At 37.2% G+C, this 144,179-nt stretch overlaps 3 protein-coding genes across 7 annotated transcripts; all 3 read left to right on the forward strand.

Annotated features, from left to right (window-relative positions):
* Window positions 1-12,350: 12,350 nt before the first annotated feature.
* Prl7c1 (prolactin family 7, subfamily c, member 1) lies at window positions 12,351-19,811 on the forward strand. Of its 2 annotated transcripts, NM_001317798.2 has the most exons (6): window positions 12,351-12,436; window positions 14,572-14,750; window positions 15,442-15,480; window positions 17,136-17,243; window positions 18,720-18,899; window positions 19,490-19,811. In NM_001317798.2, the coding sequence occupies exons 1-6, from the start codon at window positions 12,406-12,408 to the stop codon at window positions 19,706-19,708; spliced, it is 756 nt and encodes a 251-aa protein (NP_001304727.1). In that variant the 5' UTR covers window positions 12,351-12,405; the 3' UTR covers window positions 19,709-19,811. The 2 variants fall into 2 exon arrangements, with proteins under 2 accessions (NP_001304727.1, XP_038951996.1); XM_039096068.1 differs by lacking the exon at window positions 15,442-15,480 and having other exon boundaries at window positions 12,406-12,436.
* A 503-nt stretch (window positions 19,812-20,314) lies between these two features.
* On the forward strand, window positions 20,315-90,896 carry Prl7d1 (prolactin family 7, subfamily D, member 1). Of its 4 annotated transcripts, none has more exons than XM_039096115.2 (6): window positions 20,315-20,489; window positions 85,681-85,853; window positions 86,527-86,565; window positions 87,468-87,575; window positions 89,324-89,503; window positions 90,579-90,896. In XM_039096115.2, exons 2-6 carry the CDS (start codon window positions 85,695-85,697, stop codon window positions 90,783-90,785), a joined length of 693 nt encoding a protein of 230 aa, XP_038952043.1. In that variant the 5' UTR covers window positions 20,315-20,489; window positions 85,681-85,694; the 3' UTR covers window positions 90,786-90,896. The 4 variants fall into 4 exon arrangements, with proteins under 4 accessions (XP_038952043.1, XP_038952044.1, XP_038952045.1 ...); XM_039096116.2 differs by having other exon boundaries at window positions 85,684-85,853; XM_039096117.2 differs by lacking the exon at window positions 20,315-20,489 and adding an exon at window positions 63,758-63,877.
* A 32,829-nt stretch (window positions 90,897-123,725) lies between these two features.
* Prl7a3 (prolactin family 7, subfamily A, member 3) lies at window positions 123,726-136,601 on the forward strand. The gene is made up of 6 exons (NM_022530.2): window positions 123,726-123,791; window positions 125,639-125,814; window positions 126,532-126,570; window positions 132,168-132,275; window positions 133,891-134,070; window positions 136,113-136,601. Exons 1-6 carry the CDS (start codon window positions 123,761-123,763, stop codon window positions 136,329-136,331), a joined length of 753 nt encoding a protein of 250 aa, NP_071975.2. The 5' UTR covers window positions 123,726-123,760; the 3' UTR covers window positions 136,332-136,601.
* The last annotated feature ends 7,578 nt before the right edge of the window (window positions 136,602-144,179 follow it).

Genomic DNA, 144,179 nt, shown 5'->3' on the forward strand with positions numbered 1-144,179 from the left:
TTTTGTCATGGAATATCTTGGTTTCTCCATCTATGTTAATTGAGAGTTTTGCAGGATACAGTAACCTGGGCTGGCATTTTTGTTCTCTTAGGGTCTGTATGACATCAGTCCAGGATCTTCTGGCCTTCATAGTTTCTGGCGAGAAGTCTGGTGTGATTCTGATAGGTCTGCCTTTATATGTTACTTGACCTTTTTCCCTTACTGCTTTTAATATTCTTTCTTTATTTTGTGCATTTGGTGTTTTGACTATTATGTGACGGGAGGTGTTTCTTTTCTGGTCCAATCTATTTGGAGTTCTGTAGGCATCTTGTATGTCTATGGGTATCTCTTTTTTTAGGTTAGGGAAGTTTTCTTCTATGATTTTGTTGAAGATATTTACTGGTCCTTTGAGCTGGGAGTCTTCACTCTCTTCTATACCTATTATCCTTAGGTTTGATCTTCTCATTGAGTCCTGGATTTCCTGTATGTTTTGGACCAGTAGCTTTTCCGCTTTACATTATCTTTGACAGTTGAGTCAATGATTTCTATGGAATCTTCTGCTCCTGAGATTCTCTCTTCCATCTCTTGAATTCTGTTGGTGAGGCTTGTATCTACAGCTCCTTGTCTCTTCTTTTGGTTTTCTATATCCAGGGTTGTTTCCATGTGTTCTTTCTTGATTGCTTCTATTTCCATTTTTAATTCCTTCAACTGTTTGATTGTGTTTTCCTGGAATTCTTTCAGGGATTTTTGCGATTCCTCTCTGTAGGTTTCTACTTGTTTATTAATATTTTCCTGTGTTTCCCTAAGTGTGTTCATGTCTTTCTTGAAGTCCTCCAGGATCATGATCAGATATGATTTTGAAACTAGATCTTGCTTTTCTGGTGTGTTTGGATATTCCATGTTTGTTTTGGTGGGAGAATTGGGCTCCGATGATGGCATGTAGTCTTGGTTTCTGTTGCTTGGGTTCCTGCGCTTGCCTCTCGCCATCAGATTATCTCTAGTGTTACTTTGTTCTGCTATTTCTGACAGTGGCTAGACTGTCCTATAAGCCTGTGTGTCAGGAGTGCTGTAGACCTGTTTTCCTCTCTTTCAGTCAGTTATGGGGACAGAGTATTCTGCTTTCGGGCGTGTAGTTTTTCCTCTCTACAGGTCTTCAGCTGTTAATGTGGGCCTGTGTCTTGAGTTCACCAGGCAGCTTTCTTGCAGCAGACAAGTTGGTCTTACCTGTGGTCCCGAGGCTCAAGTTTGCTCGCGGGGTACTGCCCAAGGGCTCTCTGCGGCGGCAGCAACCAGGAAGACCTGTGCCGCCCCTTCCGGGAGCTTCAGTGCACCAGGGTTCCAGATGGCCTTTGGTGTTTTCCTCTGGCGTCCGAGATGTATGTACAGAGAGCAGTAGTTTGAGTGTATCTTGTTTGATGTGGAGGTCCCTGATCCACTTGGACTTAAGCTTTGTACAGGGTTATGAGAATGGATTGATCTGCATTCTTCTACATGCTGACCTACAGTTGAACCAGCACCATTTGCTGAAAATTTTATCTTTTTTCCATTGGATGGTTTTGTCTCCTTTGTCAAAAATCAAGTGCCCATAGGTGTGTGGGTTCATTTCTGGGTCTTCAATTCTATTCCACTGGTTTATCTTTCTGTCTCTGTACCAATACCATGCAGTTTTTATCACTATTGCTCTGTAATACTGCTTGAGTTCAGGGATCACTGCACGTCATTTTATTGTTTAGGATACTTTTAGCTATCCTGGGTTTTTTGTTATTCCAGATGAATTTGCAAATTATTCTGTCTAACTCTATGAAGAATTGGGTTGGAGTTTTGATGGATATTGCATTGGATCTGTAGATCATTTTTAGTAAAATGGCCATTTTTACTATATGAAACCTGCCAATCCATGAGCATGGGAGATCTTTCCATCTTCTTAGATCTTCTTAAATTTCTTTCTTCAGAGGCTTGAAATTCTTATCATATCGATCTTTCACTTGCTTGGTTAAAGTCACACCGAGGTATTTTATGTTATTTGGGACTATTATGAAAGGTGTCCTTTCCCTAATTTCTTTCATGGCTTCTTTCTCTTTTGTGTAGAGGAAGGCTGCACATTTATTTGAGTTAATTTTTTACCCAGCAACTTTTCTGAAGGTGTTTATATGGTTTAATATTTCTCTGGTGGAACTTTTGGGGTCACTTATATATATATATATAATCATATCGTCTGCAAACAGTGATATTTTGACTTCTTCCTTTCCAATCTGTATCCATTTGGTCTCCTTTTGTTGTCTGATTGCTCTGGCTAGGACCTTGAGAACTATTTTGAATAAGTAGAAGAGAGTAGGCAGCCTTGTCTAGTCCCAGATTTTAGTGGTTTTGCTTCAAGTTTCTCTCCATTTATTTTAATATTAGCTACTGGTTTGCTGTATATGGTTTTTACTATGTTTAGGTATGGGCCTTCAATTCCTGTTCTTTCCAGGACTTTTATCATGAAGCGGTGTTGAATTTTGTCAAATGTTTCTCAGCATCTAATGAAATAATCATGTGGCTTTTTTCTTTCAGTTTGTTTATATAGTGGATTATGTTGATGGTTTTCCATATATTAAACCAACCCTGCATGTCTGGGATGAAGCATACTTGATCATGATGGATGATTGTTTTGATGTGCTCTTAAATTCGGCTTGTCAGAATTTTCTTGAGTATTTTTGTGTTGATATTCATAAGGGAAATTGGTCTGAAGTTCTCTTTCTTTGTTGGGTCTTTGTGTGGTTTAGATATAAGAGTAATTGTGGCTTCATAGAAGGAATTCTGTAGCGCTCCATTTTTCTCAAATTTGTGGAATATTTTGGATAGTATAGGTATGATGTCTTCTATGAAAGTCTGAACCCATATGGATCTGGGCTCTATTTGGTTGGGAGAACTTTAATGACTGCTTCTATTTCTTTAGGAGTTATGGGATTGTTTAAATGGTTTATTTGTTCCAGATTTAACTTCAGTATCTGGTACCTGTCTAGGAAATTGTCCATTTCCTGCAGATTTTCAAGTTTCGTTGACTATAGGCTTTTGTAGTAGGATCTGATGATTTTTTGAATTTCCTCTGACTCTGTTGTTATGTCTCCCTTTTTATTCCTGATTTTCTTAGTTTGGCCACACTCTCTGTGTCCTTTAGTTATTCTGGCTAAGGGTTTATCTATCTTGTTGAATTTCTCAAAGAACCAGCTTTTAGCTCCGTTGATTCTTTGTATATTCCTTTTTCTTTCTACTTGATTGATTTCCTCTCTGAGTTTGAGTGTTTTCTGCCTTCTACTCCACCTGGTTGTGTTTGCTTCTTATTGTGCTAGAGATTTTAGGTGTGCTGTCAAACTGCGGATACTCCTCCTCTCCTGTTTCTTCCTGCAGTCACTAAGAGCTATGAGTTTTCCTCTTAGCACAGCTTTCATTGTGTCCCATATGTTTGGGTATTTTGTACCTTCATTTTCATTAAATTCTAAGAAGGCTTTAATTTCTTTCTTTATTTCTTCCTTTACCAGGTTACCATTGAGCAGAGCATTGTTCAATTTCCATGTATATGTTGGCATTCTTTCCTTATTGTAATTGAAGACCAGCTTTAGCCCGTGATCGTTTGATAGAACGCATGGGATTATTTCTATCTTTCTCTATCTGTTGAGGCCTGTTTTATCATACACTATATGGTCAATTTTGGAGAACGTACCATGAGGTTGTGAGAAGAAGGTATATCCTTTTCTTAGGTAGAATGTTCTATAAATATCTGTTAAAACCATTTAGTTCATGACTTCTCTTAGTCTGTCTATGTCTCTGTTTAATTTCTGTTTCCATGATCTGTCCATTGATGAGAGTGGGGTGTTGAAATCTCCTACTATGATTGTGTAAATGCAATACACTTTACACAATCATAAGCTTTGAGCTTTAATAAGGTTACTTTTATGCAAGTAAGTGCCTTTGTATTTGAAACATAGATATTTAAGATTAAGAGTTAATCTTGGTGGATTTTTCCTTTGATGAATATGAAGTGTCCTTCCTTATCTTTTTTAAAGACTCTTGGTTAAAAGTCAATTTTATTTGATATTAGAATGGCTACTCCAGCTTGCTTCTTCAGTCCATTTGCTTGGAAAGTTGTTTTCCAGTCTTTTAGTCTGAGGTAGTATCTGTCTTTGTCTCTGAGATGTGTTTCCTGCTGGCAGCAAAATGTTGGGTCCTCATTGCTCAACCAGTTTGTTAATCTCTGTCTTTTTATTGGGGAATTGAGTCCATTGATGTTGAGAGATATTAAGGAATAGTGATTGTTACATCCTGTTATATTTGTGTTTGGATGTAAGATTATTTTTGTGTGCTTGTCTTCTTGTTTTTTTTTTTTGCAATAAAATTAGTTTCTTGCTTTTTCTAGGGTGTAACTTGCCTCCTTGTGTTGGGCTTTACCATTTATTATCCTTTGTAGGGCTGAATTTGTAGAAATATATTGTAGAAATTTGTTATTGTCTTGGAATGTCTTGGTTTCTCCATGAATGTTAATTGAGAATTTTGCTGGATACAGTAACCTGTACTGGCAGTTGTATTTTCTTAGGGTCTGTATGACATCTGTCCAGGATCTTCTGGCTTTCACAGACTCTGGTAAGAAGTCTGGTGTAATTCTGGTAGTTCTGTCTATATGTTACTTGACCTTTTTCCCTTACTGCTTTTAATATTCTTTCTTTGTTTTGTGCATTTGGTGTTTTGACTATTATGTGATGGGAGGAGTTTCTTTTCTGGTCTAATCTATATGGAGCTCTGTAGGCTTCTTTTATATTTATGGGCATCTATTTCTTTAGGTTAGGGAAGTTTTCTTCTACAATTTTGTTGAAGATATTTACTGGCCCTTGAGCTGGGAGTCTTCACTCTCTTCTATACCTATTATCCTTAGGTTTTATCTTCTCATTTTGTACTGGATTTCCTGTATTTTGGGCCAGTATCTTTTTCCGTTTTACATTATCTTTGACAGTTGTGTCAATGATTTCTATGGAATCTTCTGCTCCTGAGATTCTCTCTTATATCTCTTGCATTCTGTTGGTGATGTTGGTATCTATGACTCCTTGTCTCTTCCTTTGGTTTTCTATATCCAGGGTTGTCTCCCTTTGTGCTTTTTTATTGCCTCTATTTCCATTTTTAATTCCTTCAGCTGTTTGATTGTTGTTCCTGTAATTTTTACAGAGATTTTTGCATTTTTTTTCTCTGTAGGCTTCTGCTTGTTTATTTGCCTTTTCCTGCATTTCTCTTCCTTGAAGTCCTCCATAATCATGATCAAATGTATTTTTAAATCTAGATCTTGCTTTTCTGGTGTGTTTGGATATTCAGTGCTTGCTTTAGTGGGAGAATTGGGCTCTGATGATGCTGTGTAGTCTTGGTTTCTGTTGCTTGGTTTCCTGTGCTTGTCTCTTGCTGTCACGTTGTCTCTGGTGTTACCTTGTTCTGCTATTTATGACAGTGGATAGTCCATCCTATATGTCTGTGTTTCAGGAGTGCTGTAGATCTCTTTTCTTGTTCTCTTTCAGTCTGTTATGGGAACAAAGTGTTCTGCTTTCAGGCATGTAGTCGTTCCTTTCTACTGGTCTTCAGATGTTTCTGTGGGTATGTGTCCTGAGTCCACCATGCATGTCACTTTGAGCAAAAAAGTTGGTCTTACCTCTGTTTTCAGGCCTGGAGTCGCTCCTCAGAACCGGGTTTCAACTCTCTGTTAGGGCAGCAACCAGAAGGGCCTGCCCCACCTTCACTTGGAACCCTGTGCACAGGAGGCCCTGATGGCATGAGGCATTTTCTTCTAGAGTCAGAAATGTGGGCAGAGAGTAGTCGCCTCTGGCTTCCCAGGCCTGTCTGTCCCTCTGAAGGTCTAGGTCTCCCTTCCATGGGATTTGGGTTCAGGGAGCTCTTTGACTGGGTCCCTTCAGCTCTGGGCGGCGTCTGGGCCGCAGTGTTGAGTGGCCCTATCTTCCTGTTTCCAGAGGCCCTATACATTTTCCTCTTGGGTCAGGGATGTGGGCAAGGGTAGGCAGTACTGGCAGTGTCTCCTGCCCTGCAGTCTCAGGAGTTCCCACCTGTCTGGGCGATGGGCTCTCTCTCCCATGGGGTTTGGGAGCAGGAACTTGTTAATGTTTTAATATTTTCAAAGAACCAAGATATTGCTTCATTGATTTATTTTAAAATTTTTTGTTGCTCTAATTCCTTTCAAAATTTCTGTTTTATCAATTTCAGATATGACTTTGATTATCTATTCCATACAATTTTAATAAAAAAATTGTTTTTTCAATAATTTCAGATGCATCAAGTTATTGATTTAAGATCTCTCACAATTTTTAATGCTGATATACAGTGGATCTCTAGTATTTTCACAATGTTCCATATATTTTTATTTTTTATTTTTATTTGTATTTAATTTTAGATATTCCTTCTACAAGAATTAACCATTAATGCTTTTATAGTTTCCTAGCAGGAATCTTTTAGCTTATTTTTCCTGGAGTGAACACTTGCATAGAGTGGTAGCAATTATATTGGTTTTAATAGCAAAATGAAATATTGCTTATATCAGTAAAAGCAAGTTCATACCCATGATTAAGAAAGTTAGTGGGTCCAGAGCTAAAATAACTATGATACAGTCTTGATTGAATTGATTTTTGGACTGGAGGACCAATGCTCCTCTATCTTCTTAGCAACTTCATTTGTAATAATCAGAATCTAGAAAGAACCCAGATGTCTTCAACAGAGAAACAGATAAATTGTGGTGCATTTACAAAATGGAGTACTACTCAGCAATTAAAATCAATGATTTCAGGTAGTGGAATGTCCAATTTTCTGAGTAACCTTCGGACTGATTTCCAGAGTGGTTGTACCAGTTTGCAATCTCAATAACAATGGAGGAGTGTTCCGCTTTTTCCACATCCTCGCCAGCAACTGCTGTCACCCAAGTTTCTTGTCTTTGCCATTCTGACTGGTGTGAGGTGGAATCTCAGGGTTGTTTTAATTTGCATTTCCCTGATGACTAAGGATGTTGAACATTTCTTTAGGTCCATTTTGGCTATTCGATTATCCTCAGCTGAGACCATTTTGTTTAGCTCTGTACCCCATTTTTAATAGAGTTATTTGGCTCTCTGAAGTCTAACTTCTTAAGTCCTTAAGTATATTTTAGATATTAGCCCTCTATCAGATGTAGGATTGGTAAAGATCTTTTCCCAACTTGTTGGTTGCCATTTTGTCCTAATGACAGTGTCTTTTCCTTACAGAAGCTTTGCAGTTTTATGAGGTCCCATTTGTTGATTCTTGATCTTAGAGCATAAACCATGGGTGTTTTTTCAGGAAATTTTCCTCAGTGCCCATGTGTTTGAGACTCTTCCCTACTTTTTTCTTCTATTAGTTTGAGTGTATCTGGTTTGATGTGGAGACTCTTGATCCACTTGGATTTAAGCTTTGTATATGGTGATCAGAATGGATCAATTTGCAATCTTCTACATGCTGACTTCCAGTTGAACCAGCATAATTTGTTGAAAATGCTATCTTTCTTCCATTGGATGGTTTTGTCTCTTGTGAAAGAGCAAGTGACTGTAAGTGCATGGGTTCATTTCTGGGTCTTCAATTCTGTTCCACTGATCTATCTGCCTGTCTCTGTACCAATACCATATAGTTTTTATGACTATTGCTCTGTAATACTACTTGACGTCAGGGATGGTGATTCTCCCAGAAGTTCTTTTATTGTTGAGTACAGTTTCTGCTATCCTGGGTTTTTTGTTATTCCAAATGAATTTACAAATTGTTCTTACTATTTCTGTAAAGAATTGAGTAGGAATTTTGATGTGGATTGCATTGAATCTGTAAATTGCTTTTGGCAATGTAGTCATCTTTCCTATATTAATCCTCCCAATCCATGAGCATGGAAGATCTTTCCATCTTCTGAGATCTTCCTCAATTTCTTTCTTCAGAGACTTGAAGTTCTTGTCATACAGATCTTTCACTTGCTTGGCTAAAGTCACACTGTCAATATAAGTGTACTTGTTTGGCTTATAAAAGTGTGTATGACATTGAGAAAAGAAAGTACTGGTTGGGGATTGGAAGAAAATGGAGTAAGTGAAAATATCATATACATGTGTGTAATTCTAAACTGCAACTATCTAGTGTTTAGTTAAACCTTTTGAAGTTCATGTCTAAGTCAATAGAACTATGAGAGTCTGGAAAAATATCTGTCATTTCACATGTATTTATCTTTCTGTCTTATAGGCCCTCTGGTACTTCATTTTGTACTAGCAATTAAATACGATCTTACTACTGAGGAGAGCAATATTGAATGTAAAATTTCAATAACCTCCTGCATTCAAATATGCCTCTACTTTTCAAAAATGATGATTTGCAAAATTCTTATCTGCTCATTTGTTTTTCTAGGTGACTTCAATTGTGTGAATCCATGAGATGGTAGATATTAGCATGGGATAATGAACAATTGTAATAGGACTGTTGAGATTCTTAAAAGTCAATGATAATACCACAACAATTATGAGCTAATATTGAAATTTAGTACCTTGGAGGATTAAAAAAGCAGCAACAACAAAAATATTGCTTCCAATGTGCTGAAAGTCACATGGAAATGGGAATAATTTAAGTGTCCCTTAACTGATGAAAAGATCAAGAAAATGTGGTATTGATATACAACGGAGTAATATTATGATTTATGCAAAATGATGAAGTTTTCAAAGAAATAGATGGACATAGAAAAGTTGATATGGAACTAACTTAGACCCAGAAAAACAAATGAGACATTTACTTTATTATTTGCAGTTACTCAGATGTGAGTGCCCAACGTGGAGTAAGCGTGGGAGCCAAGAACATATGAAGGGATCATAGGTGTGGGTGTTAGGTGGCAAGACTTAGAAGAGAAGTCACAGGATATATATAATATAAATTGAGAAATAGGGAGGGAGCTCCAAATGTGAAAGATGAATGAATCAATATAGAAGGAGAAGTGGGGGGCAAATAACACCAAGGTTGTTAAAGCCTCAAAGAATCATTTTATATTTATTTCAATTAAATACAATATGTGTAAGTACATATCCCCACACATATATATCTTAAAGGAAATTAAAGCACTTGAGTTGAGGATACCTCCCACAATAAGAATAGCCTTAAAAAAGCCCCACTATTGGACATGGAAAAACCTTTGAAGGTTTGGTCATGGAAGTGTAAGTGATTCCTAAAACAATGTAGCTTGTCAGTATAGCTCTGGCTTGCCTCTCCAAGGTAATGGGAACCTCTATTAATGGGTACACCAAATATTTAGGACACATAACTCAATTCAAGTTGGATCTGGCCATAAAGCCTCTTTGCTGTAGTCAACCTTCTATGGCTCCAGGGAATGCTTTGCAAGATACCAAGAGAGGGAAAACAATTAAACAGTCCTACCAAACTGCAACACCTATGAACTGTAAAGATTACCAGCAAGCTGAGATATGCATAATGGTACTATAAGTGGAACTAACATGTTGAGAGTAACAAACAGCTTTTGAATTTGATTTAAGGTCTACTGAATAGCAGAGAAGTCATCCCTTGTATTGAAAACCAAACCTTCTTTATGATAGGAAGGTCATGGATCTTAGAAAACTAACTTCCTTCACATCTTAGACCAACATAATTCCTTATTACATTGTAAATCTTACCCTTTACCTCACAGGTAATTGTAACTAGCTCCCCTCATCAAAGTAGCTTCATTTTTCCAAAAAGAAGTGGATCAAATCACTGAAAACCAAAATTGGACACAATGCAAAGATCAAAGCACCATAAGGACTTCAACTCTAAAAAACCTACATAACCCTCACAGTTTCTGTGTTCAAGGCTTAGGAAACATCACAGAAGAGGAAGCAGAAAAATTAAAAGAACAAGAACATCAAAAAGTTGTTGTCAACCACTTTCTCCTAGAAAAGACTCTATTGACAAAAGCAGGACAGCAATGGGCAATTTAACATGGAAAGTGTTAATTTTCAACCCTAGACAAAGCACCACAGGCAACTATTGACTGCCAAAAAGATCTTAGCCTCTCCTGGGGATAGGCCCTTTTACCTATTGTTCAATAAAGAGTGGTCAGCTTTAAATCTATGGTCATACCAAGAACAAAAATAAACTCGTTGCTTTCTAATTTTATATAATTATACATGCTCATACATATATGTGTGTGAAAGAAGTATAATAAAAGAAAAGGCTGTCAACTTCACAGTGGGAGTGACATAGAAGGGGGTCCAAGGAAGTGGGGCTAGAGGAAGGAAATGGAGGAGGAAGTAACATAGCTCTATTTTAACAAAAACATTCATTAATAAACCCTTGAGAAATAAAAACAAAACAAAATGGAACAGAATAACAACAACAACCAAACAAATGTAAAGAGGGGAGATGGCTTAGTGGTTTAATAGTACACCATGTTTTTGCAGAGAAAATGAGTTTGATTCCCAGCATCTGGGTAGGGTGGTTCACAGTTGCCTACAGACCTAGCATTGGTAAATAAGACACCTGTTTCTGATCTTTGTATGGAATCATTTGTGTGCACAAACTCACACTCAAACACATACACACAAGCATATAATATTTAAAATAAAATCTTTGAAAAAAAATACAACTTTAAAATGAAATACTTCATGGCTTTTTTCACTTGTTTCCTTCAAATATCAATTTGAACAGAGCAGAAACAATGGGAGTTAAAGCCATATTTATGTTTCCATAACACATTGTCTTTCCTAGGAGCATTTTGTTTCTGGGGGACCTTCCAGTAAACCAAAGATTAGGTAACTTGGGAGGAACTCAGTTTGAAAAAGCCAGTCCAGGTGAGTGGGGAAAAGGCTAACTCACACCTGCCAACCCAGCTAGCTTGTTAAGAACAATCCTGGTTTGATCGCCTCCAGAATTCCCTTTGGCCACTGCCTTTTCATTGGTTACATCTGTCTGTGGAAAGATTTCTGGATTAGATGAAATATTTCCAGCCCAAAATGCTCTCCTTTTCTTCAAATTAATGAGCTTAAATTACTTGCCTTATATCCAGGCAGGCCTTTGTCAATTCTGGTATAAACCATGATCACAAGCAGAAATTTGTCCACAGTATATAACATTTTGCTTAAGGAAAGTGTACTATAAAATATTTCTACAGGATAATTAACATAGGAGGTATGACATCATAATCATTTTCATGGCCCTATTTCTTAGTACATCCAACTAAGCTCAGTGATCCATAAATCATTTTGCATTTATCCTGAATTGCTTTATTGGTCCAGTAGTCATCAAAACCATAGAATCTTACACACTACCAGGAATCTACACATTGGAACTCTTCTTCATTTACATGAATTCTTCTTCAGACAGCAGAGCTTCCCATAGACTTCCTATGAAGGTATTGAGTGTTGAGGTTCCAGTGGCTACCTGTATAATAGTATGTTAGATGTAAACAGTCCCCAAATAAGAGCCTTTAGAATGATAAATCACATACTCTAGGTTCATGACAAGAAATCTCATTAGATAGAAAATAACATAGTTTTGCTTGTCAGATGATAGGTAGCTACTGCTGAGAAATGTCACTATGATATTAATTTATCCCAAGTAAAGGTAATTACCAAGCAAAGTTAGATGTATCAACTGATCTAATAGTAACCCAATACATATATGTGTCACCAAATACATCTAAGTAAGATTTAAACAATTCATGGACAGAATCTGCTTGTCACAGTAACCCTTTTCAAGGTCTATAGTGCCTTAAGGTCTTAAGTCATATCTTAAGCAGTAATCAGAAATTATTTGACAGTGTTTGAGGACATAAATATGTCTTGGTACCTAAAGGCCTTCTAAACATCTGAATTTGAACCATGTGTTATTCTTTTGGGCCTAGAATATAATGGAAAAATATTGAGTTGTCCCATAGGTATCTAATGAGACTGATAAGAGTTAAACTGCTCACCATATGTGACTCTAACTGCAACCTTGTGCTCCAATGTTCAGAATTAATTAAAAATTATGTCATCTTATACAAGATTCAGTAAATATTTCGGAAGTGGTCACCAAAGAACTTAAGACCAATAGAAAAGACATAGCTATTTTCCTAAGTCATGAAATTCTGACCAATCCTCATGGGGTAGAGATGATTCTATTCATTTATAATTTAACTGGGAACCTGGTTGTGGGCTTGAAATGAGCTGAAAGATGCAGAAGTGACCACCTTAATCACCATTGTTATGGTGCTTTTGACATCATTGAGGCCAAAAAATATGGAGTCATCATTGAGTCTGCGGGTGTGTACTTCCTCCTGCCTCCTAGCAGCTTATGGCCTTGGGCATGGTGTACTGCAATATGTAGAGGTAGAAGATTAAAGCAGAACTACTGTGAAGGAGATTTCCAGAATCAACAGGCAAGACGTGGCTGGACTCATTAGAGATGCTGCTGTCTTTGACTCAGCCATCCATTTGTAAGTAATTCTGATCCTCTTTCTTCTAAGTGAGCTTAAACAATGCACTATGTTGAAAAGCTTGTTTCAGAAATTAGCTTCTTTGTTGATATTTTTCTTACACAGAAAGTGAATGGACCTTTATGCCTAACTCACAAAAGTAAAGCCAGAAGTACTTTTTAAACTTTACTCTAGAAAGCAACAGTACAGTATACTCTTACATTAGTGGTTCTGAAAGGGAAGCCTTCTTATCCCGGAGATAGACAGGAATGTCTAGGGACAGTTTTCCTTGTCTTAGGTGATATAAGAAAAAGAGAATAGTACCTGAGTCTAATTTTAGAGACCAGCAATGTGTATAGTCAACAATGCACAACCAGGAGAACTCCAGAATGAGGACAATCCATCTCTAAAAGTCAAAATTGTAGATACTGAGATGTTTGACTGTAATAAAAACATAGAAGTTGATGGGTTCAATATATAACTACTGTAGAAGGAAGTAATATGTTCTCGTTTCTGCATCTCTGCTATGAGTTACATGACTTGAGTGAAATTAAACTTGTCTTCAATTCTGGAGATATATGAGACACGGCTAGAAGATATGGGCCTGTATTGCTTTGGCAGTTTTGTACCAATTATATGTTATGCATTTCAAATTACATTCATTAAAAGTTTAATGGAACAGAAATTTTTTCAAATTTCTATCACTAAAGGTGAATGGATTTTTCATACTGAGACATTTGCTCGTTCATCCTGCTGAGTGTGTAAATTACTGATATGTTACAGTTCTGTTTTTATCCATCTGTAAAATAAAAGTAATGATGAAACCAACATCAATCAGTATAAAAAGGAAAGGAAGATTTTGACAGAGCAATGGAAGTTGACAAAAATCTAGTCTACTGGGTCATGTGATCAAAAGTAAAGTTTGGACTTTACAAATAACAGTGCCTGATAATACTTATATTTAGTTATGGGCATCAATTCTGCCACCCTAATCTATATGAAAGCCCAATATAGTTAAGATATCCCATGGTGGCATACACTGTTTATAGTGCTGGCATTTTTCTTCCCACACCAGCTAAGAATAGGAATTAAAGAAAATCACTTAATCTTGTAAGAGTACTCTTTTTTTCAATACAGTTTAATGCTATTACACTGGCCCAGTCTACCTCCAGGGGCATTGTAAAGCTCAAATTCACTAAAATAAAATAAAATGTGAATCTTTTGGTAGAATGGCAAATGAATACATGTATTATTGTGACCAAGCAAAGCCAGTCCATATAATCCTTTACATGACAGAACTCTCTTCAACCTCAGTATTGAACAGCAGGCAAGCATGTCTTGATTCCTGTCAGGAATTAAGTTGAAATAGTGGTATGCTGTCTTTGTAATGAGGCAAATATTGCCTATTAAGTAACAAGAATGTCTTGGAGACAGTGACTACTTAAGACCAGCATAAATTCCCAGTACACTAATCTGTCTCCAGAGAAAGACTTAAAAACACTCAAGAGTTTAAGGTCCAAAATTTCAGAATAAATTCTGATAATCCACAGCTACATAATGTCTTCAAGTTGAGAAACCATCTATCTGTGTGAATGTAATTACTTAATTGAAGATTTTTTTTAATTTTATTAACTTGAGTATTTCTTATATACATTTCGAGTGTTATCCCCTTTCCTGGTTTCCTTGCAAACATCCCCCTAATCCCTCCCCCTCCCCTTCTTTGTAGGTGTTCCCCTCCCCACCCTCCTCCCATTGCCGCCCTCCCCCCAACAATCTAGTTCACTGGGGGGTTCAGTCTTAGCAGGACCCAGGGCTTCCCCTTCCACTGGTGCTCTTACTAGGATATTCATTGCTACCTATGAGGTCAGAGTCCAGGGTCAGTCCATGTATAGTCTTTAGGTAGTGGCTTAGTCCCTGGAAGCTCTGGTTGCTTGGCATTGTTGTACATATGGGGTCTCGAGCCCCTTCAAGCTCTTCCAGTTCTTTCTCTGATTCCAATTGAAGATTTTTTATTAGAAGTTTTGTATTCATTACCACAGCTGACAGACAGAGGATGCCAGGCAATGAAAGAGATAAATTTTTTCTTGATAATCAAGAATGAATTACCACTGATAACCTGAGGTGGGTAGTCCAATATAATTTTTGTTTCTGTACAGTAGGAATACTTCCACTGTTGTTGATGTCACACTTACTCCAGTGGGAGGATGTGACTTCTGTTCCAATTCACGACAATGAGGCTGGCTATGATGAGGTGTCTCTTAAAAACTTGTTTGACCATGCCATCAAAGTGTCACAGGACACCACTGCTCTCACTATGGAAATGCGCAAAATATTTGTGAGTATCTCACTAACTTCCGTTGTCTTCAGCCACTGATTCTAGTATATTTCCAAAAAGATTCAAACCATATTTCAAACAATATAAGTTTCATAGAAAAGAGAAAGCACATGCTACTGAAAGTTAGGACAAGAAGAATGAGGCAGTTTTGTGAAATTACAAACACTTTCAAAGAGTTCAGTGACTTACAAAAATTTCCTCTAGTAATATGATATTTTTCTTAAAATAAATTATTCTTAAATTGACATGTGTGACAAAAACCCAGTAGTTTTATTTATTTCCAGAAGGAGATTTGACCTTGTTTGCAGGAGGTTGACCTCCATTGGTATCTTTATTTGACAGACATTCCATAGAGGAGAAGTGGAGTATAGTAACTTGCATAGAGTGCATAAAATAATCATAAAATGTACTGGTGCTAGGATGGAAATATAAAAATAATATAAAGCCTCTTAGAAACTCCTAAATACCAGGGGTCATTGCATAAAAGTTTTCTAGAGGATGCTTATTAGTAAGAGGGCAGGTTTAGAAGAGACGTGGTTTATCACTTTCCAATGGCTGTATATTATCAGTTTGTCAGGCAGTGTTAGTGAGGAGATACTGGAGCCAGAGAATACATCTCTGTATTTGCAATAGGCATGCCCTCACTCTGTGCTTACTCACAAGTTTCCTTTCAACCCTCATGCCGTTTCAGTTCTCCGATGACTTCTCTTCAAGTATGTTCAAAAAATTTGTAAGTACCTCACTGATTGTTATCATCTTCAAAACCAAGCAGCCACACAAGCAAACAAGCAAGCAAAGAAACAAACAACTAAAGACCAACCCAGAATCTTCATACTAATATTTGCACTGCAATTTGTATGAGAAGAGCACTAAAACAATTTTAAAGACTATTCCCCCACAAGTTAAAGACAACCATACTCATTAAAAAGAGAATGGGAGGGGGGCAGCTTTGGAAAATCTCTGGTTGATGAGAAGAGAAAAATAGAGAAGAGGAAATAATGTGATTAGTCTAAAATCTCACCAATCGTGTGTAAGAATTATAGTGGAGTGGAAGTCTTATCTCCCAGGTATCTTCATCAGGACTCAAGCACCAGTGTTCCTCGTCATGTGGTATACTGCTGCTTTCCTATAAAATTTAACTGCAGTGTAATGCATATCCACAGGGACTACAAATGTGAACAGGACCCCATGTCAGACAAAGAGAGGACACTAAGCTAATGGCCTTTTATGAAGTCTCAACTGCTAAGAGTCACTGCTGATAGGTCTCAGAAGCCTTAGTTTCTTTTGTGGGAGGGTTGGTTTAGAACTGAAACTAGATTTTCTCTAACTGGTAGCAATATATTATGTGTTCAAGGTCAGTAAATGCAAAGAGAAAATGATTAGTATGACAACAGCATCCCAAGAATAACTGTATTTGAAATAAATAATGTTTATATTATCTTTTTAATCCTGAGACTTTTTTCTAGATAGAGTTTCTCTGTTTAATTATAGCTGTACTGAAACATACTCCATAAGCCAGGGTGGCTTCAAACTCAGTGATATCAGCATTCCTTTGCCACCAAATTGCTGGGATTATAGGTGTGTCCCACAACCACCCAGCTCTGCAGATTTTTTTTCTTTTCTCATTCTTGACTGATACCTTTTAATTTTTAATGTTCTTAGTAATCCATTAACCTTTCATAAAATATCTTTAATTAATTTTACATTAAAGCTATTTTGAATACTATATCAAAATTAATGTTATAGGTATGTGTTTATATATTTATTAATATATAAACATTATTTTCTATTTTGTTTTCAAGTGATTTTCATTATTTTTATGGATAAGTATTTCTTATCTAATTATTCATAGAGATTAATAAATACTTACTATTAATAAAATTCTATTCAAATGTTATGTTTAATTTAATATGGTTCAAGTTGTAAATGTTCAGTATTAGTAAAAGGAATATCTTTAATTTCATAATACCTAGAGGCATTTAAGTTTATACACACAGAAAATAAAGATTAATAAATATAGAGAAACTATGGCATTGTGATCACATAAACAGATTATCTTTGAAAATTGTTTTACTTATAATTTTAATATTTTCAGCTTTTTCTCGACACTAGAATTGCTGAGGTCTGAGAACAAGAGAGCATGGTAAAGAGAAAAAAAGACTGAGAAGTTAAAAATAATTTGATGAAAATCAAGTTGAGATTACAAATTAAATAGGAAAAATATAGGTAAAGGATCAACTTTTCAAATTTGTCCATGTCAGATTTTATGTAGTCCTCATGTGTAAAAAAACCACAGAGCTATTGCATTAATCCCTGTGCTCATGACGTATTCATTTCCATAATCCCCAGAACTGAACTAACTCAGTTGTCATTTTCCCTTTTTAGGTATTGGGTTTTCTTAAGGACATGAAGCACATGGTCGAGACTCTCAACAGTTGCCACACATTTTCCCTCAGCATTCCAGTAACTAGAGAGGAAGCCAGAAAGATCCCAGTGAGTCCTCAGACTAGGTTTTTCATCTACATAGCTGAAGGAACATCTTGCCTATGCCATTTTGTGGAAATATGAGGGGGGAATGTGTCAAGAGTGAGCAATTAAAAAAAAATCTGTGAGATAAGTGATGAATTATAAGTTAAAGAAAATGTTAAAAAATATTGTTGGAGAACCAAAAAATTCCAGAGACCACCCAAAATTTTCTTATTATTTGGATTTTATTTATTATTATATAATAAATAATTAGTACTTAATAATTTAGTTGGATATCTCTGGATTAAAATAATACTTTATGCCTATTCTTAAGACATGCAAACACAATTACCTTCATGATCTATCACTCATGTCTTCCCACTGGTGACATGCTCACTATTGACCCTCACACAAACTCTTCTTAATTCTTACAACTCTCCTGGTTTTGATTTTTCTCTTTTCTTTGCTTCATGATATTTGTATTTTCTACTGAGCCTTAATGAATTTTTCTGTACAAATTAGTTCTATGTTTATGTGTAAAGTCCCTATACCCTCATTTGGGATGAGGTGAACATATCCCAGCAACTATATTTATAATTTTTACCTCTTCCTCCTGATTTGATGCCATAACTTATCTCCTAATAAATAAATTTGATATCATTTTGAAAATAATAAGAACAGGTGAAGGAAAAGGGGCTAAAGGGGTAGAGAATGTTTGTAGATGATTTTAGAGACCTACTGCAGAACAAGGCAGTTCACAGAGTATTATTTCTTTTTCAACATTATTGTGAAAATCCCTCCTGAAAGCTACCTGATGTAGTAAAAGTGAGTACTTCAAAGATTGATGTAATTGATCCTTTTCCATGAGTAATAAGAATGAGCATCTGCTATTTATTCATTCAAGTCTCCATTCTTAGTCACATGCCACCAAGCTCTCAGCTTTATTTGATGTCTTTAAAGTCATATGTACCATTGTTCTTCCCCTGTACATGCTGACAAACAGATGTTTATGCTAGAGGAACAGAACCAAGTTGACTTGGGTAATCAAATCTATCACTACCAGATTGCCTTCAATATATCTTTCTATTATTTGAAATAGCATAGTTATCATAATCTAGTACGATTGTGATCAATCTAGTTTATTAGCGTGATGAATTTGAGTTAAATGATTTATATTTTGGACTGGGGGTGGGGTATCTGTCTTTCCTACATTATGTTCTGTAGGAACATATCGAGACCCAAGCAAAGCCTCAGATGCCCATGAACAAGCAAAATAGTCAACTATATAACTTTTAAATGGCGAGAGGATGGTAGAATTTCATCTTGACAGCAGAATATGATTAATATAGATCATTCACAATGTAGCACTTTATCTAAGTTGTTTCATCACTTTTGTCCACAAGAGTAATTGTGTTAATTCATTGTTTCTAATTAAAAACCACATGTATCTAATTCTTGGATATTTCATTTATCTTAATATGATTGCTCTTCTATGATGAATAGCTTGAAGAGTTCCTGAAAATTATACTTAGTATACTGAATGCCTGGAAGAAATCTCTGTATGACCTAGAGACCAAACTCCATGGGATGAAAGGTGCCCCTGATGCAATTTTAATAAGATCCAAATCCATAAGGAAACTAAACAGAGAACTTCTAGAGACTATCATGATGATACTCAGCAAGGTGAGTAGTCTTCTTGCCTTCCACTTTTCTTCTTCATAATGATGTGATTTCTGTAGTATTGAGGAATTTTGAAATATAGGACTTCTCATGAACACAATGTAGGCATTCCATCTTATATGTAGCTTAACAACAATGATGGACATAAAATGAGGCTTTTCTTCACAGTCATTTGGAGAGTACTTTTCCTGAGTAAAGTGACAAGCTCCTGATTATTTCATTGTCTCTAATAACATTCACCATCGGCTTGTCTACCTCCTATGTGAGAAAATTGTCAACAGTGCTTTCATTGTCCCTTGGCTACACAGATCTACACTGAGGTGACAATTTCCTGGTCCTCTCTCTAGTTATGAAATATCATACTTCAACTGATATCAGTTTATTTTAAGAAAATGTATCCATGCATCTCCAATCCAGCTTTTAGATGACAGATTTGTAGAAGTCTGTGCTAGATTTATGGGAATTCATGCTTTTGACCAACATTTTACACTACTAATATTTTCCTAAATATAATTTAATATTTAGAAGGAAAGATGACAAATACATAGAATTCGTGGTAATATTAAGTGACTGACTACCCTTTTGGTTATTAGGTTGATCCTCGGATGGAGGAAAATAATAAATACCCTTTATGGACAGATCTGGAATCCTTGAAGACAACTGACAAAGAACATGAATTTTTTGCTCTTTATAAATTGTTTTACTGTCTGCGTGTTGACACATTTACAGTTGACCTTTATCTCAAGCACTTGAAGTGTGTGCTTTATAGTGGTGACATCTGCAACTCTGTAAACTTTTATGGAGATCCTTGATGAACCATCATTTTACAGTTTCTTATAATTTTATTCTTTTCAAGGTATGCCTGAGTGTAATGGTTCTCTTTCATAAAATAAAAAGAGACACAAAAACATCTTACACTATTCTTTTTCCTTAACATTCTTTGCATTCATCTATGCCTATCATCTACACAACACAAGATATGCCAACTTATGGGGTGGGGGTGGGTGGAAATAAATGGCAATTTCATTCTGTGAGATTTTTTGTGTCATGGAAATTTATAAGAAGAAGGAATTTTAGAATTCTAAAAAGTCTCTCCAGTGGGACAGCTTTTCAAAGGCCTCAAAATGGCATATTGTTTAAATCAATATTTTCAGGCAGATTTACTGTTGCTACAGGAACTATATAGATCCAGCAAAAAGTGATTAGAAGGGATCCTTACCAGTTGTTTTAAAACACACTTTCTTTATTGAGAGAGGGTGAGTAGAGTTAACACTATGGGTTTCAATGTAAGACATATTTGAAGAAAAGGCCTCTCTGTAGCAAGAATATCAATAATCCCATGGAAAAAGAATGATTCCAATTCTAGAATTTCATACAATAAGAATAGATTGAAGAAAATTCACCATGGATACCTCAGTAAACATGTGTACATACAATAAAATAATGTGTCTGTTAGTGTGGCACAAATCACTGGATCTTGGTGCCAGACATGTCTAGCTTGGTAAAGAATGTGTCTGCCTCTGCACATGTGATGCCTTCAGGATGATCAGAAATTTCCAGACCCCTTTCTAGCAGAGCATCTGCTATCACCAGGTCAGTGGAGGCAGATCTGAGTGTCTCTTCCTCCTGTTTCCTTGCCTCAATCCACTCTGTCTCTGGCGCATCATGTAAATTGACTAGTCATAGAGCAAGGGAGGGGATATCTAGAGATTGTATTCTAATAACTGCACTTAAGAGGGAACACCCTCCACACCCTGTGCAGTACTCCCAGGCTTAGTGAAGTATATGAGAAAAGGCATATGATTGATCAGTATAGGCAGGATAGTGACAGAAGAGGGTGCTGGAAACTAAGGGGTAAGACAGGTCTGCAATATTTCTGTATGTTGGCCTGGGGTCACTATCAAGGTTATAAAAGTTCTGTTTTTCTGGCTCTGCTGATGCATACTCTAGTATTTGCACTGACTTCCATGTACTGACATGGATGGACTCATATGTATGTATGCATGCATGCTGTCGATCCGTAAAGCAATTCAATTATATGATCAATATTTTTGGTCCAGAAGATGTAGTGCTATGCTATTGAAGTGAGCTTCACAGAAAGTGAGATTGAAGTATTTGATGCTGCTCAGAGCCAGGTGGTTATAGAAACTACAAAAGGGCTCATACAATTCTGTTGAACTTGCAAAATAATACTAAACATAGATAGAGCTCTTGCTAGGAGGTCTGCTTTCACAGGCTGTCTGTGAAAAACAGGCATGGAATGCTTGAAAGGGGGCTAGACAAAGCTATTGTAGGTCACTGACCAGTAGAGCTTGGTAAAAAGGCAATGGAGGATACTGAACCCCAGGCCTTGCATATGGTACCCTATGCTCAACTCTGACTGCTGATGAGGTTCTGTTTCTGAGGCTGCTGAAGCCAAAACATGCCATAGGAAGCCATTTTCTGTTGACTAAGCATCATAAGCTGTGAATTAGATTGTTCAAAGACAGCAGTTGACCATCCTGGGGGCTGCAGACAGACAGACACACAGGCAGTCAGGCAGGTAGGCAGGAAGGCAGATAGGCAGACAAACAGATAGAAAAGCACACACACACACACACACACACAGAGAAACACACACACTCACACACACAAACTCTCTCTCTCTCTCTCACACACACACACACAGAGAGAGAGAGAGAGAGAGAGAGAGAGAGAGAGAGAGAGAGAGAGAAACATAGAGACACAGATACAGACAGACACAGAGACAGACATGTGTATTTCTGGATATATACTCTCTGAGGCATTGTAAGAAAATTCAATATTTGGGCAGTAGCAGATAACCTTAGGGAGACAGGATTTTGTGAGTAGTTGGTACAAGGATAAAGGTGAAGTAATTGGAATTAGAGGGAGGCTATCTTGTGAGTTAGATTGCTGAAGATGCCGAGAGAAAGTTTGGAGTAGGAACAGAGATAAAGATGGGCCATTAGAACATCATTTATCTGAAGAAGTTGTTGAGATTATTTGCCTGCTGTGTGATCATGTGGTTACTCAAGTTGATGAGGAGTGGGTCAGGAGCAGAAAGATATATTGCTACTGAGTTTAATAATGGACAGTACTAGAGAGAAAGCCCTAGTCAGAGTAGAGTGAGGTGACCTGGGTAGTGCCACAGGTGATCTAGATATTATTTCTCAGTACCATCTGTACTGCTATAACCTCTGGTGAGGGTGGAGATTCCATTGAGACATGTGAATTAGGTGACAGAGCTACACAACCTGGATTGAGCCCTCTGAGTCTGTGTTGCTCTGGGGCATGGCTCCAAGGGTTTGAGGTCACTGTCTGTGCTTCTCTGACAGCTGCTTGAGCTCTGTCCAAGTCTTCCCATAAGTCATTTAGATATGCATTCTTGTAGAACTCTTAAGCAGAATTTCTCTCAGACCCTTTGGTATCTTCTTTGTTTTCCATTGATTTACTCCTTCAATGAAACTCTGATCATGCTATCACTTCAGGCTATGTGGTCCTTATCTCTCTTTAGATTGAATCTCTATTCATGTAGGAAAGCACAACCAAACATTAGGTGGAGCTCAGTGAAACCCTCAGAAGAACAGGGGAAAGACTGCAGGTGCCAGAAGGGTTGTAGACAACAGAAGAGCATGACCCAAAGAATCAATTAACAGGCCTCAGAGGGACTCACAGAGACTGAAGCAGTAATCATGGAGGCTGGATGGTTCTGCGTTGGGTCTTCTGCATATATTGTTTCTTTTGTTTGTTTGTTTGTTTTTTAGCTTGGCCCATTTGTAGGACTCCTTACAGTGGGAGTGAGGCATTGCTGTCTCTTTTCCTTGCTCTTGGGATACTTTCCCTCCTACTGGGTTACCTAGTCCAGCCTTGATATGGAGGTTTGTGCCTCATCTAATTATGCAGTGTTCTTTTGCTAGCCCTGGGAGGCCTGCTTTTTTCTGAAGGAAAACAGGAGCAGTTGATCTTGGGGAGAGGGTAGATGTGCATGCCTAGGGGTTGCTGGAAGAAAGGAAAAAGGAAGGCTGTAGTAGAGATATATGGTATGAGAGAATATGTAGAAAAGAAGTTTTCTATTCTCATCTCTTCTGTGTTCTCAGAAGTAGGCTTCAGGAATTCTTGTGTCTGCTGATTTTATTGATGGTGTCAGGTTTTCCAGTTGGATCAGCATTGTCATCCATCTGCAAATAAGCAGCTGCCTAGTGCAATGGCAAATAGTGATCTGACGTCATCTTTGGGAACTTTAACTTCCAGAATCCTCTGTTGTATATTTAGTAGTATCATTGTATCACTTGGATTTATTCTCCTCAGTGAAGTTAAAAGAAATCCACATGGATCAGTTGGATCAGAGTCTGCATATTCTTGGTGCAGGATCTAGACACCATCTTCCTTGAGACCCTTTCTTTGTTTTTTGACTATGTTCTCCATTTCAGACATACCCATGTAGATGTTCTTCCACTATTTTAGAAGGGGAGGTGGTATGGAATAGTATCGTATATGTCCTGGATGTCTAGTGGCCCATTAGCAAATGTGATGGAAGAATTCTTACATATTTCTAGGTTGCATGTCAAGTTGAATTTCAGTTTGACTTGGTCCTCTTCCAGATGTAACCATGCTTGGATGATTTGTTCTGTCCCCTGATACAAATCACTATCCTTAACATCTTTATCAACTCCTCACTTATGTAGGGACATAACATGTTTTGTTTACAGATTTGTCTACCAGTTTTTGTTTTTGTGATTCTTTCACTGCTCCCTGAGTTTACTGAGTACTGACTTTTAGACATTTCTCCAGGAGAATATAGTACCTTTTGTGTACAGAAGCCTTTATGGACCCCTGAATAAATTTCCCCCTGAGTCCAGTGTGGGTATGGAAACTCTTTAATGAAAATAAGTTTGACCTGATCAGTAATATAGACATGTTGGCTAGTATTTCCAGGTGACTTGTTTTCAGTTGTGTTTAATCAGGATTAATTTTGTTTGATGTTCAAGAAGAATGGTAGATAGTCTCTGGGAGCTGACCAGAAGGTCTGGGTTTAGTGGGTTACCTGATCTTCCTTCTCCTTTCAAATCTGCTCAACTACATCTGGGACCAGATATGAGGCTGTAGGCCATGAAGGTTCTTCTGGGGACTTCATTCCATGTCTGGATGAAGGAGATAGGCAAAAAGGCTGTTGAATATGAAGAGGTCAGGAAGGAGGAGGAGGGAACAAGAAAAGGAGCAGGAAAAATTCAAAAAAAGAACAGGGAAAGGGAAGTCCAAATTGTAAAGCTACAGTTCATCATGTTAGAGTTTAGGTCTAAATCATTCCCAAGATCTCATGGCTTGAGATCAAGCATTTTTCTGCATTGAGGGTGATGGGAGATTTACAAGGTGAAGCCTAGTATAAAAAAAGTTTCATTGTGTGTACCTCTAAGGAGATGCTCAACCCTTTCTGTCTCTGTCTCTCACTATGTATGTTTCACTCTGTCTCTCAGTGTCTGTGTCTGCTCTCTCTGTCTCTGTTGACTATCTTTCTATCTATCCATCTCTCTATGTATATCATCATCATTATCATCATCATCATCATCGTCATCGTTGTCGTCATCATCATCATCATCATCATCATCATCATCATCATCATCATCTCTTTCTCTCTTTCTCTTTCTCTCTCTCTCTGTCTCTCTCTCTCCCCCTCCCTCCGTGTGTGTGTGTGTGTGTGTGTGTGTGTGTGTGTGTGTGTGTGTGTGTTTGGTTTCCTTTCTTTTCTGACACATAGATGTTATTAGGCCTCTTCTTCTGACTCATGTGAACATGTGCATGTGTGTGCGTGCACACACGCACACAAGAATACACAGCAATGATCTAATAGGTAAACAGTGTAATAAGAACTCTGAACTGTGTACAAACTTAAACATTTTATTCTTTTAGGATAATTTTCTCAAGTGTTTGTCACAGCATTGAGAAACCTGATCAACCTACTGTTATTAAAATATTCACTCTGATTATACCTTCATATTTTATTCTCATCAAATAATCAACTAAACACTAACTAAATACAGAATTTTAGGGATCATCTTCTAATATGATATTCCTAATGAATGTTTGCAGATTGTATATGTTCTAAGCTCTTTGAGAAAAGGGAACCTCAGTAAAAGTCCATTTTTCCCCAAGGAATTTTCTTACATGTACAGCAGACAGGCAGATAGGCCTTTTAAAAATTTTTCTTAAATTAATTACTACATTTGTTTATATCTCTAATAACATCCCACTTTCCAGTTACCCCTCTACAAGGTCCCCATCCCAAAACCTCTGTCACCACCTTCCCTTTTGCCTCTATGAGTGATCTCCCCCACTCACCCTCTCCCACCTCACTGCTCCAGCATCTCCCCTGGAACTTCAAACCTCCATAGATCCAAGGACCTCCCTCCGACTGATGTCATACATGGCCATCCTTTGCTACCCATGTATCTGGAGCCATGGATTTCTCCCTGAACACTCCTTGGTTGGTGGTCTAGTTCCTGGGAGCATTGGGTTGTCCAGCCACCTGATGTTCTCATTTGTATGGGATTGCAATCGCCCTCAACTCCTTCAGTTCTTCTGTCACCTCTCCCACCAGGGTCCCTGAGCTCAGTATGATTGTTGGCTCCAAGCATCCACACCTGCATTGGTCAGTTGCTGGCTGAACCTCCCAAGGATCAGCCACACCAGGTTCCTGTTAGCAAGTACCTCATGGCAATGACAATGGTGTTCGGTTTAGTGTCTAGAGACAGGATGGATCCCCAGGTGGGTTCCTGTCCAAAGGAAGAACAGACACAAAAAAATGCAGCAGAGAGCAAAGGAAGAGCCATCCGGAGACTGACTTACCTGGGGGATCTATCCTGTCTGCAGACACCAGATATGCCTCTTTTATAGAAAAACCATGCAATGGAAAAATTTAGATAATAGAGACACACACAAAGAAAGACAGAAATTTTTTGGAAGTATGTCAGATTTTTACAAAGCAAAGACACTGGAATAATATCATATCTCTCACCTTAAATCATTGAAGTAAAAATGAAGCAGAATATTAAATATTATTTATATATAAATATTAATATTAAATATAAAATATGTACATAATATAAATTATAATTGTATATGTATTAAATGTTGAATAAAGTTATTTTAAATATATAAATATTAAATATATAAGTAATAAACAACTGAAAGTAAATAATTGTAAACCAATAAGGCTTTATTCAACGAGTTATATTTTGATTTTATCAGTGACGTAGAATATTTTAAGAGAAGCTCAAATTAAGTCATTCCATGACTAGTATATTACTATTGGAGAAGTTGATAAAAGAAATCTTTAAAACAAAGTGAGGGAAAAGAATTTCTACCAAGAGATAAGAAGAAAAGATAGATTCCATGAAAAGAATAGATAAACAAGAGGGAAATAGAAAATAACCAGTCTTTTTCCACTCCATACTCTACTATTGCAAGGCTGAGAAAGAGGAGGAGTAGCAAGAGATGGAGGATAAGGGTGAGGAAGAAGAAGAAGAAGAATAAACAATGGTCTCACAAAATTTAGGTCTCATAAAAAGGCCACTGGCACATTTAAGCAGTTTCCTAAGCCAATTGTGCCCAACTCATTGTCAAGGACAGAGCCATTAAGAAGGTCTTCACTTGGAACTTTGTAGGCCTTTATTTAGAATATTGTAAGTCTTCATTTGGAATCTTGTAGGGCTCACTATTATCAGAGACATTTCCAAAACTAGTGTCTTTGCTGTTTATACGATTTCTAAGTACTGTCAAAGTGCATTACTCCAAGAATAGTACTTACCTCCCTGGAAGCTATGAAGGAACAAACTCCTTCACCATGATTTAGACTGGCACTACCCTACTAATTCTACCAAAGCCAATAAATATCTGCCTTCATATGGAGAGGAGAAAAACCATCTGGGAATAAAAGAAAATAGATTACATCTTAAAAAAGAAATGCCTTGCATATGAACATGAAAAAGATAGAACAAATACCAAAAAAAAGCAACCAAGCAAACAACACAACTAATGTCAGTGTAAATAAGAATTCTAAATGTAAAGCATCTTAGATTTGGAATTAAATATTAAGGTCTCTGTTTCCTCTGAGATGGAAGTTCTGATGAGAAATGTATAAGATGAAAGCTTTATCATCATAAAAATTAAAAAAACGTTCCACAAGACAAAAGAAAAAATTTTTATGCAATAATTTTATGCTGTTTGCTGAGTGGATGAAAATCTGGGATCCAATCACTTATTTTTTTTTCTTGAAGAAGCATCACATTAACAAAGATCTCACTTTAGGCCATAAAACATCCCTTAAGTACAAAGAAGACAAAATAATGCCTTGTAGGATATCACAGCACACAATTTAAGAAAAATAGTCATCAGTTATAAGAAAAACCAAATCTGTTCTAAAAATACCACCAATACAAAATAAACAGTATATCATTAAACAAATCAAGGAGGTGATATTTAAACTCCTGAATAATATGGGAATGGACATAGAGTTTCTTAGAATATTTGGGATTTAGCAATCACAAATAAAAAGCATAATTTACCCTGGCTAGTGCCTACACAGATGAGTGCTTACATTGAAAATTCATAGAGATCTCAAACACAAAGTTAATAATATACCACAAAATCTCAAAAAACACAAACAGCACATCTTATTTCAAAAGGATTTATGTTTATAAATGGTAAATGTCACAGAAGAAAGAGACTGAAGGAATTATATAAAAACTAATGAATAAAATCTTGGTTCTTTGAAGGAAATGAAGGTTGACAAATCTCAATCTATATAAAACGAGAGAGATCACCATACACTTTAATAAAATTACAAGTGAAACATGTGGTTGCAAGAGGTTACAATGAAACACAGAACAATTATGATATACGTTGAAAACATTAATTAATGCTAGGAAAAACTGATGGTTGAACATATCAAAATTAGCACACGGGGAAAGAAACATATCAATGACAAGTAATAATACTGAAACAGTGGTAAACTCTCAAAAAGAAGAAAGGGTCTGAGCCAGATGAATACAGATCAAAAAGAAACTATGGAAAAGGTAATTAACTCTCATGGCAGATGCCAGGCTCTCATATTTAAGGCTTGACCAAAAAAAAAAAAAAAAAAAACAAAACAAAACTCTTTCAAATGATAGACTGTCAGCAGTATATTGGCATGTATAACTAACATGCACTTCCTACCTGGCAAAGAATAACTAGATGCAAAGAAGACAAAAGTAATAAAGCCTTTCACAATGACTTTAAAAATTATACACAGTAACTAGAAACAAACTTCACCAAGTAGGTGAAAGACCTCCACAACTACAGCATAAAGATATAGTAAAGAGCAACAGAAGAAATCCAGAAGATGGAGAGAACCAAAAATGTTCATGGCTTGTCAGAAGTAATATTGTGAACGTGGATATGTTACTGAATCAGATCAATAGGTCATATTTATTAGTGGGCAAAATTCCAATGACATTCTTTGGAGATTGTGAGAAAACAATTTTAAAAGACAAATGAAGAGAAAAAAATGGTTCTGAAAATATCAAAGAACATGGTGGAGACAGAATGAGGCTACAGTTATCAAATTTCTTGATTTCAATTTGTACTAGAGACCCCCCAGTAATACAAGCAGTCTGGAATCATCACACCACCAATGATACACACAAAAAGATGATCCAGAAATATGACAGGTGAGATAGATTAGTGGGTACTTGGTGCTGTCTGAGGACCTGAGTTGATTCGTGAGATCCAAATGTGGAGAGAAGAATGGTCCTGCAAGTTGTCTTCTGATCACCATGAAGCATTTTGGTGCATGCTGCAACAACAGTCAGTCAAGAAACACACATGATACACATACATAAAGTTAGTTAAAATGTGATAATCTAAACCCACAAATTGACATCTATTTAATATTTAAGAAAACTACAAAAATTATTGCATAAAAATATTTAAAATATTACTAGAGAGAAAGTGTCTGCACATATGGAACAATGAAACTAGATCTTTATCTTTCACGCTGACAGATTCAATTCATAAAGACATCATAGATCATGTGAGTTACCTGAATTTTGACAAACCCAGGTACACTATTGAACATTTCAGAGATGTTCAATGTATTTGGTCATCATAAAAACATAAATTAAATGCAAATTGAAATGTTTTCAAACTCAACTCACACACTCAGAATAGATATATGCAAGACATCAAATTTTGACAAGAAGTAGAAGAAAATGAATGCTTATCTATTGAAGGTAGAAACATAAATGGAAGGGACTATTACAGAAATCCTAACAGATATTGTTCAGAAACTGACAGTAAAAAACCTTATATACAGGTCTACCAGTACATCATATATTAACAGATAATCAGAAAAGTATAACACCTTCTGGTCTGAACCAGTTCCCTGAGCAGACTCAGTGTACTAGCTCTGCATCCACTTCCACAACACCCAGAGGAATCCTGACTCCCAAGTGCTCTAACATACCCAGGTTCATAGTTGCTCTAACATGCTCAGGTTTAGAGTTGCTCAGAAACACCCAGGACCACAGCATCACAGAGGAAGCTGGACTCCCAGAAGATTGGGCACAACCAGGATCCCAGGATCCCAGGATCCCAGGATCATAGGATCAAAGAGACAGCTGAAACCTGAGGAGTTCTGACACAAACAGGATCATAGCAGGGACAGGATCCAGTCAGAGACAGCAAGGGTAGGTAACACTAGAGATAACCAGATAACAATAGGTAAGATAAAGAACATAAGCAACAGAAACCAAGGCTACCTGTCACTATCAGAACACAATTCTCCCAACACAGCAAGATCTGGATACCTCATCACATAGGAAAAGCAAGATTTGGATTTAAAATCAAATCTCATGATGATGATATAAGGATTTTAGGAAGAACATAAATAACTCGATTAAAGAGACATAGAACACAGAGAAACAGGTAGAAGCCCTTAAAGAGGAAACACAAAAAATACTTAAAGAATTACAAGAAAACACAACCAAACAAGGGAAGGAATTGAACCATCCAGAATCTAAAAAGGGAAATAGAAACAATAAAGAAAATACAAAGGGGAGACAACCTTGGACATAAAAAAACTTAGAAAAGAGATTAGGGGTCATAGATGCAAGCATTACCAACAGAATGCAAGAGATAGAAGAGAGAATCTCAACGTGGTCAAGGAATTAATAAAGAAAGAAATGAAAACCTTTTTTTAGAATTTAATGACAATGAAAAACAACAAACCCAAACTTATGGGACACAATGAAAACAGTACTAAGAAGAAGACTCACAGCTCTCAGTGCCTCCAAAAAGAAACTGGAAACAGCACACACTAGCAGCTTGACAGCACACCAGAAAGATCTAGAACAAATACAAGCAAATGAACCCAAGAGGGTTAGATGACAGGAAATAATCAAACTCAGGGCTGAAATCAACCAAGTAGAAACAAAAAGAACTATACAAAAAATCAACAAAACGAGGAGCTTGTTCTTTGAGAAAATCAATCAGATAGATAAACCCTTAGCCAGACTAACCAGAGGGCACAGAGACATTATCCAAATTAACAAAATCAGAAATGAAAAGGAAGTCATAACAACAGTAACTGAGGAGGTTCAAAAAATTATCAGATTCTACTACAAAAGCCTAAACTCAAAAACACTGGAAAATCTGGAGGAAATGGACAATTTTCTAGACAGATACCAGGTACCAAAGTTAAACCAGGGTCAGAGAAACCATCTAAAGCGTCCCATAATTCCTAAAGAAATAGAAGCAGTCATTAAAAGTATATGAGTTTAGTGCAGAGTTATATCAGAACTTCAAAGAAGACCTAATATCAATACTCTTCAAACTATTCCAAAAAATAGAAACAGAGAGAACCTACCCAATTAATTCTATGAAGCTACAATTTTACTTATACCTAAATCATACAAAGACCCAACAGAGAAACAGAACTTCATACAAATTTCCATTAGGAATATTGATGAAAAAATACTAATAAGAGTCTTGCAAACCAAATCCAAGAAAACATAAAAATGAACATACATTATGATCAAGTGGACTTCATCCCAGGGATGCAGGGATGGTTCAATATATGGAAATCCATCAAAGTAATACAGTATATAAACAGACTCAAAGGAAAAAAAACACATGGTCATCTTATTAGATGCTTAGAAAGTATTTGACAAAATTCAACACCCCTTCATGACTTTTAAGTCATGGAAAGATCAGGAATTCAAGGCCCATACTTAAACATAGTAAAAGCAATATACAGTAAACAATTATCCAACATTAAACAAATTCAGAGAAACTTGAGACAATCCCACTAAAAGTCAGGGTCTAGACAAGGCTGCCCACTCTCTCCCTACTTATTCAATATTGTACTTGAAATCCTAGCCAGAGAAATTAGACAAGAAAGGAGATCAATGGGATATAAATTGGAAAGGACAAAGTAAAAATGATTTACAGATGATAAGATAGTATAACCAAGTGACCAAAAACAAATTTCATAACAGAACTACTAAGTCTGAAATATAACTTCAGCAAATGGTGGATATAAAATAAACTCAAACAAATCAGTAGCCTTCCTGGACTCAAAAGATAAACTCGCTGAGAAAGAAATTAGGGAAACTATACCCTTCAAAATAGTCACACATAGTATAAAATACTCGGTGTGACTCTAACTAAGCAAATGAAAGGTGTGTATGACAAAAATTTCAAGTATCTGAAGAAAGAAATTGAAGACCTCAGAAGATGGAAACACCTCCCATGCTCATGGATTGGTAGAATTAATATAATAGAAATGGCCATCTTGCTGAAAGCAATCTACTGGTTCAATGTAATCCCCATCAAAATTCCAACTCAATTCTTGATAGATTTAGAAAGAGAACTTTGCAAATTCATTTGGAATAACAAAAGAAACAAGGACAGCACAAAATATTCTCAACAGTAAAAGAACTTTGAAGAGAATCACCTTCCCTGACCTCAAGATGTATTGCAGAACAATAGTTACAAAACCTGTATTGTAATAGTATAGAGATAGGAAGATAGATCTATGGAATAGAATTGAAGACCCAGAAATGAACCCACACACCTATGGCCACTTGATCTTTGACAAAGGAGCTAAAACTACCTAGTGGAAAAAATAGCATTTTCAACAAGTGATGCTGGTTCAACTGAAGATCAGCATATAGATGAATGCAAATTGATCCATTCTTATCACCTTGTACAAAGCTCAAGTCCAAGTGCATCAAGGATTTCCACATAAAAGCAGATACACTGAATTTAAGAGAAGAGAAAGTAGGGACATGCCTCGAACTCATGGGCACAAGGGAATATTTCCAAATAAAACACCAATGTCTTATGGTCTAAGATCAAGAATGGACAAATGAAACCTTATAAAATTGCAAAGCTTCTGTAAGGCAAATAGCAACCAACAAATTAGGAAAAGATCTTTACCAATCTTATATCTAATAGAGTGCTAATATCCAACATATGCAAAGAAATCAAGAAGTTAGACTCCAGAGAATCAAATTACCCACATTCAACAATGGGGTACAGAGTTAAAAAAGGATTCTCCACTGAGGAATATTAAGTGGTCAAGAAGTACCTAAAGAAATGTTCAATATCTTTTGTTATCAGTGAAATGCAAATCAAACAGCCCTGATAGTACACATCACACCATTCAGAATTGCTAAGTTCAAAAACTCAGGTGACCAAAGATGCTGGCGAGGATGTGAGATATAGGAACACTCTTTCATTGTTAGTGGGATTGCAAGCTGGTACAACCACTCTGGAAATCAGTCTGGTGGTTCCTCAGAAAAGTTGACAGGTCTCCCTGAGGACTCAGCTATACCACTCCATGGCATGTACCCAAAAGATACTCCAACATATAACAAGGACACATGTTTCAGTACATTCAAAGCAGCCTTATTTATTATAGCCAGAAGCTAGAAAGAATCCAGAAATCCTTCAATAGAGGAATGGATACAGAAAATGTGGTACATTTACACAATGAAGTACTACTCAGCTATTAAAAACAATGACCTCATGAAATTCCCAAGCAAATAAATGGAACTAGAAAATATTATCCTGAGTGAGGTAACCCAGTCAAAATACACACACACACACACACACACACACACACACACACACACACACACATGATATGTATTCCCTGAGAAGTCAATATTAATTCAAAAGCTAGGAATGCCCAGGTTACAATTTACAGACCACGTGAAGCTCAAGAAGAAAAGTACGTAAGTGTGGATGCTTCAATATCTCTTAGAAGTTGGAACAATATACTCACTGGAGGAAATATGGATACAAAGTGTAGGACAGAGAGTGAAGGAAAGGCTACTTTTGTGGATCCATCCCAAATGCAGTCACCAAACCCATTCACTATTGGGCATACCAAGAGGTGCATGCTGACAGGAGCCTGATATAGTTGTCTTCTGAAAGGCTCTGCCAGCCTGACAAATACAGAGACAGATGCTCCCAACCAACAATTGGACTGAGAACGAGTACCCCATTCCAGAAGTTAGAGAAAGAACTGAGGTAATTGAGGGGGTTTGCAACCCCCTAGGAAGAATAACAATATGAACCAACTAGATATACTAGAACTCCCAGAGACTAAACTACCAACCAACGTGTATACCTGGAGTGACCCATGGTTCTCGCCACGTATTTAGCAGAGGATAGATCTTGTCAGACATCAATTGTATGAGAGTCCCTTGTCCCTGAGAAGGTTTGATGCCCAAGGAAAGGGGAATACCAGGGAAGGAAGTCAGGAGAGAGTGGATGGGAGGGTGGGTGGGGGAGCACTCTCAGAAGCAGGGGAGGGGAGATAGGATAGAGAATTCTGGAAGGCAAACTGTGAAAAGGTCTAACATTTGAAATGTAAATAAAGAAAATGTACTCAAGAAAAGAAAAAAGAGAAGTAAAACAACAAATAAAAGGAGATCACACACACACACACACACACACACACAAAACCACTGATCTTTTGGCACAAAGAAAAGTAAATTATGCCATTTGTTGGAAAAGATTAAACTTCTTACTGTGCTAAGTGAAAGAAGCCAGACAGAAAAAGACAAATGTCAAGTGTTTACTTTTATGTCAAAAGTATAGATTGCTACCATATAAACATATATGTATATATAAATAATGTATACACATCTAACACAAATGAAGAAGTAGGAATGTGATGATTGGAGCATTATTAAAGCTTCCCACAATAAAAAGAAAACAAAAACAAATGTGTATCAAAGGAATACATAAATATATCATAATATATTTTCCATCACATTTAGATTTTGATTAAATCATATAAAAGTATGTATTGTCCTCTTTGAGGACTAGAAAATGTAGGAAGAGGCAAACAATTTATGAGAGTGGATGAGAGCCAGATACAATGAAATATACACACGCCACTTTATTTCTAAAAGCACAATATTGTATAATTCAAATTTAATTAAACATAGAAATATCATGAAAATATAAAAATAAAAATGTGTCATGCATTTATTAGTATTTAAAGAGGCAAAAGCAGGTGCACATCCAGGCGCCAGAGGAAAACACCAAACGCCATCTGGAACCCTGGTCCACGGAGGCTCCCGGAAAGAGCGGCGCAGATCTTCCCGGTTGCTGCCACAGCGGAGAGGACTTAGGCAGTACCCCACGAGCAAACTTGAGCCTTGGAACTGCAGGTAGGACCAACTTTTCCCCTGCAAGAAACCTGCCTGGTGAACTCAGGACAGACAGAGGCAAAATTCCTCTAAGGCCGGGCACTTCCTGTGTTTACCGGAAGTCCCACACCGGCGGATCCCGGACCGCAGCAGCTCTCTGCTCCCAAACCCCGTGGGAGAGAGACCCCACCGCCTGATCAGGTGGGCACTCCTGAGGCTGCAGAGCGGAGGAGACCACCAACACTGCCCACCCCTGCCCACATCCCTGGCCCAAGAGGCAACTGTATAAGGCCTCTGGGTTCCCGTAGGGGAGGGCCCGGGAGCGGCAGGACCCCTGCGCCTGAGACACTGCCGGAACCTGAAGGAAACAGACCGGATAAACAGTTCTCTGCACCCAAATCCCGTGGGAGGGAGAGCTGAACCTTCAGAGAGGCGGACACGCCTGGGAAACCAGAAGAGACTGCACTCTGTGCACATCCAGGTGCCAGAGGAAAACACCAAACGTCATCTGAAACCCTGGTGCACGGAGGCTCCCGGAAGGAGCGGCACAGATTTTCCCGGTTGCTGCCACAGCGGAGAGGACTTAGGCAGTACCCCACGAGCAAACTTGAGCCTTGGAACCACAGGTAGGACCAATTTTTCCCCTGCAAGAAACCTGCCTGGTGAACTCAAGACACAGGCCCACAGGAACAGCTGAAGACCTGTAGAGAGGAAAAACTACACACCCGAAAGCAGAACACTCTGTCCCCATAACTGGCTGAAAGAAAACAGGAAAACAGGTCTACAGCACTCCTGACACACAGGTTATAGGACAGTCTAGCCACTGTCAGAAATAGCAGAACAAAGTAACACTAGAGATAATCTGATGGCGAGAGGCAAGCACAGGAACCCAAGCAACAGAAACCAAGACTACATGGCATCATCGGAGCCCAATTCTCCCACCAAAGCAAACACGGAATATCCAAACACACCAGAAAAGGAAGACCTAGTTTCAAAATCATATTTGATCATGATGCTGGAGGACTTCAAGAAAGACATAAAGAACTCCCTTAGAGAACAAGTAGAAGCCTACAGAGAGGAATCGCAAAAATCCCTGAAAGAATTCCAGGAAAACACAATCAAACAGTTGAAGGAATTAAAAATGGAAATAGAAGCAATCAAGAAAGAACACATGGAAACAACCCTGGACATAGAAAATCAAAAGAAAAGACAAGGAGCTGTAGATACAAGCTTCACCAACAGAATTCAAGAGATGGAAGAGAGAATCTCGGGAGCAGAAGATTCCATAGAAATCATTGACTCAACTGTCAAAGATAATGTAAAGCGGAAAAAGCTACTGGTCCAAAACATACAGGAAATCCAGGACTCAATGAGAAGATCAAACCTAAGGATAATAGGTATAGAAGAGAGTGAAGACTCCCAGCTCAAAGGACCAGTAAATATCTTCAACAAAATCATAGAAGAAAACTTCCCTAACCTAAAAAAAGAGATACCCATAGACATACAAGAAGCCTACAGAACTCCAAATAGATTGGACCAGAAAAGAAACACCTCCCGTCACATAATTGTCAAAACACCAAACGCACAAAATAAAGAAAGAATATTAAAAGCAGTAAGGGAAAAAGGTCAAGTAACATATAAAGGCAGACCTATCAGAATCACACCAGACTTTTCGCCAGAAACTATGAAGGCCAGAAGATCCTGGACAGATGTCATACAGACCCTAAGAGAACACAAATGCCAGCCCAGGTTACTGTATCCTGCAAAACTCTCAATTAACATAGATGGAGAAACCAAGATATTCCATGACAAAACCAAATTTACACAATATCTTTCTACAAGTCCAGCACTACAAAGGATAATAAAGGGTAAAGCCCAACATAAGGAGGCAAGCTATACCCTAGAAGCAAGAAACTAATCATCTTGGCAACAAAACAAAGAGAATGAAAGCACACAAACATAACCTCACTTCCAAATATGAATATAACGGGAAGCAATAATCACTATTCCTTAATATCTCTCAATATCAATGGCCTCAACTCCCCAATAAAAAGACATAGATTAACAAACTGGATACGCAACGAGGACCCTGCATTCTGCTGCCTACAGGAAACACACCTCAGAGACAAAGACAGACATTACCTCAGAGTGAAAGGCTGGAAAACAATTTTCCAAGCAAATGGTCAGAAGAAGCAAGCTGGAGTAGCCATTCTAATATCAAATAAAATCAATTTTCAACTAAAAGTCATCAAAAAAGATAAGGAAGGACACTTCATATTCATCAAAGGAAAAATCCACCAAGATGAACTCTCAATCCTAAATATCTATGCCCCAAATACAAGGGCACCTACATACGTAAAAGAAACCTTACTAAAGCTCAAAACACACATTGCACCTCACACAATAATAGTGGGAGATTTCAACACCCCACTCTCATCAATGGACAGATCATGGAAACAGAAATTAAACAGAGATGTAGACAGACTAAGAGAAGTCATGAGCCAAATGGACTTAACGGATATTTATAGAACATTCTATCCTAAAGCAAAAGGATATACCTTCTTCTCAGCTCCTCATGGTACTTTCTCCAAAATTGACCATATAATTGGTCAAAAAACGGGCCTCAACAGGTACAGAAAGATAGAAATAATCCCATGCGTGCTATCGGACCACCACGGCCTAAAACTGGTCTTCAATAACAATAAGGGAAGAATGCCCACATATACGTGGAAATTGAACAATGCTCTACTCAATGACAACCTGGTCAAGGAAGAAATAAAGAAAGAAATTAAAAACTTTTTAGAATTTAATGAAAATGAAGAAACAACATACCCAAACTTATGGGACACAATGAAAGCTGTGCTAAGAGCAAAACTCATAGCGCTGAGTGCCTGCAGAAAGAAACAGGAAAGAGCATATGTCAGCAGCTTGACAGCACACCTAAAAGCTCTAGAACAAAAAGAAGCAAATACACCTAGGAGGAGTAGAAGGCAGGAAATAATCAAACTCAGAGCTGAAATCAACCAAGTAGAAACAAAAAGGACCATAGAAAGAATCAACAGAACCAAAAGTTGGTTCTTTGAGAAAATCAACAAGATAGATAAACCCTTAGCCAGATTAACGAGAGGACACAGAGAGTGCGTCCAAATTAACAAAATCAAAAATGAAAAGGGAGACATAACTACAGATTCAGAGGAAATTCAAAAAATCATCAGATCTTACTATAAAAACCTATATTCAACAAAACTTGAAAATCTTCAGGAAATGGACAATTTCCTAGACAGATACCAGGTATCGAAATTAAATCAGGAACAGATGAACCAGTTAAACAACCCCATAACTCCTCAGGAAATAGAGGCAGTCATTAAAGGTCTCCCAACCAAAAAGAGCCCAGGTCCAGACGGGTTTAGTGCAGAATTCTATCAAACCTTCATAGAAGACCTTATACCAATATTATCCAAACTATTCCACAAAATTGAAACAGATGGAGCCCTACCGAATTCCTTCTATGAAGCCACAATTACTCTTATACCTAAACCACACAAAGACCCAACAAAGAAAGAGAACTTCAGACCAATTTCCCTTATGAATATCGACGCAAAAATACTCAATAAAATTCTGGCAAACCGAATTCAAGAGCACATCAAAACAATCATCCACCATGATCAAATAGGCTTCATCCCAGGCATGCAGGGATGCTTTAACATAAGGAAAACCATCAACGTGATCCATCATATAAACAAACTGAAAGAACAGAACCACATGATCATTTCATTAGATGCTGAGAAAGCATTTGACAAAATTCAACACCCCTGCATGATAAAAGTCCTGGAAAGAATAGGTATTCAAGGCCCATACCTAAACACAGTAAAAGCCATATACAGCAAACCAGTTGCTAACATTAAACTAAATGGAGAGAAACTTGAAGCAATCCCACTAAAATCAGGGACTAGACAAGGCTGCCCACTCTCTCCCTACTTATTCAATATTGTTCTTCAAGTTCTAGCCAGAGCAATCAGACAACAAAAGGAGATCAAGGGGATACAGATAGGAAAAGAAGAGGTCAAAATATCACTATTTGCAGAAGACATGATAGTATATTTAAGTGATCCCAAAAGTTCCACCAGAGAACTACTAAAGCTGATAAACAACTTCAGCAAATTGGCTGGGTATAAAATTAACTCAAATAAATCAGTTGCCTTCCTCTATACAAAAGAGAAACAAGCCGAGAAAGAAATTAGGGAAACGACACCCTTCATAATAGACCCAAATAATATAAAGTACCTCGGTGTGACTTTAACCAAGCAAGTAAAAGATCTGTACAATAAGAACTTCAAGACACTGAGGAAAGAAATTGAAGAAGACCTCAGAAGATGGAAAGATCTCCCATGCTCATGGATTGGCAGGATTAATATAGTAAAAATGGCCATTTTACCAAAAGCAATCTACAGATTCAATGCAATCCCCATCAAAATACCAATCCAATTCTTCAAAGAGTTAGACAGAACAATTTGCAAATTCATCTGGAATAACAAAAAACCCAGGATAGGTAAAGCTATCCTCAACAATAAGAGGACTTCAGGGGGAATCACTATCCCTGAACTCAAGCAGTATTACAGAGCAATAGTGATAAAAACTGCATGGTATTGGTACAGAGACAGACAGATAGACCAATGGAATAGAATTGAAGACCCAGAAATGAACCCACACACCTATGGTCACTTGATTTTTGACAAAGGAGCGAAAACCATCCAATGGAAAAAAGATAGCATTTTCAGCAAATGGTGCTGGTTCAACTGGAGGTCAACATGTAGAAGAATGCAGATCGATCCATGCTTATCACCCTGTACAAAGCTTAAGTCCAAGTGGATCAAGGACCTCCACATCAAACCAGACACACTCAAACTAATAGAAGAAAAACTAGGGAAGCATCTGGAACACATGGGCACTGGAAAAAATTTCCTGAACAAAACACCAATGGCTTATGCTCTAAGATCAAGAATCGACAAAGGGGATCTCATAAAACTGCAAAGCTTCTGTAAGGCAAAGGACACTGTGGTTAGGACAAAAGGGCAACCAACAGATTGGGAAAAGATCTTTACCAATCCTATAACAGATAGAGGCTTTATATCCAAAATATACAAAGAACTCAAGAAGTTAGACCGCAGGGAAACAAATAACCCTATTAAAAAATGGGGTTCAGAGCTAAACAAAGAATTCACAGCTGAGGAATGCCGAATGGCTGAGAAACACCTAAAGAAATGTTCAACATCTTTAGTCATAAGGGAAATGCAAATCAAAACAACCCTGAGATTTCACCTCACACCAGTGAGAATGGCTAAGATCAAAAACTCAGGTGACAGCAGATGCTGGCGAGGATGTGGAGAAAGAGGAACACTCCTCCATTGTTGGTGGGATTGCAGACTGGTAAAACCATTCTGGAAATCAGTCTGGAGGTTCCTCAGAAAATTGGACATTGAACTGCCTGAGGATCCAGCCATACCTCTCTTGGGCATATACCCAAAAGATGCCTCAACATATAAAAGAGACACGTGCTCCACTATGTTCATCCCAGCCTTATTTATAATAGCCAGAAACTGGAAAGAACCCAGATGCCCTTCAACAGAGGAATGGATACAGAAAATGTGGTACATCTACACAATGGAATATTACTCAGCTATCAAAAACAACGAGTTTATGAAATTTGTAGGCAAATGGTTGGAACTGGAAAATATCATCCTGAGTGAGGTAACCCACTCACAGAAAGACATACATGGTATGCACTCATTGATAAGTGGCTATTAGCCCAAATGCTTGAATTACCCTAGATCCCTAGAACAAAGGAAACTCAAGACGGATGATCAAAATGTGAATGCTTCACTCCTTCTTTAAATGAGGAAAAAGAATACCCTTGGCAGGGAAGGGAGAGGCAAAGATTAAAACAGAGACTGAAGGAACACCCATTCAGAGCCTGCCCCACCGGTGGCCCATACATATACAGCCACCCAATTAGACAAGTTAGATGAAGCAAAGAAGTGCAGACCGACAGGAGCCGGATGTAGATCGCTCCTGAGAGACACAGCCAGAATACAGCAAATACAGAGGCGAATGCCAGCAGCAAACCACTGAACTGAGAATAGGTCCCCCGTTGAAGGAATCAGAGAAAGAACTGGAAGAGCTTGAAGGTGCTCGAGACCCCAAAAGTACAACAATGTCAAGCAACCAGAGCTTCCAGGGACTAAGCCACTACCTAAAGACTATACATGGACTGACCCTGGACTCTGTCCCCATAGGTAGCAATGAATATCCTAGTAAGAGCACCAGTGGAAGGGGAAGCCCTGGGTCCTGCTAAGACTGAACCCCCAGTGAACTAGACTATGCGGGGAGGGTGGCAATGGGGGGAGGTTTGGGAGGGGAACACCCATAAGGAAGGGGAGGGGGGAGGGTGATGTTTGTCCGGAAACCGGGAAAGGGAATAACACTTGAAATGTATATAAGAAATACTCAAGTTAATAAAAAAAAGAAAAAAAAGAAAAAAAAAGAGTACTTATTATAATATACTCTTATTATACATGACATGGATATAGATGATAGAATATTTAGGAAGTGAAAAGGGACTAATGTGAAGAAGAGTAAATAAACAGGAGAAATGAATAGAGGTGAATGTGGTCAAAGTAAATGAAATATTTGGATAAAACTGCCACAAAACTTATGGTTTTTTGCAGGGAAAATAAACTGATCATTTTAAACAAAAAAAAAGAGGCAAAAGCAGAATTTTAATATTTGATAAAGGTAGATAGTAAATTAAAATCATTAGAAATAAAGAAGCACATAAGGCCTTATCTAAGAATATATAAACCAATCAAAGAGGACGGTAAAATTATCCTAGATGTATGCACACCAAACTAGAACAGCTTCACAAAGAGCCTGAAACAAAGATGCATGGAGCTGAAAGAACCAATAGAGAAGTAAATGATTATTCTTGTATTGCAAGTTTTTCTGTTCATTTATAATGAAGAGATGTTGACATTTCTAAGCTGCTTTATATCTATTGACAGGATCATACAATTGTTTTCGAGAATCTATTTACTTACTGTGAATGAACTACGTTAATCCATTCAAAAATATGGAATAAGTTACTAGATTCAAACTCAGTTGATCATGGTCAGTGATCTTTCAACTCTCTTGTTCATTTTGGATTAAGGTAGCTAACTTAAAATGTTAATGTCTGATTTAACCTGAAAGAAATAATTCTGTAGTTTTCATTGTTGTTGTTGTTGTGGTTGTTGTTGTTGTTGTTACTGTGTCATTGTCAATTTTAATATCAGAGACATGTTTGTTTGTTTTTGTTAATGGTATAGAATAGAGTTTATTCAGGGCATAAGGAGGGGGAGTTAAGAGGGTATTAGGGCAGAGAGAAAGAGAGACAGAGAGGAAGGGAGGGGTAGAGGTTGGTCATGAACACATGGAGAGAAGTGGGTAGGGGAAAGTGGAAAGTAGGGATAAGGGGGCAAGAAAGCAAAAACAAGAGCTTTTTTGGGAAGGTCATGTTGTTTTAAAAGCACAATTTTCATAGTATTCTCTGGCTTTGGAAATTTATTCATTTGATGTAAACGTTGTGCTAGGTCAATGGTGAGATATCTGTTATTATGATGCTGTTAAAATTCAGGCATGTAAAACAGTATAGAACATATGTACATTATAAATCTATTCAACAGGAATTGGTAAGTATGCTTCCTCCCTATTCAAGTCTAACAGTGTTAGGTCAAACATTTAGAAGCCTGTATCAAAGTCACTGGCACCGTGCTGATGTTCTTGCTGTCCTGCAGTTACTTTAGTGTTTTGCTTATTGTTACCTATGAGTCTGACTTTGGTGTAACAGAAAACACATTAACACTGTGAGTCTGTTCAATAACCTCATGCTTTGTAGTGTGCATTTTCCAGTCATGCAAGGTGTGTTCCTACAAAACCTCATCTGTATTTTTTATGTGTTGTCATGAATAGATCCAGTATCTATAAAACAGTAGAGTTTAACATAAGAGAACGAAACATTTCCCTACTGATTTCAATGAGTATAATTGACCACAGGGCTTAACATATACATAGATTTTCTTTGAAAGGTATAATCCTTTACTTAAAAATATGCTCCCATGGCTACTCCAAATAAGTTCCTAAAAGTTGAAATTGAATATTGAGTATATCCGAGTACATTTAAGTTACCAAATATTTAGTTCTCTATAATACTCTGTCTTCCTCTATGATGCCTATGACTTCATTCTCTCAGAACTTTTCCAAGGGGTTGTGGAAACGTGAAGAACATCTCAGAAAAGCTAGTTAACAATGAGAATGTCGTTCCATCTCACCTCCCATCCCACTGCATCTTCACAATGCTCTTGGCTTTCACTGTTTCTTGACTGTCATAGGGCCATTACTTCTCTATCAGGCAGACAAATCTGTTAAAAAGCCAAGTACTGTATTTTCTACTCCCAAAAGGCCTCTCATTTCACTAATATATGTTTATTCTTCATATCATCAGAAAATACTCTCAACTATGGTATACATCATGTCCCTCAGGAATAATGAATGTTGTTTTTTCCTGGAGAAAACTGCTTAGTATATTATTTGGGGCAGGACAGCAGCAAACATAAGAAATGCTTAGTTGTGTCTACCTTCATCTTTCTTTAGCCAAACGAATCCACTGCTTCCCAGTGGCCCAAGTGCATTGTAATGTTACTGTGGTTTGATTTTCATCAGTCTTACATTTACCAATGTTCCACCATTCTATAGACCAGTAGGAGACCACCGCTTTCAACTCTTTCTTGAATCAATGAACAACTTTTCAAGATGTATAGCTTTCCCATAGGTACAAACACAGTTGCTATTGTAATGTTTTACCTAGGAAATCTATTGGTAGTGGTATAACTTCTGTCATGTTTTCTTTGAGTGAGCCATTTTTATTCTTTTATAATCACACCATGATTGCTTAACATTTAACAAACCCAACTGACACGACAGTTTCTGCACTGAGATCCATCAAAATATCTAATGCACTGAATGTGATCTGTACTGAATCACTCTCTGGAGAGGATACACTTTACAGAGAAACACTGTAGTATCCCCATTTACTTTTATGTATGATAGGATTACACTAGCAAAAATAGTGCATTTGTTTGACTTACAAGAATTGGAAGGTCAATAGTTCCAATAAAATAATCTTCAAAGACCTTTTACCCTCCAATTACTATGGCAATAGACCTAGTATCACAAATCTGGTAGGTGAGCAGTTATTAAACATCATATATGATCTACTCTGTACCTATACTAGAGTGTGGAATAAGCCTCAGTATCTAGTCATGTTATGCATAGGAGTGCACCACTGAGATTCCCTACTACTCTCTATAACATATTTATGACTTATTATAAAATTATAAAATGGAAACATGCATTGGAAAGGGAATTAAATTTCATAATGTTCTTCTCCCTTCAGTATTTTTGTCTTGGAAAAATTGAGTGTTTTCTTTTATCAAATTGCCTCTTAAACCATCGGGGAAAATAGAAAATTAGAGTAACAAGTATATGAACCTAGGTGCCCAGAATCCATTTTGGCTTAATGTAGTCAGAAACACAGCTTCAATTAATTATTTATTCTCAGTGGTTTGAGCATCCTTATCTATTCACCTCCCTACCATTCAATTACACTTGAGAATTTGGTTAGAAAATGGGCTTTACTTTTGGAAAAGAATTCTAATTATTTATTTTCTTTGTTGACAATAAAGTCTAGTTTCTCAGCAAACTTAGTGAAGAGTCTCCAGTGAATTCTTCTAGTCTAGATAAGGATTGCTTTGTGCTATCTATAAAGGGGTGCAATTGTTGAGTTTTGGTTATGTGATTGAAGCATTAATATTTTGCTTTAGAGGGAATTCATTTTGATTATAGGTGAATGCTATTTTCTATTCATTTGTGCACATTTTAGGTTAATTTCTCTCCTTTTATACACACCAAATTTTATTACAACAATACTCACAGTAGCTAAGGGACAGAGCACATTTGTGTGCTTTGAGGTTAGTTTCTATATCAACATACAGGGTACAGCAAACATTTGGAGTCATCTGGATTAACTATTTATTTGGTGAAGATAGGGGATAAAATCTCTGTTAACTCTGAAAGTTGAACTATGTTTTCCATACTTTCTTTGCTGTTTTGTGCAATAAAGACTCAAAATTTTGGAATCTCTAACTACATTTTTATATGCACAAGAAACATTGAAACTGTGTTGCTTGTGGTCTGTAAATATTCTAGTTGTTTACATGGTTTGTTGTTAGAGTTAGATCCATTTTTTTGGTTAATAGATATTGGAAGACAGTCATGTGTTCTACTGAACATAAGCATCAACTCCCAAATGCTCTGTGCCTGACAAACTACTGTTGTGAGTAGACAAATGAGGATTGTAGAAAAGGTGTTGTGAAGGCAGTAACTAGTGTTTTTCCCATTAGAAATATTCCTCTCCTGTCTGAGCTATGTGATAGGAAGAGAAAAGGTTTTGAGGGAGCCACAAAATAGTGAATGAAGTATAAATTGAGATGAGACTAGTAGGAAGAATGAGAAGAGCTTCAGAGAGGAAAGCATTGAGGAGTACAAGGAATAGCTTCAAATGAGAGTTTCCAGGGAAAGTTTGACAGTGTTTGATGTCATATGTAGTGTTCCTGGAAGGGTAATATGTAGTAAGGACAATTTAATGAAGAAGCAAGAGGTACAGATTCTGACACTTAACTTGTTAATATTGTAAAGGAGAGTCCTTGGGTGTGTGTCACTCCAAAGAAGTTCCTTAGGGGTGGCTGGTGCCACCCACTAGTGATCACAGCACCTGTGACTAGACTCACTGTCAAGTTAAGGATGTACTGATCTGTGTTGATTTTGTCTGATCTTGCCTAATCTCTGAAGCTAAACAGTGTTGGGCCTGATTAGATCTTGTGTGCGAGAAAAGCTCGAAACCTTAATACTATGCTGAATTGTAGTCAGACATTAATATAATCTTGATTTAGTATAATCTTGAAATTCATTGGGGAATTGAAATAGAATTGGGGATGTAGATATGAAGATAAAGACATTATATTGAAGTATACGTGGCTGAAATTAGAAGTGAGTAATTATATCTACTAAAGATTTACATTGTATATCTTATAGTGAAAGATAATACGTTAGTTGTCCTATATGAATACATTGCATATACAGAACTGGAGAAAACCACCTGAGAACCCGAAATTAACTCAAACTTTGAGCTTCTGGGACATGAGAGGTATGAAGTATGAATGTTGTTACACACACACACACACACACACACACACACACACACACACACAAACAAAAAAACAAAAACAAAAAAACAAAAACAAAAAAAACAAAAACAAAAAAACAAAAACAAAACAAAACAAAAAGCCCTGGGCCTTTTCAGAAGACAGATGTGGATGATAAGCAGGTTGTGGTAACCAAGGAAGGACAGAAACAATCAGACCCAAGGATGAAGATGATATGATGAGGTGCTGTGGCTGAAAATGTGTCCATTCCTGTTTACTTTTGGGCTGTGTAAATAATGTGAGATGGTTATTCTAAGGAAGCTCAATGTTCCTGTGGGTAAGCCTCAAAATGATGAAGATTAATGCCTCGTTGGTAATGACATTTATACAAATTCTCTTTTTGAATATGAACATCAATGCCTAATAAAAGAAATTTGTTAAGTTTTCCTTCTTTTGAATTAGGAATGGACACATTTCATTATAGGACTTTGAGCCTGGTGGTCACATCGCTTCCATAATCAAGAAGCAAAGAATTGGAGAGAGCTCACCGCCCAGACAGGTGGGCACTCCTGAGACTGAAGAGTGGGAGAGATCACCAATACGGCCTACCCCTGCCCACATTCCTGGCCCAAGAGGAAACTGTATAGGGCCTCTGGGAAGAGGAAGATAGGTGCACTCAAGTGGCAGGTCCCTTGTGGTCCAGACACCGCCCAGATCTGAAGGGACCCAGTCAATAGCGCCCTGTACCCAAATCCTGTGGGAGGGAGAGATAAACCTTCAGAGGGTCAGACACGCCTGGGAATCCAGAAGAGACTACACTCTGCCCACATTTCTGACACCAGAGGAACACCTAATTGCATCTGGGAACCCTGTGCACAGGGGCCCGGGAAAAGGCAGGGCAGGCCCTTCTGGTTGCTGCCCTCACAGGGAGCTCAAAGGCAGTCCCCCAGGAGCAACTTCACCCCTGGTACCACTGGTGAGACCAACTTTTCTGCTCCAAGTGACCTGCCTGGTGGTTTCAGGACATATGCCCACAGGAACAGCTGAAGACCAGTAGACAGAAAAGACTACAGACCTGAAAGCAGAACACTCTGTTCCCATAACTGGCTGAAAGAAAATAGGAAAACAGGTCTACAGCACTGCTGACACACAGGCTTATAGGACAGTCTAGCCACTGTCAGAAATAGCAGAACAACGTAACACCAGAGACAACCTGATGGTGAGAGGCAAGTACAGGAACCCAAGCAACAGAAACCAAGACTGCATGGCATCAATGGAGCCCAATTCTCCCACAAAAGCAAACACTGAATATCAAAACACACCAGAAAAGCAAGATCTTGATTTTAAATCACATTTGTTCATGATGATGGAGGACTTCAGGAAAGACATAAAGAACTCACATAGAGAAAAACAGGAAAGGATAAATAAACAAGTAGAAGCTTATAGAGAGGAATCACAAAAATCCCTGAAAGAATTAAAGGAAAACACAATCAAGCATGTGAAGGAATTAAAAGTGGAAATAGAAGCAATAAATAAAATGCAAAGGGAGACAACCCTGGATATAGAAAACTAAAGGAAGAGACAAGGAGCCATAGAAACAAGCATCACCAACAGAATACAAGAGATAGAAGAGAGAATCTCAGGAGCAGAAGATTCCATAGAAATCATTGACACAATGGTCAAAGATAATATAAAACACCCAGAGAGAAGGGGAGACGGAGGAGTTAGTGGGATGATGGCCTGGAAACAGGGAAAGGGAATAACAATTGAAATGTAAATAAGAAATACCCAAGTTAATAAAGATGGGAAAAAAAAAGAAAAGGAAGCCAAAATTTCCAGAGAGAAGAAAAAAGGGTGCAAGGGAGCAGTTAAAGAGAGACAAATAAATAGAGAAATGATATATTTTAATGTGAATGAACAAATAAATAAATGGATGAATAAATAAATAAATAAATTAATCAATAAAAATTGGAGAAAGACTAGGGAAGCACACAAATACTAATTCTGTTTCTGTTACCATCTAGTCTTCAGAACTGTAATAGAACTATATCAGGGATTTTGATCAAATTTTCTGCCACTCTTTCTACTCCTCCAACTCCTAACAAATCTCCACAATCTCTTTTCCTTTCCAGTGCCAGCTATTCTTTTTTTTTTTATTAATTTGAGTGTTTCTTATATACATTTCGAGTGTTATTCCCTTTCCCAGTTTCCAGGCAAACATCCCCTTCCTTATAGGTGTCCCCCTCCCCATCCTCTCCCGATTGCCGCCCTCTCCCCAACAATCTAGTTCACTGGGGTTCAGTCTTAGGAGGACCCAGGACTTCCCCTTCCACTGGTGCTCTTACTAGGATATTCATTGCTACCTATGGGGTCAGAGTCCAGGGTCAGTCCATGTATAGTCTTTAGGTAGTGGCTTAGTCCCTGGAAGCTCTGGTTGCTTGGCATTGTTGTACATATGGGGTCTCGAGCCCCTTCAAGCTCTTCCAGTTCTTTCTCTGATTCCTTCAACGGGGGTCCTATTCTCAGTTCAGTGGTTTGCTGCTGGCATTCGCCTCTGTATTTGCTGTATTCTGGCTGAGTCTCTCAGGAACGATCTACATCCGGCTCCTGTCGGTCTGCACTTCTTTGGTTCATCCATCTTGTCTAATTGGATGGCTATATGTATGTATGGGCCACATGTGGGGCAGGCTCTGAATGAGTGTTCCTTCTGTGTCTGTTTTAATCTTTGCCTCTCTATTCCCTGCCAAGGGTATTCTTGTTCCCCTTTTAAAGAAGGAGTGAAGCATTCACATTTTGATCATCCGTCTTGAGTTTCATTTGTTCTAGGCATCTAGGGTAATTCAAGCATTTGGGCTAATAGCCACTTATCAATGAGTGAATACCATATGTGTTCTTCTGTGATTGGGTTACCTCACTCAGGATGATATTTTCCAGTTCCATCCATTTGCCTATGAATTTCACAAAGTCATTGTTTTTGATAGCTGAGTAATATTCCATTGTGTACATATACAATGTTGTTTAAATTATTTTTTATACGTTGTTGAACATCTAGGTTTTTTCCATTTCTCAATTATTTGTGAATATAGCAGCAATGAACACTGATAAAGAAATATCTCTGTGGTAGGATACAATACTTTTTAATATACAACTAATCGTTATATAGCTGACCCATGAAGTAGATAAATTTCTAGCTTTTAAAAGAACATCCACCCTGATGGACAAAGTGGCTGTATTACTATTTTCTCAATAGCAGACTGTCTTAGGGATGAAGACCATTGAATGTGTCATGTGATACATTCATGTGTGTGAAGCAGAATTATGACCTGTTTTCCTGAAGTAGTCTCAGATGATATTTAGCTGAAACAAGACAACTGAGAGGACACATGATGTTTGGAAGAGGACTCAGCAGACAATGACAACATACTTGCAATGCTTGCTATGCAAGTATTCATTCATCTTGCTTCTTAGCTGATCTTCTCTTCATTGAGGGAGACATGACAAGAATTCAAAAGAGAAGAACATCAAAGTGCTGAGAAGCACTTAAAGAAATTTTCAAAGCGAGAGAGAGAGACCCAACCGCCTGGTCAGGTGGGCACTCCTGAGGCTGCAGAGCTGAAGAGACCACCAACACTGCTCACCCCTGCCCACATCCCTGGCCCAAGAGGAAACTGTATAAGGCCTCTGGGCTGCCGTGGGGGAGGGCCCAGGAGCAGCAGGACCCCTGCCTGAGACACCGCCTGAACCTGAAGGAAACAGACCAGATAAACAGTTCTCTGCACCCAAATCCCATGGGAGGGAGAGCTAAACCTTCAGAGAGGCAGACAAGCCTGGGAAACCAGAAGAGACTGCTCTCTGCAACACATCTCGGACGCCAGAGGAAAAAGCCAAAGACCATCTGTAACCCTGGTGCACTGAAGCTCCCAGAAGGGGCGGCACAGGTCTTCCTGGTTGCTGCCACTGCAGAGAGCCCGTGGGCAGCACCCCACGAGCGAACTTGAGCCTCGGGATCACAGGTAAGACTAAATTTTCTGCTGCAAGAAAGCTGCCTGGTGAACTCAAGACACAGGCCCACAGGAACAGCTGAAGACCTGTAGAGAGGAAAAACTACATGCCCGAAAGCAGAACACTCTGTCCCCATAACTGACTGAAAGAGAGGAAAACAGGTCTACAGCACTCCTGACACACAGGCTTATAGGACAGTCTAGCCACTGTCAGAAATAGCAGAACAAAGTAACACTAGAGATAATCTGATGGCGAGAGGCAAGCGCAGGAACCCAAGCAACAGAAACCAAGACTACATGGCACCATCGGAGCCCAATTCTCCCATCAAAACAAACATGGAATATCCAAACACAGCAGAAAAGCAAGATCTAGTTTAAAAATCATTTTTGATCATGATGCTGGAGGACTTCAAGAAAGACGTGAAGAACTCCCTTAGAGAACAAGTAGAAGCCTACAGAGAGGAATCGCAAAAATGCCTGAAAGAATTCCAGGAAAACATAAATAAACAAGTAGAAGCCCATAGAGAGGAGACACAAAAATCCCTGAAAGAATTCCAGAAAAACATAAATAAACAAGTAGAAGCCCATAGAGAGGAGACACAAAAATCCCTGAAAGAATTCCAGGAAAACACAATCAAACAGTTGAAGGAATTAAAAATGGAAATAGAAGCAATCAAGAAAGAACACATGGAAACAACCCTGGATATAGAAAACCAAAAGAAGAGACAAGGAGCTGTAGATACAAGCTTCACCAACAGAATACAAGAGATGGAAGAGAGAATTCAGGAGCAGAAGATTCCATAGAAATCATTGACTCAACTGTCAAAGATAATGTAAAGCGGAAAAAGCTACTGGTCCAAAACATACAGGAAATCCAGGACTCAATGAGAAGATCAAACCTAAGGATAATAGGTATAGAAGAGAGTGAAGACTCCCAGCTCAAAGGACCAGTAAATATCTTCAACAAAATCATAGAAGAAAACTTCCCTAACCTAAAAAAAGAGATACCCATAGACATACAAGAAGCCTACAGAACTCCAAATAGATTGGACCAGAAAAGAAACACCTCCCGTCACATAATTGTCAAAACACCAAACGCACAAAATAAAGAAAGAATATTAAAAGCAGTAAGGGAAAAAGGTCAAGTAACATATAAAGGCAGACCTATCAGAATCAGACCAGACTTTTCGCCAGAAACTATGAAGGCCAGAAGATCCTGGACCGATGTCATACAGACCCTAAGAGAACACAAATGCCAGCCCAGGTTACTGTATCCAGCAAAACTCTCAATTAACATTGATGGAGAAACCAAGATATTCCATGACAAAACCAAATTTACACAATATCTTTCTACAAATCCAGCACTACAAAGGATAATAAATGGTAAAGCCCAAAATAAGGAGGCAAGCTATACCCTAGAAGAAGCAAGAAACAAAACAAAGAGAATGAAAGCACACAAACATAACCTCACATCCAAATATGAATATAACGGAAAGCAATAATCACTATTCCTTAATATCTCTCAATATCAATGGCCTCAACTCCCCAATAAAAAGACATAGATTAACAAACTGGATACGCAACGAGGACCCTGCATTCTGCTGCCTACAGGAAACACACCTCAGAGACAAAGACAGACACTACATCAGAGTGAAAGGCTGGAAAACAACTTTCCAAGCAAATGGTCAGAAGAAGCAAGCTGGAGTAGCCATTCTAATATCAAATAAAATCAATTTCCAACTAAAAGTCATCAAAAAAGATAAGGAAGGACACTTCATATTCATCAAAGGAAAAATCCACCAAGATGAACTCTCAATCCTAAATATCTATGCCCCAAATACAAGGGCACCTACATATGTAAAAGAAACCTTCCTAAAGCTCAAAACACACATTGCACCTCACACAATAGTAGTGGGAGATTTCAACACCCCACTCTCATCAATGGAAAGATCATGGAAACAGAAATTAAACAGTGATGTCGACAGACTAAGAGAAGTCATGAGCCAAATGGACTTAACGGATATTTATAGAACATTCTATCCTAAAGCAAAAGGATATACCTTCTTCTCAGCTCCTCATGGTACTTTCTCCAAAACTGACCATATAATTGGTCAAAAAACGGGCCTCAACAGGTACAGAAAGATAGAAATAATCCCATGCGTGCTATTGGACCACCACGACCTAAAACTGGTCTTCAATAACAATAAGGGAAGAATGCCCACATATACGTGGAAATTGAACAATGCTCTACTCAATGATAACCTGGTCAAGGAAGAAATAAAGAAAGAAATTAAAAACTTTTTAGAATTTAATGAAAATGAAGGTGCAACATACCCAAACTTGTGGGACACAATGAAAGCTGTGCTAAGAGCAAAACTCATAGCGCTGAGTGCCTGCAGAAAGAAACAGGAAAGAGCATATGTCAGCAGCTTGACAGCACACCTAAAAGCTCTAGAACAAAAAGAAGCAAATACACCCAGGTGGAATAGAAGGCCGGAAATAATCAAACTCAGACCTGAAATCAACCAAGTAGAAACAAAAAGGACCATAGAAAGAATCAACAGAACCAAAAGTTGGTTCTTTGAGAAAATCAACAAGATAGATAAACCCTTAGGCAGACTAACGAGAGGACACAGAGAGTGCATCCAAATTAACAAAATCAGAAATGAAAGGGAGACATAACTACAGATTCAAAGGAAATTCAAAAAATCATCAGATCTTACTATAAAAACCTATATTCAACAAAACTTGAAAATCTTCAGGAAATGGACAATTTCCTAGACAGATACCAGGTATCGAAGTTAAATCAGGAACAGATAAACCAGTTAAACAACCCCATAACTCCTAAGGAAATAGAAGCAGTCATTAAAGGTCTCCCAACCAAAAAGAGCCCAGGTCCATACGGGTTTAGTGCAGAATTCTATCAAACCTTCATAGAAGACCTCATACCAATATTATCCAAGCTATTCCACAAAATTGAAACAGATGGAGCACTACCGAATTCCTTCTACGAAGCCACAATTACTCTTATACCTAAACCACACAAAGACACAACAAAGAAAGAGAACTTCAGACCAATTTCCCTTATGAATATCGACGCAAAAATACTCAATAAAATTCTGGGAAACCGAATTCAAGAGCACATCAAAACAATCATCCACCATGATCAAGTAGGCTTCATCCCAGGCATGCAGGGATGGTTTAATATACGGAAAACCATCAACGTGATCCATTATATAAACAAACTGAAAGAACAGAACCACATGATCATTTCATTAGATGCTGAGAAAGCATTTGACAAAATTCAACACCCTTCATGATAAAAGTCCTGGAAAGAATAGGAATTCAAGGCCCATACCTAAACACAGTAAAAGCCATATACAGCAAACCAGTTGCTAACATTAAACTAAATGGAGAGAAACTTGAAGCAATCCCACTAAAATCAGGGACTAGACAAGGCTGCCCACTCTCTCCCTACTTATTCAATATTGTTCTTCAAGTTCTAGCCAGAGCAATCAGACAACAAAAGGAGATCAAGGGGATACAGATCGGAAAAGAAGAGGTCAAAATATCACTATTTGCAGATGACATGATAGTATATTTAAGTGATCCCAAAAGTTCCACCAGAGAACTACTAAAGCTGATAAACAACTTCAGCAAAGTGGCTGGGTATAAAATTAACTCAAATAAATCAGTTGCCTTCCTCTATACAAAAGAGAAACAAGCCGAGAAAGAAATTAGGGAAACGACACCCTTCATAATAGACCCAAATAATATAAAGTACCTCGGTGTGACTTTAACCAAGCAAGTGAAAGATCTGTACAATAAGAACTTCAAGACACTGAGGAAAGAAATTGAAGAAGACCTCAGAAGATGGAAAGATCTCCCATGCTCATGAATTGGCAGGATTAATATAGTAAAAATGGCCATTTTACCAAAAGCAATGCACAGATTCAATGCAATCCCCATCAAAATACCAATCCAATTCTTCAAGGAGTTAGACAGAACAATTTGCATATTCATCTGGAATAACAAAAAACCCAGGATAGCTAAAGCCATCCTCAACAATAAAAGGACTTCAGGGGGAATCACTATCCCTGAACTCAAGCAGTATTACAGAGCAATAGTGATAAAAACTGCATGGTATTGTTACAGAGACCGACAGATAGACCAATGGAATAGAATTGAAGACCCAGAAATGAACCCACACACCTATGGTCACTTGATTTTTGACAAAGGAGCCAAAACCATCCAATGGAAAAAAGATAGCATTTTCAGCAAATGGTGCTGGTTCAACTGGAGGGCAACATATAGAAGAATGCAGATCGATCCATCCTTATCACCCTGTACAAAGCTTAAATCCAAGTGGATCAAGGACCTCCACATCAAACCAGACACACTCAAACTAATAGAAGAAAAACTAGGGAAGCATCTGGAACACATGGGCACTGGAAAAAATTTCCTGAACAAAACACCAATGGCTTATGCTCTAAGATCAAGAATTGACAAATGGGATCTCATAAAACTGCAAAGCTTCTGTAAGGCAAAGGACACTGTGGTTAGTACAAAACGGCAACCAACAGATTGGGAAAAGATCTTTACCAATCCTACAACAGATAGAGGCCTTATATCCAAAATATACAAAGAACTCCAGAAGTTAGACCGCAGGGAAACAAATAACCCTATTAAAAATGGGGTTCATAGCTAAACAAAGAATTCACAGCTGAGGAATGCCGAGTGGCTGAGAAACACCTAAAGAAATGTTCAACATCTTTAGTCATAAGGGAAATGCAAATCAAAACAACCCTGAGATTTCACCTCACACCAGTGAGAATGGCTAAGATCAAAAACTCAGGTGACAGCAGATGCTGGCGAGGATGTGGAGAAAGAGGAACACTCCTCCATTGTTGGTGGGATTGAAGACAGGTAAAACCATTCTGGAAATCAGTCTGGAGGTTCCTCAGAAAATTGGACATTGAACTGCCTGAGGATCCAGCTATACCTCTCTTGGGCATATACCCAAAAGATTCCTCATCATACAAAAGACACACGTGCTCCACCATGTTCATCGCAGCCTTATTTATAATAGCCAGAAACTTGAAAGAACCCAGATGCCCTTCAACAGAGGAATGGATACAGAAAATGTGGTACATCTACACAATGGAATATTACTCAGCTATCAAAAACAACGAGTTTATGAAATTCGTAGGCAAATGGTTGGAACTGGAAAATATCATCCTGAGTGAGCTAACCCAATCACAGAAAGACATACATGGTATGCACTCATTGATAAGTGGCTATTACCCCAAATGCTTGAATTACCCTAGATCCCTAGAACAAACGAAACTCAAGACGGATGATCAAAATGTGAATGCTTCACTCCTTCTTTAAATGAGGAAAAAGAATACCCTTGGCAGGAAAGGGAGAGGCAAAGATTAAAACAGAGACTGAAGGAACACCCATTCAGAGCCTGCCCCACATGTGGCCCATACATATACAGCCACCCAATTAGACAAGATGGATGAAGCAAAGAAGTGCAGACCGACAGGAGCTGGATGTAGATCGCTCCTGAGAGACACAGCCAGAATACAGCAAATACAGAGGCGAATACCAGCAGCAAACCACTGAACTGAGAATAGGACCCCCGTTGAAGGAATCAGAGAAAGAACTGTAACAGCTTGAAGGGGCTCGAGACCCCATATGTACAACAATGCCAAGCAACCAGAGCTTCCAGGGACTAAGCCACTACCTAAAGACCCTGGAGTGACCCTGGACTCTGACCTCATAGGTAGCAATGAATATCCTAGTAAGAGCACCAGTGGAAGGGGAAGCCCTGGGTCCTGCTAAGACTGAACCCCCAGTGAACTAGACTGGTGGGGGGAGGGCGGCAATGTGGGGAGGGTTGGGAGGGGAACACCCATAAGGAAGGGGAGGCGGGAGGGGGATGTTTGCCGGGAAACCGGGAAAGGGAATAACACTCGAAATGTATATAAGAAATACTCAAGTTAATAAAAAAAAAAGAAATCTTCAAAGCTTTTGGAAGGTGCAAATCAAAATTACCCAATGAGAATGATTAAGAAAACCTCAGGTGACAGCACATGTTGGTGAGGATGTGGAAAAAGAGGACTCCCTCATTGCTGGTGGGATTGCAAATTGGAACAATCACTTTGGAAATGAACAGGAACGTTTTTCAGAACATTGAAAACAGATCTACCTAAAGACCCAGTTATTCCACTCTTGGGAATATACCTAAACGATGTCCCACCATGGCAGAGGAACACAAACACGTATTCCACTCTGTTCATAGAGGCCTTGTTTGTAATAGCAAGAAGCTGGAAACAACCCAGATGTCTCACAACAGAAGAACGGATATAGAAAATGTTTTTTGCTTACACAATGGAATACTACTCAGCTACCAAGAAGAAGGACATCATGAGTTTTGTAGGCAAATGGATGGAACTAGGAAATGTAATCCTGAGTGAAGTAACTTAGACTCACTAATAAATTCTCACTAATAAGTGGATATTAGCCAAAAAAAGTACAAAATACCCTGGATACAATCCACAGAAATAAAAAAAAAATTTAACAAGTCAAAGGGCCCAAATTAGGATGCCTCAATGCCACTTCAGAAGGAGAATAAAGCAATCACAGGAGGGGGAGAGAGGGAGGGACAAGGACAAAGGGGACGGGGGGAGGGGAACATGATCAACATTGTCAACATGATCAGGTATTGAGTCGGGGGAACAGAACTGAAGCCCTAAGGGCCAACATGAAGAATAGAAACAGGCAACCTTGGGAAGGAGGAGGAGAGGAGACTGTAGAATGTACCAGAGACCTGGGAAGTGAGAGACTCTCAGGACTCAAAGGAAGGGACCCTAGATGAAATGCCCTATAATGAGGAGGTGGAAGTTGTAGAGCCAACCTTCAACACAAAGACAGGGCTTCAAGGGTAGAGACAGGTTGCCATCCCACAGTCAAATATTCTGACCCATAATTCTTCCTGTCTGAATGTAATATAAGAACAAAGATGGAGAAGAGCCTGAAGAAAAGGTGGTCCAGTGACAGGCCCAAATTTTAATACAGCTCAAGGGGAGGCCCCAAGGCCTGACACTATTGCTGATGCTATGGTATGCTTACATAAAGGAGCTATCATGACTGTCCTCTGAAAGACCCAATAGCAGCTGAAAGTATCAGATCCAGATGCTTACACTCAACCAGTGGACAGAAGCTGCTGACCCCTGTAGTTGAATTAGGGAAAAGCTAGGAGAAACTGAGGAAAAGGGTGACTCTATAAGAAGACCAGAAGTCTCAACTAACCTGGACCCCTGAGATATCTCAGACACTGAGCCACCACCAACCAGGCAGCATATACCAGCTGATATGAGGCACCAAAACAAATTTAACAGAGCAGACAACTGTTGGGTCTGGGCTCTTTCAGAGAAGATGCACCTAATCCTCAAGAAACTGGAGGAAGAGAGTAGGAAGGTCTGATGGGGTGGGGATGGGGTGTGGGGAGACAGGGTTTGGTGAAGGAGGTATGGTATCTGAATAGTCAGAAGGTGGACAGCGAGGGGGATAAAGTCTGGACAGTAAAAGAATATTAAATAAAAAATAAAAATAAATAAATAAAATACCTGTGTCTAATGCAAAACAGAAAGACAGAGAGGGAGGAAGGAAGGGAGTAGGAGAGAAAGAAAGAGGGGGGGCATGAGAGAGAACTCCTGGTATTCCTGCTGGTTCTGGTTTCTCATGCTGACTCATGCTGATTCAGCATAAGCCTGGTGGCTTCTGCTTGTTCATGCTGTCATTGCTAATTCCTTTTTGGTCAACTAGATTCTTGGTATCCAGGCAGTACGAACTGGACTGCTGGAATCAAACAATGGCCATTAGACTCACCCTGATGATAAACTTCTAAACAGGTCCAGTTCTTCTTGAGTATGGTAATAGTTTTTGGAAAATCTAAGCCTATAGACCACCTCAAGTGGGAAGGTCCATTCTGAGGACTGTATCTCACACTAAATAAAATGCTCAAATCCAGTAGCTCAGCGATGTTCATCATTCTTTGCTTCTTTTTTTATCATCTTTATTAAATTGGATATTTCTAATTTATATTTCGATTGTTATTCAATTTCCTGGTTTCCAGGCCAACATCCCCCACCCCCTCTCCCTTTCATTCTCTATGGGTGTTCCCCTCCCCACCCTCCCCCCATTACTGCCCTCCCCACAACAATCACGTTCACTGGGGGTTCAATCTTGCCAGGACCAAGGGCTTCCCCTTCCACTGGTGCTCTTACTAAGCTATTCTTTGCTACCTATGAGGTTGGAGCCCAGGGTCAGTCCATGTAGAGTATTTGGGTAGTGGCCTAGACCCTGGAAGCTCTGGTTGGTTGGCATTGTTGTTCATATGGGGTCTCAAGCACCTTCAAGTTCTTTCAGTCCTTTCTAAGATTCCTTCAACTGGGGTACCATTCTCAGTTCACTGGTTTAATGATGGAATTCGCCTATGTATTTGCTGTATTCTGGCTGTGTCTCTCTGGACAGATCAATATCCGGTTCCTGTCAGCCTGAAGTTCTTTGCTTCATCCATCTTATCTAGTTTGGTGGCTGTACATGTATGGGCCACATGTGGGGCAGGCTCTGAATGTGTGTTCCTTCAGGATCTGTTCTAAACTTTGCCTCCCTATTCCCTCCCAAGGGTATTCTTGTTCCCCTTATAAAGAAGGAGTGAAGCATTAGCATTTTGGTCATCCTTCTTGAGTTTCTTGTGTTGTGTGCATGTAGGATAATTCAAGCATTTGGGCTAATAACCACTTGTCAATAACTGCATACCTTGTGTGTTTTTCTGTGATTGGGTTACCTCACTCAGAATGATATTTTCCAGTTCCATCGATTTGCCTATGAATTTCATAAAGTCATTGTTTTTGATAGCTGAGTAATATTCCATTGTGTAGACATAACACATTTTCTGCATGCATTCCTCTGTTGAAGAGCATCTGGGTTCTTTCCGGCTTCTGGCTATTATAATTAAGGCTGCTATAAACATAGTGGAGCATGTGTCTTTGTTATATGTTAGGGCATCTTTTGGGTATATGCCCAAGAGAGGTATAGCTGGGTCCTCAGGTAGTTCAATGTCCAATTTTCTGAGGAACCTCTAGACTGATTTCCAGAATGGTTGTAACAGTCTGCAATCCCACCAACAATGGAGGAGTGTTCCTCTTTCTCCACATCCTTGCCAGCATCTGCTGTCACCTGAGTTTTTGATGTTAGCCATTCTCACTGGTGTGAGGTGAAATCTCAGGGTTGTTTTGATTTGCATTTCCCTTATGACTAAAGATGTTGAACATTTCTTTAGGTTTTTCTCAGCCATTCCACATTCCTCAGCTGTGAATTATTTGTTTAGCCCCATTTTTAATAGGGTTATTTGTCTCCCTGCAGCCTAACTTCTTGAGTTCTTTGTATATTTTGGATATAAGCCCTCTATCTGTTGTAGGATTGGTTAAGATCTTTTCCCAATCTGTTGGTTGCCATTTTGTCATAACAACAGTGTCCTTTGCCTTACAGAAGTTTTGCAGTTTTATAATATCCCACTTGTCGATCCTTGGTCTTAGAGCATAAGCCATTGACATTTTGTTCAGGAATTTTTCTCCAGTGCCCATTTGTTCGAAATTTTTTCCAACTTTTTCTTCTATTAGTTTGAGTGTATCTGGTTTGATGTGGAGGTTCTTAATCTACTTTGACTTAAGCTTTGTACAGGGTGATAAGAATGGATCAATCTGCATTCTTCTACATGCTGACCTCCAGTTGAACCAGCACCATTTGCTGAAAATGCTATCTTTTTTCCATTGGATGGTTTTGGTTCCTTTATCAAAAATCAAGTGACCATAGGTGGGTGGCTTCATTTCTCAGTCTTCATTTCTATTCCACTGGTCTATCTGTCTGTTTCTTTACCAATAACATGTAGTTTTTATCACTATTGATTTGTAATACTGCTTTAGTTGAGGGATGATATTTCCCCCCGTAATTCTTTTATTGTTGAGGATAGTTTTAGCTATCCTGGGTTTTTTGTTATTCCAGATGAATTTGCATATTGTTCTGTCTAACTCTCTGAAGAATTTGATTGGTATTTTGATGGAGATTGCATTGAATCTGTAGATCACTTTTGGTAAAAATGTCCATTTTTACTATGTTAATCCTGCCAATCTATCTATGAGCATGGGAGATCTTTCCATCTTCTGAGATCTTCTTCAATTTCTTTCTTCAGAGGTTTGAAGTTCTTATCATACAGATCTTTCACTTGCTTGGTTAAAGTCACACATTGGTTTTTATGTTATTTGAGACTATTATGAAGAGTGTTTCCGTAATTTCTTTCTCGGCTTGTTTTTGTTTTGTGTAAAGGAAGGCTACTGATTTATTTGAGTTAATTTTAATGACAGCCACTTTGGTAAAGGTGTTTATAAGGTTTAGTAGTACTCTGGTGGAACATTTGGGATCATTTAAATATACTATCATATTATCTGCAAATAGTGATATTTTGACTATTTCCTTTCCAACCTGTATCCTTTTGATCTCCATTTGTTGTCTGATTGCTCTTGGCTAGAACTTGTAGAACTATATTGAATAGGTAGAGAGAGAGTGGGCAGCCTTGTCTAGTCCCTCATTTTAGTAGAATTGCTTCAAGTTTCTCTCCATTTATTTTAATATCAGCTACCGGTTTGCTGTATATGGAATTTTTTTTTCGGAGCTGAGGACCGAACCCAGGGCCTTGCGCTTGCTACGCAAGCGCTCTACCACTGAGATAAATCCCCAACCCCTGTATATGGTTTTTACTATGTTTAGTTATGGGCCTTGGATTCCCAGGACTTTTATCATGAAGGGCTGTTGAATTTTGTCACATGCTTTCTCAGCATCTAATGAAATGTTCATGTGGTTTTTATCTTTCAGTTTGTTTATATAGTGGAGTATGTTGATGGTTTTCCGTATATTAAACCAGGCCAGCATGCCTGGGATGAAGCCTACTTGATCATGATGGATGATTGTTTTGATGTACTCTTGGATCACAAGAATTTGATTGAGTATTTTTGCATCGATATTTATAAGGGAAATCGCTCTGAAGTTCTCTTACTTTGTTGGGTCTTTGTGTGGTTTAGGTATAAAAGTAATTGTGGCTTCATAGAAGGAATTCGGTAGTGATCCATCTGTTTCAATTTTGTGGAATAGTTTGGATATTATTAGTGTGAGGTCTTCTATGAAGGTCTGATAGAATTCTGCACTAAACCCATCTGGACCTGGGCTCTTTTTTGTTGGGATACCTTTAATGACAGCTTCTATTTCTTTTGGAGTTATAGGGTTGTTTAAATCGTTTATCTGTTCCTGATTTAACTTTCATACCAGGTATATGTGTAGGAAATTGTCCGTTTCCTCCAGATTTTCATGTTTTGTTGAATGTGGGCTTTTGTAGTAGGATCTGATGATTTTTGAATTTCCTCTGATTCTCTAGTTATGTCTCCCTTTTCATTTCTGATTTTGTTAATTTGGACACACTCTCTGTGTCCTCTCTTCAGTCTGGCTAAGGGTTTATCTATCTTGTTGATTTTCACAGAGAACCAGCTTTTGGTTTTGTTGATTCTTTGTATATTCCTTTTTGTTTCTAATTGATTGATTTCAGGTCTGAGTTTCATTATTTCCAGTCTTCTATTCCACCTGGGTGTATTTGCTTCTTTTTGTTCTAGAGCTTTTAGGTGTGCTGTCAAGCTGCTGACATATGTTCTCTCCTGCTTTTTTCTGCAGGCACTCAGAGCTATGAGATTTCCTCTTAGCACAGCTTTCACTGTGTCCATTAAGTTTGGGTATGTTGTAACTTCATTTTCATTAAATTCTGATAAAACTTTAATTTCTTTCTTTATTTCTTCCTTGACCAGGTTATCATTGAGTAGAGCATTGTTCAACTTCCATGTAAATGTGGACATTTTTCCCTTATTGTTATTGAAGATCAGCTTTAGCCTGTGGTGGTCTGATAGGACGCATGGGATTATTTCTATCTCTCTGTATCTGTTGAGGCCTGTTTTATGACCAATTATATGGTCAATTTTGGAGAAAGTACTATTAGGTGTTGAGAAGAATGTATATCCTTTTGCTTTAGTATAGAATGTTCTGTGAATATCTGTTAAATCCATTTGGTTCATGACTTCTCTTAGTCTGTCTACATCTCTGTTTAATTTCTGTTTCCATGATCTGTCCTTGAGGAGAGTGGGGTGTTGAAGTCTCCTACTATTATTGTGTGAGGTGCAAAGTGTGCTTTGAGCTTTAGTAAGGTTGCTTTTATGTATGTAGGTGCCCTTGTATTTGGATCATAGATATTTTGGATTGAGAGTTCATCTTGGAGGATTTTTCCTTTGATGAATATGAAGTGTCCTTCCTTATCTTTTTTGATGACTTTTAGTGAAAATCGATTTTATTCGATATTAGAATTGCTACTCCAGCTTGCTTCTTCTGACCATTTGCTTGGAAAGTTGTTTTCCAGCCTTTCACTCTGAGGCAGTGTCTGTCTTTGTCTCTGAGGTGTGTTTCCTGTAGTCAGCAGAATGCAGGGTCCTCATTGCATATCCAGTTTCTTAATCTATGTTTTTTATTGAGGAATTAAGCCCATTGATGTCGAGAGATATTAAGGAATAGTGATTGTTGCTTCCTGTTATATTCGTATTTCGATGTGAGATTATGTTTGTGTGCTTTTCTTCTCTTTGTTTTGTTGCCAAGACGATTGGTTTCTTGCTTTTTGTAGGGTGTACCTTGCCTCCTTATGTTGCACTTTACCGTTTATTATCCTTTGTAGGGCTGGATTTGTAGAAAGATATTGTGTATATTTGATTTTGTCATGTAATATCTTGGTTTCTCCATCTATGTTACTTGAGAGTTTTGCTGGATACAGTAACCTGGGCTGGCATTTGTGTTCTCTTAGGGTCTGTATGACATCTGTCCAGGATCTTCTGGCTTTCATAGACTCTGGTGAGATTCCTGGTGTGATTCTGATAGGTCTGCATTTATATGTTACTTGACCTTTTTCCCTTACTGCTTTTAATGTTCTTTCTTTGTTTTGTGCATTTGGTGTTTTGACTATTATGTGACAGGAGGAGTTTCTTTTCTGGTCCAATCTATTTTGAGTTCTGTAGGCTTCTTTTATATTTATGGGTCTCTTTCTTTAGGTTAGGAAAGTTTTCTTTTATGATTTTGTTGAAGATATTTACTGGTCCTTTGATCTGTGAGTCTTCACTCTCTTCTATACCTATTATCCTTAGGTTTGATCTTCTCATTGAGTCCTGGATTTTCTGCATGTTTTGGACCAGTAGCTTTTTCCATTTTCCATTATCTTTGACAGTTGTTGCGGTGAATTCTATGGAATCTTCTGCTCCTCAGATTCTCTCTTCTGTCTCTTGTATTCTGTTGGTGATGCTACTGGAATTCACTTTGTAGACCAGGTTGGCTTTGAACTCACAGAGCTCTATTTGTGTCTCTGTCCCAGGTGTTGGGATTACTAATGTTCACCATCACCCGTCAAGACCTGTACCTTTAATCTCAGTTCCCAGGAGACAGAGTGTATGTGAGTCTCCATGAGTTCAAAGCCAGTCTGGTGTATATAACAAGTTCCAATCCAACCAAAACTCTTTTGTAAAACCTTGTCTCACCAAAATTACAAAGTAAAATGTAGAATAAATATTCTAACTTCAGTGAAGCATTTGGCTTCATTTTCTTAGGATGAAGAAATGAACATCTTGACAGGACCTTCTATTGACATGTCCTTCAAGTCAGTGAAGAAAAAGCTAATTCTCATGTACCACCCAACTGTCTTGTTTATAGTAACCATTGTTCTTTTGCCTCTATAGTTTCCTATGTTCACTGAATGTTCCATTGGTCAGATCTGTCTACTTAAAAGGGTTAAGACTGCAATGAGACTTTCCACCCCAATGTTTCTCACTTCCTCCAAACTAGTAAGTTCAAGTGACATTTTGTACCCTAGGTGGGATTTTCCAATTGTGGTGTATATCATTATTCCAAGCAGAAATAAGGCCCTAGCATATTTTTCACCACTAAATGTGTCCTACACAGTGTAAAAAATTACCACAGTATTTTGAGTCCCATCACTCTATTTCCTATTACAGCCATTGCTACTCAGTGGTGCTTCAGGTCCATTTAGGGTAATAATTTTAGATGTCCATCAGTGGGGTACCTATGTTTGGAGGTGTAATGAATTTCCATTCTCTCTTGGGCTTACTGGTTTAAGCTATTAGATATTGCATAGTCAAGACAAAGATAAGGAAGTAGCTTGGTTATCATGACTTATTTGTTAGATTGAACGTCCTAATGATCCTTTATTTGTGGGTGGAGGTGGAAGACTTGAATGAAATCTTTGCTTGGAAAGGCAGAAAAACTTGGAAGTTGGCCAAAATAGCATTTAACAAATGTATATTTTTCATCCTAGAGCCTTATTTTCATATTTCTGCCTATCAAGGATATTTCTGACTCCCAGCCCCACATTTCTCCCTCTTGGAGATCAGACTAAAAACTGTTGGCAGTTTTAATGTGATGACTATCTTATATATTTATTAAAGACAGAAAACAGAATCATTTGCCACAGCAATCAAGTTTCCCCGGGAAGATTGATTAAGAGGCTGCAGCAGAGCTTAATGTTCAAGGCTGAGATCTAAGACAAAGTACACTTTTTGGTCCTGGCATGTCTCCCTTGAGCATTTTCAATAACAGATATAACATCTGCAAAAATACAAATAATGACAATAGTATTCCTGCTGATAATCTAATGAAATAATTGTCTACCTTATCATGAAGAGGCCCATATCAAAAGTGAACATGCAGGAGACTCAATCAAAATATGTTTGACATGCATTTTCACATGTCTCAACAAGGTTAATGATATTCTTCCCACACTTACCTACAGTGATATATATTTTATCAAGGTGACCATTGCTCTGGGGCAGTTTTACTTGCTTGAAAAACTTTCAAATATTCCTAATTACCTTGTAAATGATCCCTTTATTTGAATTCAAACAGGTATAGTGAGACAGGAAAGGATAGAATGTGATAGGAACCCCTACTGATGATTGGAAAAGAGCATCATTACAAGAACAAATTATAGAATTCAATATTGTCTGGGGTGAAGTTAACAATGTCTCTCTGGTGTAAGTTGTCAACTATTGGTGCCAATAATGATATTATCATCCTCTATCAAGACAGTTAGTAAGTATTTCAGGAAAAAAATACTCTGAAAGAATATTTGACTCTGAGATACAAAGAAATTAGAATTGAGGGAGGTGTCTATGCAGAATGTTGTTTGCTGTACTATTCAAGCTAGAAATTAAACAAAACCAAAAACACTAGTATTGAGGTTCATCCATGATATTCTTGGCTTAGGGGCCTCATTTGAAGAACAATCAAAAGGCAGTTCTGTCTCAGGAGCTCCTTAGCTTTGGCTAAGTAAGTACTGACTATAAAATTCTGGAAGAGTGAGACTTCAAATTGATATCACCAGGGTACATAATCTTGACTTCCAAGAAAAGTTTAGAGTTCTAATTAAGAGAATAACTTCATGAAGGTAAAAGTACAATAAACAGCTCAAAGATATAGAGCAGGCTCTGGATAAAGTTGGACTCAGAAGTAGTATCAAGTCAGCTAGGATGGTCAAGATTTTATGTTAGGGACTGAGATGGGTTCTCTTGCTCCTTCAAAATTGACTCATTTGGGCTATCACAGGAGATGGCCCAAAACAGTCCAGATAAAGTCAGTGTGCTGCTTGGTTCTCAATACAGAGGGCCTCTGAGTTCCTTCTGGTAGCACAAAACAAAACAAACAAAACAAAAAACAACACCAAATCTTTGTCTTAGAGGAAGAGAAGAGCCAGAAAGTCAGTCATATTAAAGATTTAAATACAAAGTACATTCTTCTAGCTGAAGTCTTTTTCCCTGTCTTTCCATCTATCCACCAAGCATTTCCTTAATAGCCTTCCGTAGGGTTCTTATGATTGTTCAATAGGCAGATTATGGTAGCCATCAATTGATATAGACTATTGTATCTTGGAGGTAAACAGTAATAAGTGATGAAATAACCATCCATATGTTTAATCGAATGAAAAATAGAAGTTTGAGTGTTACAGAGGTAGAAGATCCTATAATGATGCTTGAATTACATAGTCCAGACTGATGGCCTCTGTTGGACAGTTTCAAAAAAGACCCTGCATCACCAAGTAAAAAGTATGAACTCACAGTGGGACAATTATACCAATTGTAGTCATATATATTTGGGTTAGATTTAATCTTCTATCAGTGGTCAGAACCTATGCTTGTTACTGTAAGTCTGGCCAAAGATTTGTGGTAGAAATGTTCTAAATGACAATATGGAAGGCTTTTGATATTCTTTCATCAATTGAATTTGTTTTGCATACAAATATATTTTATCATCTATATTTTTACCATACTTTATTACTTTTCAGTGTCTAATATGTAGAGGTAAACAATTAACAGTGTTTCACACATATTGACAAGATCCCCCAAGTTACTCACAATGTGTAATTGTTATCATCTTGTGTTCTAATGTTCATAAAGCTGAGAAATATTTTTATGTCCCCACCTAACACTCAGAGAACTTTTAGAACAGATAAGTGGATGATTAAAGTTCCTGGAGGAAGTCAGGAAATCTGGTATACAGTTAATGACATATAACTTAGAAGACCAGTCTCATGGAATAGAGGTTGTAGAGATTCATAAAATTCCTAAGGACCCAAGGCAGGGCCTCCCACGCAATTAACAGAAGTGACTCAGTCAGGTGGCCTGTTAAGGGACTGTTACAGAACCTCAGGGATGAGTCATGAGATCATCACTTTAGTTCCAGACATTACTTCCTTGTCTGTTCCCGGTACTTCCTGGCAGAATATGGCCTTGGGGGTGGTAGGAGTTCTGAACAACATCAAGATGAAGAGTTCCCCCAACAAAAGGTCTTAAACAAAGCAATTTTCTTGAGTAAGTTGTCCAAATGCAGGGGGGACTCATCAGAGATGCAGCTATCTTCCACTCAGCCTTGCTTCTATAAGCTGATTTTCCCCTAAGTTCCTCAGTTACCTAAAATACTGCATTAGTTTCAAGTGCTGGTTTGCACCATTTCTTTTCGATGGACATTGTTGTGATCTCTGAAGTGGTTAGAAATTTGTCTAAACTGGATAAGTAAAACCTTATAGCTGAGAAAATCTAATTAGTACTTTTAAATTTTACTTGATTTTATTTTTAATGAAAATGCTTTTGATACCCCTCCTTCTCCTCTCACTATCCATGTTCCTCCAAATTCATGATCTGCAATCCACCTAGCCCTGATTCCCTCTCAAAATCATGATGTATTTGTCTTTAATCATTATGACATACACATTCACACAACATTTAAGAACAAATCATAAATAAATAACATTTAAATTTAAAATACTTGTGAATTTACAGCAGAATCCGACCCAACATTCAAAGATCTACAGCCAATATGTCTTAAATGATTTTAAAAAACAAAACAGAAGTGAAAACATATGTGCAAAAATCCTTAATTAAATACTTGCAAACTAAATATAAGCATATCTCAAAATGACCATTATCAAGTCAGCTTTGTCCCTGAGATTCTAGAATAGTTCAACACACTTAAGTGATCAACTCATTTACAACATTATCCTAATTATTGGCTTTGAAAGTAAATGTACACAGTATACTACTGGATCAATTGTTCTCAAATGCTAAATGTGCTGATTAAGTTTTGTCAGCTTGACATAATCTAGAGCCACCTGAGATGAGGAAAACAAATTTGAGGAATTGCTCCCATCAGACTTTGGGGCATGTCTGTGGGACATTTTCTAACTGATGGGCGTGATTCAATACACTATGAGTAGTGACATCTCTGGGTGTTCATGAGTTGCATAAAAAAGGTAGTTAAATAGCCTAGAATTAAGCCAATAAGGAATATTCCTTCATTGACTTTGAATTCCCATGAAACTCCATCAGTTAATTTTGTTTGAGAGCCTTGTTTGAGAGGGATGAAATAGGCTGTTTCCATGACAGGCTTTAAATTGTCAATAAAGAATGAGGCCTAAATCTGTTTCCAAGAACTGGGCAATTCCAAGCAAGCCCAGGCAAGTCAGTTACTGAAAAAAAAAGAAAAAAAAGAAAAAAGAAAAAACCAGACAGGCTTCAGGAAGTTAGTCAGAGCCACCTAGCCTGAAGCAAGGGCAATGGGTCAACAACAGTCTCCAGACTTCCCCAGCAACTGTTTCTAGCCCCACATCCCAGTAATGATTCTGCAATTTGTATAGAGATGGACCCAACAGATTAAGATAGTGGTCACCTATCCTGGAATTCCCCTAATGTACTTTAAGTTAGGCCTGAACTAACTTTGGGGTCTCTCTATCTTGCTAATGGCAGGCCCCAGCATGCTGGATTCCTGCAGAATAAAACACTCTTTGTGTTCATATACCATTTGAATCTGGGGTATCATTCTTCAGCAAATCATGGACCCTTACATGTTCTTGTGGTATGTTCTTAACCTTTCTTATTTCTCAAATTCTTCCTCCTGATCCTCTGAAGGACTCCCTGATCTCTGTGGGACTTTGTATCTGCTCCTATCAGTTGCTGGAAGAAATCTCTTTGATGTCAATTAATATTAGACTCTGGTCCCAGCACATTCTAAAGACAAAACAAACTGTAGATCAAAAGTTTTTTGATGGTTTAATGTCCAATTGTTCTACTTGAGGTCTTGCCTGGTTACAGACCATGGCAAGTTCAAGCTCCATTTTCCCCATTGTTGAATGTCCTTACTAGCATTATTCACACAGATACCATAGAGACCTCATTTCAATAGATTTATACCTTACCCCAGAAATTCACCTCAAGTCTAGTAATTTTTCTGAATATTTTCCCCTCTAGCCCCACTCATTGTGGCCTTTGTGGTGTCATAGTGACATGGTTCCAGCCCTTCGACAGTGCCCCAACATGAACCTTCACAAGTACTGTGGCTTTAAGGCTTTGTTTGTAGAATAATGTACATATTTTCTAGGAGTAACAGTGGAGGATTCTTTCCATTTGAGGAATGTCCTCTCTGTTAATGTTAAATAACTCCATGGTAATTAAGAACAGCAGGAGTCCAGGAGTCAAGGGTGTGGCTATTTCACAACAAAATGGTAAACCCTGGGATCTTCAGGACAGTCCTTAAGACTATGGGAAATAGCTCTAGATACAAGGGTTTGAAAATACATATTTTTACCTATGTAAAAATCAGGACACAATATGAATTATATGAGGGGCTTCATGAATCTAAAGAAATGAAAGCTGCTGCACTATTAGTCAACTTGTTAGAAAATTACTAAGGAAGGAGATAAAGAGACTTAGGGAGTGGTGATAGCAGAAGATCACACCCAGCTAAGGTTTTTTTGTTTATACTTGTAAAGGGAGTTAGATTTCTGAGTTCAGGATCAGCCTAGGACTAAGAGAGGATAGGCTGAGGCATGGTGGAAATGGTAATTTCAGGGCAGGGTCCCACCCAACTAGCTTATTGTCTGTGCTTAAAAAGGTAGACAGATCTCTGAATTCTTTTGCAACGTTAAGAGAAAAAAAAAGTATGCTTCCTGTCTTCTAAAATCAAAGGGCTGGGGTAATGGAATGCTGATGTATAAAATAATCAGAAGGAGAACCTTGAGTAAATGATTGGATTGCTATGTAAAATAAAAGACTGGACCTGTTTTCTGAAGAAGATGAGGTATTTAGAGAAAGTTTTAGGATAAAAAGACAGAACTGCTTGGAGAACATGGAAACACACAAGCAAGTATAAAAAGGATAGAAACATCTCTTAGGATAGGAAGTAAGCTGAATATAGACAGAAAAGTCTCCAGAAAGAAAGCAGAACATAGAGTGAAGCAGACTAGAAAAACTGTATCAAGCAGAAGACATGTTATCAGCTTGGATTCATGTTCTAACTTTCATAGATCTATCAACAGCTCCCAGACACCCTGTTTCTCTGAACTCCTCTCCAAGTTGTGGCTGGTCCTTGCACCCTCACTTCTCTTGTTCCCATCCTTTCTGGCCGCAGTCCACCCTCAAAATCAGTTTTCTCCCTTTTCCAGTGTTGTACTCACATTGCAAAAACCTCAAGAAGACCAACAAGAACTCTGATGCAAGCACATGAGTTTCTTTAAAGGGAAAACAACACAAAAACAAAACAAAACCCAAAACAAAAACAAAAAAAAAAAAACCCCACACATTATGATTGGGTAAGATATTTACGGAAAAGTTGACTTCTCCCAACCAAAGAGAGCCCAATTCCAGATGGGTTCAGTGCAGAACTCTACCAGAACTTCATAGAAGACCTCATACCAATACTATCCAAACTATTCCACAAAATTGAAACAGATGGAGCGCTGCCAGATTCCTTCTGTGAAGCCACAATTACTCTTATACCTAAACCACACAAAGACCCAACAAAGAAAGAGAACTTCAGACCAATTTCCCTTATGAATATCGACACAAAAATACTCAATAAAATTCAGGCAAAATGAATCCAAGAGCATGTCAAAACCAATCATCCATCATGATCAAGTAGGCTTCATCCCAGGCATGCAGGGATGGTTTAATATATGGAAAACCACCAACATAATCCACTATATAAACAAACTGAAAGAACAAAACCACATGATAATTTCATTAGATTCCGAGAAAGCATTTGACAAAATTCAACACCCCTTCATGATAAAAGAATAGGAATTCAAGGCCCATAATTAACATAGTAAAAGCCATATACAGCAAACCAATAGCTAACATTAAAATAAATGGAGAGAAACTTGAAGCAATCCCACTAAAATCAGGGACTAGATAAGGCTGCCAACTCTGTCCCTACTTATTCGATATAGTTCTTGAAGTTCTAGCCAGAGCAATAAGACAACAAAAGGAGATCAAAGGGATACAGATTGGAAAAGAAGAAGTCAAAATATCACTATTTGCAGATGATATGATAGTATATTTAAATGATCCCAAAAGTTCCACCAGAGAACTACTAAACCTGATAAACACCTTCAGCAAAGTGGCTGGGTATAAAATTAACTCAAATAAATCAGTAGCCTTCCTCTACACAAAAGAGAAACAAGCCGAGAAAGAAATTAGGGAAATGACACTCTTCATAATAGTCCCAAATAATATAAAATACCTCGGTATGACTTTAACCAAGCAAGTGAAAGATCTGTATGATAAGAACTTAAAGCCTCTGAAGAAAGAAATTGAAGAAGATCTCAGATGATGGAATGATCTCCCATGCTCATGGATTGGTGGACTAACATAGTAAAAATAGCCATTTTACCAAAAGTGATCTACAGATTCAATGCAATCCCCATCAAAATACCAATCCAATTCTTCAGAGAATTAGACAGAACAATTTGCAAATTCATCTGGAATAACAAAAAACCCAGGATAGCTAAAACTATCCTCAACAATAAAATGACTTCTGGGGGAATCACTATCCCTGAACTCAAGCAGTATTACAGAGCAATAGTGATAAAAACTGCATGTTATTGGTACAGAGACAGACAGATAGACCAATGAAATAGAATTGAAGAACCAGAAAAGAACCCACATACCTATGGTAACTTGATTTTTGACAAAGGAGCCAAAACCATCCAATGGAAAAAAGATAGCTGGTTTGACTGGAGGTAAGAATGGTGCTGGTTTGACTGGAGTTCAGCATGTAGAAGAATGCAGATCGATCCATACTTATCACCCTGTACAAAGCTTAAGTCCAAGTGGATCAAGGACCTCCACATCAAACCAGATACACTCAAATGAATAGAAGAAAAATTAGGGAAGAATCTCGAACACATGGGTACTGGAGAAAGTTTCCTGAACAAAACACCAATGGCTTATGCTCTAAGATCAAGAATCGACAAATGAGATCTCATAAAACTGCAAAGCTTCTGTAAGGCAAAGGACACTGTTGTTAGGACAAAATGGCAACCAACAGATTGGGAAAAGATCTTTACCAATCCTACAACAGATAGAGGCCTTATATCCAAAATATACAAAGAACTCAAGAAGTTAGACCACAGGGAGACAAATAACCCTATTAAAAGATGGGGTTCATAGGTAAACAAAGAATTCACAGCTGAGGAATGCCGAATGGCTGAGAAACACCTAAAGAAATGGTCAGCATCTTTAGTCATAAGGGAAATGCAAATCAAAATATCCTTGATATTTCACCTCACACCAGTGAGAATGGCTAAGGTCAAAAACTCAGGTGACATCAAGCAAACAGCCATGACATATATGGAGAGAGGAACTAGTATAGACCCATGCAGACACATGCTTGCTGCTTCAGTCTCTGGGAGACCATATGAGCCCTGCTTACTTAATTCAGTGGGCCATGTTCTTCTGCACTCCTCCCTCTGCTCTGACTCCTACAGTCTTCCCTACCATGCTTCTCCAGGATTTTCCAGATCTCTGAAGGGAAGGACCTGTTGCAATATTTATATATTTGGTTGTGAGCCTAGCCTTTAACAGCTGAGCCATCTCTCCAGCCCGTGTTGCGATATTTAAAAACAAGAAGTTTGATCATTTCTATGAAAAAATCAAGAAATTTCTTTAAGTACAATTCATATGGAGATTGAAATGAACTATATGATATTCATTTTCTTCAAAACAAAAGCCATAGCGATAGTTTCTGTGTTATTTTAGAGAAGCCATAAAACATTTTAATTGTATGGAATTTGTTTAAAACTTAGTATGCGAAAGTAAACAAAATTATGAAAGAAAACAGAGAAATGAGTTGCCTGACCAGACAGTCTGAAATTCTGTCTTTTTAAAAAAAATATTTTATTGGATATATTTCTTTACTTACATTTCTGATGTTGTTCCCCTTCCAGGTTTCATGTCAGTAAGCCCCCATCCCATCCCCTCCCCGATATGGATATTCTCCCCATCTATCCCCCTTACTGCCCCCCTATATTCCCCTGAACTGGCAGATTTAGCCTTGGCAGGACTGGGGGGCTTTCCCTTCCATGGTGCCCCAACAAGGGTATTCTCTGCTACATATGCATTTGGGGCCCTGGGTCAGTCCACGTATAGTGTTTAGTCTACAGTGGTTTAGTCCCTGGAGGCTCTGGTTGGTTGGCTTTGTGATTCTGTCTTGACCAGGAAACAGAAGACACTTTACTGGTTAAAAGCTTATTACGTTATAGGCTCAAAGACATGCAAATAGCAGCAAATGTTTCACAGCACTGCCGGGCTCTGTATAATTTGTTTGAGTTCCATGCAGGCAAAAATGTACATAAAAGATCAGTCAACTTGTAAACTTCTGTATAGTAATTGATGAAAGAGTCTATTACACAGTACTATTTCTCTCATTTTTGTTCTATCTATCTACATTTATATATACATATTCAAAGATATAATATATACATATCTTATGTATTTTTGAGAGGTCAATAACAAACCTGGATCATGCATGTGCTAGGCATCTACTCTCTCCTAAGGTACATGTTCAGTCCTTTGATTTGTTTATTTGTGTCTGAGAAAGGCTCGCTATTTAACCAAACTTCCTTTGAACACTTTGAATTGTAATTTCCATAACTAGTGAAAAATATGTATCTAGGCAGTAAAATATATACATCACTTCATAATATTTAACTAATCCTTGCAGTCTAAAAAAAATCAAGCATAATGAACAACAACTGTCTTTCAATAAACAGGCTCTTCTCTACTCAAAAAACAAAGACAAAAACAAAAACAAAAAACAAAAACCCTCAGGTGACAGCAAGTGCTGGCGAGGATGTGGAGAAAGAGGAACACTCCTCCATTGTTGGTGGGATTACAGACTGGCACAACCATTCTGGATATCAGTCTGAGGTTCCTCAGATAATTGGACATTGAACTACCTGAGGACCCAGCTATACTCTCTTGGGCATATACCCAAAAGATGCCCCAACATATAACAAAGACACATGCTCCACTATGTTCATAGCAGTCTTATTTTTAACAGCAAGAAGCTGAAAAGAACCCAGATGCCCTTCAACAGAGGAATGGATACAGAAAATGTGGTACATCTACACAATGGAATATTACTCAGCTATCAAAAACAATGACTTTATGAAATTCATAGGCAAATGGATGGAACCTGAAAATACCATCCTGAGTGAGGTAACCCAATCACAGAAAAACACACATGGTATGTACTCATTGGTAAGTGGATATTAGCCCAAATGCTCGATTTACCCTAAATGCAAAGAACACATGAAACTCAAGAAGGATGACCAAAGTGCAAATGCTTCACTCCTTCTTTATAAGGGAAACAAGAATACCCTTGGAAGGGAATAGGGAGGCAAAGTTTAGAACAGAGACTGAAGGAACACCCATTCAGAGCCTGCCCCACATGTGGCCCATACATATACAGCCACCCAATTAGACAAGATGGATGAAGCAAGAAGTGCAGGCCGAAGGAACCTGATGTAGATCTGTCCCGAGAGACACAGCCAGAATACAGTAAATACATAGGCGAATGCCATCATTAAACCAGTGAACTGAGAATGGGACCCCTGTTGAAGGAATCTTAGAAAGGTCTGAAAGAACTTGAAGGGGCTTGAGACCCCATATGAACAACAATGCCAACCAACCAGAGCTTCCAGGGACTAAGCTACTACCCAAACACTATACATGGCCTGGGCTCTAACCTCATAGGTAGCAATGAATAGCCTAGTAAGAGCACCAGTGGAAGGGGAAGTCCTTGGTCCTGCTAAGACTGAACCCCCAGCGATCGTGATTGTTAGGGGGAGGGCGGCAATGGGGAGAGGATGGGGAGTGGAATACCCATAGAAAAGGGGAGGAGGAGGGGTTAGGGGGATGTTGGTCTGGAAAGGGAATAACAATCGAAATGTAAATAAGAAATACCCAATTTAATAAAGATGAAAAAAAAAAAAAGATTGGTTTGGTTTAGGCACCAAGGTCACAAACGGCTCTGGCCCAACCATCTAAAATTAACTGCTGCTGTGGAAGAGGAACGATTAGTACCTTTTGTGGTATTTCGAAGACCAGTGCTTTGTGACTCCGAAGGGCGATTTGGTTCGGGGAAGGTTACTAGGCAGCAATGTCTACTAAGTGCAGAAAAGAATGTAGTAGGAGCGGTGACTTCCTGCAGCTGCAGCTGGCCGGAAGTGTTTCACTCAAGGACCTGGTTCTTTGTTTAATACCTATGTTTTTAGGTCATCACTAAGATCTTTCACCATGGAGATCCTTGTGTTTCTCTCTCAGCACTCCCTGTTGCTTAGCCTCTCTGGGTCTGTGTACTGTAGGATGTTAGTCCTTTACTTACAGCCAATAACCACGTAACATTTTTGTCTTTCTGGGTCTAGGTGACCTCACTTAGGAAGATATTCTCAAGATCCATTCATTTGCCTGTAAATTCATGACGTTATTGGGTTTTGTTTGTTTGTTTGTTTGTCTTTCCGGAGCTGGGTACTGAACCCATGACCTTGCGCTTGCTAGGCAAGCGCTCTACCACTGAGCTAAATCCCCAACCCCGATGTTATTGTTTTTAACAGCAGTGTAATACTCCATTGTATAAATGGACCACATTTTCTTTATAAGTTCTTTGGTTGAGGTGAATGTAGATTGTTTCTAATCCCTAGCTTTTATGAATAAACTTCCTATGAACAAAGGTGAGCAAGTGTCCTTATGATGGAATGAAGCATCCATTGAGTATATGCTCCAGAGTGGAATGGCTGGGTGTTGAGGTAGAACAACTTCCAGTTTTCAGAGAAATCACCATATAGACTTCCACTATGGAAGTACAAGTTTGAACTTCATGAGCAGTGTAGTAGTGTTTCCCTTTGCTCTACCTTCTCACCTGCATGAGCTATTACTTATTTTGTTTGTGTTTTCTTTGTTTTATCTTAGCCATTCTGACAGGTATAATATGGAATCTGAAAGGAGTCTTGACTTCAATTTTTCATGTGTTACACAACACATTTCTTAATTCCTCAACCATTTGAGATTCTTCTGTTGAGAATTCTGTACCCTATTTTATAGAATTTCTTTCTAAATATTTTGTTGAGTATTTTTGCATCAATGTTCCTGCGAGAAATTGTTCTCTAATTTTTTCCTTTGCTCAATCTTTGTGTGATTTAGGTATTAGGTTTAATGAGGCCACATAATGAGTTTAGCAGTGTTCCCTCTGTTTATATTTTGTGGTGTAATGTGAGGAGTATAGATATTAAGTCTTCCTTGAAAGTCTGGCTAAATTCTGTACTAGGATTTTTTTCTTTACTTTTCTTCTTTTTTTTCTTTTTGAGGGGGGCAGGGGAAACTTTTGATACTGCTTCTATTTTTAAGTGGTTATAGGTTTATTTAAATTATTTCTTTGATCTTGATTTAACTGTGGTAAGTAGTATCTATTGAGAAAATGAACCTTTTTCTTTTAGATTTTCTAATTTTTTAGAGTACAGGTTTTTGAAGTATGACAGAATGATTCTTTGGATTTCCTCAGTGTCTGTTGTTATGCCCCATTTTTCATTTCTGATTTTGCCAATGTGAATATTTTTTCTCTGCCTTTTAAATAGTTTTCATAATGGTTTGTCAATCTTGTTGATTTTCTTAAAGAACCAATTTTTTGTTACATTGAATTTTTGTATTGTTCTGTTTGTTTCCATTTTATTGATTTCCAACCTCAGTCTGATTATTTTCTGCCATCTCCTTCTCTGGGAGGTGTTTGCTTCTTTCAGATAGGGCTTTTAATTGCATAATTAAGTTGCTAGTATGAGATCACTCCAGTTTCTTCATGATTGCATTTAGTGCTATGAACTTTCCTCTTAGTACAGTTTTTATTAACAGTAGTGTCCCATAATTTTGAATGTATTGTGCATTCTTTTTCAATCAACTATAATGACTCTTTATTTATTTAATTCCCTGATGCAATTTTTAGGGAGGTATTCACTTTCTGTGAGTTTGTAGGCTTTCTGTTGTGTCTATTTCTGTTGACTTCTAGCTTTAGTCAACTGTAGTCTGATAGGATGATAGGGTTTATTTCAAATTTCTTGTATCTGTTGAGACTTGTTTGTGACCAGGCTTATGCTGAATTTTGAAGGTTTTGTAAGGTGTTGAGAAAAAGGTATATTCTTTGGATTTGGGTAAAATGTCCTATAGATATCTGTTAGGTCCATTTGATTCATAGTGTTTGTTAGCACCAGTATTTCTTTGTTTAGTTTTGATCTGAATGACCAGTTCAGATTAAAACTGATGAGCCCCTTCAGCTCCTTTAACCCTTTCTCTAACTCTAGCAATGGGGACACCATTATCAATTCAATGTTTTGCTGCTAGCATTCACCTCTGTATTTGTCTTGCTCTGGCCGAGTCTCTCAAGAGAGAGCTATATCAGTTTTTTGTCAGCATACACTTCTTGGTGTCAGCAATATTGTCTGGATTTGGTGGCTGTATGTATATTGGCTGGATAACTATGTGAGGCAGTCCCTGGATGGCCTTTCCTTCAGTCTCTGCTCCATATATTGTCTTCATATTTCGTACAAGGAGTATTTTTGTTCCCCTTTTAAAAAGGACTGAAGCATCTACACTTTGCTCATCCATTTTCTTGAGCTTTATGTCATCTGTGGATTGTATCTTGGGTAATCCGAACTTTTGGACTAATATCCACTTATCATTGAGTGCATACCATGTGTGTTGTTTTGTGATTGGGTTACCTCACTTAGGATGGTATTTTCTAGTTCCATCCATTTGTCTATGAATTTCATGAAGTCATTGTTTTTGATAGCTAAGTAGTATTCCATTGTCTAGATGCAGTACATTTTTTTTGTATTCATTGTTCTGTTGAAGGGCATGTGGGTTGTTTCCAGATTCTGGCAGTTATAGATAAGGCTACTGTGAACATAGTGGAGCATTTGGCCTTCTTATATGTTGGAGCATCATTTGGGTATATGCCCAAGAGTGCTACATCTGGATCCTCAGGTAGTAATATATCTATTTTTCTGAAGAATGTCTGGACAGACTTCCAGAGTAGTTGTACCAGCTTGCAATTCCACTAACAATGGAGGAATATTTCTCTTTCTCCACATCCTCACCAGTATCTGATGTCACATGAGTTTTTGATCTTAGCCATTCTGATTGGTGTGAGGTAGAATCTCAGTGTTGTTTTGATTTGCATTTCCCTGATGACTAAGGATGTTGAACGTTTCTTTCAGTATTTCTTAGCCATTTGAGGTAATCCTCATGAGGATTCTTTGTTTAGCTCTGTACCCTATTTTTAAATAGCATTATTTGGTTCTCTGGAGTCTAACTTCATGACTTCTTTATAAAAATTGGATATTAACACTCTATCAGATGTAGGATTGGTAAAGACCTTTTCCCAATCCTTTACTTGCCATTTTGTCCTAATGACAATGTCCTTTGCCTTATAGAAATTTTGCAGGTCCCACTTAATGAGGTCACATTTCTCGATTCCTGATCTTAGAGCATAAGCCATTGGCATTCTGTCCAGGAAATTTTCCCTAGTGCCCATGTGTCCAAGTATCTTCCCCACTTTTTCTTCTATTAGTTTGAGTGTATCTGGTTTTATGTGGAAGTCCTTGATCCACTTGGACTTGAGTTTTGAATAGTTCAATTTGCATTTTTCTAGATGCTGACCTCCAGTTGACCCAGAACCATTTGTTGAAAATGCTATATTTTTTCCACTGGATGGTTTTAGCTCCTTTGTCAAATATCAAGTGACCATTGGTATGTGGGTTCATTTCTGGATTTTTCAATTCTATTCCATTATTCTACCAGCCTGTCTCTGTACCAATTCCATACAGGTTTTATCACCATTGCTCTGTAATACAGCTTGAGGTTACGGATGCTGATTTCCCCTAGAAGTTCTTTTGTTGTTGGGGATAGTTTTCACTATCCAGGAATCCAGTGCAGGGATAGTCTTGTTTTTAAAACCAGTTTGTTTGTCTATATCTTTTAATCATGAAGTTGAGTACATTTGTATTTCTAAATATTAATAACCAATGATTGTTAACTACTGTAATTTTGTTGGTGCTGGTGGTGGTAATGTGTGTGTGTGTGTGTGTTTATGCACACATGCATGCACAAATATGCATACAACTTCTTTGATGTTTTTGCTTGTGTGAGACTATTTATTACTTGTGTAATCATGGGTGTAATTGACCTTCATATATTGGAGTTTTTCTTCCAGTACTTTCTGTAGGGTTGGATTTATGGACAGACCATTGTTTACATTTGACTTTGTCATTAAATATCTTCTTTCCACCATCTTTGTGGATGGAAAATTTTGCTGAGTACAGTAGTTTGGCCTGTTAACTTGGTCTATTAGATGCTACAAGACATCTTCCCAGGTCCTTTTGGATTTTGGAGGCTCCATTCAGAAGTTAGGACTATTTCTAACAGGTATGCCTTGATATGTTACTTGACCTTTTACTGTTGCAGCTTTTAATATTTTTCTTTGTTCTGTATGTTTGCTGTTTTATTTTTTTTTCATTTCTTTTTTTTCTTTTTTCTTTTCTTTTCTTTTTTTTTATTTTATTAACTTGAGTATTTCTTATATACATTTCAAGTGTTATTCCCTTTCCCGGTTTCCGGACAAACATCCCCCTCCCCCCTCCCCTTCCTTATGGGTGTTCCCCTCCCAACCCTCCCCCCATTGCCGCCCTCCCCCCATAGTCTAGTTCACTGGGGGTTCAGTCTTAGCAGGACCCAGGGCTTCCCCTTCCACTGGTGCTCTTACTAGGATATTCATTGCTACCTATGGGGTCAGAGTCCAGGGTCAGTCCATGTATAGTCTTTAGGTAGTGGCTTAGTCCCTGGAAGCTCTGGTTGCTTGGCATTGTTGTACATATAGGGTCTCGAGCCCCTTCAAGCTCTTCCAGTTCTTTCTCTATTCCTTCAACGGGGGTCCTATTCTCAGTTCAGTAGTTTGCTGTTGGCATTCGCCTCTGTATTTGCTGTATTCTGGTGTGTCTCTCAGGAGCGATCTACTACTGTTTTATTTTATATGACATTACACATTTTCTTTTTTGATCCATCCCATTTGGTGTTTGGTAACCATTTTATACTTTTATAAACATATATTTTTTTAAAGTTAGAAACATTTCCTTGTCTGATTTGTTAAATATATTTTGTGTTTTTTTTCTTTTTCTTTTTTTTCGTGAGCTGGGATTCTTCTTCTATTCCTATTATTCTTAGTTTTGATCTTCTCATGGTTTCCCAGATTCCCTCGATGTTTTGTGTTAGGAATTTTTTAGATTTAACACTTTCTTTGACCGATGAATCTTTTTCCTCTATTGTATCCTCAATGCTTGAGATTCTCTCTACCATCTCTTGTATTCTTGGTGATGCTTGTATCTGCAGCTATAATTTCAATTCCTAAAATTTCCAATTCCAGAATTTCCTGAGTTTGTGTTTTCTTCTTTGCTTCTGTTTCCATTTTCAGGTCTTGAAGTTTCTTCACTTGTTTGTTTGGGTATTTTCTTGCCTTTCTTGGCATTCCTTGAGGGATTTATTGATTTCTTCTATTTTTTTTTTGTTTACATTTTCCTTGGTTTCATTAAGGGATTTTTTTTTTCATTTCTTCTTTAAGCACCATTAAGTATATCTTCTTTAATCTTCATAAAATTTGTTTTACAGTAATTTTCTTTTGCTTCAGTTGCATTGAAAATATTTAGGTCTTTCTGTCAAAAGTTAGTGGTACTCTGGTGACACTGTATTGTCTTGGTATTTGTTGATTATGTTCTTAGACTGGTGTTTAAGCATCTGGATTTGGGATGATTATAGGTCTTTGTGCTGATTTCTGTGTTTTTGTCTTTGTTGGATGCATATTTTATTCCTTGGTTTTGGTTTTCTCTTTATGTTCTAGTCTTTGAGGCCTGAATTTTTAGTAGACAATAAAGAGTCTTTTATCAGGTTGAGAGCTAGACTTCTGTTGATTTGGTTTGGGGACAGCAGATACATCTTGGCAAATTATTCTTTGAGTGAGACTCTTTCCATCTTTTACTTTTTAGCCCATCTTGATTGCTTTATCACTTCAGGAATCCAATTTACATGACAGTCTTTATGCTACTGAGATCCTGAAAAGTGTCTTTTACTATGAATGTGATCTGAATCTGTGGCTGAAGGAGAGATACTCAAAAGAGAAACACTGCAGTCCCACCTGTAAAAGTCTGTTACCTTTATACTTTCAAAATAATTGGGTTTGTAGTTATGCTGGGTTGGGAGATCAATAGTGCTTACAAAAACATGTTGAAAAAAATTCTTCACTCTTTAACAATTAAAGGGATAGACATCAGCAACATCTGCCACACCTACAAATTATTGAGTATCTTACATCGTGAGAAATTTGTAATTAAACAATAATGCACAAATTTTACAAAAACAGAATGTGTAATAAAAAATGATAAAAAAAATTTGTTTCCTGGTGACCTTTCTAGGAAAACACTATGATTTTTTTTTCAAATTTTTATTTCTAAATGATATAGTGAGGAGGAGTTACGGTTTACATTGAAAAAAAAAACACAGTTTATCATGGTAGTAAAGATGAGGTGACTTGTTTTTTGCCTTTAAAATCAAGAATCAGAATGAAATGAATGATTGTTTACTCTTTACTTCTTTCATTTTTCAAATTCAGTCTTAGACATAATCCATGGAATGGTGTTTTCCACATTTATGGAGGATCTAGGATAAGCCAGTATAAAAACTCCCTTAGTTTCATCAGTAGAGGCTTATGTGCTAGATTTCTCATGTAAATCTGGCATTCTGTATTAATTGCCACAAACTACCCCTACCAGTATGACTCAGATCATGCTGTATGCAGTAACTTTGTACATCATTTCTATATAAGGTCATAGACTTGTATTAAAGCAAAATATATTGAGTTCATCTGTGAGTCATTGTAGTCTTTCACAATGTGAGCTGTTCATAAGTCTAGAGCCTGTCTTGAGACTTGAAGAAATCTTTATAATGGAATCAGTTTGGGTCTAAATCACTTTACTAGTGCCGTAATATATTACCTACAACACATGTAGCCATCCTTCTTGTCTGGTTTCACTCCATGCCTTCAGCTTTGCTCACTGGAAAATCAAAAGGATTTTACATGTCTAATACTGTGGTATTTCTAATTTTTTTTTTCGGAGTTGGGGACTGAACCCAGGGCCTTGTGCTTGCTAGGCAAGCGCTCTACCACTGAGCTAAATCCCCAACCCAAATCCCCAACCCCTACTGTGGTATTTCTGTTTCAATTTAAATGCCACTTTTGTGGCTTCATACAATGGCATTTTAAATCTCCTTACAAGGTTTCACAAATATGCAACACGTTGCCTGACTTCAGGGACTCTTTGTAACCTGTGACAAACTTAAAGAGTACTGTTGTTCTTCTATCTCCCATTCCTACAAAACTAGTATCCCTTGTACAGTGCTGCCAAGTTTTCTAGCAAGGTTGGCTCCTGTACACCACTTGAATGATTAAAGAGTTAATGACCCCAAAACCTAAGCTGAGAAGGAATTTTGATAGCTACTGGCACATATAAGTTACAAGGCTCCAAGAACTTTCTAATGAAGTCTAAAGTAATGGTGTGGCCTGCTAAGCTAAGGACATGCTGATACCATCTACAGACTGCTAAGATCCAGGAGCTTCTGACAAGGGACCTCAGTAGATGTCAAGATCACATATACTAGAAGAATTACCCTACTTTTGAGTAGGATACCCACCCCTCTTGTTAAAGTCACAACAACCTCCATTGGTAATTATAACTTTTAGACTAGAGAAAAGAGTTGCAGATAGAATTTTCTATGACAAGAAATTCCATTGACCACAAAACACAAGGTCCCTGTGCTACAGGCCCACTGTCCTTATTCCTGTGGAGAGTTTGTCACACTTCATTGTTCTGATTAAAGGTCAGTCAGCTCCTGTTGAAGGTCCATATATTCTTACTTTTGTTTCCCTATTGCATTGATTAGTCCCATTCTAACAATCACAGTCTCCAAGGTGATGTTAGATCATCCAAGTTGAGGGAGAATAGTAAGGAAAAACAACTAAATATTATCTAGGTCTAAGTATAGTTATTCTTTAACACACTTCATTGTAAGCAAAGTTTCTCTAAGGAAGAAGCAGTTAAATGAGGCACTCAGACCATTTTATTATTTATTATTACTTATTAGTTGGTTTGTTGTTGTTGTATTTAATGTTCTCATCCTGAGTTCTACTAAAGTTGTACTTGTTTGTGACAGTGAACACTGGACCTCGAACAGTTTTCTTAAACAACTCTAAGGGTTACATGAATAAAGACTGTGAAAAGATAAGATCTAATGGCTTACAACTTGGAAAACATTTAGAAGGAAAAGAAACATAGCAGTTATGAATCTGAAAACAGATACCAGGCCTGGTTGAGAAATGTAGCATGCAAAACCACAAGTTTTCTGAAGAATCCCAAGATCATGGTACTTCCTAGGAGTTATTCAACAGTGAAGCCTTGTAAAATGAAATATTGTTAGTGTATTAGATAAAGCTAAGTTAAATATTGGAGATAGAAATATAAATAAATAAATTATCCAATTAAAAAAGAGTAAATTGGACTGGATGTGTAATGAAGTAGACGACCTCAGAATACTGACTCACTTTCATTGTGTCCATGTCACTCTGCTCTGTACTAGTGAGAAATATTAATAAAGACATATTCGGTCCAAGTTAAGGTAAATACCAAAATGAGGCATATTTTGACTTTTTCACTATTAGTATGATTATAGTTATAATCAAATATGTTCTATTAGGTTTTTCTTTTTGAACTTAGGTGATATCTATTAGCTTGCCTGAATATCTGTGACAGTAGATGTTCTTGGCTCCTAAAAGGAAGGCTTTTGATATTTTTTGGTAAAGTCAAAGTGATATCTTTATTAAAATGACCTTCAAGACATCTCTTTTTGAATGGCAAATCATCACTACTATGCGCCTAATCTAGAAAAGCAATTCAAAATGTTGCTTGGGTGTTGTCAAATACTTATGAGCATAATGCTCAATATGGATGACTTGTCTGAGGCTCTGAGTCCCAATGGTAAAAATCAATGAAATATATAAAACTTTCATCCAAGTTTCATTGAAAACTTCAAAATATATAAAATCCTGAAGGCAAAAAAGGGTCCAAGACATAGCTATTTATTTAAAGCAAGAAATTGCCATCAATCTTTATGAGGAAGAGATAGCTGTGACTACTCACAGTATAATTTGTTTTACTTTCAACATAAAAATTAGATGAACCATATACAGAGAACTGTATCAGTGAACCTAAGAATAAGGTAAACCATGAACTTAGAACTATGTTAATACTTCCGTTAGCTGGCCTCCTTGAACCCTGAGGGATAAATAATGGAAGTTAATACTTCCGTTTTCCCCTGCCAGTGTGTAACCTTAGGGCTGCTGTGCTAGAATATATAAGAAGTAGAGTGTGAGGACATAGAAAGCTTCCAACTCTAGTGAAGCATATTCCCAGAGTCAAGAGCTAAGCCTGGGTAAGACTCTGCAGAGATGCCCCCTTCTTTGATTCAATCTTGCTCCTGTAAGTAACTGTTTACCAAATTTCTTCCATATAGCTCAGGTACTGAATGATATTCCAGAGGTTCTGTACAGTTTGCTTTTCTGGTGTTATCCTTTCCTTATCAGGAATGAAGGACACTGATTAATAACTAGCCAGGAGAAGTAAAGCCCAGTGGATCTGAGAAATATTTTCTATTCATTATTCTAAGAGCAATTGCCAGGACATTTATGAATCTTTGTTCCTTACAGAGTAATAATCTTAGGCTAGAGTCATGTAGCAATGTCTAGAGAAATTTTGCATTTTCTTAGGTGACTGAAGTAGAGAATATGAAAATTACTAACAAGTATGAGAAATTAGGATGTTTTTGCATAACCTTAAATAGTCAGGAGATACCAATAATATGGAATGATCTATATCAAAACGTCAAAATTTGAGAAGTGGACATAAGATACGTCTGCTTATGGGAGATTTTTCAATGTTGGTATTTAGCCTTCCCCATGAAACAATTAAAAAAAGGTAAGGAACATCAATTATATTTATGTCATCCCTTTTATTAAGACAGTTTGATAATATTACAAAGACTCCTACTACTGGTAGGATTACTGTAAACAGTAAGTTCAGAGAGAAAAGCATTACAAACTTTGGGGAAAACTCTTGAATAGGAATATTATCAGGAGCAAGTGGATTCATCATACAGAATTCTTTTTCTGAGAGGATTCTGTTCTTCCTAAGGATTGAAAAGCAGGCAGTCATGTGCTTGTTCTTAGCAGGTAACAAGGCAGGGTAAAAGGTGTTGTGCTATTTTTGGAAACATACTTTGTCTCCATGGATTATAAGACAAAGTCTTGCAGTGAGTGACAGCTGAAAGTCTATGTGCTCAAGACATTAACTATCTAAGAAAAAAATGGAAATTATTCCACTCATTCACATATTTAGGAAATCCCAAATGTTTGGAAATTTCAGAATCATATCTGACAGAAATCCAAAGATATGAGAAGTCACCAACTATGCAAAAATAGTCAAACTATGCATTTGTTCAAATTAATTGTTTTGTTGTAGTTTACAGTGAAAGATGCTATTACTTCCATAGCTTTATAGGGCCAGATCATACAGAGGAGGACAATGGGCAGGGATATTATTACGATTGAAAAACCTCAAATGAATATCTATCATTGTACATAGATCCTTTTTTTTATATAGCAGGGGCTCTCCTGATGCTGTTAATGGCAAATCTCTTCCTGTGGGAGAAGGTATCCTCTGCACCCATAAATGCCAGCGAGACTACCCTCAATGACTTGAAGGACTTGTTTGATAATGCAACTGTAATTTCTGGAAAGATGGCTGAGCTTGGTTTTGCCATGCGCAAAGAATTTGTAAGTCCCTCATAATCTCATGGCTCTTTCCTAAAAAGGAACTTTCCAGTTACACTACAATTTAATGGAAAGTGTCATGCAACAAGATTTTAATATCTCTTTCAAACATAAAAGAAGGTAGATGGTACTCAAAAGTGGAAAAGGGAGAATGAGGCAGTTACATGACATCTCAAAAATATATGAAACCATTCAATAATTTTAATTATTTGCCTCGATGTAACTATTCTAAGAACACACTCATAAAGACCTAAAAGATTTCACTGGTAAAGAACTGTGACTTTCTTATCTTGTTTCAAGCAGGTCAGTCTCTATAGCATCTTTGCTTAACACACTTCAGATATCATAAAGGAAAAACATATTATGAGGAATTGAATGGAATGAATACCACTAATGTAAACTTGTAAAATATCGAGATGGGGAGTAGATATATTGCCTTCTTGGAAACATCTCCAATTAGATGTTTAAAGATTTCTAGTACACGAATTTATTCAATGGGAGGACTAAATTAGACATAGAAACAGTCTGGATGTTATCTGTTTCAAGGTCAATCAAGGAGAAAAATAGACAAGGCTTCGATAACAGAAGTATCTAAAAATGTTTCTCTGAATTTAAAATAAAATATATTTATGCTGTTTACTGAAATGTTTTATTTTATTCCTTCATTCTTTTTTAGTTCAGCAATTCATTCTCTTCAGACATATTCACTAATATTGTAAGTACCTCTCTGATTTCTGTCTTCTCTCTCCAAAGTATCCATGTTAATTGTTGCCTTGTGCCTTGCATAAGAAAGCAGCAAGAACCAATCCAAATAAAACACTTCCTCGGGTGAAAGAAACTTTAGCCTTTAGCTTGAAAGTAGGACTGCTTCTGAGAATAGGGTTTGCAAAGAATAAATGAGTATTCAAGTTTTTATCAAATTTATGTTTTATTTTTAAACAACTATTCTTATGGTATAAAAGCAAGAATTTTGCTAAGAAAAGAATTCTTATTATAAAATCAAAAATGTAAATATTAGTCTCTTTTTGTTTTGAATTTCATTATTGCTTAGCATCCCCTAAAATGACTGCCTTTTATGTCTATTGTTATTAAAATTAAGATAATTTCATACAGGATTTGTGATAGAATTTAAATGGTATAAGTATATATATTCACTGGAAATAGAAAGAAAGTAAATGGTTTTATAATGCCAAGTTAAAGGAAAAATAAATTTGAAATAATAGCAAACAAGAAATTGATAAATAATCATACATATTTACTACAGCTTTAGTTTCAAATCACACTTAAGGATGAAATATGAAAAATGCTATGCTTTTTCTTTTGTCATGTTTAAGGGTTCTCTTCAATTTATTATAAATTTTTAGATTAGTGACAAAACAAGGGAATAGTTAATATTAAAAGAGGATAATAGTTTAGAAAGTTAGGTGATAGGTCAAATGAGGTTACTGACTTAAACTGAATATTAGATAAAATGTATTCTGTTAAGCTTAGATTTCATGCAGTGCTTATTTATAAAAATTACAGGTCTATTAACAGAATTAGTACTCTGTACTCATGTTCTTTTTCTATCAATCCCCAATGTTCATTTAACTAAAATTTCTTTTTGAACATTTTTAGATATTAGATCTGCACAAGAGTAAGGAGAATATAATCAAGGCTTTCAACAGCTGCCATACTGTTCCTATCAATTTTCCTGAAACTACTGAGGATATCCGAATGACCTCGGTGGGTCCTCTTCATTTCTCCTAAAAGGCTGAAGTCCACTGTCTTTGCCATGCTTGCAGGTTCTTATGACACTGAGAGGCGTGTAGTAATCAGAACAGTAGGAACTATAAGGAGGAGTGCACAGTGAAATAAAAATCATGGTGTACACTTGAAAAATTATAAAGGAAACCAAATACTAAATAATCTATAGCAGATCATTATAAACTGTTCACTGAAAAGATTGTATTTTACCAATGTCTTCACACTGAGAATTGACTTATTATTCTGTAAGTAACTTTGAACTGAAGTTCAGACCTATTTTTAAAGCACATTCATGTATAAGCCTAGGACAGAAAGACCCAGTTTTCTTTTAAATCAATTAATAATGTCTCCACCATATTACATTGTCATTTGTGAATAACCAGCAAGCTAACTCTTCTTGGATCCCAACCATCTCCTGGTTTTTCATTTGATACTGACCTGCCTCCCAAATCACATGCATTTATAATTCTTCTATATATTACCTGGAAGTGTGTGGACAAGGGAATCCTATAAATACTGTCTACTGTTTCTCACAAGAATATCATTACTTCAGTTGTGATGAGATGTCCTATACATTACAGCAACTCTACCTAGATCTTTTTTATAATCTCTCCTTTTTAAGCTATGCCCAGAAATTACACTCAAATAGATTACTTAAGTATCATTTAAAAGTAATAAAGTGGAAGTAGAAGAAGATGGAGACCTCATTTTTCTGGAGATTTACTCTATTGTAGAAATGTCAGAAAGTAGTTTGAGAGTGCTTCAGTTAATCCTCCCCAAATGCAGCTCAGACTAGGACGTGGATATATTGAAATGTTTTGTGTGCCTTGTGTCATCAACCATCCTAGTGATAATAAAATTCGGAGCCTCATCTGACTCAAGCTCACAGTCTTACTCATATGCTCCTGGAGCCCTGCATTGTCATCACTTCCACATGGTGCTTTCCTTCATTCTCATAGTTCTCTTAAAGTATCCACTGAATCCTGCTTTGCTCATTGTTCTCCTGAGCACTAGATTAGTTAAAAGACAGCAACAAAGCAAACATTTTCAAATCAGTCATGTGGTAAATATACAATTCTGACCTATTCTGAAGGATACAATTTCAATTGTGCTTTTTACACAAATGATGAGCTCCAATATCCTTCAGATATGCTTGTTCGCAATGTTCTGTTTTGTTAGAGGTAAGGGGACAGGGTGTGTTGTTAGCTGAGAAACCATGTTTATAAATGACAGGTTGTCTTTAAGGTACTTTTCTATTAATATCCCAAACTTCATAATGAGTTCTTTTCATAATTTTGTCAGCATTATTTTCACTGGTGTCATAAATATTAGTTAAAGGATTTACACTTAAAACTGGTGATATCTGGCCTTATGATTCAAGACTAGTAGGCAGCCCCTCAGGCCCAAGAAAGCTCCTGGACAAGCAAAACAGTCAAATATATAATGCCTTAGAAAAAAGGCAGATGACAGATTTCAGACAGAAAACAGAACATGCTCAAGGATATAGTTCCCTATAAATTGTATATATAAACTGTTTCGTTTTGTAAACTACAGGTGAATAGTTTAACTTTTACATTGCTACATCATTTTCAACTCCAGAAAATGATATTTCTCCATTAGAATAGCAAGTAGCTCTATTTGTTCATGTTTTTTGATTAAAAGCCACATGTAACTAATGCTCTATATTTTCCTTGTCTTAATATGGTTGCTCAATAACTGTTACACAGTTTGAAGAGTTTTTGAAAATGATTCTTCAGACACTGCTGGCCTGGAAAGACCCTCTGCAACATCTAGTGACAGAACTCAGTGCTTTGCCAGGATGCCCTTATAGTATCCTATCAAAGGCCAAAGCCATTGAGGCTAAAAACAAAGACCTTCTAGAGTACATCAAAAGAATAATATCCATGGTGAGTAATTTTTTTGACCCTCTGATTTTATGGATGACATGACTTCTGTAGGGAATGATAATTTTGAAACACTTCACTTACAAGATCAAAATCTAGGTACTTTAACTTGTATTAAGCCTCTTCATTACAAGATACACACACACACACACACACACACACACACACACACACAGACACACACACAACAAGTCCTCAAGTTATCTGGAAAGCCCCTTTTCCTGGGGTGAGTGAAATACCCACAAATAACTCATTTGATATTTCACCTTCCTTTATTTGATATTTATATCTACATTTTAAATGCTATCCCTTTTCCTGGTCTCCACTCCAGAAACCAGCTATCCCCTCCAGCTCCCACTGCTTCTATGAGGGTGCTCCTTCCCATCTCCCCACTCTGGCATTTCCCTACACTGGGTCATCAAGCCTTGACAGGACCAAGGGCCTCTCCACCCATTGATGCCTGACAAGACCATCCTCTGCTACATATGTGGATGGAGCCATAGGTACATCCATGTGTAATCTTGGGATGGTGGTTTAGTCCCAGGGAGCTCTGAGTGGTCTGGTTGGTTGACATTGTTATTCTTATGGATTGGCAAATCCGTCGAGCCTGATATAGCTATCTACTGAGAGGCTCTTCCATAACCTGACAAACACAGAGGCAGATGCTCACAGTTAACCATTGAAATGAGAACAGAGTCATTATGTGATATTCTTATATCAATGATCTGCTTCCTACATGAAAGAACTGCCTTCAGTTTTTCCATTGTCCATTGGACAAACAGATGGGTATGCTCAAATCATAATATGTGATTGCCTATTATCTAATTGCAAGTGAGGTACTTTATTTCTCATCAAATTACCCTAATATTATATATATATATATATATATATATATATAAAATGCTTCTAGATGATGTGAAGACATAGAGTGTCCTATGACAGAAACAGAAATCCATGCCTGTGACAAAAATTTCACATTTATAACAGTTGCTTAAATGTAATTTAAAATTTATAAGGGCATAGGGCATAGGTCTAATGCATACAAATACTAATAATAAGTGTCATATCTGGTCAATAGGTTAATCCTGCAATCAAAGAAAATGAAGATTACCCAATCTGGTCAGATTTGGACTCTCTGCAGGCAGCTGATAAAGAAATTCAATTTTTTGCTCTTTATATGTTTTCCTTCTGCTTACGTTCTGACCTAGAATCACTAGATTTTCTAGTCAATTTCCTAAAATGTCTGCTTCTTTATAATGATAATGTCTGCTACTCAGGATTTTGAAAAATTGCATGATCTATCTTGGAAACTTCTACTTTTATGGCCTTTGAATATATGATTAAATCTTATGTGTCTATAAATAAAAGGAGACATCAGATATGTCAAGGATGGAAAGAAAATTGGTTGGTATTTTATTCTATTAGTAATAAATATATCAATAACATAAAAATCTTCCTATCCAAACCCCAGATGTTCAACTGGCAAAGGATATAATTCATAGCGCACTTTAGAACTACACAAAGTTAATGTGGATAAAGTTACAAAAATCAATGAAAGAGATTACTATTAAAAGTACAATATTTCTATTACAGATTTGGAAATATTGGGATATGTTAAGAGAGTTGGCCATGCCTATAAGGCAACTTTCACAGTAAAATGCCAGAAAAATAAAAGTACCATGCTACTGAATTATGACTAATTGTTAAGAAAGTTTTACATTTAAGTGATGAGTGTGTATGAATAAAGTGGTATAAACGTAAAAGAACTCTCTACTTCTCATCTTATTTTCAGCTGTTGCTTTCTGAATTCTTGTCTTCATAGTAATACTATAGGTATATTTAATCTAGTCTCTTCAGTTTCTGTCTATTAAGTCACATTTGGTCTAGTTACAACCCCTCATGTTCATATCACTTAATATATTGCACCAGTCTCCTGTGGATTAAGTCAAACTGCAGGAAAGGCTGTTTTCATCCATTTCTACTAAAGTTGTCTTCTTCCTACTTCTCTCTATCTGATCTTCGATTTTACAAGGATGAAATATAGAAGTAAGGAAAGGGATAAGTTCATCCATTGCCAACTTCTGTGATGAAATCCAAGACTAATTGCAGAGTTCTTCTATTTTTTCTTTTACTGAAAATAAGTTTTTTCTCATCAAATATATTATGAATACATATTATCCACACATCTCTACTCTTTCCAGTTTCCAGTTCCAACCTCTGCCCCCCAATTCCCTCCCTTCTGGATCTAGTCTCTTTCTGTCTCTGATTAGAAAACAAACAGGAATTCTAAGGTATAATGATAATATAATATAATTAATAAAATAAGATAAAACAAAAAATTAACACGCCATAATTGGATAAAATAAGCAAACAATAGGAAAAAAGCCTAACAGCAGTTACACAAATCAGAGGCCTACTTGAGTGTGTCTTCACTCAAACGAGATATTGGTTGGCTACTCCCATAAGCTTTGTTCTATCATTGTCCTTTCAGAGAGGACATCATTATAGAGCAAAGAGCTGTTTGCTAGCTTAGTGTTTCTGTTTCTATTTTGGTAGCATGCAGAGTACCTTCCTGTACCAAAGATGCTAGAACATAGAGATGAAGGGTCTATATAGTCACCAATTCAACTTCTTCCTGCTGAACTAGTTGTGCAGGCATTATCTTCAGCATGGGACTTTGCTGTCTGCTTGTAGAGAACAAACTATAGTTTTGGCAAAAGGCATGGAACCTCTTTGGACAACAGGTTAATTAGATATAACCTAATATCAGAACTGCAATCCTACAAGGCCTTCATTTTATTTACTTGGTCTTCTCATTGGTCTTCTCATCCTGAATGTATGCTACTAAAGAAAAGTAGCTCAAAGTGTAGTTTTGATAAACAGATACAAAAATCTTAAAATCAGGGTCCTGTCCAACAATAGAATGGCAAATGGCATAAGATCACTGTTGACCTCTTGCTGGATGGAGTCCGTACAAATTTTATTCTTTTCATGTAGGTTCAGAACAGATAAGAAAATAAGGAATAGGGTGTCATTCTTCCCTTAAAATTCGTGAGTAAATTTATCTAGAAACACTTCTTGAGATCCACAAACACAGACATGTCTTAGACCTCTTTCATTGCTAATTTAATCACAGTGCAAAACTATGCCAATTAATATTCCAATTACTCAGTCTGTAGAATTGTGATTGTTTGTGGGGAATTCACCTTGCCAGCTGCTTTTCAGCAACCAATGATACTGGCTCACCTCACTGTCACCTCTCTGTTAAGAAAAGTAGATTGCCATGCTATATTTCCAGTGAGTGTCAGAAATATGCAAACATCTATGGACAATGAAAGATAGTCCAGTCAGCAACTTCAATTGGCCAAAATTCGCTAGAAAATACATTTCAGAAAGAAGATAAAAGCCATTCCTGCTTTCGTATTCAATTTAAGGATTTCAATTTAACATGGCTGTGGAATAAGAGCAGTAGAACCGAGGCAGAAATAAAGGAGACCTAGAAAATGATTGATATGTTATAGTGGGAAATTAAACTGCCTGACCACTAAATATAGAAACAGAAAATGTAAAAATAGCCTTTCAGTAGTTTAGGTGAACTTGTTAGGGATATATAAACATATAAATTATTGTACTGATAAGAGGGTAACATTTACTGCTAAAAGAAGTCACAGACAAAACCCCGTAAATGACAAGTGAACCTACAGTTTCACCAAACTTTTTGGAATATGATGGCTTGGGGTGAAGTTTTGAAGATTTCATGGGATACTGATTGGTCAAAATGCAAAGAGAGCATACATACCAACTCATTTACACTCATTCTATAACATACATATATCTAATGTCCAGGGAGAGAAACTTGGTTTTCTTATAAGGCATTAGCAGGCAGTCAATGGGTATTTTTTAACCAGGTGGTAAAATGGGTTCTACTTCAGGGTGATAATGTGTGTAGCATTACAATTGGTAATATATGAATTTTAAGTTTTCTTTTAACCTACTATATCAAGACAAAGGTAAGCACATCATACTTCAATAAAGGAATGTCTCTAGAACTTGAAGATATAAGTGTTTGGTGTGAAGGGTTATGAGAATGTGGCGTTGCTAGTAAAAGAAGAAGGAAGATGCTCAAAGAACTACTGAAATATAGTGCTCACACTGACAGCAATTCAGCAAAGGCTCACCAATGAGGAGTAAGCCACAGGACATAGAAGCCATCGAAGTATCGGATGGCCTCATGAACAAGATACTGAACAGAAGAAAGTATCTGAGACTTTGGAGAATGAAAATACACGAAAATAGTCATGATTAGAAAACAGAACAGAGGATGAGGATATATAACTGTCTGTCTAATTGTACTTGAAGTTAGTATTTTTTGTGTATGTTCTTCACTTTGCAACAAAAATTACTAAAAATGTTCCAGTTTAAACAAATCCTACAAATGATACTACTGAGCAGGTATGGTGCCACAAGAGTGTCTACTGCTCAGCAATGATCAGTTATATATTACTTACGTTTTCAATGAGTCTAAACTAGGTAAGGTAACCATCTGTTTCCTCACAACCATTTTCCAGTTCTCTAGGAGTTTTATGATCCAGTTTGGATCTGGGGTATCACTCAAATCTTATGTTTTAAAGCCTTGATCTTCAGGTTTTATACCTCTACTGAGGTGATGAGAAATTTACAAGATGTTTGAAGCAAGTTCCTTCTTTGGTGTGTGCTCCTGAAAGTATTTCCATCCTAGGATGAATTTGACTTGAGCTTGTATAGGTCATTTGCATGTTCTCCCAGTTTCTGAATACACATGCCTTGTGTTTGGAAAATACTGTTTCTCTGTTTCTTTCAAACAAATCCACTACCCTTGGGTTTGAAACACTTTATTTGTCTTTTCCTATGAGGATCTCTGAGCATTGGGGGAGGGGATGAAATAAAGATGCCCTATTTAAGGCACGGTATTAAGAAAGTTCCTGTTCCCTGGACATTGACAAGTTGTAAGTAATCAGCCTTTTGAAATTATCAATAGTAAATCTTCTGAGAAATTTTAATCTGATTGTCGTAAAAGAAGCATAAGTGGTAAGACAACATGAAACTTCTTAAAGCTCCCAAGTTATCAAATAATGAATTCAATGACAGTACAATAGAGATGCTTTAGTCACATGAGTAAAAAATACTATACTGTAAATTGGGCTTGTAACTTGCTAAATAAAGTATTTAAGAAGGAATTAATGACGCGAAAAATCAAAATGAGAGTCACAGAGAAAAGATATTTTCAAAGTTTGATATGGCTTCAAAAGACCATTTGTAGTGCATATTTAAAAAGGTTTTTATTTATAAGTATTTATTAAGTATTTTAATAGGTAGAGGGCAGCTCACTAAAATATTATAGCCAATTGAACATTGCTTCATGGCAATTTTGAAATTCTTCAGAGCCAATGAGCAAGATATCACTGGTATAGATTGGTATAGAGACAGAGACAGAGATAGAGATAGTAATGCAAAGTGGATTAGTGTCAGTGATAAGGAGCACTTTTGTCTGCCAAACATATACAGTACACACTTTACACTACCCTTCATTAAGCTTGTAGTCATTGAGCTACTGGGATATGGTGTATGTTTTTTGGTCCTTTGAGAAGATAACTCTTAATTATAAGTTGTGGCTATGACATAAGTCAGGAGGCAGGTGTACACAGGGACCCATGAAGTATGGTAATATTCTTTGTGTTTATAAGTAGGTGTCCAATACCTCAGTCATTCTTAGCCAGAAAAAAAAAAACTATGAATCTTCTTCACTAAGACCACTCAGCAGATTTGTTCATGCCTTTCAAGGTGATAAACACTAATGATTTCATTTGTATAAATTATTTTTTAGTATGATAACTAAACAACTAACAAAAATCTTTGGAGAGGAAAGGTTTATTGAGGCTTAAATATCAAGGGGCACAGTTCATCATGCAAGAAAGGTAGCATGGGTTGCCACACTGCTTCCACAATCAGGAAAAAGTGATGTGAATACTGTGACTTTATTTCTTTGGGATGTATCATAGTCCCCAAATGTGTGGTGCTGTTCTAATTATTGTCTACCACATTTTAGAGATCATTTTGATTGTCTACATATGTTGAGAGAATAGATGGTAGCTTGACTCAAAAGTGTTGGCAAAGAACAGGTGTTATTATTTAGAGCTCAATAAAACGACACTCAACAGGGGTTGGGGATTTATCTCAGTGGTAGAGCGCTTGCCTAGCAAGCTCAAGGCCCTGGGTTCGGTCTCCATCTCCAAAAAATAGAAAAGTAAAAAAAAAAAAAAAACAAAAAAAAAAACAAAAAAAAACCCAAAAAACAAAAAAACGACACTCAACAAGTGTGAACTGACCTTGATGTTCTGCATATAAGTGGTTGTTTAAAAGTTACTAAGTTATTACTAAAATAATGAAAATCACTGTTGCTTATTTCAGTTGTTTTCCCTAAATAAAAAATGTTGAAGATGATGACTGGGAATCACTTCTCTAGGCTTCTAAAATACAGTGACATTATCATTGAGGCATTTGGCTTCTTGGAGTTCCTTTCAGTGAGCAAATAAATGGATAATTTGAGAATTCACATGCTCAACTTAGTCAGGGGTCAGTAGGAAACAGGTCCTTCCTCATGAACCTTACTGGCTGCCTTTTCAGAACACTTCTTAATTCTCATGGTCTTCAGATTGCTCTTTGGTCAATGCCTTTTCTTTGATAGCATTGTATACTGACAGTTGCTAAGATTGGATGAATATGTCTACCTTCTATCCTCTCATTTCTTCTAGATAAATATGTTTAGCCTACAATTCATACCCAAAGGCAAAGTTCTCTAATTTTGGTGTATAATCTGACCTCAGAAGGAAAGCATTTTTAACACATGTGTCTTAGTAACATGAGCTATCTGGTATCTGTAGCAGGATATTTCCCAATATAGAAAATGTTACCCCATTTTTATCATCTCAACTATGCTTCTAATTCCATCAATTGCTGCTCAGTGGTCCAAGAGTACTAGGGGTTAGTAAGTACCACATTATTTCTTCATATCTGCAACAGACCATAACTTGAATGTCTTCCTCCAGTCACTGACTCATTCTTCACTTAAATCTTAGAGGCTTCCTCTGAGTCATTCAATAGTGATGCCTAAGTGGTCACGAATATAATGCAGGCTATCAACAATGTATTTGATATATACAATATTTAACCTAAGAAACTATGTAATTATATGCCCCCTGTTATTACTACATTATTAAAAGAAATCTCATTAGTACTAAGGGGAAAAATCTTATAATGTAGTCTGACTGTGATAGTTCCACATGTCACTAATGTACTTATGCAGTCCACGCAAAGGAAAATACCAAATAAGCCAGACAGATATGCTCATCCAAGAGTTATATAACTGTTATATAACTGTTATAGGTGCAGCTAAACAAGGGAATTAGATTTAGGTGTAGTTTCATAAGGAGAACCTATGTTTATTTCTGTAATGTGTCTGATAATATACGATTAGGGATGTGTTGGATCCATCAGGAGGACCTTGGTGTTTTATTACATTAATGCCAGTTACTCATCTAAAAAAAATCCCTTAAAAGAAAATCTATTTGCACTCTATATTACTATTGTTTCATGCCAAATGTACACAAATAGACACTTATATTATGCCAAATATACTGGCTAAAACTTACAAAGTTTCAGTTTCTCAATAGGTGAACTTTGCTGCAGCCTGTGTTCCAATGTTCAGATAAATCAAAACTAAAATCCCCAAATGTGAAAAGCATTTGTCCTTCCATATAAGAGCCAGTGAACAGTTCAGAAGTGATGTGAATACATTGAAATCTGAAAAAGAGGTTAACTAGACCCCTAGACATGGCCCTGAAATTGCCTAAATAGTGCTTATGTAGCTGTTTTCATCATCATGGTTCTGAACCTTAAGGAGAAAGAATCATATAATCCTTATCTAGATTTCAGAGCTTACTTCCCCCTGTACCCAGGAGGGATGTGGACTTAGGAACGGTGTCCTGGACTATATAAAAGATAGGACTGAGATGAATCAGTTTTCCTGGGTCATTAAACAAGCTGTGCTGAAACTTTACAGGGATGTTGCTGCTTTCAACCCAACCATGCTTCTGTAAGTAATTCTTCCCTTAAGTTATTCTAAGTGAGCTTAAACATTGCATTCTTTTACAACACTTGTTACACTTCCATGTCATCTCTGTTCTGTCCAAGTGAATGAATATTTGTTTCTTCTTTAACCAATACAAATAAATCCAGATAGAGCCTAGACATACTTTCTAATCATTGTTTTAAATAGCAAATATAGCACAATTTTTTGGATTAGGGATCTTAAAGGACAGTCTTCTTTCCTTGCAGATAGGTGGAAATGTTTAGTGGTGTTTTGGATTTTCTTAATTGACTTAATGTTAAAAGATGATTATTGCCAGCATCTAATTGTTATGTTTACACAAAACTCACACATACAAGGGAGTTCAAGAATATGGGATGATATATCTTCCAATGTTAAAATGCTTACATGTTTTCATTTAACTGGGATAACATTATTAGAATCTATTTGTTGAATTTCCAACAACATTTGAAGGAGAAAGTAATATTTTTCTGGTTTTTATATCTCTATGAGCTGGTTAACTGGAATGGACTTAATCATAGTGCCAATTATGGTTACATAATAAACAAAGCTAGCAGATAGATTTGTACATTGTTGACAATATAACTCAAGTAGCCTTTAAAATATGGATATATACTATTATTTGCTTTCATTTTGATAAGATTTCTAAGTAAAAGAAATCAGTAACAAGCAGGTATGTATGAGACAGGGTATCACTACATAAGTGACTGGTCTGGAATTCACTATGCAAAACAGTTTGACTTCAAAGTCACTGGGATCTACCTGCCTTTGTTTCCAAAATACTGAGATTTGAAGTGTGCTCCACTATATGATGCCTTGTTCATATAGCGTATTTTAGGAAGTGAAAAGTGAAAATCATTCATTGTCTTATTCTAATCTTCAACTTCAAGTCCTTCAGATGATAAATATTAGAATATACAATTTTGGGAAAAATATGGACTTTTGTAAATTTACTTTCAACAATAAGAATTATCTAAAAATATTTACTTTTTGCATGTGAAATGTTGAAGTTCTTATTGTCTGCTACATAGTTTCTGTTTCAATTATTTTGAGTATTTGAATCTAGATATTTTTGTTGAGTAATATTTACTAGTTCTCTAAATTTCTCTTGCACATTTCTGATTGGATTTATGTAAGGTTCTGTGGAATAAGTGTTTTCAGAGGAGTGCCACTAAAGATAAATATATATTTTACTTTGAAATATATATTCTGGATCAGTTTGTTGGGGGTGTAAATTATTGGTATGTTAGACTTCTGTGTTTTTCCACATTAAAAAAAGCGGTGTTGAAACTATTCGGATTATTGTATGAAAGCTGATTTAAAGGAGGGTGATTTACAAAGTAAGAGAAGCTGATACAATCAATATTACTAAGGATTCTTTGATCAAGTTACCAAAAGGAAAATCACTTAATCTTTGAAGTGTTCTCATTTATCAATACAGTTTGATGATATGACATAGGATGAACCTAGCCATTATGTTCTTGTAAGTCCCATAAAAACTTGTGGCAAATGTCAGTGCATGGAATTATTATAGTGATTTAGCAAAGGCAGCCTACAGGATGTTTTCATGATTAAATTCTCTTCAAACTCAATACTAGGCAATAAACAGTAATACATTTATTCTTCTATTCATAAAAATGAAGCAAACATAGGAACTTTGGTATTACCATAATGCAAATATTGCCCACTATATACACACAATATTTGAGAGAATAAACAGTGAAAATCATCATAAACTTCTAAGACAAATTTTCTACAAATGGTAACTCTAAAACATTACACTCAGTCTAAATTAATTAGGATATGTTTGAATGTTTTTGATATCAGTCTGAATATATGGGAAATATGGTAGGCACAATGGAGAGACAAAGTCCTCTTAATAATGAGGCAGAAATACCATTAATATCCTCAGATAAGTAGATCTTAGCCTCTTATTCCTATATAGCAGGGGCACTCCTGTAGATACTAGTATCAAATTTGCTTCTGTGTGAGAACATTGTCTCTTTGCCTGTGAATATTTGTGGAACTGGACATGGTGAAGAGTACCTCAAGGATCTGTTTAATCATGCCATCATGCTATCTTTTGACATCAGTAAACTCAATAGAGAGATGCTCAACATATTTGGTTTTGCTTACCAAAGGGTTCATTCCAAAATAAATATTCCCATCAATAATTATATTCCACCACATTTACAACTGTTTCAAGCCACATTTCTAATTAAATATCTACCACAGGTTTTTGAAACATTAGTAACTGAAAAACGGAATATCAAGTATAGGGTCGTTTTATGGAAGCTTACGGATTGCAAATGGATGCCCACTCTCCCCATATTGATTCAATATAGTTCTTGGGGTGCTAGCTAGAACACTAAGACAACAAAAAGATATAAAAGGGATACGAATTGTTAAAGAAGAAATAAAGGAATCACTGTTTGCAGATGACAAAATAGTCTATATAGGTGACTCTAAAAATTCTACCAGAGAACTTCATCTGATAAAAAACTTCAGCAAAGTGGCCAGATATAAAATGAAAAAAAATACTCTTCCTTTATGCAAATCATAAACAGGCTGAGAAAGAAATTAAGGAAACAACTTCCACAGATAATATAAAATATCTTGAAGTGACTCTGACCAAACAAATGAAAGGTCTTAAATCACTCAATAAAGAAACTGTAGAAGATCTCAGAAAATGGAGAGATCTCTCATGCTCATGGATTGGCAGAATTAAGATTATAAAAATGGCCACCCTACCAAAGGCAATCTACAGATTCTATACAATCCCCATCAAAATCCCAACACATTTTTTCAAAGACAGGGAAATTGAAAGTCTCAAATTCATTTGGAAATGCAAAATACTCAGAATAGCAAAAACAATTCTAAACAATAAAAAATTACTGAAGAAATCACCATCCCTGTCCTCAAGCTCTACTATAGAGCAACAGTGATAAAGACTGCATGGTATTGGTACAGAGACAGACAAGTTGATTAATGGAATAGAATTGAAGACACAGAAATAAAACCACATACTTTTGGACACTTCATCTTTGACAAAGAGGCCAAAATTATACAGCAGAAAAAAAGAAAGCATCTTCACTAAATGGTGCTGGTTTAATTGGATGCCTGTATGTAGAAAAATGAAAATAGACCAATATTTGTCACCATGCACAAAGCTCAAGTCCAAGTGGCTCCAGGACTTCAACAAAAAACAAAAAAAAAAAAAAACCAGATACATTGAATCTAATAGAAGAGAAAGTGAGAAAGTACCTTGAACTCCTTGGCACTGGGGGTGTGGGGGTGGATTTCCAAAACAGAACTCGAATGGCTCATGCTCTAAGATCAAGAATTGATAAATGGACCTCATGAAATTGGAAAGCTTCTGTTATGCAAACTACATAATCAATAAGACAAATCAGTATCCTGCAGATTGGGAAAAACATCATCACTAACTCCATATCCAATAGAGGGCTAATAACCAAAACATATAAAGAACACAAGAAGCTAACCACCAAAAACCCAAACAACCCAATCAAAAAAATGTGGTATAGAACTAAACTAAAAATTCACAACAGTGGAATTTCAAATTGCTGAGAAGCACCTAAAAGAAATGTTCAAAGTCCTTAGTGATTAGAGAAATGCAAATCAAACGACTCTGAGATTCCAACTTATACCAGTTAGAATGGCTAAGGTCAAAACCTCAGGTGACAACAAATGTTGGCAAGGATATGGAGAAAAAGGAACATACCTCCGTTGCTGGTGGGATTGTAAAGTGTTGCAACCACTCTGGAAATCCACCTGGAGGTTCCTCAGAAAACTAGAAAGAGACATTCCTAAAGACCCAGAAATACTACTCTAGGGAGTATACCCAAAAGATGGTCTACCAAACTACAGGGACACATGTTCCACTATGTTCATAGCAGCCTTATTTGTGATAACCGGAAGTAGTAAACAACCCAGATGTCCTATAACAGAAGAATGGATACAGAAAATGAGGTACATTTACACAATGGAATGCTACTCAGCTATTAAGAACAAGGACCCCCTGAGTTTTGCAGGCAAATGGATCGAACTAAAAAATATCGTCCTGAGTGAGGTTACTCAGATCCAAAAGGACATGCCCATATGTTCTCACTAATAAGTGTATATCAGCCAAAAATTGAGCAGAATACCCAAGATAGAGTCCACAGAACTCAAGAAGTTCAACAAGCTGAAGGGCCCAAGTGGGAATGCCCTAGTCCTACTTAGGAGGGAGAAGAAAACAACCATGAGGGAAAAGGAAGGCAGGGACAGGGGAGGGAAAGGGACAGGGCTGGAGGGAGAAGCGAAAATGAACTGGTATTGGGTGGGGGAAAAGTACCCAAGCCCTGAGTGTCAGCATAAAGAATGGTAACAGGCAACCTCAGGAGGTAGGAGGTTAGGAGGACCCTCTAGAATGTACCAGAGACCTGGGAAGGGAGAGATTCTCAGGACTCAAAGGAAGGAGGGAGGGCCCTAGATGAAATCCTACAATGGGTAGAGGGAACTTATTAAACCCACCTCCAGCAGAAAGACAGGGCATAAAGTGAGGGATGAGGCTGCTATCCCACAGTCAAAGCTCTGATCCATAATTCTTCCTGCCTTAAAGAAATGCAGGGATGGGAATGGAGAAGAGCCTGAGGAAAAGAAGGTTCAGAGACAGGCCCATTTCAAGAGGAGGCCCCAAGACTTAACACCATTACTGATGCTATGACGCATTCACAAAAAGGAACCTCTCTTGACTGCCCTCAAGAAGACACGATAAGCAGCTGAGTCAGATGCAGATATGTGTACCCAATCACTGAACAGAATCTGCCAACCCCTCTGGTTGAATTTGGGGAAAGTTGGAGGAAGCTGAGGAAGAGGACAACCCTGTAGGAGGACGCAGCCTCAATTAACCTGAACCCCCGAGATCTTTCAGACACTGGATCACCAACCAGGCAGCATACACCTGCTGTGACGAGGCCTCCAACAACTTATACAGCAGAGGACTCCTGGATCTGGGTTCAGTTAGAGAAGATGCACCTTACCCTCAAGAGACTGAAGGCCCCAGGAAGTTTAGAGGTCTGGTGAGGTGGGCGGGGTGGAGACATCCTTGTGGAGACACGGGTGGGAGTGGAATGTGAAACTGTCGGGGGGGGGGTGGACCGGGAGGGGAATAAAGTCTGGAGTATAAAAATAATTATACTTGTTCATATTGCCTTTTTATTCACGATTTTCTCATTTCACTTTCTTGATTCACAGTCTTTCAAATCCTTAACATTCCTGATAATCCATTAACATTTATACAGTGATTACCAGTTTTTCAATAATATTTATTTTAATGATATATTAAGTAAAGATAATATTTAAGTGGTTATATATAAAATAATGTGTAACAATTAACCATGCTTTTAATTTTTCATGTCTTTTTATTTTCTGAAAATGGCCAGTTTGTTTTGCTTATGTTGGTCAAATTTGACAAAATTCCAGTCAAGCTTCATTATATATATATATATATATATATATATATATATATATATTTAATTTACTGGGAACAGGAAGAAAATGTGTAATTCTACATTGCATGTATATATTTGGACCAGCAGGAAGAAAAAGTTTAATAAATATACCTGCAAGTTTAACATAGCATTAGACTCAACTTCTAGAAAGAAGATTTTTAAAACACATTGTGTTTTTCACCTTGTCTATTTCTAGAGTTTTCTACCATTATATATAAAAAAAATTCGAAGCAGCGACAGAACAGAAATAGTAAGTAGGAAGAGAAGGACAGATTAGAATGTTAGATAAAAAAATCAAATGAGATTACTACTTGAAAGCAAAAATTTTTTAATGTTTTTCACTCTTAAATATTTTTCATGCAGGGTTTGTTTGTAAAAATATTATATACATTAAACGAATTAATGTTCTGGCCACACATTTATTTCTTCAATTTCCAAGTTCTAACTAGCTCCATTTCTTTTTAATACTTCCAGGTGTTAGAGTTGCACAGGATAAGAGAACATGTCTGAGATGTTCAATAGTTGCCAGCTCCTTCCCACCAACACTCTGAAAATTATAGAGGAAGCCCGAAAATTATCAGTGAGTCCACAAAATTTTGTCTAAAGAGCAGTAGCAGAGTATTGGCTTTGCTATGCCGTAGCTTCTTGAAACACCAATAGGTGTGGTCATCACAAGAGCATAAACAAGGAGTAAAGAGTGGACTGTGAAATACAAATCGTGATATACTCTTGAAAATGCATGAAAAATCAAACAAATATTATTGTGGCATATCTCTATAAACTGACCCTTAAAAGGACCCTATTTCTCCAATGTTTCATCAGTGATGATTGATCTATTTTTCTGTAGGTACTTTGAGTGCATTAGAACATCACTATATAAATATTACATTCATGTGTATAACAAAGATTCATAAACACAATCATCTTCATCATATATCATAGGTCATCGGCACATGTTTCATTACTGACTACTATGATAATTCTTCTTGAATCCCAAGAACCAGACTTTCCTGGTTCTACATCTGCTTCTTACTTATGCATTAATCTTTCCATGTGTTTACATTTCTTTTTCTCTGTCTTACCTGAAAGCACCTGAACAAAGGGTTCCATAAATACTATGTAATGTTCCTCAGAAGCAAATCATGTCCTCAGTGATGAGAAATTCTACATGTCACAGAGATTGTATTTCAAAATTGGTATGATCTTTTATTTTGATTTCCCTAGTATAAACATATTCTCACATGAATTGATTTGGATGCCATTTGAAAATAATAAGAATATCACTGTTTGCAGATGATATGATAGTGTATTTAAGTGATCCCAAAAGTTCCACCAGAGAACTACTAAAGCTGATAAACAACTTCAGCAAAGTGGCTGGGTATAAAATTAACTCAAATAAATCAGTTGCCTTCCTCTATACAAAAGAGAAACAAGCCGAGAAAGAAATTAGGGAAACGACACCGTTCATAATAGACCCAAATAATATAAAGTACCTCGGTGTGACTTTAACCAAGCAAGTAAAAGATCTGTACAATAAGAACTACAAGACACTGAAGAAGGAAATTGAAGAAGACCTCAGAAGATGGAAAGATCTCCCATGCTCATGGATTGGCAGGATTAATATAGTAAAAATGGCCATTTTACCAAAAGCAATCTACAGATTCAATGCAATCCCCGTCAAAATACCAATCCAATTCTTCAAAGAGTTAGACAGAACAATTTGCAAATTCATCTGGAATAACAAAAAACCCAGGATAGCTAAAGCTATCCTCAACAATAAGAGGACTTCAGGGGGAATCACTATCCCTGAACTCAAGCAGTATTACAGAGCAATAGTGATAAAAACTGCATGGTATTGGTACAGAGACAGACAGATAGACCAATGGAATAGAATTGAAGACCCAGAAATGAACCCACACACCTATGGTCAGTTGATTTTTGACAAAGGAGCCAAAACCATCCAATGGAAAAAAGATAGCATTTTCAGCAAATGGTGCTGGTTCAACTGGAGGTCAACAGGTAGAAGAATGCAGATTGATCCATGCTTATCACCCTGTACAAAGCTTAAGTCCAAGTGGATCAAGGACCTCCACATCAAACCAGACACACTCAAACTAATAGAAGAAAAACTAGGGAAGCATCTGGAACACATGGGCACTGGAAAAAATTTCCTAAACTAAACACCAATGGCTTACGCTCTAAGATCAAGAATCGACAAATGGGATCTCATAAAACTGCAAAGCTTCTGTAAGGCAAAGGACACTGTGGTTAGGACAAAACGGCAACCAACAGATTGGGAAAAGATCTTTACCAATCCTACAACAGATAGAGGCCTTATATCCAAAATATACAAAGAACTCAAGAAGTTAGACCGCAGGGAAACAAATAACCCTATTAAAAAATGGGGTTCAGAGCTAAACAAAGAATTCACAGCTGAGGAATGCCGAATGGCTGAGAAACACCTAAAGAAATGTTCAACATCTTTAGTCATAAGGGAAATGCAAATCAAAACAACCCTGAGTTTTCACCTCACACTAGTGAGAATGGCTAAGATCAAAAACTCAGGGGACAACAGATGCTGGCGAGGATGTGGAGGAAGAGGAACACTCCTCCATTTTTGGTGGGATTGCAAACTGGTACAACCATTCTGGAAATCAGTCTGGAGAATCCTCAGAAAATTGGACATTGAACTGCCTGAGGATCCAGCTATACCTCTCTTGGGCATATACCCAAAAGATGCCCCAACATATAAAAAAGACACGTGCTCCACTATGTTCATTGCAGCCTTATTTATAATAGCCAGAAGCTGGAAAGAACCCAGATGCCGTTCAACAGAGGAATGGATACAGAGAATGTGGTACATCTACACAATGGAATATTACTCAGCTATCAAAAACAACAGCTTTAAGAAATTCGTAGGCAAATGGTTGGAACTGGAAAACATCATCCTGAGTGAGCTAACCCAATCACAGAAAGACATACATGGTATGCACTCATTGATAAGTGGCTATTAGCCCAAATGCTTGAATTACCCTAGATGCCTAGAGCAAATGAAACTCAAGACGGATGATCAAAATGTGAATGCTTCACTCCTTCTTTAAAAGGGGAACAAGAATACCCTTGGCAGGGAAGAGAGAGGCAAAGATTAAAACAGAGACTGAAGGAACACCCATTCAGAGTCTGCCCCACATGTGGCCCATACATATATAGCCACCCAATTAGACAAGATGGATGAAGCAAAGAAGTGCAGACCAACAGGAACCGGATGTAGATCGCTCCTGAGAGACAGAGCCAGAATACAGCAAATACAGAGGCGAATGCCAGCAGCAAACCACTGAACTGAGAATAGGACCCCCGTTGAAGGAATCAGAGAAAGAACTGGAAGAGCTTGAAGGGGCTCGAGACTCCATATGTACAACAATGCCAAGCAACCAGAGCTCCCAGGGAATAAGCCCCTACCCAAAGACTATACATGGACTGACCCTGGACTCTGACCTCATAGGTAGCAATGCATATCCTAGTAAGAGCACCAGTGGAAGGGGAATCCCTGGGTCCTGCTAAGACTGAACCCCCAGTGAACTAGACTGTTGGGGGGAGGGCGGCAATGGGGGGAGGGTTGGGAGGGGAACACCCATAAGGAAGGGGAGCGGGGAGGGGGATGTTTGCCCGGATACCGGGAAAGGGAATAACACTTGAAATGTATATAAGAAATACTCAAGTTAATAAAAAAAAGAAAATAATAAGAAAAATTGAAGGAAGAAATGAAAGAAAACAACGTAGAAGCCCACTTCATGTTTACACATTCCACAACAGTTTTTATTGTCATTGCTTCAATTAATCATCATAAAAGACAGCTGGCATGATGAAACAGGATTAGAGAACCTTCAAAGAATTTAGAATCCTAGCATGCTGTCAGAATGGATGCTTCAGGCAATGCAAGTATTTCCTCTGAATCATATCACAATACTTTCAGTAGCCAATTTGGCACTGCTACTTAAATTGTTCCTATCTCACACATCTTCTGTATCTTTTTATTGTAATGTCCATTGAATTCCTCTCTATGGTGCATATCACCACTCACTAAAGTAACCAAGATACATAGTAAGCATTTTAAATTTAGAAATGTGTTCCATGCATGAACATGGTAGAGATTAAACACTGGAGTCTCAAGGTTCCATCATAATTTCCATTGATGCTGTTATTAAATACAAAGCAATGCCATGGTTTTTCCCCAGAACTCATCATTTAAGTATCACTTACTTAGACGGAATGGGCAGGGAAGCATAGAGACTCAAGGAAGCAAGTTTATTAATATCAGAGTTTCTTAAAAATATTTACATTGATATCTTTAAAATAGCCTTAAATCACACTCATGATTTCAATTAATATGCTTTACTTGTTTTATAAATCTAGTTGAGATTTTTGGTTAATATCTAATTATCAGGGAGTGCATACCATGTGTGTGCATTGTGTGTGTGTGTGTGTGTGTGTGTGTGTGTGTGTGTGATTGGATAACTTCACTTAGGATGATAGTTTCTAGTTCCCCAGATACAATCCACAGATCACAGGAAGCTCAAGGAGAAGGACAATCAAAGTGTGGATGTTTGAGTTCTTCTTTAAAAAGGGAAAATACCCTTGGCAGGGAATAGAGAGGCAAAGATTAAAACAGAGACAAAAGGAACACTCATTCAGAGCCTGCCCCACATGTGGCCCATACATATACATCCACCCAATTAGACAAGATGGATGAAGCAAAGAAGTGCAGGCAGACAGGAGCCGGATGTAGATCTCTCCTGAGAGACACAGCCAGAATACAGCAAATATAGAGGCGAATGCCAGCAGCAAACCACTGAACTGAGAACAGGACCCCCGTTGAAGGAATCAGAGAAAGAACTGGAAGCGCTTGAAGGGACTTGAGACCCCATATGAACAGCAATGCCAAGCAACCAGAGCTTCCAGGGACTAAGCCACTACCTAAAAACTATACATGGACTGACCCTGGACTCTGACCTCATAGGTAGCAATGAATATCCTAGTAAGATCACCAGTGTAAGGGGAAGCCCTGGGTCCTGCTAAGACTGAACCCACAGTAAACGTGATTATTGGGGAGAGGGCAGAAATTGGGGGAGGATGGGGAGGGGAACACCCATAAAAAGGGGGAGGGGAAGGGGCTAGGGGGATGTTGGCCTGGAAACCGGGAAAGGGAATAACACTCGAAATGTAAATAAGAAATACTCAAGCTAATAATAAAAAAAATAAAAGGGAAAATATTCATAGGAGGAGATATGGAGACAAAGTTTGGAGCAGAGGCTGAAAGAATGGCCAATCAGAGCCTGCCCTACCTGGAGATCCAGCCCATATACATACAGCCACCAAACCCAATGTTGATGATGCCAAGAAGTGCAAGGTGACAGGTGTCTGATATAGCTGTCTCCTTAGAGGTTCTATCAGAGCATGACAAATACAGAGGCGAATGCTCACAGTCAACTATTGACCTGAGAAATGGGTCCCCATTGGAGGAGTTAGAGAAAGGATGGAAGGAGCTGAAGAGGTTTGCAACTCCATAAGAACAATACCAACAAAACATAACTCCCAGGGACTAAACCAGCATCCAAAGAGTACACAGGACAGACCCATGGTTCCAGCTGCATATGTAACAGAGGATGGTTTTGTTGGATATGAATCGAGGAGAAGCCCTTGATCTTGCCAAGGCTAGACCAACCAGTGTAGAGGAGTGTCAAAATGGGGAGGCAAGAAGGAGTGTGTGGATGGGTAGGGAAATACCCTCACACTAGATGGGGGAGCGACAAAGGATTAGGGGTTTTATGGACAGGGAGCCTGGAAAGGAAATAATATTTGAAATGAAAATGAAATATATTTAATAAAAAATAAAAAAATCTACTTGATTGATTTGTCATTGACAGTTGTAGCATCTATCTTTCCTAAATCAGGTCCTTTGAGCATGTAGTTAGTCTGCCAAGGCTGTGGATTATCCTGAAGAAGAAAACAATCTAATATAGAAGATCTTTGAGGGAGGTCAGATTAAAGGATTCTTATGAAAAACAAACATGATGAACATGAGGCTCATTTTAAATATAATTATTTATGTAGCATGCTATTTCATTTTAGCAGACTGTACTTGAATGTTTTAAAGTTTAATATCTACCTTATTATTTCTAAAACATCCTGTATCCACAACAGAATTACAAACAGACATTTTAGTTTAGCTTCTCTGATTATAAATCAAATGTAACCCTCTTTCTGCACTTTATTTCTCTTAATGTAATTGATCAATTATGAATGCATAGCTTGAAGACTTTCTGAGCATAATACTAAGTCTAATAGGCACCTGGAGTGACCCTCTGCACTACTGCATGATGAAACTTAGTGGTATGCCAGGAACCAATGATGCTATCCTATCCACAGCAAAAAATATTGAGGTCAAAACTAGAGAATTTCTAGAACTCATCAAGTGGATACTCAAAAATCCACCTATCTCATTGATGAGTGAGATTAATTTTGTATAATACATTTTGAAATAACAAGATTTAGTCAGCCATTTTGTATGTGGCTTAACCACTTAAAAGACTGTTTTAGGAATTTTATTGCCATGACAAAATAATGTGACCAAAAGCAACTTGGGGAGGAAAGGATTTCCTCACTTACATTCCACGTTGCTGACTATCACCTAAAGAAGCAAGGGCAGGAAGTCAAGGCATATACACGAAGGCAGAAGCTGGAACAGAAATAAAGGAGAACTGTGACTTAGAAGCTTACTTGTTGGCTGGCTCAGCTTGCTTCCTTAAACAACTAAAGATCACACTCTACACACCACACTCCAAAATTGCCTATAGATTTACCTAGATTCAACAGGTGATTTTCGGAGGGGAAAGCAGGAAGGGGGATAACATTTCAAATGTAAATAAATAAAATATCCAATAAAAAAGAAACAAAACAAAACAGGGAGACCACACAAAAACCTACAAAATTAAATAACCTGGGCCCATAGGCTCTCAGACAATGTGGTACATGTATTTGTTCAATTGATGGTCCTCTTTCCAAGTAATCTTAGCTTGTGTTAAATTGACTAAAACAATCAAGAATATAACAACAAAAACAAGCATGTAAGCAAACAACCAGCAATTGACAGAAGAGTTTAACTTTTCTTCATAGTTGCTGGACAATCACCTCTATCCTGCTTGGATCTACTGGTGTAATTAAAACACAAGTTGATAGCAAGCTGAGAAAGCCAGGGGAAGCAAGCCAGTAAGCAACACACTCCATGACTTTTGCCTCAGCTTCTTTCTCCAAGTTCCTGCCCTGTGTGACTTCCTGTCCTGACTTCCTTTGGTGATGAACAACAATATGGAAGTGTAAGCTGAATAAACCATTTCCTCCCTAAAAAAAACAAAAAAACAAAAAAAAACAAAACAAAACAAAACAAAACAAAAACAACAACAAAAAACCCCACAAGTTGTGTTAGTTGAGGTTTCTTCTGCTTTTATTAGTAAGTATGACCAAAAAAAGTAAATTGAAGAGAAAGTGGCTTATTTGCTTTACATTGTTATATTGCTATTCACTATTGAAGGATGTCAGATCAGAAACTTCAACAGAACAGGATTCTGGAGGTAGGAGCAGATGTAGAAGCCATGGAGGAGTGCTGCTTAATGTATTGTTTCCTTTGGCTTGCTCAGTCTCTTTTCTTATAGAATCCAGGCTCACCAGCCTGGGATTACACTACCAGCAATGGTCTGGGCACTCTGTCATTAATTTCTACTTAAGAGATGTAGCTGTCCTCTGAGAGGATCTGCCAGAGTCTGACGAATACAGAGGCAGTTGTTGGCAGCCAACCATTGGACTGAATATGAGGTCCTCAATAGCAAAGGGCTGACGAAGTTGAAAGGGTTTGCAACCCATAGGAAGAACAACAATATCAACCAGCCAGAAACTCCAAAGCTCCCAGGGACTAAACCACCAACCAAAACGTACACATGGAGGGACCTATTGTCTCTATCCACACATGTAACAGAGGATAGCCTTATCGGGCATCAATGGGAGAAGAGATTCTAGGTCCTGGAAGACTCGATTTCCTAGTGTAGGGAAATGCCACAGGGAGGCAAGAGTTGGTGGGTGGGTGAAACTCTTATAGAAGAAGCAGGAGGGAGGATGCAACAGGGGACTTTCAGAGGGGAAAATGGGAAAAGGGATAACATTTCAAATGTTAATAAAGAAAATATCCAATAAGAAATGAAAAACAAACAAAACAGGGAGACCACACGGAAACCTACTAAATTAAATAACCTTGGCCCATAGTATCTCAGAGAGACTGAACTGACAATCAGAAACCAAGCATGGGATGGGCCTACGCCCTCAGGACATATGTAACTGTTGTATAGCTGAGTCTTTTGTGAGACCTCTAATATTCGGAGCTTGGGCTATCTCAGACTCTGTTGCTTGAATTCCTCTAACTGTCCTGCCTTGTTTAGCCTCAACGGTAAAAGACAAACCTAGTTTCAACTGCAACTTGATATGCCAAGGCTTTGTAGAAGAGAAGGAAAAGTGGCTGGGTGGGAAGGAGAGGCAAGAGGGAGAGACTTAGAGGAGAGGAGGAGAGAAATATGCAATCAAGATGTAAATAAACATCATCATCATCATAAAAACTTCATTGGTTGTATTTCCTCAAATAGGCTTTTTCTTCTCTATTGACTCAAGTTTGTGTCATAATGACTTAAAAACTATCCAGTTAACAGTTTATGTTTAAGTAATGATTTTCTGTTCTTTCATCATCTTAGTTTTAAAGGATATAATATATCTGTCATCAGTATAGGAAAATATGGAATTAGCATTTGAGTCTATAGTTTAGATATCTAATGAATTCAGGATATCCATTGCTAGACTCATGAAATTCATTGTCTACTACTGAAGTTTCACATTTTAATATTTCTCTAAAAACAATTCAGTATTTAAAAGGGAAAATGACAAACATACACATACTGTGTAATTACATACAATTGACTGTCATTTTGGTTATTAGATTCATTCAGTAATTAAAAATGAGGACTATTCTTATTCTTCAAAACCTACAGAGAATAGTGTTATGAACTCATCCACTTCTCTGCAAGTTCTTGAATGGACACAAAATACTAGTCACTCGACAATATGTCACCCATTCTCTGCAAAAGGCAGGAGAGAGTAGTGTGTACCTTATCTTTATGTTATTCTTTGTCAAACTCTACTGTGCTGAACATAAAACATTTGATACGTGTCTTCAACATAGAAGATGGTAACATAGGATTTTTTGGAAATAAATGACAATTTAACTTTATAAAACAAGTTTTAAAATGTTTGTGAGAAGAATTAATTTCTGTTTTCCTTAAATTACACAGGAGTGATAGTCAAAGACTTCAATTCAATATAATATATGACTGAAATTGAAGTATTTAATGTAGATTTGTTAGAGCCACAGGCATTGTAAAGATTCCAAGAAATGGGGTTAGAAATGATACTTTAGAGCAAACAATGACTTCCTCTTTAAAGAGAGTCAATACAAGAGATAGAAGAGAGAATCTCAGGTGTAGAAGGTACCATAGAAGACATTGATATAACAGTGAAAAAACTACAAACAGCAAAATGATCCTAAGTCTAAGCATTCAAGAAATACGGGACACAATTAAAAGACCGAACCTAAGAATAATAGATGTAGAAGAGAGTGAAGATTCCCAAATTAAAGGGCCAGTAACATCATCAACAAAATTAAAGAAGAAAATTTCCCTAACCTAAAGAAAGAGATGCTTGAAAACATACAATAATCCAACAGAACACCAAACAGATGGGACCAGACATAATCCCTCCCAGCACATAATAATCAATATAGCAAGGGCACAAAATAAATAAAGAATATTGAAAATAGTAAAGGAAAAATGTCAAGAAACGTACACAGGGAGACCTGTCAGAATTATATCAAATTTCTCTATTGAGACTCTAAGAGCCAGAGGATCTTGGGAAGATGTCATAAAGACCCCAAGAGAACAAAAATGCAAGTCTAGGCTACTATACCCATCAAAACTCTCAATTGCCATAGAGGGAGAAACGAGGATATTTCACAACAAAACTTTATTTTAAAAGTATCTTTCCATTAAACCAGCCCTACAGAGAATACTAGAAGGAAATCTCCAAAAGAAGGAGGGAAATTATACCCTAGAAAAACCAAGGACCTAATTTCACAAGAAATGCAAAAGAAGAAAATGATACCAGCATAATTCCCCATCTAACAAAAATAACACGAAACAGCAATCATTGGTGCTTAATATCTCTCAACTTTAATAGACTCAATTCTGTAATAAACAGACATAGACTTACAGGCTGGGTATGTAAACAGTATGCAACATTTTGCTGCTTACAGGAAACACACCTCAGTGACAAAGACAGACACTACCTCAAAATAAATTCCTGGAAAAAATATCACGCAAATGGTCCCAAGGAACAAGCTGGAGTAGCCATTCTAATATCGAATAAAATCAACTTTTTACCAAAATTTATCAAAAAAGATGATTAAAGACACTGCATACTCATCAAAGGAAAATTCCACCAAGTGGAAGTCTTAATTCTGAAAATCTATGCCCCACATGCATGGGCATCCACATTTGTAAAAGAAACATTACTGAAGCACACATTGCATTTCACACAATAATATTAGGAAACTTTGACTCCCCATTCTCACCAATGGACGGATCACAGAGTCAGAAAGTAAACAGAAACAAAGTGACACTAGCAGAGGTTATGAACCAAATAGTTTTAACAGATATCTACAGAACATTTCACCCTAAAACAAAAGAATATATCTTGTTCTCAGCACTTCATGATATCTTCTCAAAAATTGACCATATAACTGGACACAAAACAAGCCTAAACCAAGGCAAAAAGTTTGAAATAATCCCACACATCCTCTCAAATCTCCATGCACTAAGGCTGGTCTTCAACAACAACAAAACATCAGAAAGCCCACGTACACATGGAAGTGGAACAACTCTCTACTCAGTGATGACTGGGTCATGGAAGAAATAAAGAACTAAAGACATTTTAGAATTTAATGAAAATAATGGAAAAAACATATCCAAATTTATGGGACATAATGAAAGCAGTGCTAAGAGGAAAACTATAGCTCTGAGTGCCTCCATAAATAAATTGTCGAGAGCTTACACTAGTGGCTTAACACCACATCTGAAAGCTCTACAACAAAAAGAAACAAATACACCCAAGGGGAATAGACAGCAGGACAGATTCAAACTCAGTGCTGGATCGACCAAGAGGAAAGAAATAGAACTGCACAATGAATCAACAAAACCAGGAGTTTGTTCTTTGAGAAAATCAACAAGATATATAAACCTTTAGCCAGACTAACTAGAGGGCACAGAGACAGTATCCAAACTAGCATGCCCTTCAACAGAGGAATGGATACAGAAAATGTGGTACATCTACACAATGGAATATTACTCAGCTATCAAAAACAACGACTTTATGAAATTCGTAGGCAAATGGTTGGAACTGGAAAACATCATCCTGAGTGAACTAACCCAATCACAGGAAGACATACATGGTATGCACTCACTGATAAGTGGCTATTAGCCCAAATGCTTGAATTACCCTAGATGCCTAGAGCAAATGAAACTCAAGACGGATGATCAAAATGTGAATGCTTCACTCCTTCTTTAAAAGGGGAACAAGAATACCCTTGGCAGGGAAGAGAGAGGCAAAGATTAAAACAGAGACTGAAGGAACACCCATTCAGAGTCTGCCCCACATGTGGCCCATACATATATAGCCACCCAATTAGACAAGATGGATGAAGCAAAGAAGTGCAGACCGACAGGAGCCGGATGTAGATCGCTCCTAAGAGACACAGCCAGAATACAGCAAATACAGAGGCGAATGCCAGCAGCAAACCACTGAACTGAGAATAGGTCCCCCGTTGAAGGAATCAGAGAAAGAACTGGAAGAGCTTGAAGGGGCTCGAGACCCCTTATGAACAACAATGCCAAGCAACCAGAGCTTCCAGGGACTAAGCCACTACCTAAGGACTATACATGGACTGACCCTGGACTCTGACCCCATAGGTAGCAATGAATATCCTAGTAAGAGCACCAGTGGAAGGGGAAGCCCTGGGTCCTGCTAAGACTGAACCCCCAGTGAACTAGACTGGTGGGGGGAGGGCGGCAATGGGGGGAGGGTTGGGAGGGGAACACCCATAAGGAAGGGGAGGGGGGAGGGGGATGTTTGCCCGGATACCAGGAAAGGGAATAACACTTGAAATGTATATAAGAAATACTCAAGTTAATAAAAAAATATAGAAATAAAAAAAAAGAAATCAAAAGGAGGCATAGCAACTGAAACTCTGTGTGTGTGTGTGTGTGTGTGTGTGTGTATGTGTGTGTGTGTGTGTATGCCCATATTCAAAAAAACTGGAAAACCTAGATGAAATGGATGATTTTTTTAGACAGATACCAGGTAACAAATTAAATCAGGATCAGATAAATCATCTATTCAAAGAAATTGAGCACTGCCCCATAACACCTAAGGAAATAGAAGCAGTATTAAAAAATTTCCCAACCAAAAAAGCCAAGGACCAGATGGATTCAGTGCAGAATTCTCTCTGACCTTCAAAGGCAACCTAATAATAATAATTCTCTGGTTATTTCATAAGATAGAAGCCGAAGGAACACTGGGCAACACATTCCATGAAACCACATTTACACTGATACCTAAATCACACAAAATTTTGCCAATAAAATTCCATACAGTTCACAATTTGAAGAAATATCTGTTATTTCAATAATAGCACCTGTGATATAAAAACAGAAAGAAAACAAAGATTGTGATGGTTTTATCTTATAAAATACAAAATTTTACACCATGGGCACTCCAGAGAACAGTTGAAAAGTTAACTCTTTTTCTAGGAGTTTCAGATTGCGTTATAAGGGAAGTATCTAAAACCTAGAAATTTCTGTCAGTTTAATAGAAATGTAATGGCAATTGCTTATTGAAGAAAAAATTTAGTCAAATCTGAGACTGCAGGTCAAATAAGAATATAAACAAAACATGAAATGAAATGAATGAACCAAATACTGAATTATGGTGGCAGCTGAAGAAAAATCTCATAGCAAACAGAGGATACTGTCAGGAAAATTAACATTTATTAGAAGTAGAGAAAGGGATAAGATTTCAACCCAGGTAAAAGAAATTCAAACATACAAAACGTTAACAGAAAGTCTTCATGATATATAACAGTTTAAAGTATTATATTAACTTTTGCATTATCATTTATATTTTTCATGCAAACTATTAAAACACAGAATAAAAACCTATTGCATGCTGTTGGAGAGATACGTAAACTCACATCTAAAGAGAAGTCCAATAGACTAAAACTTGATTATTTGACAGAATCTAATAGATAGTTCAAGGACAGGAAAGGTGTAGCCCATATCCTGAAAGAACATAGTTGTCAACCTTCATTATTATATCCAAGAAAACTCTGTATTGAATATGCTGGATAAATAAAACTTTCTATCATAGAAAGAAATGAAATAATTTTATGATTATTAGTCCAGACCTACAAGAGTTACAAGAGGAAATATTCAGTCTGAAGAGAAAGAACACTCCCAAGTGATCCCCCAAAAATTAGATAGAGCCAAATGATGTTACAAAGTGTGTACAGTAACAGAAGAATAATTCATATTACTTAGCAATAACAAGCTACAAATCACTTATCTCCAACAATAAATTTGAACATATCCTATCTGACCCACTTCAACTTTTGCTCTTGTAAGAGTCTATATATATATTTTTTTATTTTATACTTTTTTCTGTTCTATTTCCAAAAGTTCGTGTTCTGAGTTATTTTTCTGAAGTCTTTATATAGTAAGTGGGTAGAAATTAGGAGATGAATCCTAGAAGAAACAAGTGATATTCTCTCTCCCCACCTCTGTCTGTCTCTGTCTCTGTCTCTCTCTCTCTCTCTCTATTTCTCTCTCTCTCTCCCTCTTCCTCTCTCTTTCTTCTTTTTCTCTCCCCTCTTTCTTTCCTACCTACAATTATGTGAGTAATCTATTAGACCATATTTTCCTACTATAATGTACTATGCTGGGACTTGCATACGTGAGAACAGAATGAAAAAGTGAGTGGACTAAAACCTTGGAACTATACTCAAAACAAAGCTTTGATCCCTTTAGGATTAATTACTCAGGTATTTTTTACAGCAATTAAAACCAAATAACTCAATATTTTCCAAAGCCATTGTTATTTGTGTCTATACATCTTATTCTGATTAACTGGTCAAACCAGAATGAATGAATGAATGAATGAATGAATGAATGAATGAATGAATGAATTTATTTTAGGCATCAACTGCTAAAATGGCATTTTATATGTCTGCAATCTAAATACTTTTTAATATTAAAATTTGTTAGTAAATGATAGTTCAAAAATAATGACCTACTCTAATATGAATATATATACTTTTTTTCTATAAATTTTGATCTACGAAAACAGTTGAAGAAATAACTGTGTTATTGCAATAATAGCAACTGTGATGTTAAATCAGAAAGACAATGGAAAGAATTGATTTATGTGATAAAACATGAAATTATATATCATAGACACTATGTTGAACAAATAAAATGTTGATAGAGTTGTATTTTCAGTAGTTGCAGAGTAAGTTGTAAGGGTTGTGTATAAAAACATACACTTTACTGTGTTAAAGTCAGTATAGTGGCAATTCTCAATGAAGAAAAATATTGAACCAACTCAGAGATTGAATACTAAATAACATAAACAGAACATGGAGGAGCTTAGGAACACTATGAAGAGACACTCAGAGAGCGATGGGAAGAAGAGCTAGAAAGACTGAAAGAGCCAGAGGGGACAGATGACACCCAGGAAGCAGTACCTTCGGGGCACCTCTGGATTGACGCACATATGAAGTGACAGAGATGTTGGAGCACGCAAGGAGCTTACGCACATTTAAGCCAAACAGGTTCCAAGCACTGAAAGCAGGAAGTTGACATGATATTCCATCATAAAAAGAAATTATCTCCACTTGACATCAGTTTGCAGAGAAAAAAATATTTTTCTCAACCGGAGTCTCACTGGGTATATTAAACACAATTAAAGACAACCCCATGTATAGCAGCAGATGGCCAATTCAAAACTAACAATAGTACTTTTTGTAAACTCAAAGTGAGTTCTATGTTATGTTTTGGAGACATTTGCTTTACATTGCTTTGTTTGGGCTTCTTTTTAAAAATTATTGAATTTTTGCTTATATGTGATCGATTATGAGTTTTGTGGTTTTATTCATTTTGCAATTGTGTGTGTGTCTCTGTTTATGTTTTTAGTGTTTTGGGTCTTGTTTCTTTTCTTTTTTCTTTTTTGTATGACTGTGAAAAGAATGAAAGAGAAGAATGGGAGTTAGGTGGGTGGGGTGGTAGGGAGGATGTGAAATGAATTGGGTCATAGATAACCATGATCAGAATATATTCTATAAAATATTAGTCACACAAGTTAACATTCTTATTTTCTGTCATCTACATTTTTAATTGACAAAATTGTATACACCAGTTATTAAATATAAGGTATACATTCATTGGGGAATGGATTCTATGGTGAAAACACTCTTTTTAATTGGAAAAATTACTTTCTTTTTTTCAAGGATATTAATGAATTATTTTTATTATATTTTGAATTTTTTATTGGATATTTTATGTACTTACATTTTAAATGTTATACACTTTCCCGGTTTCCCTCTTTCACACCACCATCGCCTGTTTCTATGAGGATGCTCTCCATACCACTCACTTTCACCTCAACACCCTGGCATTCACCTGAGGAAACGAGTCTTCACAGGACCAAGGGCTCCTCCTCCTGTTGGTGCCAGACAATGCCATACTCTGCTACATAAGTGGCTGGAGCCATGAGTCCCTCCATGTGTGCTCTCTGGTTGGTGGTTTAGTCCTTGAGAGCTCTGGGGGGGGGTCTGATTGGTTGATAATATGTTTCTTCCTATGGGGTTGCAAACCCCTTCTTTTCCATTGGTACATTCTCTAATTCCTCCATTGGGGAACCTGTGCTCAGTTTGAATGTTGACTGTGATAATACTTCTCTGTATTTTACGGGCACCTGCAAAGCCTCTCAGGAGACAGCTGTATTAGGCTCCTGTCAGCAAATACTTCTTGACATCTGCAATAGTGTCTGTGTTTGGTGTCTGTATATTTGGTGGAACCCTGGTTGGGAAGTCTCTGCACAGCCTTTCCTTCAGTCTCTGCCCCATACCTTGAGTATTTTGTTCCCCCTTCTAGGAAGGACTGAAGCATCCATATTTTGGTCTTCCTTCTTCTTGAGCTTCATGTAATATGTAAATTGTATCTTGGGTACTCTGAGTATTTTGGTTAATATCCACTTATCAGTGAGTGTATTCCATGTGTGTTCATTTGTGACTAGGTTACCTCACCCGGGATGATATTTTCTAGTTCCATCCATTTGCCTAAGAATTTAATAGCTGAGTAGTACTCCATTGGGTAAATATATCACATTTTCTGTATCCATTCCTCTGTTGAAGGACACCTGGGTTCTTTCCAGCTTTTGGTTATTATAAATAAGGCTCTTGTGAACATAATGGAGCATGTGTCCTTGTTATAGGTTGGAGAATCTTTGGGGTACATTCCCAGGAGTGGTACAGTTGGGTCCTCAGCCAGCATGATGTCCAATATTTTGAGGAACCTCCAAACTGATTTTTAGAGTATTTGTACTAGCTTGCAATCCTACCAACAGTGGAGGAATGTTCCTCTTTCTCTGCATCCTTGCGGGCATCTGCTGTCACATGACAGCATGTAGAAGAATGCAAATCATCGATCCATTCTTATCAGGCTGCACAAAGGTCAGGTACAAGTGGATCAAGAACCTCCACATAAGAGTTTTTGATCTTAGTCCCTCTGACTGTTGTGAGGTGGATTCTCATGTTGGTTTTTATTTGCATTTTCCTGATGACTAAGGATGTTGAACATTTCTTTAAGTGCTTCTCAGCCATTAGATATTCCTCAGCTGAGAATTCTTTGTTTAGTCCTGTACCCCATTTTAATAGGATTATTTGACTCTCTGGAGGCTAACTTCTTGATTTCTTAGTATATATTAGATTTTAGCCCTCTATCATATGTAGGATTGGTAAAGAACTTTTCCTAATCTGTTGGTGGTTGTTTTGTCCTTTTGTCTGTCCTTTGCATATAGAAGCTTTGCAATTTTATGAGGTCCTATTTATTGATTCTTGATCTTAGAGCATAAGTCATTGGCATTCTGTTCAGGAAAATTTCCCCTTTGCCCACGTGTTTGAGGCTCTTCCCCACTCTCTCTTTTATTAGTTTCAGTGTATCTGGTTTTATGTGGAGTTTTTTGATCCACTTGTACCTGACCTATGCAAGGTCATAAGAATGGATTGATTTGCATTCTTCTACATGCAGATCATCAGTTGAACTAGCACATTTTGTTGAAAATACTATTATTTTTTCCACTGGATTGTTTTATTTCCTTTGTCCAAGATCAAGTGTCCATAAGTTTTTGGGTTTATTTCTGGGTCTTTGATTCTATTCCATTGACCTACCTGTCTGTTTCTGTATCAATTCCATGCAGCTTTTAAAATCACAATTGCTCTGTAATACACCTTGAGCTCAGGAATTGTGATTCCCTCAGAAGTTCTTTTATTGTTGAGAATAATTTTTGCTATCCTGGGGTTTTTTTTGTTGTTCCAAATGAATTTGCAAATTGTACTTTCTAACTCTATGAAAACTTGAGTCGGAATCTTGACGGGCATTGTATTGAATCTGTATATTGCTTTTGGCAATACAATTTAAATAAATATTTTTCATTTTTAATAGAAACTGCAGTTATTCTCATTAGCCATATAAGATATAATCACATATTTTAATGGCAGAAAAGTCTTGATAAAAAAACCCCAAAACTAAAAATAAACCCGCTACATTTGATAAACATCTGATTGGTATCATTCAAAACAATAACAGTGCGAACCTGCCAGAACTTCCAGGAACTAAATCACTACCCAAAGACTACACATGAACTGACCCAGGGCTCCAACTGCAAATGTAGCAGGGAATAGCTTTGTTGGGGAACCAGTGGAAGGGGAAGCCCTTGGTCCTGCCAAGGTTGGACCCCCAGTGCAGGGGAATGTCGGGGAGGAGTGGGGTTGTAAGGAGTGTTGAATGGGGAAACACACTGATGGGGGATGGAGAGGGGATGGGGGCGTATGGACAGGAAACCAGGAAAGGTATCCCAAGAATATTTTCTTTTGTAAAATTTAATTTTTATTCACTTACAACCAATCATCAGCCCTTCCTCCCCTCTCCGTAACCCCTCATACAAATCCTGCCCCTATTCTACTTTCTGGACCCTAGCATAACTGTCCTCGGAGAGACTCTTACACTGCAGCCAATGGAATAGATGTAGAGACTCATACCCAAACATTAGATGGAGCTCAAAAAATCTTTTTTTTTTTTTGTTCTTTTTTTCGGAGCTGGGGACCGAACCCAGGGCCTTGCGCTTCCTAGGCAAGCGCTCTACCACTGAGCTAAATCCCCAACCCCTCAAAAAATCTTACAGAAGAGTTGGGGGAAAGATTGAGGGATCCAAAGAGGGCAGGTACTCCACAAGAAGACCAACAGGGTCAGGTAACCTGGTTTCTTGGAGTCTCTGAGAGACAGAATTACCAAGCAAAATAGAGCCTGCACTGGACTAGCCCTTCTACACATATTAGCAGATGAGCAGGTTGTCTTCATGCAAGTTCCCCAACAACTGTAGAAGAGGCTGTCTTTGAAACTGTTGCCTGCCTACCTGTGTATCCTGTGCCTCTGTATGATCCAACTTCTCTGGTCTCAGCGTGACAATATATGCTAGTCCTACAGCAATTTATCCTGTGGTGGTGGTGGTGGTGGTGTGTTGTAATTGTGTGTCTGTGTGTATGTGTGTGTGTTTCTGTGTGTGTGTATGTGTGTGTGTGTGTGCGTGTGCGTGTGCGTGTGTGTGTGTGTGTGTGTGTGTGAGAGAGAGAGAGAGAGAGAGAGAGAGAGAGAGAGAGAGAGAGAGAGAGGGGAAGGGGATTAGCACCCAGAGGGTGTGTGTCTATTACTAGAAAAATCCATGGTATAGGATATCTGGTGCAAAATAGTTTCTAATATAAAAAATTCTAAGTCATTTTTACACTTGTGTCTCTATTTCCAAATTTCCCCATTGTTCTTCAGTGTTCTAAATGGATATTTTGTTCTTTTTTCTTTTTTCTTTTTTTCGGAATGGGGACCAAACCCAGGGCCTTGCGCTTGCTAGGCAAGCGCTCTACCACTGAGCTAAATGGATATTTTGATTCTCACTGGAATATTCTTCACCAAAGTACTGCTTATATTTTCACTGCTACTCAAAGAACTGTAGTTTTGACATTACCATGCCCATGACTTCTTTAAATTGTCTATCTATGCAACATAGACTATTGACAATGTGTTGGATGCAAACAATTTAACACAATAGGGAATGCTATATCACACACTATTATTGCAAAATAAAGAGATGTTAACTGTGACTGAAATGAAGATTCCATACTTTTAGATTACTTTCTGATGAAACTATGTTGGACACTGCTGTGAAATATAATAAAAGGTCCTGCTTAGAACAAATATATTTAATAATCTAATTCTGATGATTCTGAATCAATCTGGCACAACTGTCATAGGGGCAGCCTGAATAGAATAAATTCTATTTAGTTTTAAGCCAAACTCCATAGACAGAAATTATGTTCATATCTATAATCCTGGATAAAAATCTGTGACTTAGGTCACATATTCTAAGGGACAACAAGAAGATCCTATATGATGTTCTGTTCAATGAAGGTCCTTTACCTACAAAAAAGAAAAAAAAATAAAAACATAATCATTATCATCAACATCATCATCAACAACAACAGCAAAAACAACAAACCTATGCACATCTGGATTTACATCTTACATTACTCACCTATTATATCTAGTATGTTGAAAAAAACATGTAGGAACTAAAACCTATTCTGTGTTCCCTGGATCCTTGAACAAAATCATAAATAGTAAAGTGCTCAGATACAGTACTCTTCCTTTGACCTTGTGTTCCAATGTTCAGAAAAAGTGAATAATAAAATTGTCACCCTAAGATTCAGTGACACAAACAGGTAAGTCTTGAGAAAAGTGAATGTTTGGGACAGAAATAATTTCTAGTGGTAGAAATCTTATCAGCCTTTATCAAGTAGAGATTGATATAGCAATTGGCAACTTAATTAGCATGCCTATTATATTCTTGAAATAAGCTAAAAGGGATATGTTGACGTCTTGATTCATCATGATCATGAGGTTGTTAGCACTGACTAAAGTTGAAGAGTCATAGGTTAGTCAGCTTTATTCCTAACTTTACTTCTTCTTGCCTCCTAGCAGTGTGTGGCCCTAGGGATATTTCAATGGCCTATATATGGGATATTTACTGAATGTGAGACTGTGTGAAGCAGACAACCTGTACCAGGACCCTTCAGAGATGCAACTGTCTTTTTCTCGACCACGCCCCTGTGAGTATCTCATGCTCTTCTAAGTAAGCTAAGCCAATTCACTAATGTATATGATTTTTTAGAAGACATTTTTTCTGTCACTTTTGCTCTATATGACATGAACTGACTGTTATTCACTCCTGGTCAGGTACGTAAAAGTGGATAAAGTTGAGAAGTTGTTTCTAATTACTACTCTAGAAAACAAATAAACCACAAATACTTGGATCATTGATTCTTAAAAGGAGTCTTCCTTCTTGGACACATGTTGAAATGTCTAGAGACATTGTAAATATTCTTAAATGACCTACATACTAAGAGGAAGTGTATCACTGTCTGGCAGTAAGAACAAATGTATTGTTTATGTGTCCTCAGATCACCAGGAAAAAAAATGATCATAGCAAAAGCTAAATTGCAGAATATAGGGCAATTTATTGGATGAGATAAAAAGAGATTGGGTATTAAATTTATACTTACTATAGGGGAAGAAGGAAGCATGTTCTGTTTCCTTGGTTTCTGCTATTTAGATTACTGACTTGAATGAACTTAATCATATTGTCTAATGTTGTGACATAGTACACAAGAGTAACAGACATACATCTAACTATACAGCTTTGGAGTTGTTATTCATTCAAAATATTTTCCAAAAAATTCCAAAAATGAGATTATATAATATTAACCTTCTCTTCTTGAAAAAAATCTCTAAGTAAATGAATTATTATCAACACCAATTGATTTTTGAGATTAAAAACTAAAAATCTAGTAAGATTATCTCCTTGCATTAAGCTTAAACTGTGAATATCTTTTAGATCATAAATTGTAGGACTGTACATGTACTTGCTGAATACATGTATATCTACTGTCCATATAATAAATTTGTGAAAGCATCATGATTTTTCAAAATTTAGTTGTACAGTAAGACATGGTCTTTCTCAAAGAAGAATGTACCAATTTTTAGTTAAGAAAAATTGGTCAGTTCTATAGACATATAACTAACACTATACTGAAAAACATATCATGCAATACTCATTAATATTGCATATTTCACATTGAGTTTTGAAATCTGATGTTTCTCTTCCCTATGATCTCTGAGTGTTACATGTGGGAAAAGAAACTTTGCTCTGAGACTGTGCCTCTTAGAACTATCACAAGCTACACTTATGAAGTCTTACCAACTTGATTACTTAAACATGAGCTGAAAACCAATGTCAATAGATATGCTAAAGTGGAGGGCCCATGGAGGCCTTACCTATACACAAATAATTTCAGGCAACAAAGATGTGACTAGAATGAGAGACATAGTCTTCCACTGGGGAAAGCACACCAATTGACTATCTAACAGCCAATGGTCTTCTCTGAAACTCTTACATACAAGTACCGATATATTTGAGAACAATGATGCATGTATATATAATGTACATAAGAATTAATGAGAAAATAAGAACATGATTTTAAAAAAAATAGAGAAAGGAGAGGTATATGGCAGTGTTGGGAAGAGGGAGGGGAAGGGAAAATGATGTAATTACATTAATTTCAAAAATTAAAGAAAATGATATTTTGGTGGAAGTGATAATTGTAAACACAAATTCTTATAATATTGAACTAACAGACAATTAATTTGATCTGCAATTATATGATAATTTTAGAATTATTATGGTACTTATCCCAAAATGTGGTATGTCACCAAGTTCTAATACCATATACCTATGTAAATGAAACAATTGAATTACATTTCACAGTGAAACACTCTATTCCCTATCACTGAAACACAATATCAAATAATATAGAGACAGACACAGGGCAGAGATAATAAAACTTCTTTTGATAATTTTGTATAAATGGATTGGAAAGGCTCTTGTTTCTATTATCAGGGACACTTCTTCTGATGGTGGTGTCAAACCTCCTTTTATGGGAGAATGTGTCCTCTGGAAATTTGAATAGCAATGAGACTGATGGCGATCTACTATTCACCGAGGGCCTGTTTGATACTGCCACAAGACTGTCTCAGGATATCAGGGACCTTGACATAGAATTTCTCAGGATGTATGTAAGTACTTCTTTTATTTCCGGTCTATTTCAAAAAGCAATATAACAGTCAAATTGTTCTGTACTACATCTACATTTACAGTTATCATCAGCAAATCTTTAAAAATGCACAGTTTTAATAAAAATTAAGGCATCAGCTATTGAAAAGTGAAGTGAAAAGAAAGGGGATAAGTTTCATGGAAAAGCAAAGATTTTGGAAGAAATCAATGAGTCTTGGAATTTTCTCCTAGTTATTTATAAATTTTCCTAAATTTTCATTTGTGGCATAAAAATCTATTTGATACAGATGGGGAAGAGCTCTGGCATCCTTACTTTATTAACATCTCTGTCAACATGTTTGTTTAATGCAAAGCAGCACATTAAATAGAGTGGAAATGTATTGCAGTGAGACACATGGAATGAATGAAACTAATTTAAACAGTGATATGACAAGTGAGAAAGCAAGCAAATGTTTCAACACTCAGAGTCATTGTTTAAATAGATACAAAGCATACTTTTATTTTATTGTAAGGCTTATTTAGAACAGGAAGAGGTTCTCTGTTTCAAAGTGCTACATGTTCTTGGTTCAGCGTCAGTACATATGAAGGACAAATTGATACATGAGGAATTTGTTCATGACTAGGCACCCAGAGGATGTGTATATTTTTGCAATAAATATTAATTAATGTCAAGATTTAACTCATTAGTTTTTCTGTTTTTTCCCTTTATCCTGTATCAGGCAGTCAACGAAGTCTCTGAAAAATTATACAACAAACATGTAAGTGCTCCTCTAATGTGCATCATTTTCTCCCAAAACCTCCACATGTTAATGATTTTGCTTGAACTTACCATTGAAAAAAATTAAAGAACTTCTGGGGGAATCACCATCCTTGACCCCAAGCTGTATTACACAACAATAATGATAAAAACTGTATGGTATCAGTACAGAGAAAGGCAGGTAGATCAATGGAATAGCATTGAAGACCCAGAAATGAACCCACACACCTATGGTCACTTGATCTTTGATAAAGTGGAAAAAATGACAGCATTTTCAACAAATTGTTCTGGGCAACTGGAAGTCATCATGTAAAAGAATACAAATCGATCCATTCTTAGGATCCTATACAAAGCTCAAGTCCAAGTGGCTCAAGGGCCTCCGCAGAAAACTAGATACAGAAAAACTAATAGAAGAAAAAGTGGGAAAGAGCCTTGAACACATGGGCATTGGGTAAATTTTTTGAACAAAATACCAATGGTTTATGCTCTAAGATCAAGAATTGACAATTGAAGCTCATAAAACTGCAAAGATTCTGTAAGGCAAAGGACACTGTCATTAGGACAAATGGCAACCAAGAGATTGGTTATTAAGATCATTACCAATCCTACATCTGATAGATAGCTAATATCTAAAATATACAAAGAACTCAAGAAGTTAGATTCCAGAAAGCCAAATAACCCTATTAAAAATGAGGTATACAGCTAAACAAAGAATTCTCTGCAGAGGAATATTGAATGTTTGAGAAGTACTTAAAGTAATGTTCAACATCCTTAGTAATCAGGGAAATGCAAATCAAAACAACCCTGAGATTCTACCTGCACCAATCAGAATGGTTAAGATAAAAAAAAAAACCCAGGTTACAACAGATGCTGGTAAGGATGTAGAGAAAGAGAAACACTCTTCCATTGTTGGTGGGATTGCAAACTTGTACAACCACTCTGGAGATCAGTCTGGAGGTTCCATAGATAATCAGACATTGTAGTACCTGAGGACTCAGCTACACTATTCCTGGGCATATACCCAAATGATGCTCTAACATACAACAAAGATACACTATGTTCATAGCACCCTTATTTATAATAGTCAAAAATTGGAAAGAACCCAGATGCCCTTCAACAGAAGAGAGGATACAGAAAATGTTTTAGATTTACACAATAGAATACTATTCAGCTATCAAAATCAATGACTTCTTGAAATTTATAGGTATGGATAGAACTAGAAAATATCATTTCAAATGAGGTAACTCAAACACAAGAAAAGCACACATGGTATACACTCACTGATAAGTGGATATTAGCCCCAAAGCTTGAATTCTCCAAGATAAAATCCATAGGCCACATGAAGCTCAAGAAGGACAATGAAATTGCAGATGCTTTAGTCCTTCATAAAAGGGGGAACAAAAGTATTCATAGGAGGAGATATACAGACAAAGTTTGGAGCAGAGACAGAATGAATGGCTAATCAAAGCCTGCCCCACCTGGGCATCCAGCCCAAATATATATACAGCCAACATAACTAGACAATATTAATGAATCTAAGAAATGAATGCTGACAGGAGCCTGATTTAGCTATTTTCTGAGAGGCTCAACCAGAGCATGACAAATACAGAGGTGAATGCTAGCATCAAACCATTGAACTGAGAACGGGGTCTCCATTGGGGGAGTTACAGAAAGGATTAAAGGAGCTGAAGGGGCTTGTAACTGCATGAGAACAACAATACCAACCAACCAGAGCTCCCAGGGACTAAACCACTACCCAAATAGTACACATAGACAGACCCATGGCTCCAGCTACATATGTAAGAGAGGATGGCCTTGTTGGGCACCAATGGGAGGAAAAGCCCTTGGACCTCACAAGACTGGATACTCCAGTGTAGGGGAATATCAGGGTGGGGAAGTGGGAAGCTGGGTGATTGGGGAGAGGGCACTCCCTTATAAAATTAGGCAGATGGGGATGGGATAGGGGTCTTATGGATGGGAAACTGGGAAAGGAACTAGCATTTGAAATGCAAATAAAATATACCAATAAAAAAGTAAATAACAGTTTTAAGGGATACTCATCCACACGTAAAAGAAAATGCCAAGCATTAAAAAGCAGAACAAGCACAGGACAGCTTTATGAAATCACTGGCTTGCAAGAAATAGAATAATCTGTAGGTCCTTATTTGTTTTTTTTAATTGTTTACTTAAGAAACAATCTTTTGACTTGCAACATGATGTTATAATAGTTGTACCCCAGGAGGAATTATGATCCCATGATTTTTGCTTCTACAGAGCCAGTCTCTGTTGACATCTTTATTAGCACACTGGAGAAGTCCATAGAGAAGAAGTTCATTGCAGTGTGTCAGAAGGAATGAATGGACTGAATCTAAAGTGTGATAATCCAAGAGGGGAAAGGAAAACAGCAGCAACACCATATTAGCTTCTTATAGAGCCCTAAATACTTCTGTCACGTTTAAATATGTTTAAAGGATTCTGGCGCAGAAGTTTATTCACTGGGAAGTTGGTATTATAACAGAAACAAGTTCTGTTTTCCTGAGAACTGTATGTGCTCTGTTCTATGCCAGTTAGTGTCAGGAAAGTGAGAATAGACATGATTTTATTACTTGTGTTGGAACACAGAGAATGTCTCCACAAAACAAATGCAGTTGTGATGACTCTTTACTCATTAATTTTTTGCCACTCCTCTCATCCTGATTCATCTAAATTCAGCATCAGGATACTATTACATATTTGTAAGTATCTCATTTATTTCTATTTTCCCTTATTTCAAAAGCCTTCATGCTAATAGTGTCATTTAAATTTACAAGAGAAAGCACTAAAGACCAATTGTCAAGTAACACATTCCCAGGTGTATTATGATCTTTCATTCAGTAGTATAATAGAAGAAAGCCACTGGAAGTAAAGAGTGAATGGGGAAGCTTGCAAAGAATGATGTTCCCAATTTTCTATTACTTTATTTAGTTTTTAATTTAAAATTACAATTTTCAACTCTAAGTGTAACCACTGTGACTAAGGAAGATCTCCTATATCTGAATGTAGCTTTAAAAGAGACAGAAAACTTTGGCATTTTTCACTTAGTTCACTGCAGATACCCAAGAAGGCTGAACTACATGGTAGTCGGTTGTGTGTAGGGAAAAAAAAGCAATCCAAATGGAAACCATATCAAGAGGGAAGAAAAGTACTAATTTATTTTCAGGAACCCTATTACTTAAAATTCATTTATAGCTGTCCAGTGCTGGAGTTCATTCAGTGGGTGGGGATTGATAAGTAAAAATAGAAACCCTATTCCTCATGACTGCATGTTATTTCTTCAAGGTCAGTCAACATAAAGGAGAAAAATGTAAAGCTTCAGTAAAACCGTGGGCATCCAGAGAATGTGCCTCTCCATTTGCCCCAAATGTGTTATTATTGTCTTTCAAATTGGTTGCTCATTCCTCATTCCCTACTGACTCCCTTTCAAATTTCTAAGATTTCTGGAAACACATTTAACACCTACACAGTAGCTGATTATCAGTATTAAATAATAACTTGTTAATAGTATATTTAATGTATAATATTTATAACATCTATTGATCAAAATGGAAAGATTAATTAACATTTTGTTGCTTTTTATTTTCATTGCCTACCATTTCCTAAAAATGTTCAGTTTGCCTTATCTAATTTTATCAAACATAACACATTGTCAGTCACAATTCATGATTAACCTTGGATGTTTCAGATGTTTACGTTTTTTTTATCCCCCTCCCCCTCCCCTTCCTTATGGGTGTTCCCCTCCCAACCCTCCCCCCATTACCGCCCTCCCCCCAACAGTCTAGTTCACTGGGGGTTCAGTCTTAGCAGGACCCAGGGCTTCCCCTTCCACTGGTGCTCTTAACTAGGATATTAATTGCTATCTATGAGGTCAGAGTCCAGGGTCAGTCTATGTATAGTCTTTAGGTATTGGCTTAGTCCCTGGAAGCTCTGGTTGCTTGGCATTGTTGTACATATGGGGTCTCGAGCCCCTTCAAGCTCTTCCAGTTCTTTCTCTGATTCCTTCAACGGGGGTCCTATTCTCAGTTCAGTGGTTTGCTGCTGGCATTCGCCTATGTATTTGCTGTATTCTGGCTGTGTCTCTCAGGAGCGATCTACATCCGGCTCCTGTCGGTCTGCACTTCTTTGCTTCATCCATCTTGTCTAATTGGGTGGCTGTATATGTATGGGCCACATGTGGGGCAGGCTCTGAATGGGTGTTCCTTCAGTCTCTGTTTTAATCTTTGCCTCTCTCTTCCCTGCCAAGGGTATTCTTGTTCCCCTTTTAAAGAAGGAGTGAAGCACTCACATTTTGATCATCCGTCTTGAGTTTCCTTTGTTCTAGGCATCTAGGGTAATTCAAGCATTTGGGCTAATAGCCACTTATCAGTGAGTGCATACCATGTATGTCTTTCTGTGATTGTGTTAGCTCACTCAGGATGATACTTTCCAGTTCCAACCATTTGCCTACGAATTTCATAAAGCTGTTGTTTTTGATAGCTGAGTAATATTCCATTGTGTAGATGCACCACATTTTCTGTATCCACTCCTCTGTTGAAGGGCATCTGGGTTCTTTCCAGCTTCTGGCTATTATAAATAAGGCTGCGATGAACATAGTGGAGCACGTGTCTTTTTTATATGTTGGGGCATCTTTTGGGTATATGCCCAAGAGAGGTACAGCTGGATCCTCAGGCAGTTCAATGTCCAATTTTCTGAGGAATCTCAAGACTGATTTCCAGAATGGTTGTACCAGTCTGCAACCCCACCAACAATGGAGGAGTGTTCCTCTTTCTCCACATCCTCGCCAGCATCTGCTGTCACCTGAGTTTTTGATCTTAGCCATTCTCACTGGTGTGAGGTGAAATCTCAGGGTTGTTTTGATTTGCATTTCCCTTATGACTAAAGATGTTGAACATTTCTTTAGGTGTTTCTCAGCCATTCGGCATTCCTCAGCTGTGAATTCTTTGTTTAGCTCTGAACCCCATTTTTTAATAGGGTTATTTGTCTCGCTGCGGTCTTACTTCTTGAGTTCTTTGTATATTTTGGATATAAGGCCTCTATCCAACACATTGTCAGTCACGATTCATGATTAACCTTGGATGTTACAGATGTTTAGGTTTTTTTTTTTTTTTTGTAACAGGAAGAAGCCATATATTTGTGAAATGCCTAGGTGAAATATATGCATCATTAGAACAAAGAGGAAACAAGAAGTTAATGTATATAGATACAAAATACCATAATAATTGACATGGTATCTAGAAAAAATAATCCCTAAGACACTTCAGATTGTCTATCTTTGTTATTTTAATTCTATTCAGTATTAGAAAGAAACTTAAGGAAAATAAGAAGAGAGTCAAAAAAAGCATAGTAGAGAAAGAACAGGATAGGGGATGGACATTTATATGACAGATAAAATGAGGTTTCAAACCAATTAAGAGGTTTCAACATGTTTATGTTGTTAAGTCTTTAAGCTTAGATTTCATTTTTATAAAGCATGTGTCTAATAAGTACATTAATATCCTTAAAATTTCACTGACTTATATTTTTCTATTTCAATTAATTGAATGCTAATTTTGATTTATGGAGATGCTTGAGTTTATTGAGGATATGGAGTTCGTGGTCAAGGCTCTCACCTGCTGCCACAATTATTCCATCAAAACTCCAGAAAACCTGGATGAAGCTCAACAGATCCCTGTGAGTTTTTAGTTTGAATATTTTTTTCTAAACAGCTGAAGCAGTAGACTAACATTGCTTTGTCATGCTGCAGATTTTCATAAGTTATAAGAGATATGGAAATCATACCTACAGGGAAATGGAGTAATAATGAACAAAGACAATCCATGTTATTGATTTCATAAACAAAGGAAATGTTAAGTATTATTGTAACATGTCCTTAAATAGCTTTTAGTTTAATGATATCTCACTACTAGACCTTTCTTAATAAAGGCAAATGTCACTCACTGTCTACCATCACCAGTTTTCTTGATTTTGAAGACTCTTCTTCCTCTACTTGTGCTTCTTATCTATTCAAGCCTGCATGACTTCTGAGCTTTCATCTATGTCTTACCTGAAAGCATCTGAAGAAGGGAGTGCTTATAAACACTGTGAAATACTCCTGAGAATAAGCTATGCCCTCAGTTTTAATGAGGAGGTCTACATATCAGTGCAGCCCTAATTATAATTGTTGTCATCTTTCCTTATGATTCTTATCACCAAATAAACTGGTTTAAACATCTTGTAATAATAGTTAGACAAAGGGGAGGAAAAATATTTCTTTATAAGTACTATCTAGTCACTCTGCAAAGTACTTTATTGACATTGCTGTGATTGCCGCTCACAGAAGCTAGTAGAGGCAAGGGAAATGAGACATTGAAGGGATTTAAAAAATTTGTATCTTCCATCAGACCAAGTATTTGGGCTCCATATAACTCAAGTCCTCATTCTTATTCATGTGTAGTGATGGTCCTAGGAAAGCATGTTGCCAAACTTTTGGAACTGGCTTTTTCCAACATGTATTTTCCCCATTTCCATCACAATGATTTCCTCAGAATTTATTTCACTGTCTCTATGATAGCTAGAGATATCAGCACATAAAGCATATTTCAGGAATAAATTTCATGTAAGGTCCTGGATTTTGCATGGCAAAGTCAAAATTGCATTCTTATTTATATTCATGCTGTTACTAAATACAATGACATTCCATTGTTCTGTTGTGCTTAGTTTATATGTTCCAACAAATGTTTTACTCTATTAGAGGCAAGAAGAGAGCGTGCCCTAGACTGAGGAATACACACTTACCAATGACAAGTTGACTTTATGGATTATATTTATTAATATTCTAAGATAACCTAAAAAATAAGTAAGACTGTGAACAATGTAGTTCATTTGTGTGGTGAATGTAAATGAAGTTAAAAAATTTGTCATTTACACAGTGGGTATCTATTTTTCCTGAAGCAAAACATCTACTAAGCCTGAGCAAATTCTTGACCTCCCCAGGATAAAAAAAAAAAAATTAAGAGATCACAGGAAGGTCTGATCGCGGAATTTCCTATGGAATGTAAAGTAATATCAATCAATAAAACAATAATTTTAAATAATATTTATCTACATAATCTGTTTTATGATGGTAAATTACAGGTTTTATTTTACTTAATTAGCCTAAAATATTTTTATTTCTGAAAACTTTCTGCTTTCCCATGAAAAATAGCAAATGGATATTTATTTCAGTCTGTCTCTTAGAAAACCAAAACTAACTAATCCTTTTTTATTTTACTTATCTTATTGTAATTGATAAAATGTGGCTGCTCAGTTTAACGACTTTCCAAAGCTGATCCTCAGTAGAATGTGGGGTTGGAACGAAACTTCTAAAAATCTACTGACCATACTCCGAAGTATTCCAGGAATGCATGATGATGTCATTTCATTAGCTCAAGCCATTGAAAGAAAACTTGCTGAGCTTTTCGAGTACACCCAGAGTATACTTACCTTGGTGAGTAATGTTCTTTGCTATTACATTTGTTAATCATAATTTATGTGACTTTTGCAATGGAGGTTAAAATTTGAAGTATTTCACTTGCAGACATTCTCAGATGTAAAGCATGGAGATTAAAGTTTAACTTTTCACAGTAATTTGAACAATACCTCTTTCTATGATAAGAGTGAAATAATCCTTTATTAGACTCTTATCACATTTGCTCCTTGTTTATCAGCATTCCTTACGTACCATGACCAAATACAAGTCTATGCTTAAGTATCAAATCCTGATCCCCCATCCTCACAGTAATGAAAAGACAAATTTCCTCTGAAGTCAATTAAATATAAGAAAGTGTGTACTCTATCTAATCTTGATTTTACTTGGAGGTGACTGACAGATGTATAATACTGTAAGCTAGGCATGTGAAAATCTACATACCTTTGATTGAGTTTCAAATTGTTTAATTTTTCTTTGTGATAACATGTTTTCTTTTCTTAATTTTCTCAATTTTTTAAAAAATACATTTAATACAATGAATTTTGTTCATATTCTTTTTATTTTATTTTTTATTAACTTGAGTATTTTTTATTTACATTTCGAATGTTATTCCCTTTCCAGGTTTCCAGGCAAACATCCCCCTAATCCCTTCCCCTCCCCTTCTTTATGGGTGTCCCCCTCCCTACCCTCCCCCCATTGCCGCCCTCCCCCCAACAATCATGTTCACTGGGGGTTCAGTCTTAGCAGGACCAAGGGCTTCCCCTTCCACTGGTGATGTTACTAGGATATTCATTGCTACCTATGAGGTCAGAGTCCAGGGTCAGTCCATGTATAGTCTTTAGGTAGTGGCTTAGTCCCTGGAAGCTCTAGTTGCTAGGCATTGTTGTTCATAAAGGGTCTCGAGCCCCTTCATATTCTTTATCTACCCAATTCTTTCTCTCCCTCCCTCCAACTTACCCCCTTAAAAACAAGAAATGTGGGGCTGGGGATTTAGCTCAGTGGTAGAGCGCTTACCTAGGAAGCACAAGGCCCTGGGTTCGGTCCCCAGCTCCAAAAAAAAGAACCCCCCCAAAAAAAACAAAAAACAAAAAACAAGAAATGTCACAAAAGGGAAAAATAGGAACCGAAACAGAGGAGCAAACTAAAAGATAAGCAATGAGACAAAAATATCCAATGAAGACAAACAATCCTACTCACACAAAACAGAAAATCCCAGGGACTAGGTTTTGTGTAGATTCCTGGTTTTTAGGCCTGACCCAGAGTATGGTTGAAATTCCCAGTGATATTCTTTTGGAGAAAACTGATTCTCCTGCCCATTTTCTTTTGGTATTAATTGCAAATAACTTTTTAGTTAAGGATAGGACTTTACATCAACTTCTTCTTCTCAGTGGTAGCATGTTGTGTGGATTGAATCTGTGCAGGTCTTGTGAATGGTGTCAGAGTCTCTGTGAATTTATTCATGAATCATTCCTATTGTATGCTGAAAATGCTGGTCCTGTTGACTCACCTATGATCTGTTTCTTACAAGTTTTTTTTACCATATCTTTCTTGTTGATATTGGAGTTTTGGAGGCAGTGGTGGTGTATTAAAGACATCCTATTTAGGAATGAGTGGTCTAGAGTATCCTACTGACAGCACATTGTTCAGCTATTGCTTTCCTTGTCAATTATTATGTACTGTCAGAAGAAACCTCAGGCTTAAATTATACTCTCATCTATGGACCTCACAATATTCTCATACTAATTTAGGAGAATGATAGGAGGCTGTACTCTAGGTCAATGACATAGGTAGTTTTAGATTCTAGGTCTTACTAGCAGTGTCAGGTCCCATCCCAAGAAATGATGCCAAAATCAAATCAAAAAGTAGATAGTTATTCTCACAACATTCTTTATCATCATTGCCTCAATACATCTTGCAGGCAGGTATACTAAAACAGGTACCTGTCTGCAAGAAATTTCACAGTCTATTTTTCCCTAAATGTAACTTGACATGTAATAAAAAAGAAAAAGCAAAATAAGTTCTATAAATAATAACTGACTGATTTTCATTTTGGTCATTAGATTTTCGGGCCAACAGAAAATGTAGATCGCTCCATCTTTTCTGGTCTTGAAGACTTAAAGGCATCTGATGAAGAACTTCGCTTTTTTGCTCTTTGTAAATTTTCATATTGCTTACGTGTAGATTTACAAACGATTGAACTTTATTTCAAGCTATTGCAATGTGCGGTAAATGTTAATAGTAATGTTTGCTTATCCATCAATAGTGAAGATTCTTCATGATACCGAATCATTTTAAATAATCTTAATTTTACAATTGTGAATAATGGGTGTCTTTAAAAAGAAAAAAATATATATGTTAAAGTTTACAAAGAAAATTTGTTACTCTTTTTTATTCATTTAGTACTAAATGTTTAGTAGCTTTAAGAATTAGGAAACACAAATGGATAATCCACCACTTACATCAGATTCACAGTAAATTAATATTAATGCTGATATAGTTATTAATATAAAATACTAAATTCATAATTAAAAGTATTTCCATGTTGTTAAGTATGTGTGACTATTGGGATACTGAAAGAAAGTCATTCAGTTTGACAGATCCTATCTTATTTCCTGATGCTATAGTCAACCACCCATCAGGTCTATCAGGCAAATAACACCATGTTCTATGGTTCAATTTGTAAGATTTCCCCCTAATATACAAGTCGCATGTACTCAATACACTTTTCAAATTCATCCCTGCAGTGCCATACTCAGTGTTTCAATCTAGACTTATGAACCATGTTCATGCCTCCCCAAGCTTCAGGTTTGGACAGGATTTACATCCTGTGTACATGACCATCTTCTCTGTTCATCATACATTATCACAACATCTCATGCCATTATATTCTTTTTTTTTTCTTTTTTTTTTTTTATTAACTTGAGTATTTCTTATATACATTTCGAGTGTTATTCCCTTTCCCGGTTTCCGGGCAAACATCCCCCTCCCCCCTCCCCTTCCTTATGGGTGTTCCCCTCCCAACCCTCCCACCATTGCCGCCCTCCCCCCATAGACTAGTTCACTGGGGGTTCAGTCTTAGCAGGACCCAGGGCTTCCCCTTCCACTGGTGCTCTTACTAGGATATTCATTGCTGCCTATGGGGTCAGAGTCCAGGGTCAGTCCATGTATAGTCTTTAGGTAGTGGCTTAGTCCCTGGAAGCTCTGGTTGCTTGGCATTGTTGTACTTTTGGGGTCTCGAGCCCCTTCAAGCTCTTCCAGTTCTTTCTCTGATTCCTTCAATAGGGGACCTATTCTCAGTTCAGTGGTTTGCTGCTGGCATTCGCCTCTGTATTTGCTGTATTCTGGCTGTGTCTCTCAGGAGCGATCTACATCCGGCTCCTGTCGGTCTGCACTTCTTTGCTTCATCCATCTAGTCCAATTGGGTGGCTGTATATGTATGGGCCAAATGTGGGACAGGCTCTGAATGGGTGTTCCTTCAGTCTCTGTTTTAATCTTTGCCTCTCCCTTCCCTGCCAAGGGTATTCTTTTTCCTCATTTAAAGAAGGGCCATTATATTCTTTCCAGGTACAACCAGCTGGGCACACAATGTGCTCCGGAAAGACTTAGTGAATGCCTACACTTGACTTTAAAGTTTCAGCACTCACCTAAATACAACATCTTAATAACCCAAAATAATTTCTAACAGATTACTAAAATGTATGCATGTACTCACAGGCAAATAAAATTGTTTCTTCTCAGAGAAATTTCTCAATCTCAAACTTCCCATTACTCCTATATTAGCAGAAGCTCTCAGGCATTATCATAGACCTTCCTTTGTGAAAAGCATAGTGATAAGCACAGAAACTATCAAATAATAAAAGGACATAGAATAAGAATTAGTGGGATGTATACCCACTAGAAGGATATATATATATGTATATATATGTATATATATATATATATATATATATATATATATATCCTAACATGCTTCAAGAGAGGTAAATCAACTAACTTATAAAGAGAGGTTAATTAGAATAACACTGATTTAACAGGATCGTTTAGAGACTTCAGAGTCTTGAAAGATGTAGCCCATGTCACAAAAGGTCATAATTGTCAATACACAATATTATATTCAGTAAAACTATGCACTAAAATTTTAGAATACATAAAAACTTTCTATCATTAAAAGCAAACTAAATAAATTTGTAAATACTAATCAAGGTCTACAAAGGATACTAGAGGCAATATTCAACCTAAAGCAGAAGATAATACACCAAAATGAGGTTACCAGAACAAGAATTTATATTTACCACTCATCAATAACAAGCTACAAGTCACTTGTTTTTTCCAATAAATTTGAACAGGAATTTTCTTTCTCCTGTTGTTTTTTTAAAGACTATGTATTTCTATTATTTGACTGTGTTGATCTTGGTACTCACAAAAGGTCATTTTCTGAATGGTTGTTCTGGAGTCTTTAGCATTACAGTAATTTGGTAGAAATTTGGGAGATGGAGCCTATTCCAAATACTTAAAATCGTCTCTCTGTCTCTATTTCTGTCTCTGTCTCTCCTTTTCCCTCTCATCCCTCTCCCTCCTACCTCTCTTCTTTGGCTATAATTATGTGAATAGACTCTTAGACCATATGTTCCTACTATTGTGACCAAACATGTCCAAGTGGAAATAGAATTAAAAAGTGGGAGGATTTAAAACCTTGGGAACTATGCTTCAAACAAAGTTTTTCTCTCTTTAAGACAATTTCCTCAAATATTATGTCACAGCAATTCAACACAGCTAACTAAATGTTTTCAGAAGACACCTCTGATTTTGTCTTCATATTTCATTCTCAACAACTGCCCAAAGAAGAATTAATTAATTAATTTTAGGCATCAACTTTTAAAATGATATTGTACATGACTGCCACCTCAATACTTTTTAATCTCGTGCAAATGAAACTTTAGTAGCAGAATTTACCCTTTCCAGCTGGTTTCCACATTTCTCATTAGGCAGGCAGATGTAAAATATACATTGATATAACAACTTAGATGCTGAGGACCAAAAAAGAAAAAGAAATGGAAGGTGACGTGTAACAATAATTCATGATAAATTTATTAACACGTTCCCATTATATGTAACAGCATCACTAGGAGAGTCAAGAGATCAGTGTGAATTCTGCATTGAGAACCTTATTCTACTTGACCAGTTTAAAAAAAAAGAACTCTTGGATCTCCCTCTGCACCAAGAAATGGAGCTGTTCCACAGTCATGGGACAAAAAAATTCTGACTGAAGAGACCTGGTCTCTGAGGAGCACTCTCATTCCTAAGCCTACAGGCAGGACTCTACTTTCTCTCTACTGACTGTCCAAAGAGAGACCCTCTGGTAGTTCATAGGGCTCAAGAGCAACAGGGCACCCTGGGACAGGACACTTATGATCTCCATCTGTGCCCAGAGATGGGGCTGTCCCAGAGGTCTCAGACCCAAAACTTACCTGCAGAGAGCTGGTCTGCCAATAATGCTCTCACTCCTAAGACACAGGCCCACAGGCCCACAGGTCCACAGGCCCACAGGAGGGTCACGATCCAGTAAGAGACAGCAAGATCAACTAACATTAGAGATAACCATATAGCAAGGGCAAGCATGAGATCTTAAGTAAAAGAAACCAAGACTACTTGGCATCATCAGAACTCAGTTCTCCCTCTACAACAAATACTGGATATTCCAACACACCAGAAAAGCAAGAATTGGATTTAAAATCACATCTCATTATGAAGATGGAGGACTATAAGGACATAAGTAACTACATTAAAGAAATACAGGAGAACACAGGTAAAAAAGTAGTGTTACAAGAAAACATAACCAAACAGGTAAAGCAATTGAACAAATCACTCCAGCATCTAAAAATGGAAATAGAAATAATAAAGAAATCATATAGAGAGACAAATCTGGAGATATAAAACCTAGGAAAGAGATGAGGTGTCATAGATACAAGCATCACAAACAGAATACAAAGATTGAAGAGAGAATCTTAGGAGCAGAAGACAATATAGAAAACATTGCCAAAATACTCAAAGAAAATGTATAATTTAGGAGCAAAAAGCTCCTAACCCAAAACATCAGACAAATCCAGGAAAAAATGAAAAGACCAAACCTAAGAATTATAGGTATAGAAGAGAATGAAGATCTCAACTGAAGTGGACAGTAAATATCTTCAACAAAATAACAGCAGAAAACTTCCTTAACCTAAAGAAAGAGATACCCATAAATATACAGGAAGCCTACCAAACTCCAAAGAGATTGGACCAGAAAAGAAATCCCTCCTATCACATAATATTCAAAACACCAAATACTCAAAGCAAAGAATGAATATTAAAATCAGTAAGGGAAAAATAACAAGTAACACATAAAGGCAGACCAATCAAAATTTACATGAGACTTTTCAACAGTGACTTTGAAAGCTAGAAGCTGGAAAGATGTCATATGAACCTAAGAGAACACAAATGCCAGCCCAGGCTACTCAATCAAGCAACACTTTCAATTACATAGATGGAGAAACCAAGGTATTTCATGATAGAACCAAATTTACATATTATCTTTCCATAAATTTAGCCCAAAAAGGATAATAGATAGAAAACTCCAATACAAGGAGGGAAACTACACCCTAGAAAAAGGAAGAAAGTAATCTTCTTGCAACAAACCTAAAAGAAGATAGCCTCACAAACATAATTCCACCACTAACATAAAAAATAACAAGAGGGAATTGCTATTTCTTAATATAAATTAACAGCAATGGACTCAATTCCTAAATAAAAAGACATAGACTAACAAACTGGATATGTAAACAGGCTCCAGCATTTTGCTGCATACAGGAAATACACCTCAGTGACAAAGCAGACATTACGTAAGAGGAAAGGGCTGGAAAAAAGTTTCCAAGCAAATGGTTCCAAGAAACAAGCTGGAGTAACCATTCTAATACCCAATAAAATCAACGTTCAACCAAAAGTTATCCAAAAAAGTAAGGAAGGACATTTTGTATTCATCAAAGTAAAAATCTACCAAGATGAACTCGCAATTCTGAACATCTATGCTCAAAAGGCAAGGAAACCTCCATTCATAGAAGAAAATTTACTAAAGCTCAAAGCATAGATTGCACCACATACGATAATAGATTTCTTCACACCACTCTCATCAATACATAGAACGTGAAAAAGGAAACTGAACAGAGATACAGTGAAACAAACATAAGCTGTGAACCACTAGATTTTAACAGACATCTAAAGGGCATTTCAGCTTAAAACAAAAGAATATACCTTGTGTGATTTTCTCAAAAATTGACCATATAATAGGTCACAAAACAGGCCTCAGTAAAATACAATACAGCACAATACAATACAAGGAGATTGTAATAATTCCATGCTTACTATCAGATTACTATGGATTTAGACAGGTCTTCAATAACAACAGAAACAACAACATGCCCACACGGAAGCTGAACAGAGGACTAATCAATGGAAATTTGGTCAAAAAGAAATAAAAGAAAAAGAAGTTAAAGAAACTTTTAAATTTAATGAGGATGAAAAACAACATACCCAAACTTATAGGATACTACGAAAGCAGTGGAAATAGGAAAACTCAGAGTTCTGAGTGCCTGAAAACAAACAAACAAAAAACAAAACAAAACAAAAACAAACACAAATGAACTAACAAGAAAACTGGAGAGAGCATACATTAGCAGCTTGACAGCACACATAAAAGCTTTAGAACAAAAGAAGCAAATACACCCAAGAGGAGTAGGAAGCAGGAAATAATCAAACTCTGGGCTGAAATCAACCAAGTAGAAACAAAAAGAACCATGCAAAGAATCAACAAAATCAGGAGCTGCTTCATTGAGAAATCAACGAGGTAGATAAATCCTTAGCCACACTACCTAGAGGGCATGGAGACATTATCCAAATTAATAAAATCAAAAATTAAAAAGGAGACATAAAAACAGAAGCTGAGGAAGTTCAAAAATTATTAGATTCTATTACAAATGTTTATACTCCACAAAACTAGAAAATATGGAGGAAAAGGACAATTTTCTAGACAGATACCAGGTAACAAAGTTAAATTAGGATCAAATAAATCACCTAAATATTCCAATAACACCTAAAGAAATAGAAGAAGTCATTAAAAGTTTCCCAAATGTAAAAGAATCCAGGATCAGACAGGTTAAGTGCAGAATTCTATCAGAACTTCAAAGTAGACCTAATACCAACACTCTTCAAGTTATCAGACAAATAGAACAGAAGGAACACAGGCCAATTCGTTCTTTGAAGCCACAAATATGCTTATACTTAAACCACTCAAATAACCTACGAAGAAAGAGAACTTCAGACTGATTTCCCTCATAAATATCAAAGCAAAAATACTCAATACAATTATTGCAAACTAAATCCAAGAAAATATTATAATTATCATTCACCATGATCAAGTAACCTTTCTCCCAGGGATGCACGGGTGGTTGAATGTATGGAAAAGCATCAACATAATCCACTATATAAACAAACTCAAGGAAAAAACACATGATCATTTCCTAAGGTACTGAGAATTCATTTGGCAAAATTCCACATCTCTTCATGATGATCTTCTTGGCAAGATCGGAAATTCAATTTCCATTGTAAAAGCAACATAGAGCACACCAGTAGCCACCATCAAACTAAATAGAGAGAAACTTGAAGTAATCCCACTAGTATTAGGGACTATACAAGGCTGCACACTCTCCCTTCATATTCAATGTATTACTTGAATTCCTAGTCAAAGCAATTAGACAACAGAATGAAGTCTAAGGGATAAAAATTGGAAAGGAAGAAGTCAAAATATCACTATTTGCAGATGATATGATTGTATAAGTAAGTGATGCTAAAATTTCCAGGAGACAATTCCTACCACTGATAAATGACTTCAGCAACGTGTCTGGATATAAAATAAATGCAAACAATTCAGTAGCCTCCCTCTACTCAAAGGATAAACAGGCTGAGAAAGAAATTAAGGGAATGATACTCTTCTCAATAGCCACAAATACTATAAAATACAATGGTCTTACTCTAAACAAGCAAGTGAAAAGTCTGTAGGACAAGAACTTCAAGTATCTGAAGGAAGAAGTCAAAGAAGATCTCAGAAGAAGCAAACATCTCCCATGCTAATCAATTGAAAGGATTAATACAGGAAAATTGGCTATCATGCTGAAAGTAAACTACTGATTCAATGCAATCCTCATCAAAATTCCAACTCAATTTTTCATAGACTTAGAAAGAGCAATTTGAAAATATATTTGGAAAAGCAATAAATCTACTAGAGCAAAAATTAATCTCAAAAACAAAAGAACTTGTGGAATCACCATCCTTGACCTCAAACTGGATTATAGAGCATTCATGATAAATCTTAATGGTATTGGTTCAGAGACAGACAGGTAGATCAATGAAATAGAATTGAAGGTCCAGAAATGAATCCACTCACCTATGTTCATGTGATCTTTGACAAAGGGGCTAAAACTACCCTGTGAAAAACAGACAGCATTTTCAAAAATTGGTGCTGATTCAACTAGAGGACAGAATGTGGAAGAATGCAAATTGACCCATTCTTATTTCCTTGTACAATGCTCAAGTCCAAGTGAATCTAAAACCTCCACATAAAACCAGATACATTGAACCTAGAGAAAGTAGGGAAGAGCCTCAAACTCATAGGCACAGGTAGAATTTTTCTGAACAAAACACCAAAGACTTATGCTCTGAGATCAAGAATCGACAAATGGAACCTCATAAAATTGCAGATTTTCGGTAAGACAAAGGACACTGTCAATAGGACAAAATGGCAACCAACAGATTGAGAAAAGATCTTTACCTATCCTACATCCAATGGAGGGCTAATATGTAATATATACAAAGAACTCAAGAAGTTGGACTCTAGAGAATCAAATAATCCTATTAATAAATGGAGGAGTACAGGTGCATACAAAGCATTCTCAACTGAGGAATACTGAAGGGCTGAGAAGCACCTAAAGAAATGTTCAACATCCTTAGTCATCAGGGAAATTCAAATCAAAACAACCTTGAAATTCTACCTCACACCAGTCAGAATGGCTAAGATAAAAAACTCAGGTGGCAGTTGG

The sequence above is a fragment of the Rattus norvegicus genome, chromosome 17 (genome assembly GCF_036323735.1).
Source record: "Rattus norvegicus strain BN/NHsdMcwi chromosome 17, GRCr8, whole genome shotgun sequence".
NCBI classification, from domain to species: Eukaryota; Metazoa; Chordata; class Mammalia; order Rodentia; family Muridae; genus Rattus; species Rattus norvegicus.

What these genes read in the sequence shown, in the direction of transcription:
- Prl7c1 (NM_001317798.2), top strand. Translation starts at nt 12,406, where the DNA reads ATGCTGCTGTCTTTGACTCAGCCATCCATTT. An exon ending in TGGAAATGCGCAAAATATTT is followed by an intron (nt 14,751 to 15,441) that starts GTGAGTATCTCA and finishes ATGCCGTTTCAG; the next exon opens with TTCTCCGATGACTTCTCTTC. An exon ending in TCATGATGATACTCAGCAAG is followed by an intron (nt 18,900 to 19,489) that starts GTGAGTAGTCTT and finishes TTTGGTTATTAG; the next exon opens with GTTGATCCTCGGATGGAGGA.
- Prl7d1 (NM_053364.2), top strand. Translation starts at nt 84,471, where the DNA reads ATGCCCCCTTCTTTGATTCAATCTTGCTCCT. An exon ending in TTGCCATGCGCAAAGAATTT is followed by an intron (nt 85,854 to 86,526) that starts GTAAGTCCCTCA and finishes ATTCTTTTTTAG; the next exon opens with TTCAGCAATTCATTCTCTTC. An exon ending in TCAAAAGAATAATATCCATG is followed by an intron (nt 89,504 to 90,578) that starts GTGAGTAATTTT and finishes TCTGGTCAATAG; the next exon opens with GTTAATCCTGCAATCAAAGA.
- Prl7a3 (NM_022530.2), top strand. Translation starts at nt 123,761, where the DNA reads ATGCAACTGTCTTTTTCTCGACCACGCCCCT. An exon ending in TAGAATTTCTCAGGATGTAT is followed by an intron (nt 125,815 to 126,531) that starts GTAAGTACTTCT and finishes ATCCTGTATCAG; the next exon opens with GCAGTCAACGAAGTCTCTGA. An exon ending in CCCAGAGTATACTTACCTTG is followed by an intron (nt 134,071 to 136,112) that starts GTGAGTAATGTT and finishes TTTGGTCATTAG; the next exon opens with ATTTTCGGGCCAACAGAAAA.